A 144,179-nucleotide genomic window follows, 5' to 3' on the forward strand; every position below is an offset into this window, starting at 1 on the left:
AATTAGTTCTAGGCAGAAATGGAAGTAGTTTATTTATTAAAAGAGGGATTTTAGGCCATCTGTCAGGAAACTCAAATTAAACAATCTGCTCAATTCTCAATAGATGTAAATCTGTGAAGCTCTTTGGATTGTGAAAAAATTACAGACAGTTTATTCAGAACTGTTAGGCTGAAATTTGATCCCAGAATAATTTTTTTAAAAAATACTCTAAACCAGTTAAAAACATTTCAGTTAGAAAGTGGGATGAAATCTGCTACATTTTATAACCATATATTTAATTTATCATTATTATATCTGTCTTGCTGCAATAAGCCAGGATATTTTCCCTGGAAGACTTTTTTTGTTTATATTTCTTGAAGATCTATGACACACAGCAAAGTAGCCCAATGACATGTACAGTCTTGCTAAATATAAACTACCCTATTACATGGTGGTGCTATTGAGTTCTTTTAAGAGGTCATACTAGCAGAAATCATATTCTCTTCATGAAGGGGTCTAGAGAAGACAGTAATTCTGGATTTACAGAGGACTTTCTGCTTTTGATAGTGCTTTTTAACATTCTTTATTCCTATTAAGGGCTACAGCAAAGGGGAGAAAATCCAGATTGAAATATCTGAGGATGTCTTGATATACATTAGGGATGATGTGCTTGTTGGGAGTTCAGTTTCAGCTTTCAGTACAGGGATGAACACAGAACTGACAGAATGTTGAAACTTATGAATGTTATGGAAGACAGTGAGTAGATTTTTTGGGTTGAAGTTTTGCACCAGTTCTTAAACAAGTCCAGTCTTAGCACCACTGTCCATAACACACCATGTCTCACCATGTTTGAAGCAGAGCTCTGAGTTTCATTGCAGAGCTCTATTAATATTTTGAAAAAAACAAGGCCAGCTTTGTAAACCAGAAATGGTGCACAATGAATTTTCCAGTGCTTTATCTGAATTGTGACAGTCCTATACATAACCAGTGTCAGCTCTGCAGTCTATAACAGAATCTCAACTCAGCAAAAATACAGAGCTTTTTCTAGCATGGATCCCTCTCTGTCCAAGCCCTGAAATTAGCACAGAATTTTTTCAATTCATGAATAAAAAATCTTAAAGGGGTCACACTCTATGAATTCTCAGTGCATTTGCTACATTTTTGTTAATTAGTGTTATGTTTGATGCCCCTTGAAATTTATACATTCAAGAATCTTAAGGTTTGCTTCAAATTGGACTATAAAAGAACTGCAGAAAGAGGCAAACAAGAAATGATTGGAGGTGGAAGAGAGAGAAAAAGAGCACGACCTAAATGTCTAATGCCTTGTAATTACCAAAGCTGGAGTAAAACTTTATTGCATTGTAATTTTGTCCAGGTGTCTCTTCAGTCTTTGGTTCTGTCCTTACAGTCTGTGGTGGTGCTGGTATCATAGGGAGATGGCTGATGGATGCCATCTCCAGTAACTCTCCTTCCAGCCACTATTTGTTTCTTCTGCCTGGATCCCCTGAGCAGGGTCAGGTCAGGTCGTGGGGAGGAGGGAGAGTCTGGCTGGATGGCTGAGCTGTCCATGTGCTGCTTTCTTTGGGCCTGAATTTGTCGCCACTCCTTCTTGAGAATTCCTCCTGATGGCAGTGGTAGTGTCAAACTTGTGCAGCTCCAAAACCAAGCCCTAAGTCAATTCTACTTCTCCTTGTCAGGGTTGTGCTACTGCTTATAACAGCATTGACAGAGAGGTTTATGTATCCATGGTACTTATGTTTAGGTCATGAAAAGAAGGAATGAAGTTATTCTAGCGCAGACTGAGTAGGTTCGGGGAGTGGGGGGCCAGAGGGAAGAAATCCACGCTGAGTGTTTTTGGCTTTTTCATGTTTCCAGAAACTCTCAGTACAAGATTTAATGATGACCTGGAATATATGAGTCTTCACAGATAATCAACAGCTACAAGTACTTTGGAAGGGATTTCTGATTTTTTTTTTCCCCCACCAAGTCTTTCATATAAAATAAAACAGTGCATTATGGAAATCAAGAAATGAATCCTTCTAAGAAGGAAGCTGAATGGATCAGAGAGAAGAATCTTGCAGAGACCTTTGACAAGGCAGCTGGTGCTAGAAACAAGTACCTCCTAGCACTAGAAAAGGTGGAAAAAAGTCAGCTTGAGTCATATATATCAATTACCAACCTGGATTTGCATTTTTGCCCTTCTAAAATGTTCCTACCATAGCTCTGTCAGCATCAATCTTCTCATTTTAAGGATGTTTAAGACAGTGGGGTGCAAGGGAAAACATTACTGAAATAATGCCTCTTTTTGCTGGCAATGAATTTATTTCATTTAACAAGCAAACAAAATGTACATAGATCAGTCTCCCAGTAGAACTACTAGCACAGCTTTCTGGCTCCTGAGGGGCTTAATTACAATATTATATTACAAACATACAGGGACTCAGATCCTGCATATATTAAATTCTTCCTCTACTCCAAGGCTTAAAAATATGACTCCGAGATGTTGGTGACAGGCCTGCTCCTTTTGAATCAAGAGGCTATGCTTGTCTTCTGTGGGTCGATAATGTCATATTTCTTTCAGAAAATCCAAGCAGGTGTTGCTCTTTTGTTTTAAGTGTGGCAGGAGAGGGGGGAATGCCAAGGCCTGGGTTAGCCAGGCAGCAGGATGAGGAGCAGAGGCACCAGCAGCACAGGTCTCAGCTTTGCACTCAGTGCTTGCCTGCACTTCCAAGTGTCTCCTCCTTCCCAGGAGTGGAGGTGGCTGAGGGTCTGCTGTTTCTCACAAGTCTGTGGGCAACCTGGGAGGGGACACTGGGCATACACTGAGCTACTGTGACTTCTCAACCAACACACCTGCAATTGAAGTGCTATCTCTGGCATCTCTTGTTCCCTTGGATCAAAGGATTCATGTCGATGTCTCCCAGGAGAGGGATTTCTATTCTCTGAAAACCTGGATCCAAACTAGATGTGAACTCTCTGTCTGTAATTACATTTAATAGATTTCACTGATATTCATTTTCTAATGAACTTTAGTTTATCCAAGGGTCTCTTCACTGAAAGCAGATCACATTCTATCACGACCAGGAGAGAAAAAAAGGAAAAGAGGAAAGAAAGGTCTAATGCAGTATTAATAAACCTAATATTCAGCAGCAGTTTCTGTTCCAACAGCTCTAAGCATTCAGACATGTACATTTTTAATCAGCTGCTGATTCTTATTGAAAAATGTACGAATACAACTTTCAAGAGAGGATTACACAACAAGTTTCAACTTGTTTCATTAATTACTTTTTTTTTCCAAAGGAACAGCAGAAAATTGCTGGCAGGAACCTCAGTGAACCATGTCCACGGGCCATTAAGAACGGATTAAATTTACTTTTATAACCTCATTGATTTAAGACTTTTTATTTCTTTTTTTTTGAAGGCAAGCTCACTTGAAAATGTTGTACAGAAATTGTTCTTTTCCTGCAGTGAAAGTGCTAAGAAGAAGGAACACATTATTGGATTTTATTGTTCTTTAATACTGAAAATGACAAAAGGAAACAAAACTGAGAAAAGCTAAGCCCATGTATTATATACCATCAGGCACAACACCTAGATAGGCTTTTGTCTGGTGATGAATAAATTCTACTCTCATTGCTTTGACCATTATTATGACCATTTAATTAAGAGACGGTGGTCAGAATGAACTATGTGACCAGATTATAGTGTCCACAGCAGGAGTCCTGCTGAGGCATTTAGAGAAGAAAATGTTGACTTTATTATTCTATTTTGTTTCAAAAATGTGGAAAATATTTTCCACTTGCAGCGTTAGTTACATTAAGATTTCTGTTCCCCTACTCAAGGCAAAGGCACAAGCCAGTTTGTATGTCTCCTTGCAGGGGTTAACAGAATAGCAGTTCCACTCACATGTTTAAGAAAGTAATGCACATCTACCACCCCATCATGGTTTTCCACATTTTTCGAGTCTTTATTGGAATGCATGATATAATTTGGAGGCAAAGCACAGCAGTTTATTTTTTTATCCAGCAATTAATTTAATTACTGACTTAAATCCAACCCTTTTACCTAAAAGTTAGTTCCACTAACTGTTATCTTGATGATGTTCCAAAGCACTGAAGCATGCAAGCATGAACCTTGTATTACATACATGCATTGTCTTTTGTATAGAGGGGATTATTGGCATTATAAAACTGAGCTCCTGCTTAAATATGTTGCAGGATGATAGCTAATTCCAGGGACATTTCTGAGTTGGTCTATTTGTTTATGGTTGTATCTGAAAGCATATTCCAGTGCAAATAGAGAAATTTTCCAAATTTCAATGCTGTTGGTGGGATTCTGCAGCCTAGCGTAGGGTGTATGGCTGCATCTACTGGAGCAACTGAATTAGTGTTGTTCTTATATATTCAAAATTCAGGATAAATCCTTTGGAACATCTTGGTCACATGGATTTAGAACAGTGTTTTCAGTTGGAGGCACAGTGATTTCCAAATATGTCTCTTTGGCATGGCATTGAAAATGGTGGCTTCTAACATTAGCTCTCCTTAAGATTATATAGTCCACTGGTGATCCTTTTTAGGGGTAGGAATAGTTTTCTGCCCACGTTAGAAAAGTTCTTTTGCAGAGAGTAGTGTGATATAACCTCAAAATGTGACAATAGTTTACAGTTTGAAGAATGCATGACATTAACTGAACTAATAGAATTTAAGATTGCAATAGTAGTACTGTGGGAATACAAAACATAGTAAATTTATTTTGTGGAAATGATTATGTAGTGCAATGGATATTTCATTTTTAGGACAGAAGACAAACAACAATCCAATTGTAGTTTTCCATTTTGGTATTTTAATGATCTTGACACAATTTTTAAAACAGATCATGAAACATTATTAATCAAATACACAATAATATTCATTAGAAAAATTACATTACAAATGCACTGAGGGTGAAAATTACATTCACATGTACAATATAGGAAAAAGGCAATGTAACAAACTGTACTGTTGAATAAATAATTCTGTGACGAGGAAAAGTTTTGTTGAAAAATGAAAGCTGCAACATAATTTAACCTGTTCATTTCCAGTCTTTTCTGAAAGCAGATTTACATATTCTTCTTTGTTGCTATATCCAGCTGCTTTCTGGAATTTCTGAGGCCCATGGAACATTAGGTTGTAAGTATTGCCTGCTCAGATCACACCAAATATCAATCTGGCCTGCAGCACTGGCTCCATCAGGGAAGGAGAATAAAATCTGGGACAAGACTAATAAATAGCCACCTCAGAATTCTTTCCATTTTTTTTTGTTCCCCCTTTCTCCTACTACACAACAATTTCAGCGAGCAATCAGTGGGCCAGATGTGACCACGAGAAATAATGAATCATGATTCCCTAATGGCCTGCCTTCCTTCCCTTTGTGACTGCATATAGTATTACACTCCTCCTCTGCCCCAAATTGTTGCTTTTCCAGTCTGAATACTAATCTGGGTTTCATCTCTTTGTATAGGAATTGATTTATTCCTCAGGTCATTTTTTCACCATTTTTAAAATCTTTCTGTTATGTTAGACCCCTTTTGAAACTGGACCATTAAAACTGCATGCATTGCTCAGACATTGGCCAGGAATGGATATGTAGAGTGAAATACTGGCATTCTCTGCTTTATTCTTCATTCCTCCCCAGTAATCCTGCTTTTCTTTTCACCTTTCTGATCACTACTGAGCTAGGATGCTCAGAGAGCTGTTGATGGTGTCTCAAAGATACTTTTGCTGACTAGAGGTGTTAAATAAGAGTCCATCAATGTGTGTGTATTCTGAGGTGACTTTTTCTTTATCCATGACTCCATGTACACCAGCAGTGAATTTCATCTTCCATCTATCATTCAGATCTGCAATATTGTACATTTTTCAGTGCTTTGCAAAATGCTGCAGGTTTAACTCCCCCAACTAACTGATTGACCAGCAGTATTTGCACCTCACTATACCCACAAGAGGTATCATCACAGATACCTCTACAGATCTGCCTGCACTATGAAATCATTGTTCCAAATCTATATTTTAATTTTGGACCCACCTTAGTTCTTATCCAATGGCAGCTGCATATTTTTAATAGTTTGATGAAAGTCCTTATTGATAATTTTATGTTATCCAAGGGGTTTTACCAACAGAGTTTTTTCCTTGGCTCCTTCAAAGATGTTCTATTAGGTATGATTATCTTCTAGAGGTTAAAGACTGAATAGATCTAATGATCAACTATTGCCATTATTTATTGGTCTGTAATTATTTTTTACCAGTTTACTTAACTTATCTCTCAGACTGACTCATAGTTTCCAGGCTCATTCCTGAATTTTTTTTAAAGAATTGTTGTTACTGTTGCTGTTTTGATTCTTATAGTGATTTAAGCTATAGGTCACACTGCTCTGTGAAGGTACACTTGTGATTTAAGCTGCGGTTACTAGCTCACCAGTTCCATATATGAGATCTATTCCTGAGTTTTTAGATAAATGCCATCTGATATCTCGGTTTGATACATTCACTCTATTACTCTGCTCTAAAGCTTCTTTTATTAGATCATTGGTTCTTTTCCTTTATCTTTCATAGTGCCACCTGGAGAGCCTTGGCCTAATACAATTTCTTACTTAATATAGTGTGCCCTATTCCATTTAGCCTTCAGAAAATTGTACCCTCACCATATAAAATTATTCCATTATTTGCAGTGTGAGTTTTTAATGCAGGCTCAGTATGACAGATAAAAGTTACCCTAGGCTAACTGATTATTTTTTGGAATATCTGCAGGATTCTTCTGTGAACAAGGAAGATTTTAGCCAAACTATATCTTTAACAGCTTAGATTACATTTTTGGGTCAAACACATTAAAAAGTAACAAGCAGAAAATATAGCTTGAGAAAAATTGACAACTTTTGCTTTCTATTTAGTAAATAATTTCCCTATTATTATTCAGTCATATTCTCCTGGGCTGATCCATATTTTGGTACTCAATCTCACACATGCATTTTAACCAGCTTTCTCGGTGAAACTTATATTTTACAACAGAATGTTTCTTTAACTTGAATATCAAAAAGGTTGGAACTCAGGAAACAGAATATATTAAACCCAAATGGACTAATTATACACAGCCGTAGGTATTTCAAAGCATTAAAAATTTTTATAGTTTTGAATTTGTATTGACAAAAAGAGACACAAAGGAAAAAATTCAGAAGTTTTAGCTCTACTTCCCTCAAATATTGCAGCTGTGGTTTTTTGTATCAAAACATGTTGTGTTCCAGCCTGGGACATATGGGAAGGCTTGTATTCTCAGCATGCCTAATTCTCCAAGAAAACCTTGTGTCATATCATTGGGAAGTTTTAAAAGAACCAGGAAAAAGAACCAACTTAATAAATATAACGCCAACTGCAATAATGAAGTGTTACTTTTGGCTAGTGTAGTTCTGTGGTTACACATATTTCAGTTTACTCTGATTCATTGTATTGTCTTGCCTTCTTTTTCTTTTAGGAATATGTAACAGATCATGCTCCATTTTAAATCATAGTTATATGGTCTGAAATACCACTGGATTGGAAAAGAAGCTTGTGTGAATCAACAGAGCTTCACTGACTTCATTGACTTTGTCTGATTTATGATTGGGATCTGACTCAGTGTGTCAAATGTGGTGATGAGTTAGGGTAAGCAGAAATAATACTGTGATTTTCCTCTATGAGACTTAATTTCACAGGACCTAAGTTGATATTTTCTTGCAGAATGTATTTTTGGAAGGAAAAAAGCTTCTTTGTTCCCCTAATTACATCTACATTCAGCAACCCTTCTTGCACAAGCAAGGTGGCCCATAATGGGAGAAGACTTTGCAGGCATCTTTTGCCTTCCTAACACTGATTTGTGATGTAATATAATACAGTTCCCATCAATTCCCCATGCAGGCCAGATACTTAGGTTGGCTCATTCCTTTTTCAGCATTTGAAATGATTGGTTTGCTTTCTTTGTAAAAATATTCTTTTGGCTTTGACCTAGATGTCAGTTCATGTAATGTGTTGCCCTTTCAAAGATGTGGCCTTGAAAGTATTTTAATGTGGTCCTTATAGTAGGCACCTCAAGAGAGGATAATCATAGGAATTATATTAATCTATTTCCATAAATCAATGTTCCAATATTTATAATCATTTGTGTAGGAAAATCAAAGATCATTAAGCATAAGAAGCTGAAATACTTAACTAATAGATTATGTGCTCCTTAGAAGGTATATCATCCTAAATACATTTGACTTACTTTACAACTGGCTCTGAAGGCTCTGATCTAAGTTATCTCCCAATTAGTCTTCCTTCCAAAAAAATTGAGGAAATATTACTAATAAGATAGTAAACACCATATGTGACATTCAGATCAAAGATAGGTTTTGGTTCTTCTTTTTTAATTTTTACATGTCATTTCTAATTTTATCACGGTAATTCCTTTAGCAAGTTTTTATGGTGAAGATCAGAAGTGGAATATGGGCCTTGAATTTTGTATCTCTTCAAAATTCTTTGGATATATCCTGCACTAGTTTCTGCTAGACTCTGCTGTCATTAAAAAGAAGCTGTGCACAAATGAACAATTGTGCTTTATCACTTCAACTCGACAGTGGAGGTCAGCAGACCAGCAGATGATATTGATAAAAGAACAATTAATTTTACTTTCGGGCTGTGTTTAAGAGACTGTACCTTTCAGAATGTTATTTCTTTCTGAAATATGTATTTACAGGTATGTATTACAGTACAATCAACTAAAACTGAATGATCTGTTGGTGTAATGGAATTTATCCTTGACCCTAATGGAATAAACCCATGGTTGCAGAGATGGTATCGCATGCCTTGTGTTTTTTATACAGGGCTAGCAACAGCCAAATGTTTGCAATGTAAGTTAAAGCCATCTTGTACCTGCTCATAGTATGCTCATCAGCCACAATGCAACAAGAAAGGCCATTTGTGGACAAAAGGACTTATGACTCTATCCAGTACCTCAGATGAGACTTTTTGTGATGGTTCTGGTTACATGCTTGTGGTCTCTGTCTCCTGAGCTGTTAGTCAGTTGGGATAAGACAGACCAAAATGCATCTTCAATCTGAGGATCAGACTTGAATTTTTCTGGTACGTTTTTCTCTTTCTTTAGTCAATGAGGTAAACCATTCATAGTTACAAGTATGTTTCAAGCCTCTTAGAAGTAGAAAGAAAATATGATATAAACCTAAAGATCTGTCCCATAAAGTTAGAACTATTTTCACTCTGTGCACAACTCCAGTGAACATACAACAAAAGTTTAAAAGCAAAATAATCCCACTTGGGAAGACTCAGCTTCAGACAGAGTGCTGGAGACATTTAAGGCATCATCATCTTGAGCAGAGAGCTTTCTGAAATCATCCAGTGGGGAACCCAGGTACTGGTGATGTGGTCAAATATGGATCAAGTATCTCACTGAGGGCTGTGGAGAGGTGCTGGAATCTCCTGGGGACTGCAGGCTGCAAGAGAGGACAGCCACAACCTGCCAGCCCCAAAACAGCAGGGATCCTTTCTCCATTTAGGAACTTGATTCCTGAGGCAGGAGTGGATGGAAATAGAAGTAAAGACACGGGGAAAGCTTTGGGAGACTCATCTAGTAGAGTGAAACTGATCTTTTTCAGATCTGTGTATCTGTGACATTCTCCCACAGCTGCTTTGAATTTAGCACCCTTGGAAAATGGAGATATTTCAGACACATCAAAATTAGACAACAACATCCCTGATAATGGAATATATGAAGTATATGAATATATGAAGTAGAAGAATTCACTCTTTTTATCTCCAGAAATTATGCCTTTTCCTCAAGGTGAATTATTAAGAAGGTAGTTCAAGGTTGATTGGCCTAAAAAGACACAACACAGCATGGGGCATCAAAGCTGGAAAGGTAAGTTAGATCCTGGTTTTAGAATTTAAGGCTTTTAATGTATTTTATATTAGGCAGTTTTGAAATATAGGGCCAAAAGAGCAATGGGAACAAAGATCAGAAGAGAACCTTCTCAAGAGAAATAGCTGCAGCCAATGATTTAAACAGCTCTTCTCTCTATTCATCAGACATCTGGTCTTCAGAGTGCTTTTACAGGAACAACTGATAGTGCTCTGCCTACAAAATAATGACTGGAGGAGGCATGGGGATCTCAATCCCACCAGGCAAAGAAAGGGTTTTTCCTGTATGGGTACTCTAATTGCTAAGCCAAAATATGAAGTTATTTCACATCCACCAATCTCCTCCTCCAGAAGACCTATTGCAAAACAAAGAAAAATTCCTCATAGAATTTTAGGCTCTGCTCCTATCAGATGAGACCCCCCTCATGCAAAAGGAGGCCTTGTCTTTGAATAGTGGCTGGGTAAGGAGGTAAGTTCTAGGCTTCTCACACTTTGGTAGAGCAGAGCATGGGTATGAGCCCACTTTCAAAGGGAATGAGAGCTATCAGGTGTATGCACCTAAAGAGCTGGCATAGTAGAATCACTACCTGAGTAGAAGATTTTATGACAATGGTTTGAGATTCAGATCACTAAATACTGCCCAAGACTGCTTTTGGGCCTTTCCTTTATAATCTAACACTTTGTGGTAAATATCAAATCCAATAAATTCCAAATATATCTATTGAGAAAGGCATTAGCTAGTGGATAGTATAGAAGCAAGAAGCCGGTAGTAATGATAAAAGATGAGGGACTATAACAGTTTCTAATACATGTAGAAACAATCACTTGAATCTACATGTACATCTGAAAATAAGCACATCATTTATAATTGGAAAGGTGGGATCATTGTTGTATAAAGTGGGATCATGATTGCATTCATTTGAAGAAATGAACACCTGAACAATGGGGAAATGTCTGTTCTTTCCAATAACTTTCTGTTACCCAGTCTAGGCTACTGAAACTATAAGAGAAACCTGGGGTGTATGGCACAAACATGGATGGCATGGTGGCAGATGTATATGTAGGAGCAATCTATGTGTTTGAAAAACAAAAAAAAAAGAGGGCATGATTTGATAGGAAGGAATCTGACCACTTGACAAGTTTAGCTCTGATTTACCCAGGGGAAATGTTCTTTTTTTTGCTATGGATCTAAAGATCCTTTAGTGTTTACATAATTGGTCTGAGGCTACTTATAATCATGTCAGCTTGACATCCCTTGACAGGTTAATCAGGTCTATACTCTCAGTGAGAACTTTTATAGTCAGAAATCAAAACAAAGCAACTTTATTTTAATGTGCTTTAGCACCAGCAATGGAAACACCAGACAGAGAGATGTCAGTAGCTTTTAAAGTTAATGTCAGTGTGAAAAGCAGCAGCCTGAGAGAGGTTGAAAAGACCATTCCTTATCTGGACACCCTATAGGTCTTCATATATGATCGAGCCATGCGATCCAACACAGAAGATTGATGAAAAGTTAGATAAGGATATTTGGACATGACTTGTCTCATATCTGACCTTTAGAAAGCACCAAGTATTAGTTTTATGCATCTGTATTTGGTGATACTCATTGAAGGTACTTGTTCAGGTGTTATGAATACAGGAGATTCTTTGGAGGTCAGTTTCTCAGTTTCAAATAGCAAGCAGTTTATCTATGATTTTCACTAAGTGACAGGCGTTAAAATTTCCATAGGATTTCTTGTTTCTATGGATCAATGGAAATAAGACTTTGTCCTAGTTACAGGGAAAGGGGGTGGATTTTGTAGTGCTGTGTTGGTGTGACCAAATTGTTTGTTCCATGTACATCATTGCTGGGGATGGGGATTGGTCAGGAAACAAGGAGTGCCTTGGAGCTGAAAGTTCCCAATTTTCTGAATACCATTAGGTGTGGGTACAGGAAGGGCCACCATATTGTCTTTGTCTGGAGACCACGTGGGCATGACCTCCAGGAAGTGTTTGTTTTTGCTCCCACTGGTGAATACCTTGTTTTTGATAAAACATCTTCTGTTTTGTATACTTTTACTATTAATATTCCTGTTGTTATTTTGTGTGTTTCATTCCATTGCTCTGTGCTTTTAGGAAATTGTTATTTCCACTCATAATGTCTCAGTTATTGTCCGTCCCTTACTGGAAGGGATGAGGGAAGGGGAGTAGATTGTTGGGGCTTAATTTCCCTGCTGGTCTTAAAACCAGCAAAGTCCCTTAAGAATCTGACTTCAGAATCTTTTCAAAACACAGGATTATTCTGCTTAACCTTGTAAAATTTGTGCACTGGTTAGATTTAAAGAAGCACTTAATGTAAACTAATTTATTAATTCATACATTCATTTAAAAAAATACAAATTTTACATTTCTGGACCCTAGTTCTGCAGATCATGAAGTTCTAAATATAATTTCACATCCAAATGAATACCTTGAAATTTAGAATTTTTTTTCAAATCTGTAAAAATTAAGTTTAAAAAATGTTGTGGAGAAAATAAATAAAGCCATTCATTATTAATAAACATACCATTACTCAGAGAAAATAAGCAGGCTCATACTGAGTCAGTAACTGTACAGGTAGTCCAGTACATATCTCCAGCAGCAGACTCCAGCTGTGCAAGTGGAGGGTAAAGAGAAGTACCGAATAATTCTCTCCTAAGCTTCAGTTATTTTTGGTTCTGTGAATTTCCTGAGCTATATGCGGTTTTTGGGGCTTCAGTGACCATAAGTGAATGTTTTTTCCATATGTTTCTTCAGACTGTCCTTAGCTGGCCATAAACCTTGCACCCAGAGCAACCTCTGGCAAAGAATTCCTATGGCCAGGTGTCTAGTGTCAGACATTTTATTCCCCTTGAATCTCACTTCTTCTTTTCTTTCCTATCCTGTATTTTTTTTTCTATTGCAAAATAGAAGGAATAGTCAAGCCCTATCCACACTGCCTATGTCATCATAATTTTGGAGAATTCTATTCATCCCCCACTTCCCCAGCTCTCTCTTTTCCAAACTAAATCCAGTTTAATCAGCCATTCATACTCCTAGAAGGTATTTTATTCATTTAGAAGAACTAAGAGCTATGATTATCATAATTAGTTGCAAAAAGAGTGCTAACACACTTTGGATTAAAAAAAGTGATTGGGATATAGGAAGATAGTTCAATGAAAATAGTTTAGGAGACAATGACAAACATGTCCCTGTTTTCAAATTCAATTGTCTCAGAATTTGCCTCTGACACTGGTTTAATGAGGTATTCTTCCCAATCTGACCCTCTTTGAAAGAGTAATTTTTTTTGTCTTGAAAAGAGAGAAAAGGGATGCTGCTTTATTTGGCTTTTTATCAATGGTTCTGATATTGTTAAAATATATTGAGTATTTAGGACAATATTATATCTAAGTAGTAAAAACATATATTTATTTTTTTTTCTTTTAAATACTCTAACCATTGAACAGTGAAAATGAGGAGAACAAAAATAAAAATAGTATTCTTTTTGTGACTAAAAGATGGAAGAATATTATACCCTTTTTGCTGTTTATCCAATTTTTTCCTAGGAGAGATCCAGTTGCCTGTGGTTTTGTCTGTGATTTCAAAAATAGTAGAAACAAGAGCTGGTTTGATGCCAAATAGAAATGACTATGGCACTGAACTAACATTCGGATTTGCAGAAATCCCCAGCCTAAATCTGAGATGTCAGTCCAGATTTAAGGTTTTTTCTTATTAAAAATAAACTGTTTTAAACAAGAGTTTATATCAAGCTTCTATTTGATCTAAATGCAAAAGGGATTCCTTCTAGCTGACATTTAACTCAACGTTTACAGATACCTATTTTGCACAGGGAAATATAGCTGGATTTTGATCATATTCCATTCTCAGAAGAAGCAAATAAATAATTTTTAGGATTAACTGTTTCTAAAGAATCTAGCTTTGTTTTATGTGAACAGATTTCTCTCTAAATTATCTGTAATTCAAGTCTATTCTATAATGCCATGCTACTATACTGATGGACCATAACTTTACAAACCAAAATAATGCTGATTAAATTACTTGGTAGTGCTGATAAGATATAAGGTATTTTTACTTTTCCTGATTACACAAATATGCATAGACCTCCAGTCTCAATGCCTTCTAACTTTACATTTAAATGTGGGTTTTGAAATTACTTTGAAATCCATTTTCCATGAACATGAAATGCAATCACTTGCTTACTGTCAAAAATAAATCCAAAAGGAACATGAACATAAATAAAGCTAAATTAAATTGCTCTTAAAAATGGCACCAGAAAATCCCAGGTATTATTTTCTCAGCTTTTTGTTAAAGATGTTAAGGGGTTTAATGTAAATATTATTGGAAGGTGATATCCTCTCTTTTTACAATGTAGACACACTGCTCATTTTGTCCTAATTCAGCTGCTGAAGTGTTCGGTATTTCTGTGGCAATTTCTTTATGGGAAGACACATATATTTCACTTTTATATCTGTAAAGATTAACAACAGCTCAAAATTAAGTTGCATGTAGAACTGTGCTATACTTTCATTTAAAAATTGTATTTGTGCATTGCTCACTTCACGCAGAAGTGAGCACAATTAGATCATGCTTCTAGAGATTTGTGAAGTTTTTGGCATCTGAGGAGAGTGGCTTTTTGTTCTTCCTGACATATTGTCTTGGAAATAAAGTTCACACAGAAGCAGTTTCCCTCACCTAATATATTTCACCTCTAAATTATAATTTCACCTCTTCCTTCTCAGCTCAGTGTGTTTCTTCTAATTCTTTATCTGTGAAAAGCACAAATAGTCCTGCAAATTTTGGTGAGTCCATGGGTGATGGAATGCTTCCTGGAATCCTCCTGTTTTCTCACTGTGGGCTGGAGACCACAACTCAATTTTGGAAAGATATGTTTCCTCCATTGTGTTCTTGAACAGAGACTAGTCTGTTTTATTCTTTCACACTGATTAATTCCCTTGGGAACCTACAATATTCCAAATATTAGGTTTAGCAGAAGCCATGCACAGGAGCCAGTGATGTGGAAGAAGTAAGACACTCATATATTTCAAAATACAAGCAGACCTGGCTGCAGCAGTCTGTTAAAGAGATGGTGAGGGGCCAGAGATAGCTGTCAGGAGACAGAGATTGCAATTTGTTTGGGAAGGAGTAAAGGGATAGAAAGAAACCCTGCTTAGAAACTAGAAATTAATGTGCTTTCTGTGTCCAGGAGGAGGTCTTCCTGTCAGGCTTCCTTGGCCTGGCATTATGTACAGGATCTGCAGTTGCACTAAAATCTCTGTGGCTACAAAACATTTTTTGGGCAGGGGGGCATGACATTGATAGTGCAGGATGTGTGCTGAAACAGTCATGGAGAAGGGGCACTGTGTGCCGAGCAATAAGTAGGCACCCCCTGCAGGAACTCTTAGGACCTCTGACCTGCAAACTAATATGATTGTGCAGAAGTTGTTTATTGTTTACATTTTACACTGATTTATACATTCTAAAGCTACTGTTCACGTGATGATGCATCTTTTCATTGGTGCCCCTATCGTGTCCACGCACTCTGCACGCACTCCTCAGGGCACAGGATTGCTTACAGTCCAGGTGTTTAACTACCCTCAGTTATCTGGCTCTTGTGGTCTTGTTTTCTTGCTTTTCAGCCTCTTCTTTCTTATTTTTAGAACAGTTTATATCTCAGCAATCTTGAAAAATTCCAGAGGGTCTGATAAGAAACTCTGCAGGCAGTTTGGCTGGTGCGCACTATGGCCCAGCTGTCCATATGCATTGCTACAACCTGCCAGGTGCAGCTGTGGAAAGCCCAACCTGCCTTGCTGTTTAGGTGTGTCCATGTTACATGTTACATGTCCATGTCTACCCTTTGTGGTAAGTCCTATGACTCTACATTGCTGTTCATTGACCTTAGGAAAGAATTAACTGGCAGATCCAGGGCAACTGAATAATGCAGTTTGGGAAAGCCAGTAATTACACCTTGGGTGCTTAATTTAGAGGGGAGGAAGCCCAGTCTAAGAGACAGCAAACCCCTCTTTTCCTTTAGCAGTTTGAATGACTTTATTATGGGTCCCACTTAAAATTGATGAAAAGCCATTCATTCCCCAAATCTCCCATAGAGCCAGCTTCCTAAATACTTTACATAAACTCTATTGACTGTTTCATAGCACTGGCATTCCAGGGTTGCTCCACGCTAGTAAGTGTTTCTTAGTTTCATATTGCTTCTCTTGTACCATGATTTATTCAAAGGCTCCCTAATAAATACGGCAGAAATCTATGAAACAGTATCACAGGAGATGATAATGTATGCCATGCCATAAATCCTGGAACGTGAAAACATGAGATACTTGACTTAGAAGGCATGTGCATCTGCTAACTTTTAGAGAGGAGAACACAGCTTTTGAGAGATACAAAAATGCAAATATCATTCAAAATTACAAACCGGAAAATGAAAGAATGTGTTCTTACAAGGACCATTGTAACCAACCAAGATACTTTGCCTCTTTCATTGGTTAATGATTTCTTTTTTTCTGGAACAGTGTTCACTAGATTTTCTAAAGAAGCTGCTGAAAATGTCTTTTAGTGCTTGCTGTTGAACAGTGTAATTTTTCCAACCACACAAACTCAAGAAAAGTGTAGAGAAGAATGAAAAAAAAAATCCCACCAGCGTCTATTCTGTTTAGGATTTCTTTGGCAAAATAATTCCCTCTCAAATGGAAGACTCAGTTCAGGTTAAGCATAGTTGTTTTCAACCAGGGTACCTAAGCTTCCACAGAAGTCAATAACCCTGTTGTATCTGTGGGCTCTCAAGACACTTGCAGCTGACCAGCTGCCTGAGGCAGGAATTCAGGTACCTTAGCTCTCACATCTGGTGCTGTTTTAGGTGTCTGACAGTATTTAAGGCATCTGCAAAAAGCTTAGAAATGCAACTAAAAGGAAATCCTTTTCTGGAGCTGCCTCCGGAAGTTCAGTGTGATTTCTTACGATATTATTTTCATAAGGCACTCAACATGTTTATGCAAGAGCTGACAAACACAGCAAGGAGATTTTTTTCCCTGTTGTATTTACAAAACATATCCAATTAATTTGTCCCATTAAGAGCTAAAGAGCTCATAATCTGGTTGTAGATTCTTTTTGTTGAGTATAATATTTGTAATGTTAAGGTCTGCAGAGATGCTGTACAGAGGTACTAAAAAAAATTCTTATATTGACAACAAGCTTCTTATTGACAAGGATGCTTCTTTTATTTTTTCCAGAATAAAGGATTTGGATTATCATGGGGTTTTTGTGGGTTTTTTAGCTCTTGTGGCAGGAATGCACTCCGTGTGTTCCATATATAGTTTTAGAAATGGTGTATTGAAAAATCCATTTACAGTCATTATGACCGCTATTAGATTTAATAGTAATACAAAGAGAATTAGCCTTCACACATCTCAGTGCAGCATTAGGGTAACATAAATGTCCAGACACTTTCAGTGACAATAGTCAAGTGTGAAAATGAATCAATACCATTCAATGCACCTTTACTTTTTTAGTTTTTTGTGTGTTGACAATGTTTCCATAAAAATAATTTCTAGTCTTCAAGCATTTGATCATGCATAGATATCACAAACTGTGTGCAGTATGCATTGATATTTAATATCCACAGGTTTCCACAGTTAATTACCACACTTTTAATTTTAGCAATAAGTGAAATATCTTCTTTTCAATATTTAAAAACCTGAAATGAGGACTATCAATGTGATGCGGACTTGAGAACAAGGGGATTAGTCCAAAAAAAAGATCCATTAGTCAGCTATTTACAAAAGCTCATTTCTTCCCTTCTCTTTTGTAGCAAGTACATCTTCAGCCTTTTCCAAGCTCTCCCACTTCCCAAACAGATGTTTTTTTTAGCAGTCCTGGAAGGTCCCCAAATTCAGGCTATTTTGTAATGAGAGAAGGAGTAAGCGCTAAGTCTTGGAGTGCTCACAGAGGAAGGCTCTGCCAGACACAACTTCCTTTGCGCAGAAGAGGATCAATCTCCAGCACCCTGCTGACCACTTGCTGGGAAATCTGACACAGGAAGAGGATTCCCTTCTGGAGAAAGCCAGCACTGGCAATTTAAGCCTCTGTGTGTTTTAATCAACTTCTTTAAACAAACCGGAAGAAGCAAAACTGTGTTTCTGAGTACCCATGTGGGGTAACTAATAGCAGATTTATTTGCAATATGGTATATCAGTAACAACTCTATGCTTGACACAGGCCTAAAATGTGTTGTATACACTTACAGGCCAAATAATTTCCCAAATCCTCATTTGTTGTGGAAGAGTTTGGTTAAATATATTCCACAGTTTTCTTTCTTCTTTTTTTTTTGTTATTTTGGGGTTTTTTTTAACAGTAGAAAGAAAAATTTCCTTTGAGGAAGATGACTGTTTAAACCCCCCTCCCTCATTTTTGATTATTTATTGGGAAAGGTTGAGAATATTTTTCATCTCTGATTTTATGAGATGAACATAGCAGAGTTTTTGCTTATGAGCCCTGGCCCTGAATTATCTTGTCATGGTTACAAATATCTTTACAAAACATAGTTTTTCTTTCTGCTGCATTGCAGAGAATAGATAAAAGCTTGGTAAAGTTTATGCATGCTCAAGTAAATTGTTACATTTCCTAATCTGCAAAACAAAAGCATAAGACAAAGGTGGCCTGAAACACTCTGAAGTGTTGCCAGCTTTCTTTCCCTTTTATAGATCACCCAGTATTTGCAAACAATTTAAGGTAGGAGAATAAATCATATAATTTCTACATAGCTCTAGGTCACATATTGTTTTACAACAGACTTCAGGAAATTCTTTTGATTGAATGCCATTAAGGTAATTTGGGCAGGAAACTATAGTCCCTGCCAGTGGAACAAATAAGGTATTTTATTAGAAAAACTGAGATCCGTTTAGTGTATTTCTAATTGATATTTCCAGATCTTTCCATATACACTGTGCCTATTTTGTTAGAGGTTGCCTGTGGAAAAGAATATTTCACATCCAGAAAGGCTAATGAACTGGGCCATTTCAGGATACCTTATAATCTTTTTTGTCAAACTTTCTTGGCAATATCACCAGAACATTAAAAATCTGCTAATGCAAAAGGGAAAAGTTGACATTTGGGATAAGAGACTTCCAATAAAAACACAAAATTAATTAAAAACACGCAAGATAGTCAAGAAATAGATAGTAAACACTTGCCTTCAGAAGGTAAAAATTATCTATCTTGCTTTTTAATTACCAGTGATACAAAGAAAATAATTATGACACAACTTTTATTTTTTGTCTTTTTCTTGCCTCCCTTCCCACTCTCCTCAATTTATGATATATTTTCAGGATAACTGGACCATGAGCTCTACTGGCTGAAAATCCTAAAAGGAGTTTAAATGTAAGGAATATTTTTTGTTTCTTTAGACTTTGCTCATTTTTGTTTCAAGGCTCTAAACCCTGCAAAAATACTCCACCACTGTAAAAATTGGCCAGAGTCAATACTTTCTATATGAAAATCCATTAGGATTTTGAATTAGCACAGAGTGCATTGTGTGTGGAACTGCCATGTTCCTAAATACCTATAGCAACATTAATTTCTGTCTGAATGTACTTTTGGCTATTTTTAGGAAACCTTGGTGCTCGGTATTTTAAGGCAACAGTTATACCAGTGATTTCATACAGGAATGTGTGTCAGATTATAGCCACTTAAAACAGGTCTCCATAGCTCACATTGAGAAATTGTCTGGAGAGTACTTTCCTATAATTTATATTAAAATCATATCTTAGTGAAACAGAAATGAAGCACAAATACTTGTGTTGGTTTAATTAGCTTTTAGAATGCTTAAAGTAAACCTGAAATTACATCAGAGTAAGGTAAACATATTTCTTTTATCATCCTGATAAAATCATACCATAGTATTTTCCACCTGAACAAATCCATAAAGTACCTTCTTGTAAAGCCAGAGGGCTCTCTGCTGCAGCATAGTAAATAATATTCTAAAAATCAAAATCACCTGAGATGAAGGTTGCTGTGTTCTGTCCATACAAGCCTGGCTTCTTTTTTTTTATTGTTTTCCAAAATGGGATTAGCTTTTGGCTATTCCTTATAACACAAGTTTTAAGTTCTGTAAGTCAACAGGAGTAAAAATCAAAATAAGGCATATCCAACTCTTTCAGTAGCTGTACTTCTTGAACCTCAGCCTGAAACATCCCTCATTTGTACAAGATTCAGTTAATTTGTGTGTAGGAAATTTTATACTCTTATCAGAAATGTGGCAGGAAGTACAAACTGCTAAAAAAGTGCTTTTTTTGCACTTGAAAAGAACAGACATTGTTGATGGATGATTTACTGAGGCAAACAAAAATACTACTTTGTAAGGGATCTCAGGATGCAATATAAACTATCACAGCAAAGAGGGCCCAGCTCTTCTCAAAACTGCAGGCTGGATGCTAAATCTGGCAGTCACTCACTGGTCCTGTGAGAGTGAGTCATGCATCGCCTGCAGATACAGCAGTAGCACGTGGGGCTAAGAGCCCCTCGGCCCCCACTGCAGCTCCCTGCACTTGGTGCACCCCAAGAGCAAGGCAGGACCTCACCTTTCCTCATTTCTCTTTAAAAGGTGCATCCCCTTGCTTCTCAAAACTGCTAGAACCAGCTTAGTAATGAAAAGAAGTTGTGCGAATTGAGGCAAATAGGCATTTCTGTATAAAGAAAATAGCATCAATATTTTACACAGGAATCACACACCCACTTAAATCTAGTGAATAAAGTTACACTATGTACTGTAGAATTATGCTTTAAAGTTATGACTCATTCCAGGATAGTAGCAAATGTTCATGAAGCTCAGCACAAAAAAAAAAAAAAAAAAAAAAAAAAAAAAAAAAAGGAAAAAATGTCCCCATACACTCCTAATTTTCTCCCCACATCATTACAGAGATGCAAGACACCTCTCTCTAACACTTTGAATGAGTCACTGCATACAATATGAATAAGTGCAGAAAAATAGAAGATTACATGAGAATCAAGTATACAGGCAGAGTCCAGAGTATAGTGATTTTTCTCCTGGGAACCAAAGATTTATACTCTAGATAAAATACTCCATCTGATGCTGGGACAGATACAACTACTCAACTGCTACAATTTTCTGGACATATGAAAAGGAATATAGAAAAACATGTTGATGTACCATGTTCTTGTCTGTAAACATAAACACAGCATTAGTAAGATGCTGCTAGACTCATCCTGGTAACCAGAACAGTTGATGGACATGGAGAACTTAAGAGTTCGGGAAAAAGCTAAAAAGTAATCAAGATTCTGGAAGAAAAACCCTTCTGCTGTGAAGCTTCAGTGGTTATAAGTGGTTCTTCTTGATTTAATCAAAAGAATATTGAAATGAAAAGCAGTCACTGCACCTACTCACAGATAAAAAACAAGCCTTACATCTGTTCAGTCTAGTTTTCAAAACCTTCCAGGATCTTGTGGCTGAAACCTGACCTTTGACCAGTTTACCCTAAGAATTTCCTATTCATAAGGGTAGGAAAACCTCAAAACAGCTTTCAAGGATGATGGTGGAAGGACATTGTTTAGATTATTTAAAACTAAATTTGATCTCTCTAAACATTGGTTTAATACACTGTATTAAATAGTATCTCAATGATAACTATGAATAACTTTGGTGGATTTTGTGGTTTTGTTTAGTTTTTTTGAGAGACAACCTGAAGCCATCTTCCTTTCCTTTTCTCAGGCTCAGCTTCACTTACCATTCCTGATTCCCCTCCCTCAGCTGAGTGCTGGGGAATAAGATTTGTTGTCAGTCCATAAGAGCTCCCCTCTGCTGCTCCTTGCTCCACACACTTTTCCCTTGCTCAAGTGTGGGACTATCACAGGTTCACCCTTCTTAGCAGAAAACTTCTCCCTGTGTGGGCTCCTCCCACAGGCCATGGTTCCCACCAGGAGCCTGATCCTGTGGTGGGTCTCCACAGGCTGAAACTTCCTTCAAGTGTGCAACTGCCTGCTCCTGCATGGAGTCTGCCTTGTGGTGCTCTTTGGATATCTGCTCTGCTGTGGACTTTCATGGGCTTCAGAGGAACAATCTGCATCACTTGTCATCTTCAAGAGTTGGAGAGCCCTTGTGATCCAGCACCTTGAGGACCCACTCTCTCTCCTTTTCCATGGATCTTGCTGTCTTCAGAGCTGTTTCTCTCACATCTTTCCTCACCCTTCTTTGTCAAGCAGTATTTTGCCCTTTCCTAAGTACGCTTTCCCCAGGTCACCACCACTGGGGTTGCAGGGCTCAGCTGTGTCCTGTGGTGGATCTGCTGAGCTGACTGGAACAGTCTGTGCTGAGCAAGGGGCAGACACAGCCTCTCCTGGATCACTGAACTCAATACAAGGATAACTAACTGCAATGCAATCACCTGTGACACAGAGGAGGCCAGTGTAGGTCCATTATTTTTCTCTTCTGGCATCAAACTCCATAAAAAAGTATTTAGGAATGGCTTCATGGTCAACAGGGCACAAGTGCTGAAAGCATAGGATCAGATAGCATGAAGTTTTCACACCACATTACTAAAAATATGTGACAGAATGCAATTAATTTTATACAAGCTAGTGAGAGACAGCAGTTAGATGCCTACTTTATTTGCTACCAGTTTATGTTGCGTTCAGAATGGGGCCTTGGAGACAAAAGGCTCTTTTTCACATTGCCAGCATGTGAGATCAGGCTGCTAAGGGTGAAATCATATTGTGGTGGCTCAGGTGTGCAAATTTGATAGCACTATTACTTTCAAGTCACCTGTAATATACAGGTACAGCTCCACAGTCCTACCGTCTCCATAACATGCACATAATGCACCATTCATTCAATTATAGATGAGTTTTTATATCCAATAAATAAAGCTTGTTTACATTCTATCATATATTGTTGTAACTAATAAAGGCATCTCCTCAAACACCCTAAAAAGTCCCTTGTCATCCTAAACAAGTCCAAAGGAAAAATGTTTAGAATATCTTCAAAATACAGTAAACTAAAATAGAGGAATACTTTGAAAAAAATCTCTGACAATAAAAATGCATATGTGTGTATATCAAGGCCTTCTCTAACATGAAAAGAGCAATAAAAAAAGATTTACTGCTGCAGATAAGCTCTTTCCTGAACTTTAAGTCACTAGCCAAATAATTTCATTGAGCTGAAGCAGTCACCAACCTGTGCAGGTTTTAGTTTATTATATGTAACTCAAGGGGGCACACGTGCTCCCTGAGGCAGTGAGGAAGTAAATTGAAATCCAACTTAAAACAGCTACACACCTACAGAAAATTCCAGCTTTTACTGTCCCTAGAACTCCAGCTTACTGTTTAGGATAACAAACCTTTGAGCTTCAAATAATGAAATGAATAATGAGTATATAGAAGTCATGGGTAAATGGGTAAATACACATGATTGTGTTTGCTGTCAAAAGTATATAAAATATGTGCAGAAAAGCTAAAAAAAATTTGACAAAATATTGGTGATTGACTCTTTGGTCAACACCTGCCAAGGAAACCCCTACTCTATGAAGTGTCAAAGGCAGGGGAGAGAGAGGAGATAAGGAGGATGTCAGGGAGCAGACTCCCCTCTGGACACCAGACTTCCTGGTCTCTCTTAGCACTGGTTATCAGCACTGCTTCCTGCCACATGGTCCTCTGGGTTGGAAGACCCATGCCCACATCTTCATGACAATGTAGCTGCAAAGTAGTTTCTTTCAGTATTGTTATATTTTTATTTTATTTTCCAATAGATTTTATTTTTATTTGTGTGCCTCAGTTTGCGTGTTACTATTTTGCCTGAAATAATTATTCCAGACATCCAGATCACTTCAGGAAATACATGTATTTAAGATGATCCTCTTCAAAGGGAAGTGTCCCAAGAAGCCATTTCAGCCAAGGGATGACAGTTTCTCTCCCTTGATTTTAAAGGGAGTCTAAAGAAAGAGCTCTGTCATGAACACTTGAATCCTGCAGATGTCTAATGGCAAGTCAGTATCTGCATGCTAGACAACCTATTGGAGAACCTGGAGTAGAGGGAGAATAACTCTACCTGGAGTAGAGTTGAGAGTAGAGTGAGCTGAACATCTTGGAGTAGATGATCCTTGAATATCAACCAACTTTCTTGGGCCTGTCCTCCCTCTAAGGCTTTATCCCATGGTACTCGACCCTTGAAGAGGCCAAAGTCTGCTCTACTGAAGCTCAGGGTAGTGAGCTTGCAGTGTGCCCTCCTCACTGCCCTTAATCTTGAGTTCCAACCTGTCATGGTTGGTGTCCTATATCCTCATATTTGCCACCAGCCTCTCCTCGTGGGCAAGAACAAGGTCCAGCATAGCACCTCTCCTCATTGTCTCCTCTATCACTTGGAGAAGAAATTATCCTCAGCATATTCCAGGAACCCCCTGGATTGCTTATGCCTTCATCCTCTTTGTCTTCCTGGTCAGGTGACTTGTGCCAGACCCCTGCTACAATGTCACCTATTCCTGCCCTCCCTTTAATCCTCATCCATAAGCTCTCAGTCTTCCATCCCACATCAAACACCATGTGCTCCAGCTGGTCACTGACAGAGAAAGTGCCAATGTCCTCGTCTCCCCTGCTTGTCCTTCCTAAAGAGCTGGTGTCCTTGCACCCCAGCTCTCCAGTCACAGGATTCATCCCACTATGTCTCCATTATGCTACTAAGATCATGGCTGGCACAGTCATACCTTTGACTACTCCTGCTTATTTCCCATTCTCTCTCTGCTTGCATAGAGGCATTTAAGCTGGGCCCCCACTGAGGCTGACTTCCTGGCTGGAATGGCTGGAATTCCTTTTGGATGCTCTGCAGGTGCTTCTGCTGACCTGTGAGCCCTCTCCAGGCTCTGGGCATCTATTGCCGATACAGGCATCAAACTGGTAGGAGTGGGATGGACTGAAGTTCCCCTTCCCTGGTGTGTTTAATTTAAATCCCTCTCCACCATCTTGGCAATTGGCCTATGTGTGTGCCACAGATACTTCACTCTTGATTCCAAGGCTGTGCAGAGTCCCTTTCCACTGGGACAGATCCACACAAGGGTGTATGTGCACCAAGTCAACAGAGCAAGTGTCTTGCAGAAATTGTGAGTTTTGAGGATCTTAGAAAGTTAGGGGACAAGTCCTACCCTTGAAAAAGGCACTGCAAAATAAGAATTAGGTTCTTGTTATCCCAGTGTTATTTTTTACTTTCTGAGAAGCTTTGTTAAACTGAGAAGCTCTTTTAAAAAGCACATTATAAATCAGTGAACAGTTCATTGTCAGTCTGAGTCTGAACAATTAGCAGAATGTTATTTATAAAAGCATTTAAAATTAAAGAGAACAAGTTGATTAAAGGCATGAAAAGGCAAAGTCAAATATTGATCCTTTTTATTTTTCTTTGTTTATTAATTGTTCCTTCTCCTAAGTAAGTGGGGAAAAAAGACTATTTATTTTTCTTTTTTTGTCTCTTTTTTTTCCTCCTTTTTCTCTTTTTTTAAGTACAGTCCTGGATTTCAGACTATTTCATAGGGGTATATGAGCTGGGCAGCAACTGGAACAGACAGATTTTTGCTTGAGAAATGGGACAGAAGCTTAAAAAACTTAACATTTAGCGAATGTCAAATTGTATTCTAGGCCAGGTTCTTACTTGGTGCTGCTGGAGGTTAGCACCTTTGACGTCAATGGAATGGTTCTCCTTTCCAACAGGTGCACTCCCAGCCCACTAGCCCAGTGTTTGCACCATATACACCATAAGGGAAACAAAGGAATACTGAGGGAGCTTTATCTATTTGCCTAAAGTAAAAAAAGCTGTTTTCTTATGGGTGAGTGCTATAAACTTGCTGGTTGAGTGCATGTGCTCAAATAAAAGACTACATTGTTTTCTGTACTCAGTATAGTCTGTTGGATTTTCAGAGCTGGTTTGCTGTTTGTCACAAACACAGAGGGCTTTGTACTCACTCTGACCTTTGGATAAGAATTCATCCTTTGAAGTATTCATGATTTCTCTAGATTTGACTAAAACACATTTTTTCTTTGTGTTCTGGCCAAAACTCTTCCTTCAAGAATTGCTTTATGGTTGCAATATGGGCCTTTCACCTCAAGAAGAGCATTGAGATACTGAGTCATGTCCAGAAAAAGGCAAAAAACCTAGTGAAGCATCTAGAGATTAAATCCCATGTGAGTCTGAGGGACCTGGGGCTTAGGCTAGAGAAAAGACAGCTCAGGGGAGAATTTATTACTCTCCAGAACCATCGATCGACCTCTTCTCCCAGGCAACCTGTGGCAGAACAAGAAGAAATGGCTTCAAGCTGCACCAGAGGAGGTTCAGGCTGGGCATCAGGAAGCATTTCTTTGCTGGAAGGATGGTTAAACATTGGAATGGGCTGCCCAGGGAGATGGTATAGTCATCATCCCTAGAGGTGTTCAAGAAGTGACTGGATGTGGCACTGAGTGCTGTGGTTTAGTTGACCTGGTGGTGTTCAGTCAAAAGTTGGACTTGATGATCTTGGAGGTCTCTTTCAACCTTAATGATTCTTTCATTCCAGGTGTCTTTGGGAAATTTTATGTTTTTAAATGAATGAAGAAAACTTACATATCTACACGTTTACTTCTTAAGAAATCCCCAAGGCCATCCTGCTGTATCCTACTGTAATTGTGGCAGTATGAGGCTCAAAGTGGTTGAGGTGATTTCCTTTTTCTCTCAGGTAGACCTATATTGAGGAGATTAAATTCAATGAAATGGCTCAAGTGTTCCAGGAGACTTTCAGATGACAAATCTATGGAAGCAAAACTACCCCTCTGTGTCTTTCTGTAATGTGTAATCTTGACTTTTGTGTCTCTCTTCAGTGTCCTCTGCCTCATAAAATAGTTATTGAAATACTCCTCTTCTGCTGCTGTCAAAGCCCACTGTGCTTTAATTTTTGAAACTCTTTGACACCCTTTTATCCTTCAGCTCTTGCTATATGACATTAAATTGGGAGGAGCTTTCCACTGCCTTGTGGAAAGAGAGGTCCTGTTGAGAGAGCTCAACAAATTGGAGAAATGGGCAATCACCAACCATATGGAGCGACATCATGTATGATGCAGTTTTCTTGAGCACTGATCTTCATCAGGATTAGTTTTGTAAATAACCCTTGGAATTTGCTGTTTCATTTTTGAAAAAAACACCTAGTTACTGCGTAGCTACTGTGGTCATGTGTGCCAGGGCAATGAAGAGTTAAATACTAGATGTTGTCAGAGCTTTGCTTCCAACATTATGGCAATGGTTTACATCCTCTGAAATTCCCATAGTTATATGTGAGACAACTCACTATTGCTTCCCAATGCTTGCCTACAGATTTGTGTCTCTCATACCTTGGTGCAGTATGGTACTTTAGTCTGCCTTATTCCAACTGCTTATTTGGTATATTTTACAGAGATAGAAAACCATCTTTCACCAAAATCTTTCTAGTAGTAATACATTCCTTGCTCTACTGATTTCTACTGTTTGAGCCTTCCTAATGTTTAGATAAACAAAACCTTTGTTTTAAAATGTCTCAAATGATTGGTTGCTGTTTCTACAGTCAAATGAATGACCAGGAAACAGAAAGAAACCATTCTTGTTGATCTAAGGAAAAATTTAAGGAGAATTAGAACTGCCTAAATCTCTTAGGGTAAAAGTAAAAGTAGAAACAATAAGAGAAGTGTGTCTGCGCATATCTCAAGTAGCTGTGTTTGTTCTTTAGACTTGTAGACTTTTAAAAATATCTTGGTCTGATAAGATTTCTGTATTCATTAAATTTTCAGTTTGCAACTGCTTGCTGCTGAATTTAAAATGCTCAAGAAATTGTAGCAGACTTTCACTACACTATCTTTGTACATCCTACACTTTATCCTGTCTTTGGCTGGGATATAGGTAATTTTCTGTGTTTTGGATTTAGGAGGAGAATAGTGTTGTTAAAACGCTGATGTTTTAGTTGTGGCTGAGCAGTATTTACACTAAACCAGGGCTTTTATATCTACTCATGCTGCCCTGCCAGCAAGGGCACTTGTGGGCCACAAGAGCCTGGGAGGGGACACAGGCAAGACAACTGACCCAAACTGGCCAAAGGGACATTCCATTCCATAAAATGTCATACTGAACAAAAATACTGGGAGGAGTTGACTGGAGGACCGTGGCTTGCTGCTCAACAACTCATGGTCAGTGGGTGATGAGCAAATGCATTGTGTGCAACTTACTTTGAATATTCTTTTATTATTACTATTTTTCCTCCCTTTCCTGTCCTACTAAATTGTCTTTATCTCAACTCATGAGTTTCACCATTTTTTTTCCAATTTTCTCCCCTATCCCACTGTGGGGCAGTGAGGTGTTTATCTCACTAGGTTAAATCACAAAAATCTTTTACAAGGCCCAGTTTGGGGCTTGAAGGGTTGAGATAAGGACAGATGCGACCAGAACATGTTAAAACAAATTTGTAACAAGCATTGATTGTGTTAATTTAATAGTCATTGGTCACAATGTTGATTTATTTACTCTCAGAGTTGGTGCACTTGTTCTCAGGGTTGTGTCTGCAGTACCTTACTTGCTGCATGTACTTCCTGTTGTGCTGGGCATTGGGTTAAGGTTATAATTTTGCTGCTCATTTTGTGTAGTACTGGCTTATTATAAGATAAAATGGCTAGTTGTGAGACTAACCTGGAATTTTTACTCAGTATTGTTATCATCTCCATATTTCAAGACCCGATGCTGGAATTGGAGCAGCTGGGATCACTTCCTAGGGAAGGGGGCATTGACAAGACAATTGGAAAAGGGACACAAGTCCTTTGCCTGTGGAGAAGATTCTTTGCAGGCATGAAGGAAAGGAATCCCTTCAAGGAAGATGCTATATGTCACCCAGACAACCAGACCAACACGGAGGGAGGTTTTCAGTACCTGAAGGAATTAGCAGTGCTAATGTGATTTATAATGACCTGGACCACAAGAAGTTACCCAAAGATCCAGATGAAGTCAAGTGTACATAACTCATGTAGTAAAAGTTGGTACAGAGAGCATCATCAGCATATGCCAACTCCTTCATTTGTGGTAATGACCTGGAAAGATAATGAGGGTGAAATGGTGGATGAATTGGCTAGCCAATTTTGCCAATAGAGTCTCTTCATCCCTATGGGCCTGCATGTTGGCTGCAGAAAAACTGTCACGGGAAATTCAGCAATTCATTATCTACTTCAGTCGTAGAGGTATGGATGTTTGAACTGAAAGGAAAAAAAATTACAAAAAGAAAAATACTTTTGTGCAAAATTTCCAGGAAAATTGCTGCATCTGTTCCAGTGGGCAGTTCCAAACAAGGTAGAAAGGTTGATCTTAGTTCTGATAATAAAAAAGATACTTTTTATTTGTATTTACAAGAAGGGAATAAAAAATACTGTGTCCAGGACTAGAGGGGCCCTGCCCTCATGCAGATGGGACAATATCATTTATCAGACTGTGTGGACACAGTTGGCCTGGCACATTAGATCCACAGGCCCTAGCAGACACTGGTGTGGTGTCATCAAGGCATAAAGGGGCAGAATCCAATAAAGGATTTTGTGACAGGGAGGATTTGGCTTTGTCATCATATAGATTATTCATGAAAATATGAAACAGTATTGACTCCTGAGGAGTGCTGCTTGTGACCAATCTCACAGTGACAAAACTGATGTGTGGTGTCAGACCCAATGTGTAGTTGCATGCTTTTTGGCATAGATGTATTTATCTCCTGAGATATGCTGTTACAATCATTGGAGAGACTCAGTCTGTGGTTCCATAAGTAAGATCTGAATAATCTTTTAATTTGCAATTACTAAGTAGAATATGCCTAAACTTCATTGATCTTGGGGATCTGGTTAAAAAATTTATTAGAATTTATTTTCATCAGTGATAACACAAAAAAATTAATGTAACCAATTTCAGTATAACGGATTAATTTAAAAATATAATTTTTCCCATCTAGAGCACATATTTCTTCTGAACACTTGGGCACTTTCAGAAGTTTTTCCAGGGTCTAGGGCTGCTTATTCCAATAAGCTATGTTTTCACATAACAATAGAAGAAAAAAATATTTTCTTTTATACAAGTCTTAACACATTAGCAAAGTGCTTTTTTTTTTTTAATATATAAAATCTTTCTGGAATCTCTCGGAAATTATATACACTACATGTGGTGCTATATATAATTTTCAATCTACAATGGCTACATTGCACTCATATTACACGTTTCTTCCTCTCAACACTAAAGTGGTTTCCACATCCTTCAGAAGCACTGAATTATTTTTTTGGGGCAAATCTATTGTTCCCTGCTGACAAGATCTGTTGACACACAAGTGCTCACATTTGAGACTGTTACTTTTTCTTTTTCTCTTAAATAAGAAACAGATATTCTGGGAGATTTTCATGGCACATTTTCTGTTGTTTCAACAAATGGAAAATGATTATAAATTATATTGTTTCTTAATGAGCTTCAGTGGGTATAATCAAATAACAGGACTAAACAAATCCATTCCTATACTATTTGGCTGCCAGCAGCCTAACACATTCATCAGTTGATCTATTTTTAACCCATAAGAAAACATTTTCTGCCTTGCTTCAGTCTCTTGCCAGTCCAAGACCACCACAGTAACTTTTTTCATGCACATCTTTTAGTTTTAGGACCTTTTCTCAACTTCCTGAGGATAGGAATGGAGGAAAGTATTTTTGCTTGTGCCTTTTCACAAAACTAATAAAATCAAAGCTTCTTATCCCACCATTTCTCATATGTGGACAGCTGATCCTTTCCTTAGCACAATGTTGTCCAGGCTTATCCACGATGACAACAAAATTCCCTTTTTGTAAACAGGAGTGAATGTTGCCTACAGCAAAAACTTCTTGTGCTGTGGTATGTGAGCCTTTTTTCCAGTATCTTAATTTCGAGACAAAAACTCTGTCATGTTCTTTTCCTAATGTTGTGTTATTATGTTTCTAGACTGGCAAAAAGGTCTTGAATATTTCTAGGTTGCTTAATTCCTAATTTTCATTCTTATGAACTTTTTTTTTAAATTTTTGGATATACTGTAGTCTGTCACCTTACCATAACTGTGTGGCAATTTGCCATAAGAATTAATGACCCATTTCATTGCTTTCTTTTTCTGACTTAATCTTTCCAGTTTTCATATTTTTATATCTGTGTGGGAGGTTGATGCAATGGCTGATATACCTCTAGATGAGAAATCACCTCTCATAACTACAAAACTACATTTTGGTGAATTAAGCTAGGAGCTTTCTGGTGTTAAAGATGAGAATGAAGCATCTCTTGAGAAAAGGAGAAAAAGCACAAGATTTTATCTCTGAAAATCTTTGGAAAAGTTCTCAGCTTGTTTCTAAGTATTTTTTCGAAATGTTGAATCTGTTTTACCTGCTCCACTCGTCCCCAGTAAACGTAACGCACAATCAGCAAACTGTTCTAGTGTTTGAACTAAACTTACTGTACATCAAGGGACAGACACACTCAGCTGGTCTGAATTCCACTGAAGATGGAGCTAGAGTAAAGGCAATTCCAATTGCATTGCGTCTTATGCAAATGATCTCGGAAGCTTAGCATTCCTGGACTTGTCCTGTGCTTGGATAAGAGACCATCTGGAAGTCCCAGATAAAGTAGGCACAAGCCAAGACGTCGTGGCTGAACACTAGACCACAGAAAGTGAATGAGTTAGAAGGCAATGTTCTCCCCCTCATCACTGGTGGATGAGTCAGAGAGCTAAAGTTACCAGTACTATTTTCATTCCATCAGTGAGACATGTCTCAGGCTTATACCGTAACTTGAAAACATTAAAATTAGTGAGGTTATATGAAACTTTAGCTTCACAGGGACCTTTAACCAGGGTTAAACAATCCTACCCTCTATGATGCCTACGCTTCTGGAAAATTATACAAACCTACCAAAACTTGTATTTCTATATTGGGAATGAACATAGGGTGCGGAAATAGCTGTTCTCTTGTTGCTGCTCTTACCTATCAGGCAAATTCTATGTGCTATGACTGGCATGACAGCTTTTTTAATGCACCTCTCATTTATTCAGAAGTGAAGAGATTATTTTGGCCCCCGTTTCAGTAGAGAAAGTGAAAAGCTTTCTGTGCTTCCGAAAGAAAACTCCTGCAGCCATTCAATGAACAATATGATATGGGACATAGCCCTTTGCAGTACAGTAACCAGCACTTTTCAAAGCAGAAGCTTTATATGAAGTATTCAGGATTGTAGGGAGGGCTCCTGCTTCTTTGCATGAGGTAAACTGGTTTGTGCAGGTCACTGAGAGAATGCAGCAAGGATACGGGAAAGGGGAAAGGGAGCATGCAGGAAAAACTCACCTAGGAAAAAAGAGGGGCTAAACTACGAACTTTTCTTTTCAGTCACTCTTTTTGTAATGGAATAACACTGTAACCCAATAATATCTATACCATTGTTGTGGTTTAAGCCTAGATGGAAAAGATCACCAGTAACAACGTAGGAGGATTTAAATGTATTGAAAATTTGTGAAGCTTAAATTTAATATTTGATCTGATAAAAACAAAGGTTAAAGATATGGTACACTAGAAGATGTGCAACTTTTAAGACAACTGGTTAAATCACATAAAACCAGAAGAATTAAGTCAAGATGAAAAGCTACAGTAAATATTTTCCTCATTACTTCTCACCATCCAAATTCTGAATATGGAAGCTGTTCCAGCTTTGTGCTGCAGAATTTCTCTTCACTGAGTAGTTCTTTTCACTCTTTCATTCTCTCCTCCTCTTCTGGCAGTGAAAGACATTCTTTTCCCCTGTAATGTAATTATACACAAACTCACAAACTTAACCATATTGCCATGATCTAGCATCACCCACAATCTGGCAGATGACACTGACTGAAAACACAGCTCTACTTTAAAGTAAGTCATACAGATGCACTGTTTCTATATTTAAAAACACAGTTTCCATGGCATGACAGCACTGTCTGTACATACATGGGACTGACACTAAAGCTTCTTTGTGTGGTGATTCTTTCTTCAGCTCTCAGAAGCAACATTAATTCATAATTAAATGTGTGCAAGGATTCTTATTTAAAGATTCTGAATTGTGAATAATTTTGAAATTACAGTAATTTGTACTTTAATATCATTGCCACTTAGATTGCCTGATTCAGAATTTGTGTTTTTAATTTGAAACAGCTATTGACTGTTTACTTGGGAAGCAGGGTCAGTATTATACTTGGAGATCTTCCTACTCACTGAATTAATCTTTTTATTCCCATATTTTCTGTACATATAACCACAGTACACAGACAGAATCTTCTATCTGATACAGTGGGTTTACTGTAGTCCAGTGATAGCTATTGCAACTCCAGTGAAGTTGTTTGGATTATAATGTCAAAGAGCACTAGCTTGAGACTTTGCAAATATCAAAGTACAACTAGTTTTGCCTAATACAAGTTACAAACAATTAAATTTGACTTACTTGAATTTCCTGTCTTTTTTTTTCCTTTCTTGGTCATAAAAATAATTTTAAACTTTGCCTTACAAATGAGTTTAAAGATGTATGCTGCAACCTCACTATTTTAATGTAATTTATCAAAGCTGTACAAACAGGGAATACAGACCCATTGGTGCCTAATACTTTGCAAAGGCAGAAAGCTGGATGTCAGTGTTTAAATCTAAAATTTCATGTAAGTTATAGTTCAGCTAGCTCTTGCAAAGAAGACATTTCCACTGTCCCCGTCATTGTCTGAGATACATAATTTCTATCTTTGCCCCATTTGTAGAAAAGCAGGAGTTATGGAGAATGGAAGGCTACATCAGGGTTGCAAGTAAGGTATCCAGTTGTTCAGTTACTTAATTCAAAGGGTTAAGCATAAATTAATCTTAAATGAAAAAGGTAAGTATTCATTCACAGTATTTAAATATTAAAGAAACAAAATATGAGGAAAAGGAGAGAGCTCTTAATGCTCATTTTTTTAAATTTCTCTAGGCAGAGTTTCTTGGAAAGAAATTATTGAAAATTCTTCTTTGCATGGGATTGTAAAAACACTGTCAATGATGATGATTGTTTATAGGTGAAGGAATATTTTCCTTTAAGGACTGATGAATCTTGTTTGTTTTGAATCACAGCTCATCACACTAACTTACAAACAAGCAAATGTCAAATTAATAACTTATCTTCCTGAAACCAAACACTTCAATGAGGGTTTAAAATAAAGTTTTTATTCAAGTGTTTTTTTTGTTTTTTTTAAAAACAGCCAGACTGATCAAGTTCAGGAATCTTAAATCTGAGCCAGATCACCCTTTTTTCCTTTCTGCTTATAAAAGTTAGTCTCTCCTACAGCCATAAAGGGGATAGATGGTTTTAGAAAAAAGTTCTTAAATTAAGCTCATTCCAGTAGATCATCCAAGAATTAAATTCTAACCTTTAAACACTGTATTTGTTTTGTTTTGACATCCCAGCAATGGCTTTCCAGAAGCTCTGGGACATTATAATCCCTACTGAAAAGTCACTTCCTCACAGAAATATTCTTTAGTTTCCTTTGTTCTCCTCCTTCCTTGATGGGCTGGTTGCTGCTTGTCTTCAGAAATGAAAAGGCTGGGCTGTAGTGAGTGTTGTAAAGTCAGGGATGTGAGTCAAGAGACAGACAGAGGTGCTTGTTCAAATTCATTCCTCCAGTTACTTCACTGAAAGTGGGAAATTAATTTCTTATTGAAGAAAAATGTTTGCATTTTAACTTAATTGCTCTTACACTATAAAGTACATGAATGCTACTGGGAACACAGAGAACTGGGATGAAACACCACAGTTACTGTGAAAGTCATTCTAGAAATTCCTGCTGTAAGTTGTCAAAAAACCCCACATTTTGTGTTCTTGGCTCTGTCAAAATATTGGGACGTCATAAGAACTAAATTTTGATTCTGCTTGATAACTAGACAGGAGCAGGAGGGAATACTTTCCACCATCTTGCCATCAATGACAAACAACATATGTCCTTTAAAAAAGACTCTGCAGTATTGGATCATCTAAAAGTAAATGAAAAAAGTATATCATATATCATCTTGAATACACAATGATATATAGTACACTCATAAACTCCAGCTTTGTCAACATATTGATATATTTTTTTTTAACCAACAAAAGCAGGTTTGAATTATCCCTATTTACTTTTATTTTTCTTATCCTGGATGAGGAGATTGAGTATACCCTCAGTAAATTCATGGGTGACACAAATTTGTGTGAGACAAACAATTTCCTAGAGGGTAGGAAGCCACTGCTGATGGATCTGGACAGGCTGGAGACATGGACTGAGACCAGTGGTATGAGTTTCAACAGGGCCAAGTACTGAGTCCCATACTTTGACTACAGCAGGCCCATGCAACACTACTGTGGCGAGGAGTAGTGGGGAAGAGTTCCTGGAACTCTGCCCAGTGGAAAAGGACCTTGGAGGTGCTGGTCAGCAGCTGAACATGAGCCAGAGTGTGTCCAGGTGACTGAAAAAACCAATGTCATCCAGGCTTGTACCAATATTGTGGCTAACAGGACTAGGGGAGTGATTCTTTCACTGTACTCAGCACTGGTGAGGTCACACCTCAAGTGCTGTGTCCAGTTCTGGCCCCCTCAGTTCAGGAAGGACATTGAGGGGCTGGAGCGAGTCCAGAGAAGGGCAGCAGAGCTGGAGAAGGGTCTGGAGCACAAGTCTTACGAGGAGAAGCTGAGGAAGCTGAGGATGTTTAGCCTGGAGAAAAGAAGGCTCAGAGGTGACCTTACTGCTCTCTAAAATTTACCTCAGCTGGGGGTTGGTCTCTCAGATAAGCTGTGACAGGATGAAATAACACAGCCTCAAGCTGCATCTGGGGTGGTTCAGGCTTGACATCAGGAGAATTGCTTCACAGAAAGGGTTGTTAAACATTGGAATGGGCTGCCTAGAAAGCTGGTACAGTCACCATCCCTGGAGGTATTAAAGAAACCATTGGACATGTCACTCAGTGTCATGGTCTAGTTGACATGGTGGTGTTTGTTCGAGGGTTGGAATGCAACGATCTCAGAGGTCTTTTCCAACTGTGATTCTCTATTTTTCCATTTGTCTCTGGATAAAATTCAAGATATTAACACTATCTGAAGTCCCAGACCTTCACTGTTTGGTTTTGGGGGATTTTGTTGTGGTGGGGCTTTTTTAGGATTGTGTGCTATTTCCTGAGGGCATCAAACTACATTCACACACTTCACACATTGGTGACATCACAAACCGTGATTTGTGATCAATTCCCAAACTCTCTACATATTTATAATATATTTTTGTAGTATCTTCCTTCTTACACACCATTTAGGTCCAAGGTAAAAATTCAGAGACTCATTACCTCTCTGATATGCTGTGAATGTTTTAGCATAATTAGTAACTGAAAAATCAGGAAATGCTATCTGCTCTGAGGAGTGGTACACCAGCAGTGTCAATACACGGCTGAATACATTTGTAAAAGTGCTGCACATTTTTTTCTGTTTCTGTTAAATATTTAAAATGCTTATGCTGTCAAAATTATATTTAGAAGACAATCTACTAAGGTAGTAAATAGAGAGCAAATCCTTCAAGGACAAAGGATCATTGTTGCTGGTAGAGTGATGCAAGGTGCGATTTTGGCTGTGGACACCACTAGATGTGACTGAGTGTTTTTTAAACTAATGCTGTAGAGAAAGGGTGTCATTACTGCTATGATATCTGTTGTATCATAACAGTCCTGGGACTGGAAGATGTTCTGTCTTTTATTTTATACATATGAATTATTCTTTGACAGAATTTTGGAATGTGTATTTGTAAATATATTTGCAAATGTGTGATGGCCCATTGACACCTAATTACCTATCCATCCATCTGTGGATAAAACTCTTAAAACACAATCATACAAGTCAAGAAAAAGGAGGAAGGGGATAAAAAGGGAAGCTGGATTGATTAATCTAGTGTCAGAGTTTAAGAACAAATAACAAAGTCCTGCTACATTAAAAATGCTTTGGGAAAGATTTATGGCATTTACTTTTAAAGACTGGAATATTAATAACTCTAAAGGCAAAGGAAAGGTTATCACTGACAGTAATGGTGCTTTTACAGAGTCAGAAGATTAAAGTTATATTTCTCCTACAAAGAAATCCATTTTTCTTTGGGGAAAAAAGGGTTCACACAGGGCTATGTTGTTGAACGCAACCACTCATGCTTTATTCAGCCCTGGATGAAGAAAAGTTTGGAAGAGATGAAGCTGGTGTCCAAGAATGCAAAGGTGGGACACAAATTTACTGTGCATCTCTGTGTGTTCTCTCTGACACAGGAATCTGATATACTCTGCAGGTCCATTGCTTGGAAGTGCTGGGAAGAGCTGGGACCCTAATTCTGGGATTAGAGTCTGGAAGTGGGCAAAGCAAGACCTGATTTCACAAACTGGATGAGAATGGCTGTTAAGGTTACTGATGCTGAGTGGAAGTTATACAGGAATGTGGGTGGAGACTGTTGGTTTGAGATGTGGCATGAGAACAGAAGTTATTTCAAAGACTTACTAGAAAATGGCTTGGCAGAGAACATAAAAGCAAGATTAGGAGAAAGGTTTGATAACATAAAAGGACCCGGTCCGATAGCATTATGGAAAACAAAGAGAAGGAAGAGATGTGATGAAATGTAAGTCTCTGTAGGGGTTGAAGCCTTTGTATTTGGAGTATAGGAAGTAGAAAATAAATTGTATCAAATTATAGGAATTTAAAAGTAGGCACTTACCTTCAGCAAATAATCTTTATCGTTTTGGCCTTACCCCTTCTATTAGGCAAGACTATCTTTGTGGCACTTACTTGATTAGATAGTTGTCGTGGTTTTAAACCAGTAACAAAGAATACTTATTTTTTGCTGTGAGATATGGATTAAAATAAGAGTAAAACAGGCTTAAAACTTAAAAGGAATAAAGACAGTTTATTAACAAACTACTAGAATAAGAACACCAGAATAAACTTTCAGAAAACCCTTTTACTTTTCACTACTTGACTATTTCTTTGTACACATAACAACATAGAGACAAAAAATTTTAGAATCTTGGTGGTCAAAAACAGTCTCAATTTCTAGAGTCTTTTCATCAGTCCCCGTAGAGAAACAGAGGTCTCTTTCTGCTAATCTATGGAGTTTCTAGAGTCCACTCCTCCCATTGTACACTACTCTGAGGTGTGCATGGGTCAAATGAGTCCAGGGATGCTATTTTTAAGGATAAGTTACTCAAAGGTAGAAATCTTCTTCATTTGTTTCTGTGAGACTTCCTGGAAAACAGCTATCCCCTTGGCTCCTTTAAGGCTTTAAAATCTTCACTTCACTCGTAAGTTCCAGCAACTCACAGTATCACAACCACTCTCTCTTTTCTCTAAAGTCTACACTTTGAATACTCTATTCCTCCCATACTCTAGTTATGAATTAAAAGAGTCTTTTAAACTATTATTGTCTATCTCCATAGCTGTAACAGAAAGATATTTCAGCTGTAAAGCATCTTCTTATTCCCTCTTTCTTATTTAAACTTAACTCTTTTCTTCACTGTTTTTAGTAGTTCTATGTCTTTTGCATGTTGTCTCTCTTTCTTTGTCTTTTCTAAGAAAAGGAGTAATCTGTTTGTTTATCCAGGTAGTAAAAGAATTAAAAGCTTAGAAAACTGTAAAAGTTCATGGTGTCAGGTTTCAGTCCAGCAGCCAAAACTGAAAACCAAGCTCGGCTGACCAGCTCTGCTTCCCCCCCCCCCCCCCCGCGGCCTGGTTCCGGCCTGGGGGGGGGGGGGGGGGGGGTGGGGGGGGTGGGAGAGGAAAGCCAAGACAGAACTTGTTACCTGATTAGCAGTCGGAAATCAAAGAGAGAGACACACCTCGGAATGTACTTCTTAAGGAGGTGTTTACAAGTTGAATTCACTTTTTAATGGTCAGAACGACTGTCAATTCTTGGAAATGACTGATAATTGGTCTGGAGGAAAAACTCCCATCAGCCACCAACAGCTTCAACTGCCCCTCTTTTTTACTCTGTCTTAAAGGTGAAGCTACCCCATGACAATAGTCTTAGGAACAGCTGTAAAAACTAAGCGACGTTGTTTCTGAGAAATCTTTCTTCCCTGATTTACAGGTCAATGTTCCCATATTTTATGTGTCCTGAGTGGCCAATTTCACCCATGGCAGGTGCACCTGCTCTACAAGAGATCAAGGCCCTCCAGTGAGTGGCTTGTGTCTGACCTCAGCCAGGTGATATTTGGCTTCAGCCTTGTAACACTGACCAACCCTGGCTGAAGTGACCATATCTGACCACAGATCAGTGAGGGTATGAAGGGAGACTCTCCAGAGGGGAGTCCATTCTGCCCAGAGCAGAGGATCTGAAGGGGGTCTGCAGCTAGCGTCTCTCCCCTTGGATGGGATTGGGCCCAAGGTAACTCCTCAAGCCTGAGAGCTCTTGCCTGATTTGGCTTATGATTGCACATTCTGGGTTATCCTTCCAAAACCTCATGAATTCTTAAATCATTCATATACTGCCAATTACGTCTGACATCAGAAGCTGGTATTCAAATGCAGACAGAGTTTTATTTACTTTAATTGATTTATCTGGTTTAACTGGTTTAGAAAGTAAACCTCATTTGAATACATTATTTCTCTCAATATTATAAGCTTCCCTGACATAACTTGCAAGTCTATGCAGAAAGAACTATGTATCTGGAAAGTGTGAAAACTTGCCATAAGCAGTGCAGGATGTTCTGCATTCAGCATCTGAAAATCAATGAATATCATTGTCATCATCCAAGCTTGGATCCAGAGAAAATAAGAGAAAGACATGAATCTGAAGAAAATAAGGGAAAAGAGACTTCATATTACATATTTGCTTACCAAATCTTTCAGCCTTAACGCTTGTTTATCTGTAAGACAAGATAATCAATAAGAGATAATCAATAAGAGAGAAGATAGAAAAATATTCATATCCAAACTACCCTCTTTCCTCCACCCTTACAGGTACTGAGGAAAACACAATAATCATATTTCTTTGTCTGATGAGACAGACAGATGGCCTGTTTTTGTTTTGCTGCAAATATTCCTGATGTTTTGTTCCTAGCTCTTAGGAACTACAATTAAAATGTTCCAAAATTAATTGGCCTTTGCCTCAAGTTCAGATGAGCAGTTTCTTTGCCCACATGATTTCACTCAGCAAAACCATTACACAGTTGTGAAAACAATAATAGCGTTAAAACTGTAACCTCAAATTTGGTCTACTGGGAACTGATCATGTTTAACAGTCATGTGAAAAATGAAATGCTGATTAAATGCAGCAAACTATTTAGAAAATCACTCAGAAATATTAATCAAAACCTTTCATGTAAGGCAAAAGACAATATCACAAAGTATGCTTGAATATGCAGGAAAATTAGTATGAATTGTTTCCTTATCATTCTAGAGTAGTCAAATTTTATCACATTAGTGATCTGAAAAGAGAAAGAATTAGACATCTGTTATGAAAGAACTCAATAAAATTTGTAATGGAAACCTGCAGGACAAACTAATCACAGTCAGTGAGTAACCAAGATCAAAATATAAGTCAGTCTTGATAAGGACAAGATACTGCAAAAGAAAAAAAGTTTAATCCTTTTTTTCCTCTCAAGGAGGCTCGCAAATTGAGCTGTGGCTGATAATGTTTTCTGGGAAGAAAATAGCAATAAAACTATATAGACATGAGGAAGGATGTCTGTCATGCACTGTTATGTATCTGGCTACATTGATTTGTCTTGTTTTGAAAGAATATAGCAGCCCAAAGAAGTTTTGGAGTAGTCACTGATGATTTGCACTCTTAGTACCAAATTCAGGTGAACTTTCGTTTGACATCAATTGATCGTCAAGAATTCATTTTATACTTATCTCTTTATGGAGTAATCTCATCATGAATCTCTGACATGTCTTTAGCTTTATTCTGTTTATTCAACATTTACATCTCTGTGTATCAATTCCAAATGACTTTTTCCATCTAAGACAAAATCTAGTTTTGTCATGTACATCCAACTTAGTTCTACCAAGTTCTTAATTTGCTATGATGTCAAGCAAGGGTTTAAAACCACAATTAAAAACTCCCCTAGAAAAAAATACCTTGTTGGCACTGTTCTTCTCTTTATGTTCATAGATGGTGTGGTTATATTAAAATCAGTTGATTAACTGGTATTTATTCACTAGATGTTTAATGCATAAAGATAGGTATTTTCAGTACTTGTATATTGACTACCTGTGTTATCTAAAATACTCAGCTTTGGGATTAATAATCTTTTGGGACATCTTCAAAAGGAGGCCTGAAAATGATCCTATGATATAAAAATGTGAGATAAAATGCAAACATGAGCATAAACACATAATTCAATTATTTAAATATCTTCCTATTTTAAGAGATTTAGAGAACTGAGCAAGTATGTAATAAACAAATCAAGGCATGAAATGTGCAGAGTCTTTGCCATGTACCAATTTTATCTATTGCAAACTTTTTTTTGCTTCTTTCATTTGGGACTGAATTGCTTCAGTGGAAAGGTCATCATATACAGCCAGTAGACAGGGGGATGCAGCATATACATTACAATTAATAAGGTTCTTAGAGAATGCAGACTTTCTAAACTCAGCTAATATAACTTTACTGTGTCAAATCAACTTCACTATGGAATGGAATCTTATAAAATGACTTGTTTTAAAGTGATTCCTCAATATATAAATTTTATTGATGTAGCAATTAGAGAAGCCACACCCACACATTTTACTCTTTCATCTACTGGCGTCTTCTTTTTACTCCACCTCCTTCCATCCCCTTTGGTAAAATGGCATTCCCATGTGTTGACAGGCAGTTCTCCGGCTGCCAGGACCAGTGGCCCCTTCCAGCTTACCCTGAAATACAGCAGAATAAATAATCCCTGACTACCACATACACCAAAGTCATTACCATGGAAAATGTCATAACCTCACAGGCTTTCATGTGGCAGGTTTACCATTTTTTGAACCTGTCATTGCCATGTGATCACAAAGCACCCTCTGACTGGCTGCTTGTTTCCTTTGGGCATGAAAATGCTGTTATATAAAGACATTTACCTCTACATTTTTTTCCTCTATTTATAGGAAGGAGAGTACAAACATGAATAAATATTGGCTTTAATCTATTTATATATTAATATATCTAAATATAAAGATCAAAAAAAATCAAATATATATCCACAAGTGTATAGGCATATAATGTATCACACAATTTATTTGGAGCTAATGAAAGTGTTAATTAACTTTAAATGAAAATATCTAATTAAATAAAAATATAAAGCAAGTATCAAGGCTACTTTACAAGGCTACTGAATCACCCCTAGCTTCTTTAGAGAAGACAGAGTTCACAGAGATGTGGGACCATGAGCCAGTTACAACAGGCATACAGTTAGTGCCTTTCTGATGGGATCAGCTGCTGTCCTCAGAGCCAGGAACTGAAGGACAAGTTGACCTGTCTGGCATGATGGGGCTGGCCAACTCTGACTGCAAGTTTAAGTCTGGAAGGAGAGATGAGATCAACAGTATGTCCTCAGAACCCAGGGAAAACCCATCCCATTTGGCTGTGGTGTCCCTCAAGGCAGAACAGCATCAATGGGTGTCTTTGGCAGCACAAGAGGAGAGCTGTCATGGTCTAGGAGAGCAAATAGATTGTGGCCAGTATCGGCAGTGATGCCATGCAGGCGTTCAGGGCAAAGTGACCTCAGCAAGGGAGCCTTTCCCTGACCAGGCTGAACAGTTATTATCCTCTTCTCATATCTAAGATGCTTCAGTCCATCATCTCTTTGGCCCTGTGCTGGACTTTCTTCAGTAAGTCCATATTTTCCTTGCGCTGGGGTGCACAAGACTGGATGCAGCAGTCCACATGTGGTCTGACTAGGGCTTAGATAGGAGGGATAAACCAGATGACAATGTTCTTCCTAATCCAGCCCAGGATATCCTTGACTGAAGAGGATATTAATTATGTTTATAAGTAATATGACCTAGTGATGAAGTGAAATTGGAACGAGCTGCAAGACTGATGCAGGACTTATTTAGAATTCACAATGGTTTTCACCAGTTGGAGAAATGATCTGAAAAATATTAGGAATAAAGGCTACAAGGATGAATGAAAGGATTCATGTTTAGGGGGAAAGAAGTGTAGAAAGAGCTACAGGAGACCTGTGAAAGAGAAAAGAGTGCTTATAGGAGATGACAAGCTGAACAAAAGTCAACAATATCACTCACAAAAAGAGATCCTGGGATATATGAAGAAAACCAAGAGAAGTATAAAGAGAAGTTTCAGTTACACAAAAGATAAAATTATCTTACCATTCTTCTCAATTTTTAGAGGTCAGAGGACAGAATGACTTTTTTATTCACCACATTTGGAAAGCACAAGAACTTAGAGGGACCAAAGGAGAACTTCTAGAAATCAGTAAGAAGAACTTACTCTGGTCAAGACTGGCTTGAACTCCTGGATTGTATCCTGAGTTCACTGACAAGAGAAAAACCAACCTATCACTTTTTCCTGCCTTCCTCTTGCAAGACCTTCATCCCATCCCAATGAAAAAGTCTATCAGTCTTGAGAAGTATTGGAAAAAAACAGAAATAATGACCAATGAACATGGCTTGAAAGCAACTGTATAGTCTAAGAAATACGATGGAAGAGAGAAATAATGGCAGTCTTCCTGTTTATAAATCTCTCATAGAGAGAGTGGGATCTGTTATTTGGATTGCTGTTGGACAGGATAGGGAGATTAAATTGCATTAGGAAAATTCAACTTGAATATTATGGAAACTTTCCAGATATGTAATGGTCTGATTAGTGCTTCTTTTATGGTCTGGGGAGTTGGGGAGGTGCTTAAGAGATTTTTAAGAGATTTTTAAGAGATGTTTTGATATATGTTTGTGAGGGCTTACATGGGATAGTGGATCTTGCTTGTGTCAGAGAAACATCTTTTCTCTCCAAACTTTTATTCACAATGTCATTTTCTGTAACTTTCTTACAGCATAACAAAAAAGAAATGCATCAAGGATTTTCTTTTGGAAAGGGTAGAGTTTGGGATAGGCAGATTGATTTGTGAGATCAAAACAATGCCTCAATATTCAAATGAAATTCAAAGTAAGAAATAATTCAGAATTCAAGGTCTTTCTTTTTTTTGTTTCTTTTGTTTCTTTTGTTTGTTTATTTTTGGTTTTTGTTGTTCTTTTTTTCACTTGAGCAACTAATGACATATCTTTGACTTTTGGCTAGTACAAAAGAAGAGAAATATGCTCCTACAGACAAAATTTCCTATGCCAGCTCCTCTGGATTTTGAGTTTACAAAGATTATATTATGTCAGCAAACTCAGACACATGTTAAGAAGTGACATCAATCATATATAAAAAGAAATTTTCTGTAAGACCTGCTAGCTCAATAAAAAACATCACTGAAATATGTATAAGGACATTCATTTTAGCATAGGAAGCACAGAAAGTACAGTCAACATAGAAAAATTTGTTCAAGAACATTTCCTTAGCCAGAGCTTCTGTTAAAAAAGGTGGAGTGATATTTCCTAAACCAGTCTGGAATGGCAGCATGAGAATGCCAGTTCTGCTGGAGAAGATGATCAGTCTTTGGTCTCTTGCATGTTGCCTAAGGTTTAATTTGGACTTCCTGTTATCACAGAAAAAGGGCAAAACAGCACATCTTTTCCTTTCATAAGTAATTCCTGCAGATAAGGGTAAAGGATTTTGTATATTTTTGAAGACTGGAGATTTTACAACCTATTCTACAGCTTCCTGATGACAATATGAACTATTTATCCTTAATGAGTTTCAGGGCTTAGGGGGAGATCCCAAGAGGCAACATAGGTGCCTCCAGCTAAGGTTTTGCAAAGAGAAAAAATTGGATTTCTTTTCTGCATAAAGTGAAACAAATCATACAACTTGCTCACTCTTCTTATATAGTCAGTGGGAGATATAATTTCCTCCAAAGATGAGCCACAGGTTTTAACATGCAGCATAGAATGCCACTAACAAAAGCAGAGCTTGGGAGTTCTAAGCTTCTTTCTCCCTCTTCAGAGGAAAGTTTGAGTAATGTGTTCCCTGGGGAGCCAGAATCACTTCCTGCAACTTCCCTTGCTTCTGGGCCTCTGAGCCCCTGTGTGTGGCCTGGCTGTGCTGTCACACCACACCAGGCTGAGCATCCCTCTTAACGGGCTGGGTCCAGCTTGTAGGGAGCAACTGTGGACTCTGGACTGGAACTAGAGGGCACTTCTAAATGACCCTGACATTCAAGTAACTTTTCAAAGCCTTACTAAAAAAATGAGGGAGTAAAAATGCACCTCACATTTCTTTCCCACAGATAAATGCAACAAGTGTACTTGAAAATGAGTAACAACATTTTGCCCTGAGAATCAGGCCTTTTGATATTGTTTTCATAATTTCTAGCGACTTTCTTAGGAAAGTAACTATAGACATAGGTGTTTATACATTCCATTAAAGATATGCCTTTTTATGAGCATCTCTCACAGCCAGTGTGGTTAGGAATGTGGTAAACTGACTATCCAATCTCTGGTCATCGTTGAAAACCTATAAATACTGAAAGAACAAAATAAACTTCCTTCTTCTTTCATCACACTTCGAGCTGTGTCTGTGTAAATCATTTCGTGTTGGACAGTGACAACAACATCCACAACAAAATACGAGAGTTTGTTATTCCTGTAGCAGGATGTGAATTTGTTTAATGAACACATAAGTAGAGAGAAAGGAAAGAAAGATGTTGATGTGTCTGCTATTAGGGGGTGTTGTTCCAGGTATTCAGTAGCAAAAGAGATGACTCTCTAACCCCATGTAAGATATTATTTATGCTTATACTTGGAAAGTGACCCTCCCATTAAAACTGGAATTAGATAAATTATATGACTGAAACTCACACTGATTATATTTTATTGACTGGAAGGGTATCTAGCAAGTTTGTTACTTAAGTTTACTGCAATTCAAGCCATTAAAGACAAGTGCTAAAAATGTAAACTAGTTTCCATGTTTTAAAGAAATATTTTTATAAATATTGTGAAATAAAATTCAGAATTAATGGTATTTTTTTCAATAGCTAATATTTAATTGTTTATCAACCACAGAAAGTGCCATCCTTTTTTGCATATCTCAAAACTTAAAATTTCGAGTTTATAACTGACCTTACATTAATCTACTTGTGTTGCTCTGTCTTACAGAAGCAAGCTGTTTTGTCTACATTTTTCTTATTCCAGCAGATGATAATGTAAGATAAGACAGTTGGTTATACAAGAATCCTGTTTTTAAAAATTCTGCTAAGTAGAGCCAACTGTTTTTGAGGTCAAGATGGAAGAAGAATCTGTTTGTACTTTTTCATTTATCAGTCTCTTACAGCTCTTTCCACAAGCAATAATGTATGCTAATAGGACATTAAAAATAAATGCAAGATACTTAGGATTGCATAATAATGTTTTTCCATGCTAAACTCTAAACTAAACAATTCCTTAATTTGTTCTGTTCTCTGCAGATGTTCCCAGTGATTTAAATATGATGGCTGGAAGCACAGAAGACAGCATGAAGCAAGCAAGTAAACTAGTCTAGTGCTAAGATAACTAGTTCTTGGTCCAGTTCTGGAGGTGAGGAGTTCCACAGGAAGACCACATGCCTCAGATGTTCTCCAGAGTGGTGGGTCTAGAGTTACATAGAGTAGATTTTCTGCTATATTTTACAGTTTTCTTAAAGACTTTTATTTATCAGAATGGTCTTGAAAACTTTACAGTGTCAGTTGTTTCATTCCATGGTCAGAATGAAACAAGGCAGCTCCATCTGGCTGTTTCAGCTATTATTGAAGTAATTTGGGAGGGCTAAGAAAAGCCTTAGGGATCAAAATTACCAACTTGTGAGCAGAAAAAAAAGGGCAAAATACAGGGGAGAAAGAATTGAATCCACAAATACCTGAGGACAAAAGAGATCACAGCAACTGAGATGACCTGAAGAACACATACCTGTAGATATGCAAAGAGTTAACTGGAAATTCATGTAGTGACAATGAAATTATATCTGTAACACTTCTCTAGTGCTGGGAAAAACTTAAGCTACAGCCACATCATTTCTCAATTAAAGAGTGAAGAAATTAATCACTTTGCAGTTCTGTTTTTAAAGGAGAAATATATGCTTACTTTTAGTTTTATAAATTACTTCTAATTTTTCTTTCAATTTTTATATTTTTTTTAAAATTATAAGTAGCTTCCATTTTGGAACAAATCATCATTTCAAACTGGAAGAGAATCCAGATTATTTTCATTGAACTAAGACCTTTTTATGTAACAGAAATTTCTCAGAAGTGAGAAGTATGTTTTTATATAATACTGGTTTGACCAAATACACAGTTAATTTCTTCAAGCATAAATAATACTGTGGGGTTTTTTTTGTTTGTTTCTGTCCTTTTGTTTTTTCCTAAGAAACATGGAGGACACCAGTTACTGACTAAGTATCTTGGATTTGTTTTAAGGAAATATGCATGAATAGTTTAGTTGGATTCTCCCTCAAAACGCAGTGGAGAAGGCTGTAGTTGTTTAACCTGGATTTATTCCAATTGCTTTTTAAACTAGAGGATGCTTTGCTGGTGAAATTTGCTGAAAATGTAACCATTTTGGTGAATATTTAACAACTACAAACGGTTATGAATAGTCAATATGAATAGTACCAAGATCCCTTTTTGTTTAGACCTGAGAAGTGCTGGCTCTGAAGAAACCTCTTTGATGTGGCACTATTTTTAGGTGCAGTTGACTCTTCAGGACTGTTGCTTAACACTCAGTGTTGTAGGGTAACCTTGAGAAGATACCATTTGAACAGCTGAAACTGGGCTAGTACAGCATTTCTCTTCTCCTCAAATGTGTACTAGGTACAAGGAAATTTACCCACTTTCCCATTACTTGTTTGTCAGATTCCTTCGTGCAACAAGTTTTCTTTCTGTTTTATTGTCCTGAATGGGCACACAAAGTTTTAAGCACTCCACAGTGGTCATTACATTAAAATCCTTCATCAATATCGACCTTATCAGATAAAAATAATGCAGAGGTTAAAATTGAAGTGTGTGGGATTTCCTGCCATTTTCTCACTTTGCTAAGGTGAGTTTCCTTCCAGCTGCTCTTGGCAGCCATAATAAGCATATGTTCATAGCTGGTACCTTGGACTTTCTTGGCTGGGCTATGTAATTTTCCAATTAAATCTCTATTCTGCTTTGTATTTCCAAACAGACTCAATGTTCAGGATGAAATTCCAAATTTCAGTGCTATTACTATTCTTTCTAGCCATTGTAGATGCTCCTGTACCTGACATATGTAGATTGGTTTCCTTAGGAAGAATTCACTGAGACAAAGAAACAGTTTCAAGGATCCCAGGAGGTTGGCAACATGCATATAAATCTTCCTACTTAATTGCTGCATTGTGCTATGATGATAGAATTAAGCCTTCTTTACAGAAGATTTTTTCCCCTGGTTTCAATTAGCACCTAGATTGTCTAAAGGAAAAACATTAAACAAGAAGAGGCCTTAATGGTATACTGTATAATTTTACTGAGAACTGAATTAAAGTATAATTAGTGACAGCTGAAAACCATGCAAAACATTGTGTACTTGAATCTCATTGTGACAAAAATTTTTTTGCAGGAGATTTCCTTTTCCTAGAACCTATGAGGACTGGAATATTGCTATTTTTTTTCAATAATATTACAGTACTTTGGAATTTGCTTTCAAAAAACTGTAGATAAATGGAAAATTTGTACAGTTGTCCATCCTTCCAAAACCTTGCTGTTTTTGATAACAATTTGGAAGACTAAACTAGTTTAATTGCATGAGATAATAGCTAACTAGTATGAAAATTCTACATATCTATACTTACAGCTCCTCAGTCTTTCCTTAAATCATCTTGATTTATCTTTGAAACTTAGCAGTGCAAATGAGAGTGATACGAACAGAGGTTAGTTTATTCTGTGGAAGTTAAATGCACAGAAGTTGATATGAATCTTACAGATGCAATTTGTTTAAAGTTATGCCACTTTTCTAATAAACTCAGTGTTTAAAATTCATGTTTTCTGAATCTAGACTGATTCACTCAGTCATGTTGTGTGGGAAGAGAATTCTATGCACCAACATATTGTGGAGGAATAACCTGTTATTGTATTACTGTATTCTATTCAAGAATGGTTTGTGGAAATTACCTGGTATAATAAAATGGAAGAAAATGAGAATAGAGGAGAAAGTTCAGCAAAGACATTTCCACTCAAAAGCTTCCAGCTTTTGGTGTTCAGTCAGAGCAATGCAGAACTGGAGTTGGGTCTTAAGCTCCCCTTGAATTTTATCTGACAGAGTGATCCTCAGAAACCTCCTCTCCGATAATATCTAGGCTATGTTGAGGTGAAATGCAGAGAGCAAGGGTGAGTTTTGGCCACCTCACATGGAGCCACACAGGAGAGCTGGATGGGGACTCAACACAGGTCTTCCATCTGAATCCTCAGCTCTGAACCTTCCCTTGGAGTGCAATGCCAAAGGAAAGGGAAGGTTATCCCGAGTGTCATACAGGTCTGTGGTATGAAAAAATCCCCTGCTTGAAAGACAGTCTTGAAGTTGTGTCCATCACATTAGAAGGCAGCAGGCACACTGAACTTTGGGTCTTGCTTGCTAACTTCATTGTTTTCAGAGACTGGTAATTTTGCTTTGTACTGTCTTGGGATGTGGTCCAAATATGAACTCCCACCAGTTCAAAAACCCTTCTCTGTTCCCAATATCTGTGTAACTTCCATGCATTTATTTACAGAAATTTAGACATTTAAAGGGTTTAGCAAATAGGCAGCTGGTCTGAAACTGTCAATGGCACTGAGCTGAGAGACTTGGACAGAGAATAAAATGCCTAAGTCCAGGGCGGTTTGTTTGAACTCTTTTATTACTTAATTTTCAAAATTTCTGTCATAGTTCATTTCAAAAGAAGAAGCTTTGTGTAGAAAAACCAACCCAAAGCAAACAAATATCAAACAAAAAGTCAGGCTTGATTAGCTTTCCACTTCAAGATCATTCTATAAACCTGACACATTATTGTGTGGTTTTTTTTCCCCCCTCTGACTCAAAAAAAGAGACAGAAACTTAGGAAATAACAAGCTCACAGAGATTTTGTTATTGTCAAGGAACACATAAGACTCAGAGTGAGATAAGAATTGAACAAACAATTGTCATTTCCTAGAGCAACTTTTGTCACAATTAGTCAAACAGAGAAAGTAGAAGACTGAAATACAAGATTAAAGAAAATATTTGAACAGTTCTAATACATGTCAAAGTTACTGTTACAATTAAATAGAAAAAGAAAACAACATCACAGTTTAATCAAAACAAACACATCAGCAAATCTATAGGTTGTAGTGTTAGAGGGCTCTTTCTGTTAGAATCAGAGAATGTGCTGAGATGGAAGGGACACACAAGCTCCTGGCCTTGCACAGGACAGTCCCCAAGAGTCACACCATCCGCCTGATGAGAGCATTGTGCAAAAGCTTCTTGAATTCTGTCAAGCTTGGTGCTGTGACCCTTTCCTTGGGAAGCCTATTCCAGTGCCCAGCCACCCTCTGGGTGAAGAACCTTTTTCTAATATCCAGTCTAAACCTCCCCTGACACAACTTCATGCCATTCCCTCGGTCCTGTCACTGTCACCAGAGAGAAGAGCTCAGTGCCTGCCCCTCCTCTTCCCCTCACGAGGAAGCTGTAACTGCAGTGAGGTCTCCCCTCAGCCTCCTCCAGGCTGAACAGACCAAGTGCCCTCAGCTGCTCCTCATGCAGCTTCCCCTCAAGGCCTTTCACCATCTTTATCCCCATCTTTGGACACTCTCTAATAGTTTAATGTCTTTCTTACACTGTGGCACCCAAAACTGCCCCAAGCACTCGAGGTGAGGCTGCCCCAGAGCAGAAGGGACAATCCCCTCCCTTTACATTGCCTATTGACATTAATATATTTGAAAAAAATTTTATTGTCCCCCACGTTTCTGGCCAGCTTCAACTCCAGCTTTGGGCCTCATAAATTTTCCCCCTTCAGAGATAAGCAACATCTCTGTATTCTTCCCATGTCCCCTGATGTTGCTTGCACTGGCTATACACCTTCCTTTTTTTCATTTATTTCCAAGAAAAGATTCCTGTTTAGCCAAGCCGGCCTTCTGCCTCACCTGATTGACTTCCAACAGCTGGGAATTTCCTGTTCCTCTGCTCATAAGAAGTGATGTTTGAAAAGTGACCGGCACTGCAAAAACATTTTCCCAGGGGACTTTACTTACTAACTCCCTGAGAAACCTGACATCTGCTTTCCTCTTGTCTAGAGTTGAGCTTTTGCTCACAGTTTTCCTCCTGTCAACAGAGATTTTGAACTTGATTGCATTGTGCTAACTGTGCCCAGGATGGCCACCATTCTCCACGTTGCTCACAAGATCCTGTCTGTTGAGAAGCAGCAAATCAAATCAAGATTAAGCAGGTCAAGTCAAGGTATTCTTATTTCTGTGGAAATTCACAAAGTCAAACTGTGTCTAACACTATACCAGCATACTCAGTACAGGACTGATTTAATTTGCCCCAAATCTAGAGAGCAATACTCCCATTAGACATTTCCTGATATCCAGATTGAGGTACTTTTGTATGGGTTACAGTGTCAAGGGAACTATTTCTGTCAAACAAGTTTTAGATTTGTTTCCTCCTGGCAGAATACTTATAATTCAAGATAATGTTGTTATTTCTGTTGCATTTAATGCAGCAGACTTTTTCTTGAAAATACTCAGAAATTAAAAAATTTACTTGTATAATTTCAGTTGAAATTGGTACAAAAATGTTGTGCCGTGACTGGCAAATGCACGATAAAAAGAGTCCATCACACAAAACCAAACATAGGTAAGATCTCAACTGGTGGCACTCTGGTGACAGCAGTGTCTTGGTGTTCTATTGTAGCCAGAATTATCCTTGGTGTTTGGAAATGGCTTTGTGAAATTATGGGACTTATATTTAAAGCAGTTCTCTGGACTGGTATTTGAATATTGAGTAACACAAGTACACACCAACATTATTTAATAAGAGATACTGTGTGTGAACTTCAAGATAAATCAAAAATGCACCTACCTAAGTTAATTCAACTTAGATGTAAATGTGTGTGGATACACTTATTTGGCTAGAGTAAAACCTGGGGGGTATTTTAGCATTTTAAAAACCTAGCTTTTACAGAACTGTCATTACTGTATGGATTTTTAAATACATAAGCTGCAGAAAGGATTGGGCAAAAACATTAACACTGAGAGTTTTATTTCAAGGGTGGTTTTTTTGTTTTTTTGGGTTTTTTCTCCTTCTTTTCTTCCCAGTGGGATTTCCCTAGGAAAAAAAGAAGAATCAGAAAACTTGAAATGAGCTCTTTGCACTCATTTAGGCAGAGTTAATCAATATTTACATTCACAGGTATACATCTGATATTGTGATATTGTGATTACAGAACTTTGATATTTTTACTTAGTTTTCATAAGCTGTACCCTAAACCAGACACAAATATTAAACCATTCACAGCTATTATACTTTAGCTTACGTTATTGTCTCATAAAATCTGTGGATAACAAATATTTTGCTCATTCTATTTTATTTGGTTTCAAAAGATTTTTGTTTTTCTACTCCCCCTAGGTTTGGATTGTAATCCATGTAATCCACAAAGACTGCATTTTGTGTCTATGCTGATGTCAAAAGCCAGAAATTCAAATAAAACTTTCTGTCAAAATCACCAAGTTTCACCTAATCTTGCAAAAAATCCAGAGATTTTGCATGGTGTCCATTCAAAACCACAAATCAGGACAGCTTTCCTCAGTACTATGTTTCATAATACAAGAATGCTTGTGAAGTTCAGAAAAACTTTCGAAGAACTTGGGCTAAGTTTTGAATTTTAACAGAATTAAAAACCAGATGTTTCATATGATTTAGAGTTTTACACTGAAAGCTTTGCCCAGCTCTTATTCACAGCTAAATGGGACAACATTCACTAAGACAACAGTATTTTATAAAGACTTTTTTCCCATTTCTCTTAACAAGATGGACTTTGAAGAATCTTTATGAGAAAATTGATTTTTCTGAGCCCCTAAAATGAAGAAAAAATGACAGAGGTTGACTGGTCTCATGTAATCCCAGTTTTATGACACCGTGAATGCACAGTATGTTGAAAGACAAATAGAAGATTGCAGTAGAGATATATCCTGGTATCCAGTAATTTGCAAAAGACTGACCTCCTACCTAACTCCAAGCTGACCATATTCCGTTTCACCTTCTACTATTTTATCATCTGAGCTGCTCATTTTCTCTCCTTTCAAAAGTGTGATTTACAAATACTATTGCCACATTCAGCTTATGTAACTTTACATGTGGCTTCCTAAATAGAACAAAAGGCAATTTTAATGTAGCTGGCACATATTCTTTGAACATTGCTAAGGTCTTACTACACCAAACATTCACAGACAACTGTTGGCACTACTAACTCATAACACCTCCCACAATATAAGCTGCAATATGGTGAGTTCCTTAATATATCCTGTGGATTGTGTTGTGTTAAGGGAAGACACTCCTTAAAATATTTTTCCAAAGACATGTCTCACAATGTTGAAGCACAACTCACTCTTTCTCGAGTGTTTGTGGGGTGGAATGAGTTGAGAATTTCTCTATTTTATATGTAGGCTTAGGTACTCTAGATAGAAAAATGCAAACCCCACTTATTTTATAGTTACTTTGAAGTTCAGTTTTCACGTGTTGCCATTTATTTTTGTCCAGTCTCCCCCAGAATTTGCCATCTAGGCTCTGAAAATCTACTTCCTACAGAATCAGTCCAAAGAACAAAATTAGGGGAAAAAGAAAGATTTGTAGAGGCAGCAATGTTTCAGTGATAGGACAAGGAAGGGACTTTAAGGTCACATTCTTGATGCTGGGCGTGGTAGCTGTAGATATGCACCAGAGCTTTTAAAATGGTGAATTCTGAGGCAGGCTACAAGGGAAAAGGGTGTGGGGAGAAAATGGAAAGTTCTCTGATATTTTTAGGAGAGTCAGTGTAACTTAACTCCTTGAAACTGAGAGTTAGATAAGACTATCTCCAAAATTATTCTGACACCTTGAGATTCTAGATAACTAAAAGAAATTTTAAAAATAATTAAAGAACAACATGAATCTCAAAGAAACTACAGCAGCCTGCTAATCCGTGCCTTTTAAGATACCAGAAACAAGCATATACCTAAGAGGAAAAATACAGGTTCAGTTGGAAACAGAGGAACTTAGAAGCGCTTATCAGGTGGCATATAGCTACTTGTTTTCAAACCACCATATGAAAATTAAATGACAAAATAAGTAATGAGAGTTAAAGGAACGTTAATACTGAAACAGTACAATCGGTTCTTTTAGCATTTAACATCTGTGCACTTGTACTTGAATCACAGGCAACTGTTTGGTAAGTCCCGTTTTGAATACACTGATCCTTCCACTGCAAAGACAGATAAAAATAAGAAGCTGTCCCATGGAAAAAATAAAGGCAAAAAAATATTTTACAGCATTGCCCAAGTTACTTTAATAGTTATGAAAGGTACACAGAACGCCCATGATCTCATAGTAAAAATATATGTTTTTCACACTGGGCAATGGAGTTACATAAAAAACATCTGCCAGCCAAGCTCTGTCTACTAGACACTTATGCCAGCCCTTTACAGGAGAGAAAGTGTAAAAAAAACCCAACCCCAACCCCAAAAAATAAAAAATAAAACAAAATTCTGCAGTTAATACAAGGAGTTGAAGATAGAAGCCTTTCACAGAAAATCTCTATTGAACAAATACATAAGCTCACCTAACTGGATTTGCTAAAAAAGAGATTTTTTTTTTTCACCTGATCTGAAAGGAAAATAACTACTTGGCAACCTTTTTAAATATGGCTTATGGCTAAATGTCCTCACAGTTAAAGGCAAACAGAAAGAAGCTTTTGGTAACAGCTGCAGCTCTACTTTCCATTGATGTGACTGACTCTTCTAAAGTACTTTGTTTTTTTCTAAAGCTGACATTTTAAAAACATAATTCTGGAAATTCAGCAGTTTAATTCTAAAGTAGTTTAATTCTAAAATATAGACAATATGTATATATTCTGTCTTTAGGGCAGTACCCATAGGATGAAGGTATTTTTCCAAAATAGAAGTTGTGGAGGGAGTTCTTTGATTTTTTTTGTTTGTTTGTTTCCAGAAAGCTGGTTTTTCTCTGTGAAGGAAGAAATGGGAAAAACAAATATTGCTTTAGAAAAGCATAATTTTCTAAGACAACTTAAATAAAGTCTTTTCAACTGTACTTGATATGATATTGTATTGTCTGCTTTTCTGTTCACATGTATTTTCCTCTCCTTTTTTTCATAATAAATTAGCTTATTTTATATATATTTTTGAGTTTTTTTCCTTTAAGTGCTTAGGGATGCCTAAGTTTTAAACTCAAGATACCAAAATCTAGGCTTTACAAACAAGACACCAACATGAAAAAAAATGAAGAATGCAGTCATTATGAAAATGTTGCTGCTGTTGAAAATTTAAGCTATTTAATAAAAATTTAATCTATTTAATACAAATTTATGTTTAAAAAGTAGATTTTTTTTTTAAGATTTATTATTTACTGATCATAAGGTCAATGATGTAAGTTGCTCATTTATCTATGGGTCCTGTTGAGTTTTAATGAACTTTGGCATTGGAGATGCAGTTTTTGTAAATTAAATTTATTAGCAAATTTGTGTAGGAATTTGCCAAACAATTTTTGAAGGGAGCTGGAGTGCAGGCTCACAGAGATTCTGAAAAAGAATTTACTGTTTCTTACTCTAACAGTTCAGTTTTTGCAACAGCTATTGAAAATACAAACCAAACCAAGCTTAATGATGGCAATTATAGGATTGATTTTTTTATGGGTAAGAGCTGGGGGAAGGCCAACAAGGCAGATGTCATGGGGAAAATCTGTTCTAGACCTAACCAGGATTAAGGAGTAGATTCTACAAGCACCTGGGAGAAGTCTCACAATTGTGATGACACTCAAGATCATCTACTCCTTAACCTTCCCCAGCACCTACTCACACTGACTGGTCTTGCTTTTGAAGACTAGTGTTGCTACTAAGACTTCTTCCAGAACAGTCACGGGGATTAGGCCCTGACAGCATGAGTTTATGAAGGCAGATCCTGCTTGTCCAACTTGATCTTCTACTTTGGCAAAGTGAAATGTTTAGTGGATGAAGAAAAGGCTGTGAATGTTGTCCACCTGGACTTTAATAAAACCTTTGACACCATTTCTCATAGCATTCTGCCAGAGAAACAGTCTTCTTATGGTTTGGATAGGTGGTGGCTTAGTGGTGGACTTGGCAGTGCTGGGTTAATGGCTGGACTTCACGATCCTAAAGGTATTTTCCAGTAAAAATGATTCTATGATTCCATTCTTGCCTGAGTAGATCTGACCTCTCAGTTTGAGTATGGCTCAGAATCAAGCCAGACTAAAAGTGTGTACTTGCTGTCTTCACTTTGTGTAATTAAGGAAGTGCTTTCTGGATCAGGGATTGGAAGCCAGGTGTCACACCTCCCTGGTGATGTCTCAGCCTTTAAGCTAACAGCCAGATGGGGTTTATGGACTGATGTAGTGCCCCAGTAGAAAGTGGATCAATTCCAGGTAGAGAATCTCATGTAAGGATATATACCCATGAAAATGAGAATCTTGGGTTCATTCTCCTCAAAACAATGCATTCAACTTAAATGTCCCCTCTACTCCTTCACATAAATCATTGTATTTTGTGTAAAATTCTAAGTATTAATTGAATAAATAATCTGAATAGAGGTTTGACAAGCTCAGTACTGACGAGATGGCAGGTTGATACCAATAGCAAATAACTATAATAGCAAATACTACTGACGGCAGGTTGATACCAATAGCAAATAACAAGAGAACCACAGTCCAGAATCTTAAGGAGGATGTAAGGATTTTACATCAGTAGGTATTCATTTCAGGGGTGTGGAGGGGAGGGATAAATCAAAGCATTTAAAACAGAAGACTAGAAACAAAGAACTTCAGAGAAGTGAGGTTCTTTTCAGCTGTTCAAACTACAAGCCTGCAATACTTCCTCTTTTACAACTACCAATATCAAAGCTTTCTCACTTAGGAGAGTGGAAAGTGTGTTGTATAACTAATCATTTCACAATCCATTCCTGGTATCAACTGATTCTCATGGCCACGGAAACATCTTGGCACCTTTCACAGATGTGGTGTTTGTGTGAGGCCGAGAACTTATTGCTACACCTGGTCTAAGCTCAGTGACTGAAAGCACTTGGAGCAAGTTCTTCTCTGCTGCGGCTCTGGCCAGGTTATGTGTTGCAGCTAATGTTGCTGACATGTCTGTATTTTCTGGTGTTTTGTTAGAGGAAGAAAATGCTGTTTCTATTATATACATACATTTGCGTAACTAGACAAGGTTTCACTATATGTCTAATAATTTTTAATTGGTTTTCTTTTCCCCTCCTCTAGCCTCTCTCAGTGATTACTTTTGTGAGTAAAAATAAGTCCTACCAGTATGTATTGGCCACAGATAATATACCTAAGAACTGAATAAGATTCTAGATATATTGGCTAAGAAATTGTTAAAAATATGATGATTGTACTACAGGACTTCTTCCAGCCTTCTACAACAAACCTGCATTGCAACAACTAGTTTTATATTGGGTCAGGAAAATTTCAGGGAAATACAAGGTGAGAGTTTGTTAAAGTTAACATTCTTACTGTTAATCAAATCTTCAGTAATAGAGGAAAGGCCGCTGGGGAGCTCTTCTTGTTTGCTCTCCTTGCTCCCCCAGCACCCAGGCTGCCAAAGAAACATTGACCCAGGACCCCCGCACTACCTGAGAGGCTGGCTTCATGCAGGCTGCTCTGAGTTCAAGTTTTCCCATGTCCTCTTTATTCTTATGTGGGCCCACAGCCTTTCCCATAAAACTGGGAAACCAAACTCCTTTGCTTGTTTCACCAAAAATTTCAGAAATTTGGGATTGTGCTCCAAAACAGAATATTTGGATGTGTAAGAAACCTCTGTTGATGAGAGCCATTATAAATGCACAAGTTACTGGTGTTTCTGACCTCCTGCCAGTCATTTAGGGATCTACTTCCAAGAGTACTCCAACTTCATATCTTCAAATGAAGTTATTGGAAACTCAATGTGCTTGAATATCAGGTTCAAAGTAGAATAGCCTATGTAGAAAATTACTTTGATTTGCTCAGAATCCCATTAATTTTTAGCAGTACTGAAACAAGTGTAAGATGTGGAATAAGTATTTATCATGTATTTGGAAAAATGTTCCACACAACTTTTGCATTTAAGAAATATTCCATCAAGTCTTTTGGGATATACTGGAGAATCAGTCAGTAGAAGGTTTAAGTGATGTGATCACCTTCTCATGCAGGTATTAGAAAGAAATCCATGACTAAATGACTGACAATATTCCCCAGAAAGACACTTCTTACATGGCATGTAGAAATTGGCTCACCCTACAATGTGGTAGGTGTTAAAATTAGGTAATTATCTAAGAAGTTGAAACAATTGCTCTTACATAATGAGTCACTTAACTGTGTCTTGTGAGCCCTCAAGGACGCAGAAGTGACCACAGGGATTTAATAGTAGTCAGCAGCTCAGCTCCTCTGGCAGGGAAGGCCTTAAAAACAGCTGAAGGGATCACATTAGGAAGAGAAAATCTGCCTTTAAGTGCTTGTAATGGCTTGCAGCAGCTCGGTCCCTCTGGGGCTGGAAGTGACTGCTTGCACCTGCGGCCAGAATGTACAGCTGCTCCTACCTCACCCAGCCTGCGGGAGTTGAACTGCTGCTGCATGAGGTCTGGAGAAGACAGATGTGCCTAAACAGAGCTGATTTTGAGACAGTTCAAAAATGTTAAAGGTCCTAATTTGGACCTTCAGTAGCTCTGGCTGTGGGTTCATAAATTCTCTGTCCAGTCTGGAAATCAGTACTTCCCAAAGTAAATAGTTGTGAGTGGGCTTTTCAACTAGCTGGAAATGCATTCAGTAGGGCAATCTTGTAATGGGACTGATCTGAAACTGAGATTGCCAGAAGCTTGGACCTTCACTGCTTAATTAGGAGCAGCAATACTTGAAGGAACTGAGAGTTCACACACTTTGATTTTTTTTTTCTGCTATCTTTTCATCTTTCATGATTTGGGTTTAATACTTTCTGTCCTTTTCTTCTCAGATAGTCTGGGAAGACTTCTGCCTGGATGACCTGCACAAAAAATGACACTGCCCTGCAGATGCTTGAGGTGAAATTTTTTCAGTGATATGTTTATCTGTACACAAAGACTCCCTCCCTGCCCCCAGCCCCTGCCTTCAGTAAGTATTAACTTTAATTTTAGCCTGAGAGAAAAAGGCAGGCTAGTGCTTCCCCAGAGAGCACGTGTCTGTTTTTCTGCTTTCCAACAGTTTGCAGTGAAGACTATATGGATATCTTCATTTGTGTTCTAGTTCTTTTCCCCAGCTGCTTGTGTTTGATGACAACAGTACTTTCAGAAGTAGATGTGCAATTCACAGAAAACTAAACCATAGCAGTTTTATAGATACACATAGAAACACAGTGGGTTTTTTTATTGACTAAAATACGAAACGGGACTGTTTTCATCATTTGAGCTAAAAACCAAAGTAAATGGTCCAGTGAGGATGAAAAAGAATAGAAAAACTCTATTTGTTTCTTAAGTTCTATTTTTGCTAGAAAGATAAGTTGCTTCCATTTAGGCATCTGAAGTAAACGTCAAGGGATTGTTTTGGTTGAATTATTTCTCATTCATTTACTGTCTCAAATTAGCTAATTTAAATAGGATTGGCAAGAGTCAAGATTTCATTCTGCTTCAATTCTCAAGGTCCTCATGCAATGCTTGCATTAATTTGTTTGTGGTGGACCCTGTAGAAAAGAAATACTGCCAAGAGTTGAAACAAAAGAAACTGAACTCACTTGTCACAAAAAGTATTTGTCCTTCAGACAGTGGTTTCTTCTGGCTGAGCAGAAGGGTCCATACAAAAGAACAATGAAAATGGTGGCCAGTGCAGAAATAGTAGTAAGCCAGCTATTTATGGTACTGGGAGATGGAACTTGGGATTTGAACTGTGAGATTTTGTCTTCTGAACTCTAGGGAAATGAGGCTGAATATATTCATGGTAAAGTATTGTCAGTAAGTCACTGCTTCCATTAGAACTTGCAGGGCCCTCTGAAGTCAGCTGGACATTCATAATAACATGAAATGTTGAGATGGAGCATTGCATGGAGTCAGCAACCACCAAGGCGCCAAAGAGATAGAGACAAGGTGTGCCAGAGACGGACAGCAGGCAGAATGAAGCTGGAGCTGTGACAAAGAGGATTTGAGCTGAGCTCCTGGCACACTCCAGGGAGCTGACCCAGCCCTGCCAGTGGAGGTCATGCTTGCTTCAGGCCCTGGGACCATCAGTGACCAATGAACAGGAGCCAGAAAGGTCTCTGCTTCAGCACTCAACGAGACTGGGTTCTGGATAAAGTCCAGTTCTCTTTAAAGATAAGGGCAGCTTTGTAATCTACTTTACATAGGCTTTCAATTGTATGTGATAAGTAAAAGATTTTAAACAATAAGCATGAGTTGAGTTTGTTATCTTACCTTGATTTTGTGCAGGAAAGGAACAGATATTTAGGAGTCATGTCATGTGGTCTTCATGTCTTCTGGAAGAATCAAACTTTTACTGCCATGCCTCTTTGTCTTTGCTTCTGCTTCAGTGATCTCCAATATGCTTCATTTTACAAATTAAAGCCTCTGTTGTGGGCACTATAGTAAAAAACACATTTATTTCAAGGTGTCATTTCTGAACTTTTAAGTTACCAAATAATAACAATCCCAACACAGTCTCTGGTGACAAATTGAGAAATCATTTTCCTTGACACATCTTGGCTTCACAGTAAGGCTGTTCAGCTTTTCAAAGGGAGCTGTTTCTGGCAGTGACTGTTGTTTAAGGAAGTGAAAAGTTACTCTTTGTGGATACTGTTGATGTGATTTGGCTGGTTTTCTGTGAATTCAAAGCTGACTTGTTTAACAGATATTTTACTTATGAATACTGGATTTTGAATGTCAATATAGTACCAAATGAACTAATTTTTAAAAGACCCATAGTAAGTTCTAGCCCATTTGAAATTATTTTATTATTTTCAGTGAAAGTCAAACATCTGGTGCTTTTTAAGATAGCTCAGGTATCTTTAATTTAGGTGTCATTTGCATTTTAAACCATAAATTTAAGCTGCTCTGATCCAAGGAAAGGTTACAGATGTCCCCTCTGGATATGACCACCAGCAAGCATGAGACAGAAAAGGAGCACAGGATGTGAATCCCTGGATTCTGTTGTTTGGAGCACCTGCTTCTCCCTTTCTCCAGCCTGACATATAGCACAGCACATCTGCTCATGATAAAATTAGGTATGCAGACCCTGATGGTCAGGATCTTCTAAGTCAGGTATTTACCTTGAAGCAAGGCTGGTACTCCGATGGCATGCTTTAGGACCTTGATGATACCATTCTGGGGAAGGAGAAGAGCAAAAAAACACAGGGCATTTTTTAGGTCTCTCTTTATTTGAAGCTTTTCAAATCTTAAAAAGGAATTAACCTGGGAAATGCCAGATATGGAGTATAATAGTATTTCTTTAAACTCTTATGATTAAAAAAAAAAAGCTTCAATCTTTATTAAAAAATTCATGAAAATAGACAGCTAGACAAGGATAGAAGTTTCACTGATAACCCTTTGATTACTCCACTCAGCAAATATGCAAATACTTCTTCTGTTCACTTCTATCTGGTAAGTCTTGTGTCTAAAAGGAAAAAGAAATTAATCTCAGGCAGTTTAAGAAAACATCTCAGTGATTTTTAGTTATCATATGAAGGATTCATAACTTCTTCCTGAGTAATTTTAATGTAATTGCCTAGACGTGATGATTCTTCACCTTGTCAATTGCACTCTGCACAGGCTGGCTGTAACCACTTTTAATCTTTCCGGCACTTTTTCTTCCCTCAGGAAATGTGTACCCTTACAGTTCCAAAATAAAAGATACTGCAGCAGTTATAGACTGTTACCTTTTATCACCTGTTACTTTTATGGGAAATGTTAACACTGGCACCTTTACAGCAAGGAAGTAATTTCATGCTAACAAGCCTTGCTTGCTTCAACAGCTATCTTTAATATGTCAATTAGTCTAAGAAATGATGTAAGCATATGTGGTTACAAAGGTATTTATTTTATATTTAATTATTTTGTGACAAATTCATCATCATTAGATTATGTCCTATTTTAGAACTCAATTTATTTTTCTGAATACATACTGATAAAAGATATATGATTTTAGATACCCTTTAATACAGGTGCTAGAAGTGCTGATCTTGTGGGTAATGTAGGGCACTTGCAGAAACTTTAAATACTTCCCTCAGAGAGTTCCTGATGCAATAATAAAATCAGTGAGCCGTGCTAATTATACACATGATGATCTTGACAGTGTGTGCACTATTATCTAATCCTGAGTAATAATATAAAAATCTTCAATTCCGGGTTTCTTTTTTCAAAACATGTAGGACACTTCTACAGTAACTAGAATTGCTGTGTGATTGACCAGAGAAAAGTAACACTGACCACTCTGAGTAGCCAGAACCTGACTAGCCATCCCTTGAATGGTACCAGGGATCTGGGAGAATTCTGTGTCTGGGCTGCTTGCTCTCCACTCAGCAATCCAGGATCTAATTCTGCCAAACCTCACATCTCTTCATCCATCTGGCAGAAGAACCTGAATGAGCAAGCAAGAACAAGGGGTTATGTAGGAGACAGCCCTACCACTTTCAAGTCTGAGAACCAGCTAGGTCTCATGTTAATTTTATTTTGAAAAAAAAATAAAATAAAAAAATGAATTATGAAAACCCCCAGATTTAGAAAGAAACTAATAATTTAAAATTATAGGTTTGGTAAAATAAAGGAGATTTTTCTGTCACCATTAAACAGGAAACATTCTTTTTCTTTCATAAATGGTGTCATTGTGTGCTAATGTATTTTTCAACATTTCTGATTCATCCTTTCCCAGAGCATATCCTGACAATATATCACACTCAGAGATTAATCTAACTGGCAAACAGTTACTGCATTCAGTCTTCCTATGGGCCATCACTTTTCCTGGGGAGAAAAATTTATACCAAACCATTCTGCCTTGGTAAGAGGGGTTTTTAGTTCTCATTCCCGACTTACATTTTTCAAGAAAAAATAATATGCTTTCTACAAAGTCATAGGTCATATATTTTATTGTTGGAAATACTTCAGTTGAACAGAGCTAATCAGTAGAAAAGATCTCATCTCAAAGGAGATTATTTCCCCAAAAGATGCATTTCTCAAAAGGATGTTATGATTGCTGTTGTATACAGAGTTATAATAGTTCCAAATATTTTTTAATCTATTCTACTTTTTAATCTTTTGGAGTTTCCAAAATAGTTGTATTTGACAGATCCCTCTACCTGATTCTACTTATTGGTCTACTCTGCAATGTATCTGCAGTGTCTAAGAGATTTATTTTTGTTTCAATACATCGAGAACAAATTCTTTGTTGTAAGTGGATGAAGTTATGACAGATAAGGACAATGCAGGCAGGAACCCCGTGGAGATTTTTCCACTCTTCACCTACAGGTTGTATAAGGTAAGATACTTTTACCACTTTAACAAAGGAAAATCGCACAGTTGCAGCTAACTCATCCTTTTAATACTTACTGATGTCGGTGGAATGGACCACACTGCACTTGGAAAATAAATTAATTCCAGCAGTTAACGGGGTTGAAGCACACATGCTACCTCAAACAAGTTTTTTTTACTATTTTCTGGTGGCCAGTATCCCATATTCAAAGGAACATTAAAGAGGAGAGTATAATGAATAATTAGCTTCAAATGCTGAAGCTTCTAGTTGAGAGAGATCTCTGTGAGGATTCAAATATCAATGTCAATGTAGTCAGTATATTTCCAAGATGTAAGCTTTTAAAAGCCCCAACAAAATGCCACCTAGGTATTGATTCAGGTGAGACTCCAATGTCTCAGAGTGGCCAGTGTTCAAATTCTTGAGGCATTTGAAGACTTTTGGAAAAGCTTTTTAAAATGCCTTAACTGCAGATAAAGTTCAGCTCATCTCAGCCCTAACTCATTTTGAATTTCAAAGAAGGATTTCTCCACCTCTTTTTGTCTGTTTTCTGTAGTATGTAGAAACATACAAGTTTTTACCATTTCAAATGGTGGCTGGATTTCTGGTGTTTTATTTCTTCCTGTAGTAAAGTATTCTTTTTCATGTAAGTGTGCAGTCTTTATAGATGACAACTTTGAAGCCTCTGGCCTTGTGAAGGAAATCTAAAACTAACCTGAAAATAACTGCAGGGAATACATGCTAGAAATCATTTTGATCCTGGCAAAAAGAGCAGATCAGATAATTTAACATCTTTTCAGCTCTGAGTTCTATTATACAGTACTGATTCAGTTGGTCTGCTGTCAGATTCCTCTGCCATGTGTGTGTTGGAGAGAAAAGAGAATAAATAAAATGGATGTTTGCTTTGTATCAAGTTTTCACAAGATGACTGTCAGTGTTGAATAAGGTTTGACATTTCCATCTGATAGACAAACAGCTTCTAAGAAATTGGAGTGAGGTTTGTTATTTTTAATTTTTGTGACTTTCAGAAAGTAACAGCAAGAAAATTAAATGAAAAGAGAGGAAGATTTTGGTTTTCCAAAAAGAAGTTATTTGGGTTGTGTTTTTCTTTGTCTGTTTCTATTTTGTTTTAAATGATAATGCTGCTTTTAACTCAATGTACAAGCCCCACAGCATCCTTCATCACCCCAGGAATATACTGTCCTTGAAATGTCCATTCAGAAATTTTCTCCACATTTGGACTTTGTAAAGGCACATATCAAAATACATTTTTTCATTATTTCATCTTTGCATCACCATTTCTCTGTTTTTTTTTTTTTTCTTTCTCCATTATTTTCCCAAGAACATGGAAAGACAAGTAACATAAAGACAGAGCTTCAAAAAATCTATTTTCAAGAAATCATCGTATATGAGTTCCTGTCCTCCAAGCATTAGGCAGAAAATCTGAGGGAGGTCACACTGGATTGTTATTAGCCCTGTCATCCTCTCTCAATGCTTTCACACACTGCCAGAAAAGACATGGCAATATTTGGTATTCTAGGATTAAATTTGAAACCCTTTATAGAATATAGAAATTAGAAACCAATCCTTAAAAACATATTTTTCAATCTGTTCTGTACTATTCAGCTTTCATTCTCGTTTTTTGATCATAGATTTCTTAATTTCTTTTTAGAAAAGTCCTAGTAATTAAGTGAGCAAATTACAACAACCCACTATTTCAATATCAATGTGTTAACACACACAGTACGCCAGGAGAATTCGAAACACTGATGGAAACTGACACAGGAGTGAGTTAGTACTCACCTCTATGTGAGCAGAATGTTACTACTTTTGGGGGTAGGATTCAGAATGGTTTGGAAGTTCTCGAAAACTGAAAATCTTACCCAAATGCCATGGCAGCACGTACAGGAGGGAGGCACCTGTGAGGGGAGATACTGCTGGGTTCAGTTTTGTGTTAGGTCCTTAATGCCTTTCATAGATCTACTCCAGTGCCCCTGTTGGCTCCAGCCTACAGCTACTACCAAAGCAAAGACTGGAAGAGGTTCTGCTAAATTAATTTTAAGTTAATACTTATTTGTGAGACAATACTGGTCACGAATTATTACAAATAACAATCCATTTAATAGTTTCCTTAGGCTATTTTATGGGATCTTTTCCTGTTGCAATTGCATTGCATGTGCAGGGATGTAACTTCATCTTTGTTATAGAAAGCATGAACCAGAGCTGTCTAACTAAACTTTATAGAAATTTAATAGGAGCAATATGCCAAAAACATCTTTCTGCAGCATGGTAAACTCTGTAACCCTCATATTTTCATACAACTTTTCATTTTATTTCTGGTTTCAAGATTTTTTTAAAGTACCAGCATATGTTCATTATTCTCCGTAAGTGTATAAAACTCACAAAGCCATGTTTTTCTTTTGAAAGTTGGCAGAACCCCATGCTATCTATACACAGGCCAAAAAAAGAGAGGCTACTGTTACTGACTGTCCAATACATTTTTATCTCTAATGATGCCATTTCTGACAGAGAAAATGTGAAAAAATTATCATCTAGAGTAGACTGTGTCCACCCCTGTTTTCTACACAAAGTTGATATACCTAGGAGAAACACAAAATACTTACATCATGGACTTGTGAAAAAGATTAATATACTGCCAAAAGAAGACATTGTAATGAAGTATGAACAGGTAAAAAAAAAAAAAATCTTGTGAATTCATACAGATCTTTTTGTGGTGTTTAACAAGATGTTGAGATAGGGATATAGATGAAGATGAAAAGATGGCCTTGCAAAAAATGAAGCATTCAAACATGCCAAGTAGTGCTGCTCACAAATCATTCCTGGAGAATATCAGGGATTGTGAAATGTGACTGCATCTCAGCAAACATAGTTTAATCCAGTACTTCATAACTCCTTGTTAATTTCTAACTTTTTCTTGTTCTTTGAAAATCCTCCAAACTATTGATGTAAATGAGGTATTTTTCAAAGTCCCTCTCCCTCATACATAAGGCTTCACTGCAGTAAAGTATCTGGTAAAGCTCAGTCTTTTTCTCTGTGACTGATCAGCAGGAACCCAGCAGCCTGAATGTATTAGCAGTCTTTGATGACATTGCTCCTTATTTTAGTAATTAGGTATGATAAAGGGAGATGCTTTGACTGAATTTTCAAATATATAAAAAATTGCTTGTTACACCAAAATTTTGTTGAACTGTGACTATAGGAGGTACGGTTGCTACCCCAGAATCACAGGGGTTGTGCTAGTTCTGCAGAAGCAGTGATGCGTGTAGGTTTGGGTCTCCCTTGAAACAAAATGGCAAAGGGGATTCACATTTTCATGTGTGGAGAACCTATGTTAGATGTACAGAGTCATGCAGCTTGTATTCTGTACTCCCAGGTTGTCTGGGTGTTTGGTTTTTTATTTCTGTGGGTTTCCTCATTGTTCTCAATATCACTGCTGCTGTTTCAGACATGTGTCATCAAGGTGCATGCAGTACCAGGTAGAAAATCTATGTGACCCTCTCATCAGCCCCATGCTCAGCTCTGAGGATAGTGTTTTTATGGAGCAGTAAAGGAACTGCCAGGCAACAACCACCCATGGATACAAACTGGTACTGTCACCAGCTCCCTTTCTGGGCAGCAGGGACCATGCACTTTCCTTAGAGCATCTGGTCCCCAAGTACATGGAGCCTATTTGAGAAGTTTGAAGACAAAACGATGGTATGGACTTACTGAGTCTTCACTGACAGGACGGCAGGGTATGTGATCCATGCACACATGTATCTGGCTATTAGGAATCAACTCCTATTTTTAAAAGCCTTTCTTACCTACAAAAGGCAGTGCAGTGACTATTTCCTGAAAACAAGAATTCCTTAAGGTCCTGGTCAGACTTTAGTCACCATGTTTACTGTCCATGTGCTGTACAGTACCGCTGGATTTTCCTGTGTCAGGACCTATTCTTTCCCTATCAAAACATGGAGATAGAGATGAACTTTCCTTTATGTGAGAGAGATATTGAATGATACAGGTTAAATAGCATTAATAGTCTCTCAGTATTGAGTTTAGCTATTCACTGGGTTTGGTTTGTGATGATGGCTGTAGCTCTTTGTGAATCCCAGATCATGCCCTCATGTTTCCCCTCTTTTGGTGGCTCAGGTGCAATCTGCCCAAGAGTGTCAGCAAGTGGGGACACAAGATATTTTTGTCTTCAGCATTATATCAAGAAAATGGTGCCCATGGCCTACACTCTTACTGGAAAATAAAGACTGAAAAAGAAATAAATGCTTCAAATAGACACAAAGAACTTCAGAAAGCTGCTTGGTTCCAAAAATTGACCAAAAATAGTGCATTGTGATACCATGGACAACACCACAGAACTGAGTTCTAAAAGTGAAGAATTTACAAAACTCCTAGAGAATTTCAATTAACTTTGCTAAGATTTAGTCTACATTCAAGAGAATTTGTCATCTGTGAGTGACAGGGGTAATAACTTTTTTAGCATATTTTCTTAGTTTACTTGTGTATTTTTTATAAACATTTCATATCATGGACTTTCTTCTATGCCTTGTACAGTTCCATGGAAATTATTGACTCACAAATAACTTGGCTCAGGAACAGCTATGCTAAAATAACCCATCATTTGAATCTCAGCACAGTAATATATTTAAGCTCATGCTTTACTTGAAGTGAGGCAGCACAGTATTTAGATGCTATAATGTTGGAAGGGAGCTTGCTGTTCACAGTGCTGACAGGAAAGAAAAGGTCACTGGTCTCTCACTGTGCTCAGGCAGGCAAACTAAAATATGTATTTTAAAAAGTCCTTACAGAATGAAATGCTCCTGTCACTTCACCATGTAGAAGTTGAGTTTGGGAAAAATTAAAAAAAAAAAAAAAAAGGGCAACTAAATCTTTGGACATGCATTTATTTTCCGAAAGAATATGAGTGTGTGGCAGACATTGAATTTCACTGATTTGAATCTGGACATGACCAGCAGTGATGGGTTACAAGATCTGTTTATTACAGTATATCATAGCAGAACAAGTAGAAAATACACTCCAAAATAAAACCATGAATAAACAATGGAAAACGGACTAGGTTTAGATTCCTAAGATATTTCAGTGGCCAGTATTTTAGTGCACCCATTCATCAAGAGCTGAACTCTAGAAAATGCCAGAATCTGCTTTAGTAACTCAGTCTTAGAGTTGTCTTAGCATCTAAGCTTCTCCTGCTGAGCACAGAAGGAAATAGATGAAATTCAGTGCCTAAACCTCTGTTGATGTGATAGATAGGATGACACAGGCTGCCTCACCCATGTATCCTGGCTTGCACCTTTGAATTCTATTTAGCAGGTCAAATCTTGCATGAAGCTGGACTATGAAAAGCTAGGAGAATTTCTTGGGCTATAAGACTGCTGCTTTTCAAGACCTCTAAACTACATTGGTGCTGACAGCTTTATTTCAAAAGTACACCAGTAGTCTCTAGACATAATGTAACCCATCTCTTGATTTTCCCATGACAGCCATCACAACCAGAGAATATACTCATAATCATGGACTTCTATTTCCTCATTACACTAAAAGCATCATTTTTCCAGTAAGAAAAAATATCTAAATGTAAATGGATTTAATGAAAGATCTTTTACCCCCTAGTAGAAACTTACCCTCTGACCATTCTCAGTCAATATTTTTTCTTGGATTTCTTCTGCTGGTCCAAAGCCGAAAAGAGACAAAAGATATTTTAGATGGAGAGAAAATCCAGTAAGTCTAAATTTATATGTAAATCAGTTACTGAAGTTTACTTGATATAGTGAAAAAAAATGTATTTGTTGAAAATAGGAAAGAAAATGAAAATCACAAAATATCAAGTCCTCAATGTTCTCTCATTGTTGAAGGAGTTAAAATAGAACTATCATTTCTAACTGAGCGATGGGAAAGAAAAATATGAGCAAGCATTGCCAAGTACTTTGATTTATTTCCCGTTTTCAGGACCAGCTAGGGTTTTTTCCTTGAAATTCCAAAGGTAAATTTCTCATTGCACTCCAGATGGCAGATTTTTTGGTCCGATATTCTTCTTCTTCACTCGCACAGAAGTCTTCACAGTTTTTAATGTTTTAAGGTCAGCATACTGAGACCAAAATTTATCAAGTATTTGTAAAAGGTGACATCCCCCCTAAGCTGAAAACATGGTGTCTGTCCTTTTCCAGTGGCATCAGTTCAATGGTAACAAACTTCAAATTAATCAGAAAAAAGAAGAAAAAAATGTATACCATTTTACATACCAAGGTATAAGCACAATTAACAAAGACAATTTGAGGATTGTCCAGCAGCTGATTTGTGCTTTACCTGAATGACTGAAGTCTCAGGGGCTGAACTTTGAAGGCCAGTCTTTTATTTTTCCTTGTTACCTCATCCTCTCCCTTTTCAATTCAGCTAAAAAAGTTTATGAATAGCTCAAAATTTTCTTAATGAAAAAATTGTTTGTTTTTTTTTGTTTTATGGCATCTCTAAAATATGAACTCTGAATTTCCAGAGTTATAACAGCAATCTTATATCTTGGTATCTGAGTAATATGAACATAGGTATATGCAGACTTCATAAAATTTGGAGTATTTCTGTAAGCACACAGATATCTGTATATAAAAGATAGAGATATTTTCTGTTTCATCAAAATTCATCCACCTACCTAGCAAGGATAAAATACCAGTTCTCCACTAATCAGGGACCCAGGCGTTTCATCGTTATGAATATTTACAATATTCCTGTAAATGACTAACTGCTCATTAGACATTGAAAAACCACAATTCCCAAAGATCTAAAATCAGGAAGAATTTCTTTTTGTTTGTTTGTTTCCACAGTTCCCAATTCTATTTTCAAGAATAAGTTAATTTCAGTAATAAGGCAGAGAGCACTGAAAAGCTTGGACAGTTTTATCTCATCACCCACAAATAAAGCCCAAGCTCCTTTCAAAGTACTTCACATGGATACACAGTGGCTTTTTCTGTCATACTTTCCCTAGTCCTCAGCAACATCCATAAGCAAAAACAGAATGAGGAAATTGTAGCTGTGTACTGATTAAACTTTCCTGTTCCATGGAGGAGATGACACCATATAAAGTTTTTGCACCTGGTTATTTTGCACCTAAAAGTCTGGTCAGTGTAAAAGTAAAGAAAAAACCTGTAAGGGTGCAGAAGAAAATTCTGAAACTGAGGTGGCATAACATGCACTGTATGATGAATAAAAATAAAAAAGTAAAAAAAAAAAAAATAGAAAAAAAGAGAAAAATAATTTAAAAACACCATTGGGTCTGACAGGAGCTATTAACTTTTGAACAAATATTGTAATAATTTTCCAAGACAATTTCCTCTTGGTAGTTTCTGTTGTACATTATTGACTGGAGCCTACATACTTTCTTTCATTTTCCTTGTTCTATCTGCTCTGTGGATGCTCAGTCTCTTAGGAGGATAAGATTTCATAATGCATTAACTGGCATTTGAAACAAGCTGAATAACACAGAAGCAGCCAAGAATTGTAGTGAACCAGAAAGAGAACAGCAGGTGAAATGATTTATATATTGCTTCCATTTATGATTAATATTTTTCTTTCTTACTTAATTCTGATCAGATAGACTTATTTTCTGTCATAACAGAAAACTAGGAACAAGTGTGGGTTTAATATATTTGCTAATCATTCAAGAAATCATGTGTATTTGCTGTTCAGTTTTTTCCTATGATCTTGCTAATATAATAAAAAGAACTTTAGAATTAACAATAACTGCAGTTATTCACTGTTTATATGAAATCAGAATTAATTTCACAGAGATGTCTGAAAATATGCATATATTTAAAGCAGATTTTAAAAATAAAACAAAATTAATTTTTTGTGCCATCTATTTGCTTTGATTTACTACATATTGGCCTGTTTCACCATGACCTGCTAAGATGATCCTTATGAGAAATAAATTATTAACTTCAAGCATTTTCCATACTTTTAGAACAGATTTTACCACTTCAGATTTTCAAGAAGGCTCTGTATGAAACCGTGTGCTGCACAGTGCACACATCTATACACATACACACAGAGTCTTGGCAAGACCTAAGCTATGTATTTATCCCAGCAGAGTGATCAGACCTCTTTTGAGGGCCTGAGTTTCACAGACTGTTATTGAGCAGATTTAAAATTAATCTGGTCCAGAACTATGAGCTCCCTCTCTCTTCCCTTGGGTATGAGTTCCTTTCACAAACTAAAAATTAAACCTGCCCATCCATTTGAGGTCCAGAAGGTTTACCTGATTTCTGAGGACTCATGCCTGAGGAAACATCTTTTTGTCAATTAACTTTGACTATCTGGATGCTCACTACGCAGGATCCTTGACTATGTGCAATTTCAGATGTCCTAGTGCTGCAGACACCAGGATGATGCAGTGGGAGAGTCTCTGAGACTCTGCTTCCTTTCTACTGAATAGCAATGGTGCTCCAAGGGATACTTGGATCCTGGTGCTAAGAGGGTCATCAATCCTATCCTCATGGCTTGGGCATGAAGACGGGAGAATTTAAGCTTGAAAAATTTATGTTTTTTGGAGATTAGTCGTAAGGACTCTCAATGACTTTGAGACTTTCTTTTGTTTGTCTTTTGCTTCCGCCCCTTCTAGCCTGGCGATTTAAACAATCATGATAAAACAAAGACCTTGCTTCAACAGAAAGCTGGAGAGTTGTGCCCATCAGAGTATCTGTCTACATGAGGTTTAAAGAACATTTGGGCCCTGGTTGTCTCATGCTGGGATGGGCAGAGCATTGAAAGCCCAGGGTTACAATGTCCTATGAAATTAATATCACACTCTGACTGCAAATAGAAGCCCTCATTCTAAAAGATGGAGACAATCATCTTTCTGGACGATCACCTGGCTTTTAAATAGTTTCATACTGAAGTTTGAACATTCACAGAATTTTAACAGCAACCTGAAAAAAAATTTAAATTACCAAATATTTGGCCAGTGTTAAAGAGTAAACAGGCTGGCTGATAGGAGAGGACTTTGGCATCAAAGCAGTGGCTGAACATCAGATAATATGGTTGCCTTCCCTAATTACTGCAAGATTATGTTTTAGTTTGTTTTCTCATTTTCATCACAACATTGTATGCTTTTTTAATCACCATAGGCTTGAGGCAGCATCGTTTCATGTTTATCAAAGGTCAGAGTAATATGTCTTCTAAAGACCTCTACAGATATTTTTCTTTTGTTAAGTTATAGTTTTAATGCAATGCAGCATCCACAATTTTTCGCTGATATTTTTGTCAGCATCTTGAAAATGTGAAGAGATCTCTTGTGGCATTCACAGATTTGGTTTTCTCAGTGCTGACTGATTCTCGGAACAATGTTTTCCTGATATTATCAAGTGTTAAAGAAATGTAACCTCAGAGGATGCTTTAGAAGTTTGCTCATAATAGTCATAGAAGGTGATCTGAACTGATTTGCAAAGCAGTAGGAAAAACAGAGGATACAGTGTCACTCACAAAAAGCTGGCCACTTCAGCATCTTCTTCAGTGTCTAGATAAGGCAGCAGTAAAATATTCATTGTAGTAGATTTTTAAATGTATACTTTAGCTCCAAGTAGAATCTATAAAAGAAAGGCTGGTGGGAGATTGCTAGGTGACATTCAAACATGATTTTTTTAAAGTATCATTTATGACTGGCACCATATTTAGGACTAAAACAAAAAATCTTATCCCTATCCAGAACATATTGCACAGACTCTTAGTCACAATGAGCTTGCATTTCTTTCCCACAGGTGGTTGGAGCCATCTATGTCTGCAACAAGAGGCTGATCTCTAAACTTGTCTTCAAATTTACAAATTTACAAAAATTGTCTTCAGATTTACAAGTCTGAATTTGTGATTCATATGGGTTTAGTGAGGTGGAATGAGCCCTTGTGGTGCTTGAACGCCATCCTTGCTTATTTTCAGCACCTTGAAGTTCCCTGCTTCTCAGAGAAGAAAAGTCTGGCAAGGTAATCTTTGACAGGTGAATAAAAAAAACTCACGGAGAAACTTGATTTGTTTTCCAGTAACTAAAATTATAGTTAAAATTTATCCTCCTGTCATTAGTCGACTGCTGAATGTTTGGCTCATGTTTGGTTGTTTTGCCTGAAGATAAAAGCATCACATAATAAGCATGATGCAGTCCAAAGTACTTTCTGAGGAGTGATGTTAGAAAAGAATCATGGTTACCAAACCAGAGGAAATAAGTACAAATGGTAAGCTATTGCCTTAGCTGTTATACAAATCTGTAAAATCTGATTAGTAGAGAACTGATAGAAATGTTATCAAAATGCAAGGGGGAAAAAGGAAGAAGTTTACATTGTTATTGTATTATATTTCTATATAAAAATTATAAGGAATTAATCATACAAAAGACAGTTTTATTAAAAGGAGATAAGGTGTTTTCTTAGTCCCTTATCAACCATTCCCATCAAATGATTCTTTTAGTTTCTCAAAACCTTGGTCCAGTTGCAGCTCATTTTCCCTATACCAATCTGTGTGCAAACAGCTTCTTGCACCACAATCTGCCAAATTCAATCAGATTTTAATATATATCTAAAGTATACATGAAAATAAATGGAAACATTATTAAATTGTTTTTGTTTCAACATTCCCTATTATTTCCAATGGTGATAACTTGGATGCTATTTATTCCCAGATCTTTGGAAGTCTTTGATATTAATGTCTTGCAACCCTTCATCCTCCGTGGCATGGTGCCCAGCAGTGTTTTTAACCCTTGAATCAAACATTTAGTTTTTCATTAGTGGGGAGAACACTTTAGCAATAGACCACCTGGGCAGGAATCATCTAAACCATCTTGCAATGAAATCACCAGGACAGATATGAAAGCAAGCAGTGCAGCTGTGCTAGAGCCTTGATGCCTGTGGAGCATGCAGAACCTTTCCTCCTTGCTTCCAAATTCTCCTGTTTACTCATTAACTGCAGATCAGAAGGGAGGGACAGATACCACTCTTATCATGTCATTAATTCAGACAAACTAAAAGTGGATCTGAACTTTTTTCTTTTTCATCTGCAAGAGAGATTGTGATTGAAAGTGAGTCATCTCATGTTTAACAATCAAAGTAAAGCATAAATGGATTTCTATGGCAACTTTCAATGCAATACCAGGGTGATTCTTCTGCCATGTCTAGTTGCTGAGTCCTTGGAGGATTAACACCCTCCATCTGAAGAATACATTTTATTAGCATATGATAAGCAGCTCATGTGCTAAGCTTGCAGACTGACACTTTGTCTTTCTTTCCTTCCCCTTTTTCACCTCTGCTGAGATATCCATCCTGAGAAACGTTCTTTTGCCATTGATGTGCTAATACAACTCTAGATATAAATTTTAAGTACCACTGTATAGGACTAGAATGATTGTAACTGAGAAACCAGAGGAATTTATTTTTATTGCTTTGGCCTTGCCAGCTGTCCTGGTTAATTTTTGCAGTGGCTGTGCGGAGATGGGGCCAGGAGCCATGTGGGCATGGCCAAGACCCAAATTATATTGATACCATCTTGCATCATTGTCAGGACTGGGGGGAAAGGGTTAGGGGTCTCCCTTCTGGGAAAGAACAGTGTTCTTTTCTGGTCCTGGGAAAGCATGGTGGGCAGAGGGTGGATTCATCATTGATTTTCATTGTCCCAGGCATGGTGAGCATTTTGCACATAAATCACCCTTTCTGGGTGACAGTTTGTCATTGGTATAGCTGCTATTTGTTTTCTTATCTCATTGCTGTTTCCAGTAAATTGTTCTTATCTCAGTTCATGGTCTCTGCCTTTTATCTCCTTCTGGAGAGGGGCACGGGAGCAGCTCTGGTTTTCTTTTTAGTGGGAGTACTAAATTGGGGAATACTCATGACCACGCCACACCACCAAGAGATCATCTGTGCCAAATTTTCCACCTGCATTTTTTGAGATATAGGCAACTTAAAAGTCGGCAGTTTGCTTTTATCAGGTGTCTATCACTGATTCTTTAGAAGAAATTAGATTTCAATAAACCAGATTGTGCAGACACTTTGATTATCTGTGAAAGTGCTAGATGCTGTCCCATCTGCCTTCTTCTAGTCTAGTGAAGAAATAATGTCTAATAGGAACTCAAAGGGAATGCACAACCCCAATTTTTTTGACTTTGTAAATACTTTATAAATTTTCCTTAAGTTTATTACCTTAAAATATGAAACTTCTTTCCAAATAACTGGTTCCTGCAAAACAGGCAAAAGTAGTTCACTGAAGAATATAAATAACCTAAATCTCATCATATTAACCATTTGCAAGGGTTGTGAATCTGTCTCTTAAAGAGGAACAATCCTCAGAATCTACGGATCATGTCTGTGTGTCCGGCATTTTCATCCTCTTTGTGTGATATAATATTTTCTGGAGCTTCTTGCTTCAATGAAGTTTCTCACCTGTAAAATTATTTGCTATAGTACTTTCAGGACTTCAAAAGGGGTTTTCCAGAAAAAGTGAATACAAGTTATATTTCTCTTAGTAAAAAAGCAGGACAAAGGCTTTTCCCTGGCATATGTTCACTCACCTGAGATGCCTTAGCCCCCAGCACTGCACGTTGAATCTGAGCTGGCTACTCATTAAAAGTCTTTAACACATGCCTGTTCCCAAACAAGCACTGTCTCTGATCCTGCTAAATCTCTTGGACCAAAACTATGCCAGGGAGCACGGGAACAGTTAAACAAAGTGCAGGTGCCAGACCTCAGCCTGGTTCCTTCATGCTTAGTTTGCTAGCATAGGCACAGTCTGTACCTTTATTTGACTTGGTTTTATTGCACGTTTTACCAAATGGCAACGGGGAATGCTGTTCTTTTTTCTCTTAAATCTAATTTGCATTAGATTTTAATTTTAAGTTTCCTCAGAAGCTTTGCATTTTATATACAAAGAAAAGTTTTTCCAATAATATTAAAAACACATTTCTTTTTCTGTGTTCCTCAGCTACGTTATACTGAGGTTAGTAATGATAATATCAGGAGCAGTTGTAATGAAGCAATTACTATGGTGCTTCAAAAATAATTTGTTTTTGATAAAATGGATTAGTTTTCACATAGACGTGAGAAGTGTAATTAATTCAGATAAATCCAACCTATCATTGATATTTTTTCTTTAACTCTGACAGATTTATATAGGCTATAAGTACAGTTGTGCATATAAGTGCATATAATATAATTGCACTTGCAATAATGTGAAAACAGGAGTTGTGCAGCAGAGAATTAAAGAATAAAAGTTGCTCAAGAGGAACATAGTGAAATGAAAAGAGAAGGTCATTTCAAATGCTAAAATAATTGAATTTCAGATAGCTCTGTTGAAGTTTGGATGAGGGTAGAGGACAATAAAGGAATCATCGCTGCATTTCCCTTTTTAGAAAAAAAAAATAAATGAGCATTGCATTTAGTTTTCCTAGCAAAATTGAAGGGGTAGAATCTATGATATTCTGACCCTCTAAAAAGAGAAATTTCTAAAGGCTTTAAGTTTTTTTTTTTTCTGTATTTTTCCTTTTTTTCCTTTGGACAATGAACATTGCAAAAAGCTATTTTATAGATTAGAGTCTCCAGTCACCATGACAACATCTATACTGTTGGGCTCAGGAATTCTCCCAGTTTCTGATACCTTGTGTCTCAGCTGTATTTTATTCTTTTGCCAAGGTGTAAAATGGGCACATATCTACCCAAGGCCAGAGATTACTTGGCTTCAGAATAGAGAAAACCCAGACGTGAGCCAAAAAGCAGGTAAGTCTGAAAGGCACATCACTGCAGGCCAGCTCTCCTGATGTGCACACAAACCTCCTGGTAGAAGGACAGAAAGATTCCAAAGAAAGATAATTATGCTGGTGTCATTCTGGTAAAAATAAATCAAAGTAATGCTATTATTCATATTTTATTTTATTGTAAACAAAAATGTAAGTAGGATTCCCAGTATCTCATAGTTAACAAGTGTCTTTTGTCCATTAAATATTGCAGTTTACACAAATACAATAAGTCATCTAATTTTCATCTCAAAAGACTACCAAATAGTTGTGTTTTTAGACACAAACAGAACATTCAGATTTTTTTTTTTTCTGAAGACAAAAGAACACCTACATTCTTACCATGTTTACAGGAAGATTTTGCTTTTCAAAAAAATAAATTCAGCAGAAGGTTTTACATACTACAATCAGCTTTAGCTTTTATTCTGCCACTCGCACAATACAATTTCCAAATAGGTACTTCAGAATATGTTAAAGTGGCATTTGTATAGCACTTTAACACTCTTGTTAGGAGAAGAAAATAAAGAATGTGAAAGAAGCAAGTTTTCCACTCATTCAGAACTCCTATTTTGCACAGCTGACTGCTCACTTCATTTTTCCTGCACAAGGACAAGACCTAGATGCCTACACAAACTCTACTGGTGCCAGTGGAGCACCAAGAAACATTGTCTGAACAAATAACTGAAGGTGCAAGGTCAGAGGCCCTGTGTATAATTTTCAGAAAGTTTCTGTCTTGGAATATGTATATCATCCATTCACACAGCACTACTTCTCATAAAAGGTTAATCCTTTCATAAATGTCTCTGAGTGGTTGTTTAGGTAAACTTGTCCCTTTCTAATTTACTTTGCTTTTACTTTTTCTGTTCCATCTCCACAGATAACAGTTGTTTTTTTTTTCCTGCTGTTTCCTTTCTAAGATATTTTAATGTTTATTTCTGGCTTTATTTTTCTTGGTCATTTGGGTTTTTAGAAGGTTATTTCAATAATTCTAGAATAATTGGAAAGTATTTGCAATTCATGAAATGGTCGAGCAACACATCATCACAGATTGCAAGTTTTATCCAAAATGATAAAATGCTCTCCTAAACTGTATTCAATCAAGAAGAACTGAAACTTTTTCTCTAAGTCCTGGACATCTTTTCAAGCTTCTTGCTATATATGTTGATCCCTGATGCATTCTAAGTGGTCAGGTAAACAGACAGACAGACAGACAGATGCATTGCAGTGTTTTCCATTCTGTGTTCTTTTGTGAATCTATTAATGTCATATAAGAACATCATAAATTTGGTGGAAAAAATTAATTTATTACTTAAATGAGTGACTGAAGTAACACTGTGGAGAGTGACGGATGCACTCACTTGCAAGTAATTCTAACTGTCTCTCCTCTGTGTACAACTCTGGCTGCAGGTAGGCTCTCCTGTCACTATGAAACATTTTGGTTTAAGAAGCTAAATCTGCAATCAAAGAGGGATTAACCCAGATGTACAGGCAGGTGTTCTGGAGAGCTTGAGTCATGATTTACAGGTCTCATTGAAAGGCTTATGGGTACAGACATTTTCCATTACCTCAATGAAAACTGATCATGGAACTAACAGAACTCAAGAGATATCGCAGTCCTCAGACCTGTGGAGCTACCAGCAACAGATGAAGGGAACACACTCGAAATAAATGAAACAACTAATTGTAGGGCAGAAAGCAGTGCAGCTCTTGGGTAAGATATGGAGGACAATATGGTATGGGTACAAGGAGAGGTGCGTGAAGTACAGTAAAAACCAACTCCAGCAGTTAGTTTAATAAGTATCTATTGTCCATCTTATCAAAGGGAGATATTTCCAGAGCTTATTAAAGATTTAAATGTCACTTCTTCTCACAAGGCTTGGGCCCCTAAGGACACAGACACACATTTATGTGTGCTTAGTTCTAAGGGCCATATGAAAATCACAAAGGTCTCTTTAGCGCTTTAATGAAGCCCTCGACAGATTAATGATCTTGCAAAGGATTCAAGGCTAGATTAATCATCCAAATGGTAAATATTTATTTTTTATTTAATATTTTATATAATTTATATAATATTATATATTTATTTATTAATTATTTTTATTTAATTTTATATAATATATAATTTTATATAATATTATTTTATTTTTATATAATATATAAATATTATTCCATTATTATTATGGAAGCTTTTTCTAGAAACTCGTAATTTGTTGAGTGATTTCACTTTTCTCTAATTCATGTAGGTTTGAAGTTGTAGTTTTTAGGCAAGGGAGTCTCTCAAAGGTAAAGTTCATAGGAGTTTTGTCTGTCTAGCTTCTGTCTTTCTATAAAAAATAATATTGACTGGGGCATCAAATTTGCTTGTTGTGGACTTAACACATCTCCCTTGACAAGGCATCTTTGTCTTCAGCTCAGATGAAGATCAGAGGGCAGATCAGAGGGCGTGGGCTTAGAAAGGACTGGACTGTCCACTCTAGCTTTTATTGTAACCAGAATTTAAGGTCTTCAGCTTTTTGTCCTGGATATATTTTATCACTACCATTAATTCCTTGAACTTTAAATGTCTTACTATTTTTGTGTATGCCTGAACAGCACCCTAAGCATGCACTTTTCTACATCTTTTTCTTTATTGCTATTTATAGCATAACTGTGCTGAGTGATCTCAGTCACAGAAAAGACTGAAATTTCTTCTTTTGCACATGAAATATGTCTCTGACATACAGCCATTACAGCCTACAGGCAACTCTCCTTCCTATTTCTAAATGGTGCCCTGCCTGTGAGTTTTGACACTATTTAGTTAAATTCTTTATATACCTGTAGTGGAAGCACAATCCTTTATGTAACTTACACTGTTTGTACAGAACATAAAATAACAAGTGAAGGAGAATTGATATTTAAAAGGTGTGCTCTTGACCTAATAATTGGGAAGGTTTGGGCTGTTGCTCTGTGCACTATCTGGTCAGCAAAGAAGGCAGTGTTGGCCCCACCTGGGTTTTTCCAGGCATGGTAGCTCAGGGAAATTACAAAGCAAACCCAGGATGCATATAATATTTTACTATTATTTGGTTGCCATATGACTTGGGGTAGAAAAACAGTGCACCAGCTACTTTTTTTTTTTTTTAAATCTATTGGCCTTATACTTAAGCAGAAGTGGGCTAACTGGGAGCATAGTGAGAAGGACAGTGACAAGGGTGACAGGCTCAGAAGCAGAAAAAGGGGAGAAGGGCAAAAACACAGGGATTGCTATGAAGTGTCTATGGAGGGAGAAGTAGTAGGAGGAATGAAGAGCTTGCTAGCCTGAGGGAACTTAGACTGCAACCAGCAATATGACACATCAGTATTCTCTGTCCTTGTTGCTGAACCTGCTGGTATCACTTTCAGCTTCTGCTGTTTGAACTTGTATCATCAAAACCCAGAGGAAAAAACCCAGGATTTTGACCAAAATGATTGGTTTTTATTCAGATCCCTTACTGTTTTTTGAAGAAAACATTGGACGGTCACTGGGAGTCTCCCTGCTGTTAGCTCCCATCTCTTTGGGCCACCCTCATGGCTTCCTACACCCTTGCTCTTCCATGGGCCACACAGTTCATTAATGGGAAGGAGAGGCTAAAAAACTCTGCCTGTGGAATCTAGTCCTTCTACAGTGCACTCATCCCTCATTGGGACAGTAAAAATAACAACTCTGAGAGTTCTTGAAATCTGGTGGTTGAGAAAAATAAAAGACCTGACTGTCTAGATTTTTAACATGAATTATGATGTTAAAAATGTTGTCCACAGGTCACAACATCATCCTTTCTTTTGGTCAGAAACAGAAAAGTTAACAGCTCCTTCAAAGTGGGAGACTGGTGTTAGGACTGCTGCACTACTGTCCACAAATTGCTCTGTTTTAATTCATCATCAATGATGAACAAAAGCCAACAGCAACCAACCTTTTCAGCATATATCGAGAATAGTGTTTTTAACCTTTAGTTGCATATCTAGTGAATATCAAATAGTGAATATTAAAGCTGAGCTGTGTATTGAAACTGCTCTGTTTCAGGCACTTGTGTGCAGAAGGCATTTTTCTGCCTGTAAAAAAAAAATAAAAGGACCAGGCCATGCATCTTTTGAGAGATTATGCACAGCACCACTGGCAAATGTAGCCATTGACCCAGGCAGAGCAGGTAGAGCACCCATTTTTTAGCACATTTCTAATGCAAAAATACAGAGCCAGATCATGCAATTGTGTCAGAACACAAACCTCCAGCAGCCACCTTGCCCATGGTTGTCCCCAGGTTCTAAACACTTCAAAGAGTGAACACTTCTAATTCTCTTGTCTGGGTGTATATCCAAAATACGTATATCCAAATTTTTTTAGTATCTAACTGTTTTAAGTAAGACTATAAAAGATGTCTTTCAGCTCATTTACTTTAGCGAAATTACTCTAATATTGTTGTGTGATTAGTCAAAATCAGGTCCTACATAAGCAGTTATACAGTCCATAAGACTTGGAAATATATTGTCAGAAGTAGAACTTGCCATAATGCTGCAGCAGTCCCTAATGAAATGCATCTCCTTCACAGATGTGTCAGCTGCAGCCAATGGGCCTGCTGTTGTGTTTAAAACCCTATAAATACTTCCAGGAGACTGAAAAGCAAAGAAAAGAAAAAAAAAAACCCAGCTTGGAAAACTAAAGATCATGTAAATTTTTATTCACAGAGACAGATGATCTTATGAAAAATTAAAATTGTATATTGGGTTTGCATTTCCAGGCTTTGATAGCAGGGGGGATACAGGGGTGGCTTCTGTCAAAGAAGCTGCCAAAATATTTCCCCATGTCCAACAGAGCTAGTGACACATTGCTCCAGGATGGACCCACATCTGGCCAAGGATGAGCCCATCAGCAACTGTAGTAGCACCTCTGGGATAGCAGATTTAGGAAGGAAGAGAAAAAACTCTGCACAACTTCAATCAAAGAGAGCAGCGAGAATACGTGAACAACAGCCCTGAAGACACCAAAGTCAGTGGAGAAGGAGGATGAGAAGGTGTTCCAGGCACTCGAGCAGCCCATGGAGGGCCATGATGGGGCAGAGACCCACCTGCCCCACACCAGAGCAGGGGGATGCAGCCAGAGGAGGATGTGATCCCATGGGAAGACCATGCTAGAGGAGACTCCTGGCAGACTTGTGGCACTATGGAGAGAAAAACCCACCCTGAAGCAGATTTGCTGGCAGGACTTGTGACCCAGTGGGGACCTGTGGGATGGACCCAAGTTGTAAGTTCAGAAGGACTGTCTCCCAAGGAAATGACCCCACTCTGGAGCAGGTGAAGAGTGGGAGCAGCCCTCCCTGATAGGAGTCAGCAGCAGTTATGAAGTAGGGAAATTTGAAGTACTGTTGAGCCTAGGAAGAAGGGATGGGTGAGGTGGAAGGTGCTTTAAAGGTTTGGTTTTACCCCACTCTGATTAGATTGGTTGTAAATTCAAACTCATTTCCCCAAGCTGAGTTTGTTTTGCCCATGACAGAAATTGATGAGTGATCTCTTCCTGCCTTTATCTCATCAACCCATGACCTTTTTGTTGTATTTAATCTCCTCTGCCCACCTGAAGAGGGAGGGATAGAGAAGCTTTGGTGGGAACCTGGAATCCAGCCAGGATAGACCCACCACAGATGTGCACAGTTTTCTACCTTAATATTTAACATGTACACATTAACGTTTTTGTAAATTCATCATATATATATATATGTCTACAAATTCTACACTCAGATTTAGATTTAACTGCTATTAGAAGATAAATTGTCAACTATCAGGTAAACAGCCTACTTCCGCCCTGTATGGGTGGAGCTCAGAGGTCTCCTACATACTTATTTTTTCCTAATCATAGTATGAAAGCAATCAGAAGAAATACAATCTTTCAGGAGCTGAGACTTGGGTGAAAATTGGCCAGTAATAATAATCATGCTTTTTACCTTTAATGATAATACATTTCCTCAGGACTGGAACATAGTAACATTATGGTATTAGAGAAAATTGTTCTAGAAAATCATGTTTTAAACTATATATGGATTAACTGCAGGTTTAAGTTACTGTTGCTGACACTGGAGAATTTAGGATGAAAATACTTCTGGTTTAAAACCTGAGAGAAACAAAGGATATTTTATACCTAAACGGACTAATTTTCACCTAATAAAAGAAATGTGTAACTACTCACTTCACTGAATTTAAATTTTATTTGCACTTCAGAGGCTTTGAACTCCCTGTGGAGCAACACATCTGGGAAGCATCTTGCATAGAAGGTTAGACAAATGAAGAGGCTTTAATGTTTTATGGCAGTCATGTTAAGGAAAACACTTTCATTAGCTCTACAGACAGATTATACATTTCAGGGCTGTTTTGTTTTATATTTTGCAGTATCATAGTTCAGGACTTCCTCTGAGAAAAGTTCTGAAAATGCAGATTAAATGCCTCAGATGAAACAGTACAAATGAGAACAATTTGTTTTAGTGGAGAAGATTACAAGTATGTCCTCAGGTAAAATGCCCTGTGAATTTATATTTCCCATGGAATTCCTTTCACTGTTCCAGGATAATATTGCTCCATTTGCATTACGGTATGTGCTGTATGTGGAAAGTATGAAATAGGAGTTCTTTCCACCTGCACCACAAACTAGACATTTTGCTGCTTCTGATCCTTACAGCATGAGCCCCCTTACCCCTTTTTTTTTTAATAAATTCAATTTGAGGTGATGCAAAAATTCTATTAATTACATTACTTTATTATTAAATACATACATTATTATTAAATTACATTAACCTTTAATAAAGTTGATCTCTCAAGTAATCCCTCTAGCAAAAGTGTATTTTCCACCATTTTAATCTTCAGTTTATTTAGAAAACCAGCCGTTTTGAACAGCCGCTGCATATTCTTGAGTCTTGCTGTTCTAGATATGTGGATAAGAGAGTTAATTTGCATGGCTGTTTAAAACTGTTTAGGAATTTCTTCAAAAGATGGCAGTGTGTCATGCCCAAGCATAGAGGTTTGGAGGTTTGGAGGTTTACAGCAACAGACAGCACTTAAGGCAAAGACTAACAAAGGTCAGAGGAAAATGACCATAAGGCTGTCATCAAGTTGCAGAAGACATGAGGACAGGATTCAGATCCTGATCATGATATTGAAATATAGGTGTCTGTATGTAGATCTTTATGCTCCCATTAGTCCGTGAAGCTCTACTCAGTACAGGCAGGTGTTAGCCAGGCATGCAGTCACCAGGTGACAGCTTCAGAGTGAGTTGAATCACTATCAAGCACTTTAAAAAGTTACTTGATTCATCCAGAATTTTCTTTTTTTTTTGTAAGGCTTTAAGAGTCTGTTATGTACAGGTCACAAGCTGACATGGGAAAACTCCATCTGTACTAGAAAACTGAAATTCTTTGATTCCTCTCTGAAAAGGAGGTATGAAATGACCTTATTTGTCCTGTACTGAACAATCCTACCCTGCCAAATACAATGGATACATCTAGACTAATATTGTCTGCTAGCTGACAAACTATGCCCAGGAATTACTTGTGAAGCTGTTAATTAGATTAAGCCAAAATTGCACCAGGACAACTGAATAAGTACAGACTTCAGATCCAGTGATGGGAAACACTCCCTGCTGCTTTTTAATTTCCTAGCATGAACAGGCCTACTAAGAGTGAGCATTCAGAAAGGCACTAATTTCCAATCTGAACCATCCTCCTGTCTGTTTCAGGAACCAATGACCACTCTGCAATACGGTTATCAGCTTTTGTCCTTTCCATGTATTCAGTGGTCTTCTCTGGCCCATGTTTCTTAGTGAGCAGACAATAAATCAGCCTTTGAATGTCATCAAATATGTAGTGCAAACAAAGTTTTTGGTTGCATCTCCAGCCGACTGGGAACATTTGAACACACTGAGGCTGAAGGTTAATGTCTATATGGCTGCTCATTAGTCATGGTCTGCAAAGTAAGTAAGGCATCTGGCCATGAATCTGTTACTGGATTCTGACCAAAGGCCTCCTAGGGTAACACAGATGTTTTTTGTCCTCTGTAATCAAACCAGGCGATAGACAAGACTCGCCACATCACCTCTTTCTTGTCAGAGGCAAAGGAAAGGTTGTGGGAGCCAAGTTTGAGACCTTTGATTTCCCTTCCCCACTGTCCACCCCTCAAAGATTTTAAAACTATAGAGACGGAAAGCCAACAAGGCATTGAGAATCAATTTGGCCATAAACATATTCCAAAACCTACAAATAGTTTTCGAAGATGGGAATTCTTGTTTAAATAAAAATCATCTAAGGCACAAGTTAAAATATTGCTGTCTTAGCTTAAAATCATCCTCATCATGCCAAAGCTGCAGTAACAGTTGAGCTATGTACTGAGATTATTTGTCAATCTGATTTTCCTCAAGCTCATCACAATCCCACAAGTAGAGAACTGCAGGAGCTTTGTTCACATTGTGAGAACCTAACCTTCATAGCACAAATGCAAATTGCATTTGCTTTACCTGCATTCAGTTGCTCCCAAGCTTTGTTGCATCTCAAGCAACAAACCCATTTATGCACCCTATAAATGCCTTAAATCCTTGGGACATGCATGCTAAAAGAATGAAATGTTTTTTAAATCGTGGAGCTTATTTCCAAAAGGTTCTGTAACTGTCAAAACTCAATGTATCCAAAAAAGATAAAATATAATCTCGACACATAGCCATTGATGGATAGTAAACATGATGCTCTAGATAAAGTTCTGGCTCATAAGGTTCTGAATCAGATTTAGTATCTGGATTTTAGTACATGTGCCAACGAAAAGGTCATTCTGGTGTTTTGGTGCTCCCAGCAAAAACTACTGGCCTCTGTTGAAGTCAGCCTTTAGACTGGTAATATATGATCACACTTACCTTATTCCTTAAGCAAAACAGCATTGCCTTTATCCACAGATCTCCTTCTCCTCACATTTGTAACTGTTCAGTAGTCCCACTAGCTTATAACAAAATTTTATTAAATCAGTATATATTTGTATATTGCAATATATCAGAACATATTTATTCATAGTATAGAGAAAAGAGGAAAAAATTATTTGGAATATTTCTGAGTCACATCTGAGCAAGTTGCTTAACTTGAAACACACTAAGTAGCAGCTTTTTAAAAACAGTTTTGGTGACTTGAAAGCTCAGGAAGTTAAACTGTTCAGCTCACTCCACATGGGAACAAAGCTTCCATGGTGTACCTCAAAGCTGTGCACACACCATTTGCTCTCGTTGCCATCATCCAAATGAATGTTTCTAAAGCACAGCATGTTCTACGAATAACAGCAACTGCTTTCGGGGGAGCTCCTCCAAGGTGTCTGTGTGAGCTATACATGATCTCTCTGCTAGAGCCCTGAGGAAGAGCTGGTAATTTCTGTATTTTTGTAGCCTTCTAGAAAGGCTAAATGTCCATTGTTCAAAAAAATATATCCATACTTCTTGAAAACATCACTCACTGTCTTTGTTGTAATTTCATATAATGTGATCATCTGGAGACTTCAAGAGCTCTTCTGTCACCAGTTTAACCCCAGGGTTATGTTATTCCACTGCTGATTATGAAAAGCCAAAACAAATATGTAAACTGAACAGCTTTTGCCATTGATTTCATTATTGTAATCCTTATTCCAGTTGCTCTGGTAAAATAATGAATCATCACCAACTTACTGTAAAATAATATGTTCTTTCAGCACCAGCATGATTTTCATGGCAAGAGCCCTATTCATTCTGAATTGTGAGTATAATCTTCTGCACACTTTTATGATTGCACACTTTTTCAGAAGGTTTTATGTTGAATCTTGGCAGCAGTAGTAATGAAGAAAGGCTAGAGATGTTTTCAAACCCCAGATGTTTATAGTATGTTTGTGACTGATTCCACTCTGTTTTTGTGGGATAGATGTATGGATTTACCCTCTGCTGCTTCTGTCATCAGTGGGGAACTGGGAGATTGTAATCGCTGGTGAGACATCTCATAGATGGGAGTGTCATATGTAAAAGCCACACATGCATGTTTTGTACAGCTTGAATAATTTAACTCAATATAAACCAATGTATAAGAAAATCTCACTGGTTTATGTGTAAAGTCCAAATCTTTTTAGATTACTTCCTCCTTTTCTGCTGTGTGTTCAACTCTAAAATATATTTGAGATATTTAGGTATTTAAGGCATAATAACTCTAAGGAGCCATAACAACATAGTAGGCAGAAGTCACTGCTGAGAGAGAAACTGGGTTGATAAAGCCCTTGGAATTGTTTGAAAATGCAATTTTTGCCTCTGTTGTTCACTGTTTACAGTAACAACAAAAGTGCTTACATCACTTTTCACCTGTTTTGAAACTTGAGGTGAAATAGATCTGCATATCACTGCAGTCACCTACATCTAAACGGTCAGAAAAATTGATGCTATTCAGGTACTTTTTATTTATTTTTTGATCTCTACTATAAAATCCCATTAATTAAGTCTTACAAATCATACAAACCTTTTCTAAATTATAAGGAGAAATAAGAGTGATGTAGTTGTCTAAAACTTTCACCCTTACATTCCACCATACTTCTGAACTATGCAATCATATTCAACAGCCCTTTGAAAATTTCATCAGACAAATATTATGAAAAACCCCCATAGTGTGGAGATAAAGGACCAGAATAAGTTTAGAAGGAAAGTTACTAACATGAATGAAAAGGAAAGGTTAAACCAAGTGTCCTGAGCAATGAATCTGCTGACAATCCCACCACTCTTAAATGGGGTTGTGAGATACTCTGTTCAAGTCAAGATATCCAGAACAATTGAGGGCAAGGCACCACAGTAAGTGCAAATTAAAGAATGTGAGAAGCTGTTCCACCTAACATCCAATTTCAAAAACATGAGGTTAACATTGGGTTGATCGAGCACTTGAATTTTCATTTCATAGGGACATGGTGATTTTTCAGTGGTGTGGAGTGGAGGTATATACAATAATTAAGAACATACTCCATATATAGAGCTTGTAGAGAAGAAATTTGTACAAAGCTTTTCAGTAGTATTTTATCACCTGACATAGGATATTATGTAGTAATCATGATTTTTGGTCCTCAACCTTCAAAACAATTATAACACAAAACTTGGGCAAGTGAGTTAAAATTGTAAAATGTCTATAGCTACAAAATCTGCTGAGCAGAATAGAAAAGAATCTGCAGTTTAGGTACAGCTAGCTCAGTTCTCTTACTGACATTGGGTCATGTCTGACCATGGAAATATTGACACTACACAGAAAATACTATGAATGCACAGATCATAACAGATTACAACACATACACACAAATGTGCCATCCTATGAATGCATGGATTACAGGAGAAGTCTTTGTCTACAGGAATGTACTGTAACTTTTTCATGAGCTCCATTTCCTCCCATGGAGGAAACCAACATTATTTTAGTATCTACTTGCAGTGTGCCCCAGTTGCATACAGTCTCTAGTATGTATCTAGTAGTAAATGTATTAGCAAAAAATACAGTTTAGATTGCTTACAATAATTTTCTCTCATTTCATTCAACTTTGTTCCAACACAGGAAAAGAACAGTCTACAAGTTCTAATTTGTGAAGTTTGTGCATGGTTATGTGGGAAAATCCTGTTTTTGTGGAAAACTATATCTGTAGAATCCTATGGCTATTTAGGGACAAATGGGCCCTGGATTGTCACCCAAAGGTTGAGATTAAATGCAAGACAGAAATTAGCTGACTCAGATTTTGTAGATGTATCAAGGCCCCTGCCTAAATAGATTTACCAGAACATGAAATCAATCCTTGGAGGCATACCTGCATTGATGCTGAAATCTAAGACCCCTGATATTTGCTATTCTGAAATACACTGCCTCCCTCCCCTCCTATGCCCACACACCCCAATGGCATTTAAACCAGGTGAAAGTCCCTAGTCAGCAAGCTACAAAGATTAGACACTGTAACATAGGGCAGAGTGATCCCCAAGGACTTTTACTATCCTTAACTACATCCGAGTTACCATTGCTGGGACTACCAGGGAATGCCAAAATCTTGAGAAAAACCAAAAAACCATCAAATTTATTTCCTGTTTGTTTGATTTTTTCCCCCTCCAACTGCTATTGTCCTTTTGAGATCAAATCCATATCCACTCTTCATCAAATATTCAAAGTCATATTAAAATATGATTATATTTAACAGGCTCTGAAATTATTTGTATGCAGAATAACATAGTGAAAATCTGAAGTAGCTGCACTGATTTCCCACTGTTCCTATGCTGCTGACCTTTTTGTTGCCTGGAGAAGAAGCCCGGAAAAATCTCCTTGTATTTAGCTCTTACTTGAATCCAGAAGAAAAAAAAAAAAAAATCATGTTTTATATTACTTGTTCTGTATCATTAAGATAATTAGATAAAAAAATCTCACCAGAGGATTACAAAACAGCACTTCTGTACTGAAGAATAAGGAACTATAAAAATTAGTTGCATACTTCTTTACAAATATAGATGCTGTTTTTCAAATTTTCTCTCCCACACAAGCTCTAGCCACAGAACCAATGAATTAAAACTTGTGAAAGGCTGGGACATGTCCAGAGAGGACATCTGAACCTAGGAGCTTAGAAGTCTTCATTATACTCATAATTCATACATGTCAAAGGCTGCACCCCGTGTGCACATGAGCCCAAGTGGTTGAACTCCACAATATAAACAAAATTGAGGTTTTCCATTTGGAGGCTTCCTGAAGTTCCTATAAGGAAGTGCAGATGGTCAGGGAGAGAAAAGCCACTTCTAGGTTGTGGAAGAGGTGGGGAGTTATGTGAAGTCAGGCATGGAAGGAGTGAGGAGTAGCAGAGGGTCCCTAACACCTGTGAAAAAGTCAGGTAAGCTGAGGCTGCTGCTCTGTTTCTCTCTTGTTTTCTCCTAGAATCTGACTCTGGGATACATATGCCAACTAGATGGCAGTGCCTATGAAAGTCACAGTAACATAATAATTTATGTTAGAAGAGATCTCTAGAAATCATCTGATCCAAACCCCATTCAAAGCAAGGCCAACTTCCATGTTAGGCACAGATGCAGTGGTGGGGACCAGGCTGCTCAGAGACAAATCCAGATCAGTTTTTTGGAGATTCCCCAGTCCATCCTCACAACCAATTCTGCAGACAACACTAGAAGCTCAGCTGCCTCCTTGACTCTGGCCCTTGAAGCTGAGTGGCTTTCTCATACACACACCTCCTTCTACTTCATTCTTCAGAGCTGCCTAAGCTTCTGCTAATTGGTGACGTTGTTTCAGAGCTGAATATTCTCTGTGATCACTGCCCAACCCTTCACATAATAGAATCATAGAATGGTCTGTGTTGGAAGGGGCATTGAAGATCACCTTGTTCCAACCCCTTTGTCATGGGCAGGGAAATCTTCCACTAAACCAGGTTGTTCAAAACCCCATCCAATCCAGCCTTGACCACTCCCAGGAATGGGGCATCCACAGCTTTTGGACATCCTGTTTCAGTACCTCACCACCCTCACAGTATAGAATTTCTTTGTTATAGCTAACATAAAACCAACCTCTTTCAATCTGGACCTATTTCCCTTTGTCCTACCCCTCATGTCCTTGGTGAAAAATACTGTCATTACCTAAAAATCCTCTAGGTAAAAAATAAAGTAGAATAAAACCTGTGCATTGCTTATATCAGTACTGAAAATTTCAGAGAAACAGAAGGTGCAAGTTTTAAAACAGACATGTTTGAGGGAACACTGCCTGATTCCTACAAATACTTGACTAGTATATTACTGCCTAATTATGCTAATTAACATCTGCACTTGTAATGAAAATTATATTCTGAGGAATAGCAGTTTTTCAATTGACATTATAAAACTGAGCTGACAGCTAAAGGTAAGTAGTTGTTGTGCCATGGGGAAAACACATTTTTTTAATGCACTGGGACTAGGATGAGACCAGGCTGAAAATTTTGATGATGTATATATAATTATTTATTTATTTGAGTGAAAATATTGAAAAATTAGGTTACCATAGTACACGATAAACAGGGAAGATAGAGTCATTGCTTGTGTCTGAATACATACATAATGCTAAAGGAGACCTTTGTTTTAGATGTTTTTCTAGTTTCCAAAATAAGAGAAGTCTTCAAACCCAATAAAAATCATTCCGTAATAAACAGGTTAAATATTGCTTTTTTACTGCTGTATTACAGTAAAAATATTGCTTTTTTTAAATTTATTTTTAAAAATAAGTATTTGAAACTAGAGACCTAATAATCTCCCTAGACTGAATATATTTACTGAATCAGTAGCCTGAACACTTCCAGGCCGAAGTCCACTCATTACTTACTCAATACAGAATTCAACTCCTCTGACCCAGATGTCAAAAAGAGAAATCAATAAAACTTGCACTACTCAGACAAATCATGAACAGGAGAACCATTCTCTGCCTGTTTAAGAATAAGTCTCTTAAATATCTGAGAAGAAGGAAACACTGCATGAGTAATAGAAGTTTAAAAGAATTTCCTGGCTACTGTTTATACAACAAATACAAAAATAATAGGTTATATTTTAACAAGCAAAATGTGAGACAGCCTGGCATATGGTGATGATGTTAAAACCTGGACCTCCAATCCCAGAGTTGTGGTAGGGAAACCCTGAAATTGGAGTGTCTTTTTTATTCTTCCAACTCCAATAATTTACTTCTAAAGTTTGTGTAGTCCAGTGATTTTTTGCATGAGTAGAAGTCTCCAAAGGCCTTACTTTCCATGCTCCAGTCTCACAATGTCTTTTGCAGACTTGGTGTGGAAATTTGCAACACCCTGTTCTTCCATGGTTTCATTGCTAACAATGTGGTTCACTGATGAGCAGCTGTAAGTGTCTGACAATTTGGAGAAGGGTTGTGCGTGCCACTTGCTCTGAATAAAGGCTATCTCTGTGCTACCTGTTTCTTTGCTGACTGTATATCTTTGTAAAATATACTGCTGACAACTTTAGAGAGTGGTGCTGGAAAGTCTATAGCAGTTGACAGGCTGGATGGGCAGTGCTGCACTTCTTTTTCAGAAAGTGTAATTTGCAGGAAATGGCCTAAAATTTCCAAAGTGACTAGAGAGATTTTGAGTGGTGCTTTTTTTATTCTTTCTTTCATTACCCTCTTTTTCTCCTGCTTTCTTTTTTTTTTTTTTTTCCTTTTCTCTCTTTTTTTGTTTTAATCTGTCCAGCTCATGAAATTTAAAATTGTCATTGTTCTTAGAAATGAACAACTTTGCCAGTGATGGGACAAAAATCTGTTCATCTTTCAAATTAGGTGCTCACATATTCATGCTGCCTAAACAATTTATTTTTTTTATACAAGGTCAAAAAAAGTCTTGTAGCCTCAAATCAGACACTGAAGTGCTCATGACATCAGTTCATTGAAGCAACATGATTCCATCCCATTAGCAACAGTCATCCCTAAACTGCTCCAATGTGGGTCATTCTTCCACAGGCTGTGGTCCTTCAAGGACAGGCTGCTCCAGTGGTGGCTCCTGTCTCCATGGGCATCCCATGGGGTCACAGCCCCCTCCCAGCCATCCACCTGCTCCACTGTGGGTCTCCTCCCCAGGCTGCAGGTGGATCTCTGCATCCCCATGGCCCTCCAAGGGCAGCAGGGGCACAGCTGCCTCACCATGGGCTGCACCAGGGGCTGCAGGGGAATCCCAGCTCCAGCACCTGGGGCACCTCCTGCACTCCTTTCCACTGACCTGGGGGTCTGCAGAGTTACCCCTCCCACATGTCCTCTCTCCTCTCTTCTCTGGCCACAATTACAACTGTGCAATAACTTTTTATCCTTTCTTCTTTAATCTGTTACCACAGAGGTGTTACCACCTTTTCTAATTGTCAGGGCCTTGACTGGTGGCACTTCCATCTTTGGAACTGCCAGGGATTGGCTCTGCTGGACATGGAGGAAGCTCCCAGCAGCTTCTCAATAAAGCCACCCTTACCAAAACTTGGCTATGCAAACTCAATACACCACTTTATTCTGATGCGATTATAACCTAACAAATAAGACTCAGTATTTTATAATATTGCATTTTATAATGTACTATAGCAAGAAAAACAAGTTAATCTGAGAGATATAATTATATATACTGTAATTGTATAATACAATAAATAGAATAATATTAGAACATAATGTTTTATAATGTAATATAACACATATATATATGTATACATATATGTACAAAAATATGGATATGTAATACCTTTGAAGTCCTTAGCATTATTGGACACACAGGCTGTAATGGTAAGCTCAACATTTCAAGCATCCTGAAGCCAGCAGGGCAGCTTGATGTAATTTATACTATTAAATTGTCCTGCCTTCCAGAACAGGGTGGTCATGCTCGGGCTGCCTTTTATATATGGTCCTTGGCACATGCTTGCTTCTGAGTCATGCCTAGGAGTAATTTGGGAGCCCAACACACCCACACTAGGGACCATTGTTATTAGCTACAGATGTGCCCATAAAGTCGTAAAAGCAGAAAACTTCTCTCCCCCACTTCACGATTTAGACAATTCTCCTGGCAAATCTACAGAGTAATGCCACCCTGCTTCAAGTATTGTACCTCATATAATTTCCATTTTACAGAGTAGACCAGTACTCCTGCTCACGATTAAATAATGTGCTGAATGAATATGTCATAAAAGAGCACAGAGTGTATCTGATTTAAACTTTTTTCTTTAATGTACTTTTGAAAGACTGCTCTTCATCAAATGTTGATGCTAGGAGAAAGAAGCTTCTACTGGAATGCCATGTTTTATATTCCTGTTACCATCCTCATCACATGATTATGATTATTGTCACATACATCATGACCTATAATTACTTACATTTCGTGCTGCCATGTTGTTTAAAGAATCACGTAATTGAGCACATTATAGTTGTGTTTAGGTAACATACCTGAAATTTCAGGTCTCAAACAGTTCTCTTATAAAGCTGTGGGAAGAAATAGTCAGAGATAAAGAAAATGGCAGTAGAAAGAAGAAAATGGTGATGAACAGTTTTAAAAATGTCAGTCACAGCACACCAGCTGCAAGAATATTGAGTGTTTAGCCAAAGGGCTGATACTTGAACTACTTATTTTCCTGTATAAACCTAATGAACTGAGCATCCACAGGGTCAGGACCCCTGCTTGCATTTTGTTACAGCTGTCTGGGGAGTTATGAATTCCATGGTGTTCATGTTCTTAGCAAATTTCCGTGACTTTCAACATGTTGAGATACTTGTGGATGGCTGGACGTGAAAGTAATCAGCTGTGCTAAATTCACCGAGAACCCTTGAGTGCTGCCAATTTAAACTTTAGGCTGAACAGACAATTGATAGAAGTAATTCAGCCAAAAAATTTCTGTGGTAATATTGTTCAGGTTGGAGTTTTGTTCATTTGTTAAGTATTGACCTCCTTTGTTTCTGGTGCCAGAGAGAACCACTAAACCAAACTTTTCTTCAAAGTGCAGGAAGAATGAAGGTAGTTAAGAACTCTAAAATTAATTTGGATTTTTTAAGCTTTTCTTCAATAAGAAGATCATGCTTGAAGGGTACTACTCTTCTTGCTGGCATGCTTGTTGTAAAATAAGATTTATCTTTCCTTTAAGAGAAGGTTAATGGTATTTGTCTTTTTCAGTATGTTCTCATTACTTTTATGAATCATCCTGAAGATTAGCAAAAAAAACTTCTGCTTTTTTCTGTTTGTTAGTCTTTATGCCTGGAAGAATGATTTGCATGTGATCCTACATTGCAGCCCTGCAATATTTCTTAGGCTCAGGCTACATTCAATTTGGCAACTGTCAGCAAAAAGTCCTGTATTCTGGCACTGAAAAAAGACCCCTGATAATTTTTAAGTACTCTGCTAACTCTAAAGATACAATGACAAAGTGAAGCACGTAGGGTGAGATTTATGTCAGCTAATTTTAGGTGTTTTAAAGTTTAACCCTAAAATCTAAAGCAGTCACCCCCTTTATAGGCACTTTCAAGGGACATTTATTCTGGCATGTTATAGGTATTTATTTTTAGAATAAATTGATCTGATTTGATATACAGAGGTACCTATTGTGTTATAGGACTAACAAGAGACCCAAAGCACATTTAGCATTTACCTGGGACTTGGAGCTAACTTTTTATTTATGCTTGGGCAGATGTATCCTTCTGTTAACACCAGTCAGAATGCTTTTATATCTCATGGATCAATATCTGAATGGGAACCATAGGAAAGGTTTCTTATTCTTGTGAAAAAAATAAGAAAAATGGTTCTATAAAATATCCTTGCTATTCTACAGATGTTTTTACTCTTCTGAATTTCACTCGTTGTATATAGTCAGATGAAGTCATAAACATTAAAAGACTCTTTTTTAATGACCAAACATTATTCAATATGTTCTTTTTTTAATCTTTTCCTTCTCAAAATATCTCATTCTCAACATTAAGAGAGCTGCAATTTTCTTATAGCTCTTCACAGATAGCTGAAGCTTAAGTGAACTTCTGGCCTAAGGATCATCAAGACCGAAAACACCAAAGCACAAAGTGACATTATGGCTCTCTCCCCGGAGCTCACTTGGTTCCCACCAATTTTGTCTATTTAACCTGCAAATCAGTCTGTAGACTAGCAATCTAGAGCACTGCTTTTTAATGTTGTGGTCCAGTTTACCCTGTGCCTGGAGAAATGGCATGGATATGGAGTTACTCTTAGCCTACTGCAAAGCTGGGTCCCTTGCTCCTTGGCACATCTCAGTTCTTTCAGTCTGACAGCCAGGGGAAGTCTGCATTTAGTGATGTCTGTACTCAGTATGATATTTTGTGATACAAAAATTGTGCTGTGTGTCACCCGGCCAACAAACCAGAAAATCTATAGCCAGATTATTTTTGGTTTCCCTCATTATTTTCACATACATAATAGGATCTAAAAATGTGCTGCTGTACTCAAAACAAATTATTCTAAAACACAGATAATGTCAGAGACACCTAACAATAATCTAATTAAGCATGCTGGTCCATCAAAACTGACCTGATGTAAATTTTGGTTTCTACACATTTCTGAACGTTAGGAAAAAAAACCAGAATTATGTTTCTAAGTAGGAATTCTCCCATTATATTTTTAATTATTTTTGTTCTTTCCTGGTCTACTTTCTCTCCTATGTATCCTTAAAACAATTTACCAAATAAATATTTTGGAGGTTGGTTTTACAGTTTCCTGCAGCCCTTATTGGCAAGGATTGCAAACAGCAAGTAGATAACCTGGAAGGTGTTCAGAGGTGCTGCAAAGAACCCTGTGCCTGGTGTTTATGTCCTAATAACTCTGTTCGGATGAAATGGTGAGAATCATATGGACCTTTTAAGCTGGTATTAGGAGGGAAGGTCAGGTTGTCAGGGAAGCTGTGGTCCTTTTACCCTCCTCAAGCACAAAGTATGTTTCATGTCCTGGGGTTATTGAAGCCTCCTCCCTGCAAAGATATGAGCCTAGACTGATTTCTAGTGTCTTCTGGTTTGGGCTTGTGATTCACATTTTAGGCCCACAATATTTCAAGTTTCTTGTTTACAGTCAGAGAGTTTGGTACTTTTGACTTTCCCTATGTGGAACTGAAAGCAGCTTTAAAGCTAAAACAAACTTACAGGATGGGACAAAAAAACCAGTCAACAGCGTAGTGAATTTACGTGCAAGAGAAAGTGAACCACATTCCACAGGGGCTCTGCAAAATTTTTAACTGGTTGTATCCTTACCTTGTAAGTGGACAGTAGGCAGTTGCAGTGTAAATAAGACTTGGGATAGGTTTTCTTACAGCCTATGCATTGCCAGAAGTGATATTTGTGCTTTCATATCCTCACAAGTGGATAACTGGTTTTAGAGACTAGACTTCCATAAAGGAGCAGACATCACTGAGAGCTGTGAAACACTTGGACCACATTAATGCAATCACAGCTTAATGGGGAGAAGTCCTAACAGTGATGTGCAAGAACAAAAGTAGGCTGAGTACTGCAAGTAAAATCTTACTAAGGAGATAGGTAAGGAAGCTGAGTGAATGTAAAACATCCAAATTTTTTAAAACAAATCAATAACATATATAAGAAAGTGAAAACACGTATGAAATTTTTTAATAACAATGCTTTTAAGAACTGTAGTCATCCTGCTTTTAATGTTCCTTAATGAATTACATTAATAATAGGTAAATACATCTGCTTCTTACATGCAACAGTTACATATAAATCAGATTTAGTCCAGGTTTGCAACATATACTCAGGGTTTTTTGAGAATTACCATTCTCAAAATGGTAATTCTTGCATTTACCATTACAGATTATACACTGGAATAAGATACTGATATCAGAAAACACACCAAAGGCACTTGTGGAGCAGAAGGCTGAGAGCATGCATTCCATGCCCTTCTTGTGGCTCACTGCTGCTGAGCAGCCCCCTCATAGCTGGGTGATGGTGGTTGTAAGGTTGGTTGCTGTGAGGTATGGTTTCCACCTCTCTGATCTGTTATGGCTAAATCAGGATCAGCAACAGGAAGGTTTGCCCAAGGACACCTTGCTGCTAGGGCAGCCAACCTTGTGGGAAAAAGCCATGGTTGGGAGTTTATCACGCTTCAGGATTTGGCTGGATAGCAATGCATATGAGTTGGGCTTGCATTATAACTGTATAATTGTACAATCAGCCTTAAACAATGAATTTCTCTTGTCAACTTCATGTTTTTAGTTCCCCCACACAGTATCACCAGAGGGATGATGCACTGACCTTGTTAATATCTGTGTGAGTAAACTTACTGGCTGCTCAGGCGCTGACTGTTCTTCTGAGGTGCAAACAAGGAATTGAAGAAAGAGTAAAAAAACAGTGAGGAAAGGGCTAAAAATACATAATGGGAGAAGCAAGAAAGAAATTACAGTACAAAATAACCATAAACAAGAAGATGTTTATGTAAAACCTGTTTTTTTTAACTCATATTTTAATGACGTGATGTTCATTACATGGAATTCTTTGATATAGGACACATGCTTAGGTCAAAAGTATTCTTACTTTGTAAAAGAACTTGCAGCTATCTGTTCACTGTAGATACATGAAGAATGAATCTTCTGTTGCTGAGCTGGAGCCAAACTTTAATATCCAGGGTGGAATTTATATCTAATCTCCCTGGGTGTGTCTGGCTCACATACTGAGCTTCTGGCCCAGGTAATTTAACATTCTGAAAGGGAAGCACACATGACACGAGCGCAGAAGACTTTGTTCTGATTTAACCTCAGATTATAATGCTATTCTCACACAGCTCTGTAAAGATATCATGCTTGGAAAACTCTGTATATATTCAGGAGGGTTCTGGGTTTTTTTAAAAACACTTCTCAACAACATTCCTCTTTTCCTAAGAACTCTCTGGTTTCCTAAATTGTATAATTTTCCTCTGCAGGTTTTAATTCATGTACCATATTTTATTTTTGGCCTAAGATGGGAAATATTAGAAAATTATGATAACATCATTTTTGCTGATCATGATTATTTCACAGCAGCTGCTTTTCTTAGGCTTTTTTCATTAGTTAGATCTTTATCTGCTTTGGCCTTCCTTGTTGAAGGCAATTCCTGTCTTCTGAGAGTGAAATTGTGAGGAAAATTAAAATGAATAAAGATTTTATATATTGTATTGGCTTATTAATTTTTATTTGATGAAAAGTTTGTATTGCTTTGATAAAAATGTTTTTGAATATCATTTTCAGTTGCACCAGTACAGCTGCATTATTATTTCTATTTTTTACCACCATATTTTGAACACAGGATATTTGTCTCTTGGCTCTATTTTCATGTGTTATGTAAATGAGAAATTTCTTTTCTTTTGAAAAACATATGGACTGAGCAAATCTAAGTGCTCCTACTGAAATATTAATACACATTAAAAGTCTGGTCTTTCACTGAGAATTTATGTGGAAATGAGAGCATGAAATGTCTTCTCAAGTTTGTTAAAATGCATTGGATGGATTATCTCGGAAATATAGTAAGCAGCTTTTTTGCATTTTAGTTTATTTTAGAGTTTAGATGGCCTTTGGAGCCCCTTGTTTAGAAAAGGGAAAGGTTACAGGACAATATTGACCCTAAAACCACTGGACAGTCAGTTTTTCTCCCATGTGTGTTTTAGGGAGTTTCAGAATGTCTAACCCTATGTAAAAAAATCTCATAGACTCATATGGAGTCTATCAATAGGTTATACCAAATTTACTATGGATTATATGTCAGCAGCAGGAATTCAAGTTGATGAGAAGTAGTATATATTTATGGGATTTATGTGAGTTTTGTGCAAGCTGGTCACAAAAGGTTACAGCAGGAACTCTTAACTAACTTTATGCGGATTGGAAACTATTAGATTAAGTAAAGTCATACTTATAAAAGTTATTTTCTGACTGACAGTGACAATGCTGGTACAAGATTTATGTACACAGTAAGCAAAACTGGTAGCATTAACATGTGGCTATAAAATCTTCTTGGCATCCATAATTGTAAAAAAACTTAGGCAACTCAGCTGAAGTGACTAAAAGTATGCACTGAAGTATTGTAACAGCTAAAAGCCAGACACTGCATTTTAAAAAGAAGAGCTTTGGGTAAAAAGTTGCTATTGCAAAATACTTAGAGCTGTTTATAATTCCCTGACCTATAAAGTGACAATAATAAATGGCACACAAAGGATTTTTCTTTTATTCCTATAGTTTCTGGCAAACAAATAGCTATAATGACTTTTCCAGGACTATGTCTTTAAAAAAATATCTTGTTAAATAGTATTTACACTACAGCTGGAGTTCCTCTGTGTAAATGTCTTACTGTTTAAACAGCCTAATGCTCAATTCAGTTGTGAATCATACTGAGAATTAGAAGAGGGAAAGAAAACTTTAATGAAATCCTGATATTTAAGGGATTAGAAACCAGCTCTTGCTGGGATTGTAAGAGAGCATAGAGTTTCAGCATATAAATTTCCAAACCTTTTCTCATATGTTTCCTGCTGACAGAAGACAATTGCATACGGTAATTAGACCAACAAAAGAAGGAAAAAACCAAAAATAAGCCAACAAAACCAAACTGGAAAGAAAGAGGAATTATGCTTGGCTCTGGCATTTCTGATGCTGAAGGGCAGGGGACCAGAGCAAGCCAGTAAAAAGATCCTTTTGTATATCTGCAGGGTTATTTAATAAAAGCCCCATCTGACAGCAAGGTTCCTAGCCTCCATCTACGTAGTGGAAAACATCTCCTGGTATCTGAGAATCTACAAAATTAATTCAGTTATCCAGAGGCTATCTGTGGTGGACACACTTGACTCCAGGCTGTCCTTTGGTTCAGGCTGACTAAGAAACAATAGTGACTTCATACCCTGTGATGAACCTGCAAGCTGGAATACTCTTTACCTGAGCCTGTGATCCTTCCTTGCTCAAGGTGGAGACACCCCTTACTTGTGACAGATCCTCAGTGACTTATAACATGCTGAATTAATACTGGAAAAACATTATTAATCCATGTAACTATTCAATATTATTATACACATTGTATAGCTAATCTATTAGGCATAAACCATCATCTAAATCAGAGACTAAGATTGGATCTAGCCACACCTAGGCTCCACCCAGAGTTTTGAGATGAAGCATGTCCTCACTGAACCTCATGAATCAATGAGAGGCTCTTCCTTACCCCTTGTGCCTCCAGGCTCTGCGTGGATCATTCCAAAATGGGTTACATTCCATCAAATTTATTGAACTCTCTTAAATTATTTTTTCACTTGAATAAAGCAGGTTACTGCTTCTCTCTTTTGGGTGAGGTGCATTCCACTCACCCATGACACCAGCTGAACAGAGTAGCTACACCACAAGCCAGAGGAAGCTATGGAATCCTTTCCCAATACAGTGAGAGATTCAGTTTGGCTGGTTGGAGATTCTGAAGGTAGAAGTCTCTCAAGACTCTCAAGAAAAAGAGCTGGATCTAAAGCAAACTAGCTGTAAGCATTTGATAATTGCAAAAAGCCCCCAAATACTTTCTTTTATTTTCAGTCATGTCCAGGTGTTCATCCTCAGCTTCACTTTCCCAAAGGATTTCAAGAAAAATTCTCTGCTCTGCTCTACTCTCTAAAAGGAAGCAATTATGTCTTACATATCATCTCTGGGGATTTTCTGTGGAGGCATGGTGTGTGACCAGGATTAGTATAACTGACTCCTATTCCTGTTTGTGCAGTCTCTCATGTACTAGAATAGATCCAAAGGAGACAGAAAAATGGATGGAAAATGATGCTCTCTGCTCATCCCAGGATGCCATCTGGTTCCAACGGACTCATTGTCAGCTGTCACAAAGTTAATTTTAAGCATATTTCATTCTAATTTGGATAAATAAATCTGTAATTATTTTGGAAAAGCATAATTAATTTAGGAGAATTCAGTGAATTTACACATAAAATTAAGTATTATGATTGTTAGTAATTTCTGTATTAAAGATACTATTACAAAGTTATGTCAACCTGTATATCTTCTGGATTCAAGTGGGGGAAGAGAAGATGAAGAACACGTTATTTAGGACATGGGTGTATAACCTGTTCTTTCAAAACTACAACATTTTATCCTTCACTATTGTGTCCTATACCATCCTTCCTGCTAAAGTTCTAGCATGAACAAATTTTACCGATATAAAACACAAGAGTTTCCAAAACTCCCTGAAGAAATTTGGATATCTAAACTGAAATTTTCCCCTTTATCTGTTGGGAAGAGGGCTGCCTTGTTTTTATTGATTATTGTTTCTCCCAAGCCTGTTTTGTATGGGTGTGTAACTGGAACATATTTCTAGATAGGCATTCTGGGATTTTCTAACAAATGTTGAGATATTTCAGCTCCTCATAAGACTTTTAATTCCCCTTTGGCTCCAAGAAATCCCTGTAGCTTGTCTGGAGTGACCAATTTGCTCATTTCTTACTGCGAAGGCAATTCCTTTAGAGATAGCTGCAAAGTTCTGGCAGTTCTTTCTAGCAAGACCTAAATGTAATGTAAGTGTGGCACTTCCAGTCATAGAGGGTTCAGTCTTGTCATATCTGGGTGAGAATTAGAGGATGAGTTTTGTAGTCTCTGTGTTATTTAGGAGCTCAGGACATAGATAAACTTGTTTTGGGAGAAGTCATACAGGTGGTTCATGAATTCAGTGGGTTAATTTAAATCACCATTTCAAATATTTGCTATATCTATATATTATTTATCAAACAATTTGGGATAGCTAAATATGTCAGCCCATGAATTCCTATTCCAATCTCTTCAAATATTTCTGATTAAAATTCAAGGTTAGCTATAGAGCATTTCCTGGCATCAGCTATGACTGGGAAATGTGTCAGTACCATGCTGTGAAATACCTAGAAACAAATTTTTTTGCTGGTCATCTCAAAGTGAATTCTTAGTCTTGTTAACACTTCCTCTAGACCTTTTGCATTAGATTACATTAGTGACAATGCAGGTTGTTCCAAAACACATAATTCACAAAATCCTTGTCATGCTGTGAATATTTTAGAGACAACTAAATGGTAAAAAGAGGCCAGTGGAAATGCTTTGTTTCTATTGTCCTGTGTTCTTTCAGTTCTACTTGAAAAAACAGAAAACAAGGTTTAAAAAAAAATAAATCTAGTTATTTAGATTTCTAACCGGTTCATTTAATGCCATTGAATGGTTTAAGAGAAGAACTGGAGATCTCTGAAAAAAGTCTTCTTAAGAGAAAAAGACGGCAAACCCAAATCTTCCTGTAGGTTTAATAAGAAAATTTCCACCAAAGGTGGGAAGAAAGAGAGAAAGCACCTCTGTTCCTGAAGATGAATTTCAGGTCACTAGCATGAGAAAGTATGGCACAGCAAGGATTTAGAAACAGACCTGGCACAGTGCAAGAAAGTTTATAGTCTTATGCACTCGCTGCTTTTTGACGGCTCTTATGTGGAGGGTGTGATGTTTTTTGTTTTAGAAAAATCTTGGCTTTGTCTTGAACTAAAATGCATACGTATTCATATGTATTTCATAAACCAGACTTTTGTCCAGTTCTACTGAGAAGATCAAAATATGACACTGGAGAAAAATGGATAACTTCTATCCAGAATTGCTCAATTTTGATCATAACAGACATATTTTTATTTAATCCATTCAAAGCAAAGCAGAGGTCCAGGGCTGAACAGCAGAAAAAAGATTCCAGTCACTGAACCATTGTTTTTCTTAATTTTATTTTTTTTTTTTAAGAGTGTGTTAGAACTGGTCTCATCAAAACCTTTCAAATTAAATTTATACAGTATTTTTTGAAACTAATAGTTTTTTATTAAAAAAATAAGTAAGTGGAAACTTTTCATATTCTTGGATGAGTACGACAGATTTTGGGGCAGCTAAGATTTCTAATTTCCTTCATAGTTTTTTTATGGAAATTATATTTTAAAAGTAAAATATGATAGTTTTTAAAGACCCAGGTTGTTTTGCCTGAGAAATTTTCATGCACTATAGTCCCTAGGTATTTATGATATGAATTATTACATAATTGAAGGTTAAATTTGCAAATCATTTGCTTGGCCTGATGAAGGCTTATTAATATTCCCCAGTGCCAGAAGAAAAGTGGAGCATGCACCTTGCATGCAGTCCCAGAGAGTCCTCCACGCATCTCCTTCTGCTGATAGGAATCTGGCATATGCTCCTCCTGCACCTGCTGCTTTGCTGTTGCTCAGGGACATATTGTTGCTCTCACATCATCTGCTTCTGATCAGCTTTCAACATCTGCCAAAATCCCAAGGACACATGCAAGATTTTCTCTAGTGGAATGGAAGCAAATGCATTTTCCTCCCCATGAAAAATATGCCCATACACAGGAATTATCAAGTACCATACTCCATGTTACCATGAGCAGAACCTTCTTGGGAGGCCTTTGGTATCAGATTTGGACTGGCATCAAGGCCTTGTTAACTGCAACTTTTCCATTGATCATGATGGCTTCTGAATGAGGCCCCATCAAAGATTCTGGCATAAGTTCAAACAGTCTCTGATGAATAACAAAGGCATTCCCAAGCAGCTGCCACCATTCACTTTCACATGCAGTCTTGTCTGAGTCAGGAGACCAGCCTATGGAAAAGAAGAAAGGTAAGAGGTGGAAAAGCATGGGGTGATAAAAGCAGAATTAATGTAACTAAAATTTAAAACCTACCAAAAATGCCATTAAGTGATTTATTATTTTATTTTATTTTATTTTATTTTATTTTATTTTATTTTATTTTATTTTATTTTATTTTATTTTATTTTATTTTATTTTATTTTATTTTATTTTATTTTATTTTATTTTATTTTATTAGGTTTTATTGTTTTCTATAAGTGTATAGGTAGAAACTCAAACTTAGTACTGCTCCTCAACCCTGCCACTTCCAAAAACAGATGCACCTTCCTGGTGCTAATGGTAGAAAATTAAATAACTCTTAAGGTAGTAATATGTGTTTTCTCTGTGCTCTAGAGTCATGAGTATCTTTCTTTGAAGCAGTTTATTAGAGAAGTAGTGGAAAAGCAGCTTTGAAGGAATGTATTAGCAGGCTGAATGAGATAAATCATTCTGAAAGTCAGACTTTAAGTGCTTTGCACAGTGGTACAGGCATCTGTCATTGGGTTATTTTGAGAGAAAATGCTAAGTAGATCCCTGTTAGATCCACCTTTACTCTGCTTGGTGACAAACCAAAGAAAAGTGTGCTAAAACCTTAATATCTTCACCTATCAACCTAAATCACCCTTCATGGAATATTTTTCTCTGAGCTTTTTTCCATTATGATTAAAACCCCTCCCAAAAAGTGGTACAGAATATTTTCCACAAGATTTGTCAGAGAAAATAAATCATTCTTTGCAATGCACACCACAGAAATTGTCACACTATGACACGCTACGCACGTTCAGTTGCATTCCATGAAAGTAGCGTGGGATTAGGAAACATTCATGGTAAATCCAGTCTTGTTGAAACCAAGATTACCACTGCTTATACCTGGACACCTGAAAGAAAGAGAGAATATTTATCTGTTTGGCATATCCATAATAATGTGTTCTGTGTTTAAATAGGGAACCTGTGCTCTACTCACTGCTTGCTTAATGTGAGATCCGTGTGGACTTTTCAGGCACAGAAGACTCCTGGGAACAGTATGGTTTGAATTTCTTTTAGCTATAGCATGATTGTTTATAGCACACAGTTTTAAAATGAGTAGAAAATAAATGGATTCTAATGCATATTTTTACTCCCAGTATAATACAACAGCTCTCAATAAAAAAAATAACCATGGGATTTTTTTACATTTGTGTACGTCTGTATACACATTTTATGTATTTTATCTGCATCAAAAATTGCTATGGGCAACTGCAAGCGACTAAAATTCCAAGCGTTCCAGTCCCTTCCATGAAAAGTCTAATGTGTTTTATAGAAATCAGAGGTGTGATGGACATTTAACCAGTATGACCAGTACATGACAACAGAGAAAAGAGAAATAATAATAAATTTTTACTTGAGAAAGTTACTTTATGCTTTATTTCAGAAGGTCCCAGACCTTTGTCCCTCTGTATGTTCCCACCAGCAGCGGGGACATGCAGCAGTTGTAGCAGCATCCAGGATAGGAGCTAGGAAACATGCATGACAGAACATTAACTGCAAAAAAGCTTTGGAAGAGGGCTGATGTGTCCTCTTGGTGTACATGGCAGGAATCCAGCTTACACATGCAACAATGCTCTGAAAAACTACCTTACACAATAGCTTGTAAGTTTTATGCACACAAAGATGTGCATAAAAGATAAGAACTATTTCCTAGTTCTTATCTAGTCTTCAATACATTACTTGGTTTCAGACAGACCAATAGATTGCCTGGATGATACTTGACAGAAAAAAATGAACAAACAAAGTAGCTGACATTAAAATATGACAGAACTGAGCATGGATATCTGGAGTTGTAGAACTTTAGCAGTTCTACACAAAAGCCTTTCTCTCTTCTATTTGCAGGATTTTGGAATTTTCAAGAGATCAACTCCAGAAAACCAGCATCTCATAGATGGGAACAGCTCTATGTACTGCTGCAAGCATATTCTCAGCTTTTACTCATATGCTCCCCTTTTACTCGTATGCATGCATGCAGAGACTGGCACAAGGGGCAGTTTTATAAGAACTAAGATGTTACAGGACCCCTTCACACAGAGCCAAGTCTTGGTACATTTCAACAAATAATCCCATCTAGCTTTTATTTCTTCTCACTTCCCACCTCACAGGGAAGTGTTGTCATGCATAATGTCACCAGACGCTGTCTTTAAATGCCCTTTGGCATTTTTAAATTATGCTGGAATCCCTTTGCAGATATGTTACAGTCTTGAAAGTCGTTATTGGGAAGGATACACAAGGCCTTTTTGTGCTCAGCAATATCCTTATTTCTGGCTGGCCTAAAGACCAGTGCTGTGGAAAGGAACGTCATGCAAGAAGGTTTGAAAACAGCTAGGAGGAACACAGCGTTCCAAGCCTGAATATCTCCAAAAATACCTCTAAAGCAGCTTAGCATGAGTGAGAGTTAAAAGAATGAGCAAAGAGGAGAGGGACTGGCTAAAGGACTGAGTTTTTCCAGACAGGGAAGTATAACTAGTATTTGTTTGTTTTTCAAAGAAAAATCCCACACTGTATCTGAACGCCAGACTCCCTTATAAAGGGACCCACATAAATCACTCTCCTCCCCTCTCCCTGTCTCTGCACAGTGAACCCTGGCCAGAGCGACAGACTGCTCCTCTTCTGCTCCTGTAAGGGCCTCTGAGCTGCCTCTCTGCTGTTTGTCTGCAGTGATTCATCCCAGGATGTGAACCAGGAAAAGCAGGCTAAACTGTCTCCCGCTAGGAGGGAGGGGAAAAAGGGACCCACGTGTTCCTAAAGTATCTGAGTGTCTGGTTCTCTCTGAAAGGGCGAAATAACTGCAGGGCTGGATTTCAGAAGACCACAGAATTTTAAACATCAGGGATGTTTTCAATAAACACTGAAGATGTTTGGCTCATAACCTTGCTCAGATTATGCATCTCAGTTTGCATACTGCGGAAATCTGTCTCCACAACATATGTCAGCAACCTGAGCATTCAGCTGCGCCGAGTTTCTCAGTGCTGGAACAACATGAAATCTACTGCTCTCACTTCTTGCTGCTGGCACCCATGACTGTCATTTGCCTGAAGTCACCAGATAGGAGGGAGGCTGAGGGGAGGGGGAAGAGGCAGCCAAGGAGTTCTCCTTGATGCATGTGCTCCTGGACCTTCATTAACTGCTTCGAGCAGACTCTTCCATCTATTTCCTTGTCTCTGTTCCACTATCTTCCTTTACCTAGGCTGGAGCATGACTGTTTTTTAAGAACTCAGGTAAACCAAAGACTTGTATTTTTTGGCTTACTCCTTCAGTTCTTGCTCTGCCCTCAGAAAAGTTTTACTTCCTTTAAGATAAGACTGAGGTCTTATCTTGATAACTACAGCAGGATTCAGATAAAACAAAAGTAAAACAAAATAAACCCTTTTTTTCTTTATCTTCTTTCATCTGTCTGCATCATACCTGATTCTAAGTTTAGGATTCAGCCTGCTTGGTAAGACACAGCTTCTTGTGAAGGATGTGCTGAGAAATCATTGTACAAGAACCACCTCTGCTATGTCAAAGCCTGGAGTTTTAAACCTGTCAAAAAACTGTCTAAAAAGGTTTTAATAAACAATGTTCCCTGATGACAGAAATTGCCATGAAAGCCATTCAGAGGGTTTGGAAGAAAATTTCAAATATGTATATTAGTGGCTTATCTACCAAAGCTAACAGTAAATACAAAAATAACAGCAAAAGTCTTCAACAGGGATGAAATGCACTTGGCTGTTAGAAGAGAGTTCAGTTTGAAAAGGAAATTTTTTAATTCTATGAGATAATGCCAGATAATAGCACCCACTGGGTAGCCCTGTAATCTCAGATAGAAAAAGATTTAAATTTTCTACTACTCGAGATTGGCCTAATTGTATTTTTGCTTTTGAAAACATCTTAAGCAAAAGATGTAATAAAAAGGAGTAATTTTAACTTCAATCTACTGAACAGGTTTTTTTGGCATTTGACAGAGGTGAAAATATATTCTAGTTTTTAATATAAGTGCAGTGAAACAATAGTAAGCTGTTACATAAATAAATTTGTTTTGAAATGAGAATGAATATAAGGTTAAGATGATTTTCAGGATGATGAGGACCACCCCCCCTACACACACATTATGTTTGTTTTCCTTCTTCTGTGCATTACCTGGCACTGAAGGTGCAGAGACTGAATGCATCATCTCTTTTCATGTGCAGAGAACGACAGCACACAGCCAGGCAGCCACAACTCGGAGACAGCCCCCCTGCTACCCACACCATGGACTGAACACAGATACGCCACTGTCTGACATGCTGGAGGAGAAAGGGAGTACACAGAGTGGCTTTCAGAAGTGCAAGGTTAACCTGATATGCTCAGCTGTGGAATTTACAAAATCATTCAGAAGGAGATGCCAGTTGCACTACAGAGAATCTGGAGTTCCTTCACTTTCACAGTGAGGGAACTGTGTGCAAACTTGGCAGGGCCCTATGCTTTCCAGTGAAGAAACAGGGGAGCTCTAAGCCTGTGTTTGAAGATAATCACTCTATAGAGACTGCAAATTGTTAATTACTGCAATATATAAGTTAATGGGCTTTTTTTTAGCTGCAGCTTCAAGATACCAATGAATGTGCAGAAGACTATTTCCCATTCCTTTCTGTATTACTGTTAATTACATAGTAACAAATTTCAGAGCATTTTCCTTCTTTCCTAATTTGTTATCACTCCCTCGGTACCCATCTCACCCAGTACCCACCTACAACCCCTGTAACTTCCACAGGACTAATTAAAAGGCAGGAGTGTGGTTTGCTAAACATAATGAGCAGCTCAACACACAAGTCAGGATCATTATTATTTAGAGCTAGCTAGCACAGTCTGCCAGATTTTGGTTTTTAAAATCATAACGTACAGCTTATACACACCACTATAAGTGCTCTGTATCTAGTAAATCATGTTACTGTCTGTGGGTCTGTACCATTTAAATTCATTATCTCCTTAAACTGGAATTCACATGAATTCCAAGCTCTATTCTTCCTGTCTGCTGCCAGGGGAGATATCTGGCACACATTTTGCACTGTGATGCTTTATGAAATGACAAGTGGTCTTTCAAACCTTGTAAATATATTCCATAATTAACAACTGTCTCAGGAAAAAAAAAAAAAAAAATCTGACAGAGTTTGACTATAACTGCGGGGAAGCATGTAGCTGACAAGCAGTACAAAGTAATGCCATAAATCAATAATATATGATTGTGTAGTAGATCCTCAGGCATAATCTATATTTCATCTGAAATCTTTACTTCCCAAAGAGGAAGAAAGCTGGTTTTGATTGCAGTATGGACAGCAAGGAAGCTCCTAGTGCAGAAGAGCAGGGGAAAAGTGATGGAAGCTAGCTTTGGGGATCTTCTCCTGAGGAGGAGGTATGTGAGGGAGGAAAGGATAAATTCACTCAATTCCCTGCATGTGAAAATGTCCCAACACACAGCAAGGGATTGCCACCACCAGGGAGTGAGTCTGAAACCACCTGTAGTGGTGGCAAAACTCACCCTGATCAGCAATAGCTCAGAAGATTTACCATTAGGATTTTCAGGCCAGAAAAGGGAGCTGGAGGTTAATCCTCATAGGAGAGCAGATCCTCACAGTCTTACACAAAGACAAAGCTAGGGCTGCTTATTATGGCAGTGTAAGTATTATATCTCAGGTTCCACAGATCCAGGCTTATCAGTTGTCATGGAAACTGTCCTGGGACTGACCCATTAGGGCTAGCAGCATGGAGTCAAGACTTCTCACCATCTGCTATGGTTTATCCTTGTATGCTTTTGGTTGAGTCATGAGAAGAGCCCTGGGAAAACCTAGGTTCCATCTATATCTCTGTACCCCCCAAGCTGTGAGAAGAAACCTGCTGTTGTTTCAACAGCCCTGGAAGAGGGCTGCTGAGGACTGTGAGTGTGTGTGCAGGGGAAGGCAGGGCATAACCCATGTGAAAGGTCAAGAGCTGACTCCCTGAGCTGGTGAACAAAGTCAGAAATATTGTTTGGAGCTCTCAAGATTCACTTCTTTGTCTTTGGGCTATGTTTCAATTCACACAGAATTCTCAGACTCCTGAGAGGGTGCTCTCTCTTCAAAGATAATGCTGCAACAGAGAGAGCACCTTGCATGGGACCTTGGTGTGGAAGAGAGAGCAGAGGGAACAGACTTGATATGGAATGTAAAGGGTTTTTGAGCCAAGTCCATAATCACTTGTGTGTGTAAAGTTGGGGTCATCATGCCAAAATAGGAAAATAAAATACCCCATAATGACATAATGAATGTCCATCCAGTGCTGGCTGTGGCTATAGAGGAAGCCAGACAGGAGATCATGCGAGCCTCACCAGCCTCTGCTGTCTGTCCCACTGGGACCTCCTCAGCAGTCACAGCATTTATAGAAAGAATGCCAGAATTTAGGAGGTCAGAAGATCTTCAGGATCAGACTTGGCAGACTACCAGTGCTAGAGTAGGGTGTTTGCTCACTTATTGAGACTCACTTTGCAAACACCTCTGCAGAGTGCTTACCTTGAGGTGTCCCCTCATGAAAAAAACATTTAGGAAGACAAATCTCAGACCATGTCTACCTGGTTTTGAGAGAGGTGGTGGGTGGATTGCTTTTCCTGTTCATTGTCATGAGTTAAGGGACTGCAGGAATGAAGGAAAATGAAATGCAATTAATTATATATCATCACCACTGCTGCTTCAGGTTTGTGATACTTGTTTGTGATATTGAAATAGTAGCTAGTCAGAAATTCTTAGAGAGACTGTTTTGTTGGGTTTTTTTTTTGTCAGTGAAGTTTCCTTGTGACAAAGATTTGAACTCAAGGCAAAAATGTCTTTTTGAATATATCTCTGAGACTCTTTCCACATCTTCTCCTTACCTCAAACTTTCTTTCATAGGAAAGTAAATTTTTTACTGAATTTTGCTATGAGGTATACCTATATTAAAGGAAGTCTGCCTTTTGCCTTTTGGACTGGGACTAAGATGAACTAGGAAAGTAACTGAGAGCCAAAATAAAGACATATATTTTATGTTATGTCAATTCTGAATGTCAGTTGACTCATGAAAAAATGAACAAGTGCCCATGTGCCAGACTACTCTCTGAGAAAAAGATATGCAACATTTAATGCAGAATTAGAAAAAATAATTATAAATTATCTAATTGGTAATTAATAAATGTCTGAAGTAAATTTTTGAAAACACCAAAGCAACATAATTTTTGGTTTTTGAAAAAAGATTAAAATATTTATGATTTAAGGAAAAAAGTATATAAAAAAGCAAATATTATAAAATTAAATACAGTTTTCTATTCATGAATTTACTGTTCCTATCCCCTGTTTAAGTTTGGAACATTTCATCTTCAATAAATATTTCTATTTGTACATGGTCTTCTGGAACAGTCCCAGTTCAAATGAAAAGACCAAGTTCTTCTAGATTGCCACCTCATTTATATAAGGCTGGCTGGAAAAAGTAAACTGAATCAGTTTGGCCTCATTTTTTAATCCTTAATTTATGCAGCAATACACATTTACATATTAGTTCAAGAGGGCTTTTTCAGGACTAGCCTCTGAAGAAAGGAAGTACAGGTCTGAACCTTTTTGGTTTGCCAAAATCCTTAAAAAGAGAAAAAAAAGGTGCAGAAGTGCTCAGAAAATTTCTGCAAATTCCATCCAGGTGTCATGAACTCAGATAACCCTTTGAAAGATCCATTTTAAAGGACTAACTTTAAAATAAAAAGGATCTGTCCTCTCTTTGGTTTTCCCTAGATGTTAGAATGTGAAATTATTATTTCTAATATTTTCTGGAAAACAGAAAGTTAAGAGTAAGAAAGTTGAATATGGGGAGCTGGAATTTTCAAGCCTAGGAAGTGAATGGCATGGTTGTGTTTCTTCTTCTTATTTTTTTTTTTTTTTTTTTTTAATAAAAAAATAACAGTAAGGGACAGGAAAAGTTACAGAGATGATACTCCAGAATAGATGAACCACTGAGCTTGAAGGGCAGATGTCAGTGGCACAAAGTCCAAGTGCTAGGTGAGTGCTGATGGTGTTCCTCAGGGAATGATCTGGGGCCAAGGAATTATTAAATTCCCCTGGTAATTTACTTCACAAATAAAATCTGTATAAATGAAACTGTCAGCAAAGTGCAGGGCAGAGCTGGAAGTCAGAGGACCCTCATCAAGCTGGAGAAATGGTCTGACAGGAAATGAAAAGCCATGAAAGAAAATTCAGTGTCCTGCCACTGGGGAGGAATAACCATAGGCACCAGTACAGTCTTAGGGCCAACCAGCTGAAAAGCAGCTTGGCAGAAAAAGACCTGGGAGTCCTGATGGGAAACCAGCTGACCATGAGGAGCAGTGTGCTGAAAGCCCACTACACATCACGCTGCAGGGGGAAAACCAATGCCTACCAGTTGAATGAGGGATCCTTCCCTTCTGGTCAGCACTGGTGAGATACCTCCGGAGTTCTGGGTCCAGGTCTGGGTTCCTGCAGTGCAAGAGAGACAAAGACACACTGGAGGTACTTCAGTGAATATCTATCCAGGAGGTGGAATGCTGGAGCACATGATGCATGAGGAATCACTGAGAAAAGTTGGCTTGTTCAGCCTGGAAAAAAAAGGGGTTCAGAGATTTCATTACAAACTTCCTGAATGGGAGGTATGGAGAAGCCAGAGCCAGGCTGCCCTTGGAATTACAAAGCAAAAGGACGAGGGACACTGGACCTGAGTAGAAGCAAACAAAATTTAGACTTTGTATAAGGAAAAAATTATTTGCTGTGAAGGTTATCAAACACTGTAAGAAGATGCTTGAAGGTATATGGGTTATCTTCACCCCTGCTGGCATTCAGAACCCCACAGAACTCAAGTGGATGCAGCTCTGAGCAATTTCCTGAAATTTCACACTTGTCCTAGCTTTCAATAAGGGTTTGGGCAAGAAAACCTTCAGACATCCCTTTCAATGTACATTATTCTTTGATTGTATCTTATCTGGCTGTTTATAATGACTATGTATTTATGAAAAAACAGATTACAATACATATAAAAAATTACTAGCTGGGAATTCTCTCAGGGCGTGAAAGAAAGATGGGTTTAAGAAGAAATGTACATAATATGTCTTCAGTGAATACACAGAATTTTGTACCATATATGAGACACAAGGAGGGATACTAGGCTTTGATGAAAAAAATATTGGGGACTGGACCTGTGCACCTGTGATGATGCTTTGTCCAAGGGTTAAGGCAGGGTGTGGGCCAGGTGATTGTTCCTATGGGCTGAATTCAGTCCATCATTTGGTGCATGCCATTTAGGCTGTTTACAGATGGTGTACCAACATAATATGAAAATACAGTTCTGGTTTATCTTTAATCTAGGCGTAATCACAGAATGTGCCACAAACCTTGTAAATCTCATTTGTGAATTGAACCTCTTGTGAATTTTTCCATACTTGTTCCAATGCTTCTTATGTTTTACATTTGTCCTTTACATAATGGGGAACCTTTATCAAATGCTGATGTAATTACCATTAGAAGCATAAACAATTTCTGAAACAAAGCCAAAGGTCTCATTTTTTCTAAGCAGTTGCTAGGGAAAGAAATTATTTGAAGCTTTGAAACATATTTTCCAATTTCCTAGGTCTGCAGTTTTCATGAAGTATGTAAATGTTAAACACGTACAAATTAATTTTCTGATGGCCTGTCTTAGCAGAGAGCAAATCTGTCAAAGCTTTTGTGAAAATAAAGTCTTCATATAAAATATCAACAGTAATTAAAGGTCTCTCCTTCTTTTATACAGTGTTTGTCTCCAGCAGTCTGAATGATATAAGCAAAGTCATTCATCCTTCCCTTCCCTTCCCTTCCCTTCCCTTCCCTTCCCTTCCCTTCCCTTCCCTTCCCTTCCCTTCCCTTCCCTTCCCTTCCCTTCCCTTCCCTTCCCTTCCCTTCCCTTCCCTTCCCTTCCCTTCCCTTCCCTTCCCTTCCCTTCCCTTCCCTTCCCTTCCCTTCCCTTCCCTTCCCTTCCCTTCCCTTCCCTTCCCTTCCCTTCCCTTCCCTTCCCTTCCCTTCCCTTCCCTTCCCTTCCCTTCCCTTCCCTTCCCTTCCCTTCCCTTCCCTTCCCTTCCCTTCCCTTCCCTTCCCTTCCCTTCCCTTCCCTTCCCTTCCCTTCCCTTCCCTTCCCTTCCCTTCCCTTCCCTTCCCTTCCCTTCCCTTCCCTTCCCTTCCCTTCCCTTCCCACGCCAGCCTCCCTGCCCCTTTTCCTTGTCTGGCTTATGGCCAGTTGTCTTTTAACAAATGAAACATTTAGTTTTCCCTGGTTCTTCACAATTTTTGGCAAAAGAATGCTATTCTGATCTCTACACCAGTGTGCAGGCCTAGTCTTTTGGCTTGGGTTTATAATTGGGAATGTGAACATTTGGAATGAATAAAAATTAATGAATTGACTTTTAAGAGTAAAATGATCTATTCTTAAAATCTTTTTTCTCCCTCCACTTCTCTTTCATTACAAGAAAAGAAGAAAAGGAAAAGGAAAAGGAAAAGGAAAAGGAAAAGGAAAAGGAAAAGGAAAAGGAAAAGGAAAAGGAAAAGGAAAAGGAAAAGGAAAAGGAAAAGGAAAAGGAAAAGGAAAAGGAAAAGGAAAAGGAGAGAAACAGTTTTCTGATAGTTGTTCTCACCTAAACTCATCATCCTCTCTCTTTTTTAATCAGCTCGTGCAGCATGCTGAAGGGATGGTGCTGATTAGACAGTGTATTGTGTCCTCAGATTGTAGTTCACTCTGGGCAGATCCTTGAAAAAAGAGGCATTTCTGAAAATGTGAATCTTTACAGCAAGCAGAGACAGGGCAGGGCCACAGAATTCAGATCCAGACATGCATCACAATGTGAGTGCCGCCCCAGTTAAAGCTGACAAAAAGATCTGTCAGCTGGAAAAGCTGCTCTCAGGGTCAGATAAAATGCTCACAAAAAACCAAGGGTGCTTTGAACACTGCCAGTGCAACCCTTGCTGCTTTTTTAAACTGAGGAAAATTCAGAATCAGGCTCACAGATAAACTCTATGAGCACAGAATCAGCACTGGCAGGAATAAGTGGGAAGCGCTGCTGTTATACATTATAGTGATGAAATCTTCCTGAAAATTTTATTAGTTGTATGTTTACTATTGCAGATCATGTGAATACTCAGAAAACTGAATGCTCATTAGATGGTTTGGCTTTTTAAATTTTATTTTGGAATATCATCAGAAAAGTGAAAAGATAGTATTCAAAATGTAATTTTCTAATGAGTTGAATAATGGAAAAAGAAGGCTGAATTTTTTATTTCATAATCTGTTCAGAAATTTTTGGTTTTTAAGAATTGCTTATAAACTATTATTTTATTAATGGAGAAAATTGCTTTCTTATTACTCTTTAAAAGCAATTTTTTTAATCAAAGAAAGAAACAGAAAGTTAGGAAGTATGACACTGTGAAGGCAACAAGAATGATTTCTCTGTTTTCCCTCTAGAAAATTAGAGGAAATAAGAAAAACTAGTTTGAAATTTTGCATATTACTCTCATTGCTAGGTTTTGGCTTTGTCCTTCCTTACATACACTACACTTTCTGAGATGAAAGAAGTGAAGAAGAACAAACCTTTAAGGTAAAATACTCAACTCTATTATAAAAAAATAATAAATTGAAAATAGTGCAAATATTTTTATAAAAGTTTTGGAAAACTGATAATTTTTATTCAAAATTAAATGCATTAAAGATAATTAGTTGTGTTAGAAAAGTATAAATAGCACATAGCCAAGTTATTAGAACTATTGTTTCTTGCTATCTAAATATATTTATATAAAAAATATATATGTATTTTTATGAATATGTGTACGTGTATGTGTGTATATGTATATATAATAATAGTTTCTATGCTGTTCAGTTGTGTATTTGCACATAGAGTCAGAAGAATGGTAATGAAAAATCATTCCAACCTAAATGAGAGATGATTGCAGTTGTAACTCAATCTGGGAACAAAATTAATTACTTAGCATTAATTAATGGTTGACTTTTAAGAACCAGTAAGGTCATCTTTGGTGTAATCTGAAGGATTGAGAAATAATGGTTTTATCCTTTAACCTTTTATTTTGGGACTAGCAAGATGGTTGCTTCCCATTACTGAGCCATTCCTTTGTACTTTTAAAATATTTAGATTATATTAGCAGGTGTCCACTCCTTTGCAATGTGCCTAGTTCTGTCCAGTAAATGAAAAATTGTGAGTGCCTCCAAGAAAGATCCTCTTCTCTCAGCAATAACAAAAGAGCATCATGCCTGCTAGCATGAATATTTTGCAGCAGAAATTTTCTTACAATTGTTCTTATACAAGAATGTGATAAAAGAGATTTCTGATTTAGCAGCCTTAGATAACTCCTTAAATAACATATATACCTTAATAGGTAAGCATGAGGGAGGTCTGGATTGAATTATGATTAAAATTTTCATTTAGAGTTGTTTAGTTAATATATATATGTTGCAACTTTTTTTTTCCTTCATCCGTTAAGGCGATGAAACTACCCATCGCAGACGTAATAGGAAAAGCCCCCAGATTTCTTGCCTGGGAAAAAGTTTTGAAAAGAACAGAAACTAATAATAAAAATATTAATTGCACCTGTTTCCTGTCCCAGTGAGAATATTTTCTAATGTTTTTCAAGTTTAATTGAACGTCCCAGACACTGAAGTTTCCCCTTCTGCCTCCAGGGGTTTCTTCTATTGTCTAACAGATTTCATTATCAGGATGTTTTACTTGTTCTAAACTCCCTGGCTTTGTTTCACCCCATTTCTCTTATTAAACACTATTTCCAGACACATCTGCAAGAAAGTGTTTAGTGTGCAAGTGATTAAACACGAGAAAAGCCATAAATACCAATAATTGACAGTAAAATCTATCCTACTACTTTCTCATTTTCTAAGGTGCTTTTAGTCCTAACACTTAATTGCAGCTGACATTTAAACAGACCCACATTTTAAACCTCAGGCAGGTAGTGAGCAGTCAGATTAACAGTTCATTACCAAATCCTTCATGTTGGCATAAATCCAATAAGATATGCTAAGGAGTTGTTATGAATTCTTAAAACCCTTTCTCCCCGGATAATTGCGTACCAAACATTGGAAAATCACTGCTGGCATACTCAATAACTCACAGTTATGTCAAAGTAAAACTGTTTAATATTTGTCAACATTTTTCTCTTTCATCTTTTAATTTCTCTTCATTTTTATTTTTCTCATAAATATTTGTTGTGATGGAAGCCACATAATTAGTGCTGAAAGCAACAGTTTAAAATGAAGAGTATAGATCTATTATTAGTATAGGCATATGTTTCAAATGGGTAATGACTTACTGTGTACCATTTTGTCATGTTTCTTTGTGGAACTCTAATCCTAAAAAAAGGTGTCTTGTATATTTCCTAATGAAGACTATTTTAAATTTCTTTTTGCCTCAATATAGTGATTTTCAGAACACGGATCATTTTGTCTCACACTGCAATTAGATTCTGATGGTTAATTTTTATTTTTGAGTCTATAAAGAAAGGAGTGTGTATATTAATTTTGACACTTTTCTTTTGCTATAAACAAATGCAAATTAGTGATTTTTGGATGCCAGATCTAAGTAACTGTCCTTGATAAAAAAGAAAAAAACTTGTGTGAACCTTCAAAAATTTTTTTTCAGTACTTTAAGCATATGTCTTGAAGACTTGTGAAATAAAGGAAATTAATTAATCCATTCTGATTTATTTCAGTTTAGTTAATCCATCACGCTGTTAGTAATTTTAGAAAGTACTTAATACCATTTTACTTTCAGGGAACCAAACAGAAGTAGATGTTGAATGATGCGCTAAAGAACATGCTAATTACTCCACCATATATGCAGTTTTCTCTGTCATGTGGAACTGGGCTCAGGCAATCAGTTTCAAGATTTTTACCCCCCATATATTTAAAACAGAAATATAACCTGAATAATAACAACAAAAAAAAATAAAATCCTAGAGAAATCTATATTTTTAATTCAAATTTGTACTACAAAACATTTTTTTTTTAAATTTTACTGAACATTCAAAGTATCAATTACCTCCTAATATCACATCTTCTTGCCTCAGCTATCCAGGCCAATTATTCACACAAATTTATTTCAGAAATTTTGTGAGGGATCATCCAGACATCCAACTATGACGTGATAAAACTACAAATCAGGATAAGAAAATTTGACCTTGATTTTTCTCAAGGAACATGTGGTAAGAACTTGAAGGAAAATCGTAGGAAATAAGAGACTTAAGAGAAATTGTACTAGGCTAGTTTTTCCCTTTTTAATGTCTGAGCCATAGGTCCTGCTTTAGGCATAATTCCTAGGAAGACCAGACTGCTCTAATATTCATAACTGCCTGCAACAGATGTTGAATGCACTTTTCTCCTCTCCCATTCGTACAGATGGAATGTGTATGCTCCAGCATACTTGCAAAGGGAACAGACAGATCTGTCAGGAGTCTCTCACTAAGAGGCATCACATAAAGCATCTCTTTTCCTGTACAGACAAAGGCCCCAAGAAGTGGAAGGACTTAATCATGTGCGCATGAATCATGAACCATTCTCTAACACAGACACTCCTGAATAGGAGTCTGTGCATATCTTAGGTAATAGTATTTAAAATAGAGAAGTAGAATTTGAAGGTAAAAGTTTCTGTCTGCTTCAGAATAACTTCAGAATTTCTACTCTAATGGTCCTTTATTGCCAAAGAAATTTAGAGGTTATAGGGACATTTCATCTCAGTATTTTAATTCTCTAAATCCTCTAGGCTAGACTTCTTCAAGTAATATGAGGAGACACAGACCTGTGCAGAGAGTGATTCCTGACTCTTATCTCTGTCATCTCTCTAGGGCATCACCTTGGGATGAGATTAAATAGAAGATTTCCATTTTTTCCCACTGTCTGCAAAAAAGAATCTGCTGACCACTCGAGATTTCAATCATCAGCCTTTAGACAAGACATTGATTCTATCCATTGGTGTCTCCATCCCTGAAAATCTGTCTTTGAAGCACCTGGGTGCCTGTAACTTCTCACTGCAAATCCCATGTCTCCAGATGTTTCATTAAGCCACAAGAGAGTTGATGCACTCTTCAAATTCTCTTCAACACAGGCTGCTTTATTTATCCTTGCTACATTTATCACCAAGTTCCAGGTCATACTGTCATCACACAGCAGAGACACCTCCTAAAGCATCAGGTGAAGAACAGGAGGATGGATTGGGTGGTAAAACTTTCTGGCAAAAAAATCTTCCTGTAAAAGATGAGGCGCTTTCCTAGGTGCCAGGCAAGAACAGATAAAGAATTTTAGAGAAGCTGTGTACTGTCCCGAACCTCCCTGTCTTCAGCTTCAGTTGCTGTAATTAGCCCATTTGCATGGCAACATGTGCATGGGACTTGCACCCCCTCCAGAGAAGCCCAGAGCAAGAACAGTTCTCAAAAACATGACTATAGCTCAACAGATATGAGTCTGAACCACATGGATACACACTGCCTACTTGTGTGAGAGCACACCCACTGAACAGCTCTGGTGGGAGGAACATGATTTGGGCAGCAATTCAACTATCTGAAAAAATCCTTCTCTGAAGCACTTGGCTTTCTCCAGAGATATGAAAGGTAGGGCAAAAGTGCCTTGAAATCAGCTGCTATCTTTGGACTTCGGCAAAAAAGATTACATCTAGTGGGCTGCTTATATCTATTGTCAGAAATAAAATTCTTGTATCTCTCATCTCTTGCTCATCCAGAGATGATCTGCATGATTGGCACAGCCACCAGCTCTCTCAAAAATATTTTGGCGAAATATTCACCAACCTCTGCTGTTTAGTCAAACCTTTGGATGAAGTGAAGTAGTACCCTGAAAGGCAGAAATAGACATACTGACCAGAAGAATTTCCATCTCTGTAGCAGTCATGCTGGTCTTTCTAGCTCTACACATTGAGAGAAGGCTTGATACCACCAGCAGTATCATCTCACATTCCAAAGATGGAATTCCATCAATTACCAAGTGTTACAAACAACACGTGAGCCCTTAAGTCATTTGAAGTGGGCAACCACATTCCTTTGGACTTTTCATGTGAGCGCATGCATCAGTGCAATATCTTTCCAAAAGATTTTGGAAACTCCTTTTTTTCTGTGATATGACACTACTAAATGCTGCAGGTTGCTATCTACACCACCACTCAGACTTCTGCTTTGCAGTATTAATCTGTGTTTTTTCTCACCCCTCAGCATTTATCTTCATTTACTGTAGTTACTCCACAGATTATTTCCTCCTGTGCATGTGTGAGTATAGGTGTGAGCTTTCATATCTCAGTGGTCAAAGAGCCCAGTAGCGTTTTGAAAATTAAAGCACTGTTAATGAGATATATATTAATGCAGTCTCTTTTATACTCCTGTGTCTTTCACTGTAAAATTTGTTTTTTGGTTTACCTATCTCTTGTTCCAGCTACAGCTAACTTCTAAAAATCGGAAATCAGCTGTCAGTATGGAATCACTAGATTGCCACCCCAAACATTAGTGGAGCAGCAAAATTAATCTGAAATTAGCATTATGGATGGGATTCAACTGCCTGTATTTTCCACCAAAGCTGTCTAAAAGGTTATTCAAGACTGAGAAAACCAAAAGTGTGCCAGTGTCAGCATTATCTTTAGTAACAACAAATTTAAGCATGCACTGTTTCTCCACTTTCACTGGTGTTATGAGTAACTCATTTTGCTGTTAGGGAAAGATATGCAAGACTGTGGTGTTCTCCTAAAAGCACATTAGCCTGGAATGTCATCAAACATTAGGTGATCTGGACTCCACAGTCTCTTTTAACAGGTTTGAAATGTCTGAGATATCCTTCAGTATCCTGAAGAGTCAGGACAGTCCTAAGTCCCCTCTAATTCAATGAAAGCCGGTGAGTGCTGTTTTTTGTCCACACAGGGACAAAAGTATGGCAAACTTCAGAAGACCAATTCAAATCTTTAAATAGCCCTCTTTTTTTTCCTATCATATCATTAGAATTCTGTGCAGTTGACATACCTGAAGGATGGGATGGCATCCAGAGGAACTTGGACAAGCTCAAGAGAAGTGGACTCATGGGAATCTCATGAGATTTAACAAGATCCAGTGCAAGGTGCAGCACCTGGGTCAGGACAACTGACAATATTGGGGGGTTTGTGAGGAATCTATTCATCCCTCAGAGTCAGGCTGGATGGAGCTCTGGGGAACCTGATCTAGTGAAAGGTGTCTTTGCCCATGGCAGAGGTGTTGGAAACAGATGATCTTTAAAGTCCTTTCCAATCCAAACCATTCTATGATTCTGTTCTATGATTCTATGAGTCATTCGTTTTGTGTTAATTTTCTACTTACTGGTGAAGTCATGTTCTTCCTGCTGTGTTCTTTTTTCCTAAAGTCATTCAGTGGTCAAATCCCCCAATCTGTGCCATTTGCACATCATTTTCCTCTTTCTGAATTTGCTTTGTGGGCACTGCTCCCATATTTGTTGCAGCTCTTATGCCACTGAAATGATTCATCATCACCAGCTGGCCCTATTTGAAGGAGCAGAGCACCAGAGAGTGAGAGCTAGCTGATTAAATAATATGGAATCAAAATTTTTAGATGTTCCCAGATTGCTGGATGTCCTAGAGAATTAAAGAGGCAGTACATCCACTCAGGACTTCATTTCTGGGAATCTCACTCACACAAGACCTGGGTGGCACAGTCAAGCAGAGGGAGCTTGCTTCAGTAATGAGTAAAGAAAAGGGTACTGGAAGAAGGATGCTGTGTAATATTTTGTAGAGAGTAATGAATACTATTTGCTCTATTCAGTTTTTGGGGAGCTTGTTGGGGTTTCTTTGAAGAGAGAGAGAAAAAGAAGTTCTATATGGAAGGATTTTAGTGAGTCAAAACAGAAACTAGGACTTAAATCTAGAAATTCTCAGAAAAGTTGCAGAAAATAAGAGAAATTTAAAACAAATTAGTAAAACTCTGTTAATTCATTGTGTAAAGTAGTTTTCACACTTAAAATCTCTCACTATAATTCAGCTTCCCTCAATTACTTTCCACCTGGAGTAAACTAAATTCAAATAATTGGGGAAGCACACACACACACACAAAATATACCCATTTTATCTATCCCTTTAAATAGTATATTTAGTTAAGCAGGCTTGTTGATGCTCTAGAGAGTTCCTCTAAGAAAGTCTTGGACAAGAAAGTAGATACATTAAAATATCACAGCTCTAATTCCCCTTCAGATAATTCAGAATAAAGATCACACAGAGGCTGAGAAAACTAATAAAAGGTATTTAGATACTGCTTTATCTCATGGATTAATAAAATGTCTGAATATGGTTATAACTCTGGTAAGCAATGCCTGAAGTACAAAAAAGATTAGAAATAATCAAAGGAAATATACAACCTCAGCTTCCAACAAAAAAAAGCTAAAGAAAATTTCTGTGGCTGTGGTGCTTTGATGCCTTTCATATTGATTTTTTATCTGGTTTACTCATTTGGTGTTGATTGGGCATGACTTTCAAAGCATGCACAGGCAGTGCATTTTAATTTTGCCCACCTGAGTAGATAAAACTGCATCAGAATTACTCTTGCTTTAATTATTCAAGGAATGAGTGCAAGCCAATACCATGTGATGCATGTTATCCTAATAAAGAGAAGACCCTGAATTTCTGATTCTTGGGTTTTGTATCTCAAATAGAGTGCTGGATGCTTTCAGTGAATTGTTCATAATGAGCCCATAACAACTGTGCAATTAATGAGTATGACAACAAAAAATCCAGAGGAGAATGGTTTGATATATAAGTATTCTGTGAACACATCTACTTGCTGAATTCAGTTATTTAATGAAAATTACTTAATACTCGTATGCACCAAATGTGGAAAAGGAAGAACACATGATGTCATAAAAACTGGTATAAAAGTTCATTATTAGATATAATGAGAAGACATTAAAAAAAATAAACTTCCAATAAATATTTGGATTTTTTTTATAGCAAGAGTATTAAAAAGCCTTCTAGGCAAGTGACAAAAACCTAGATATTAGAAGCATCTAAAACTGGACAAGAGACAAGAAGTTGAATTGATTGGCTTAGGTCTGTACTAGAAATATGGAGAACTAGACTATTTCATCAATTGCAAGGTTATGCAGTTTATGCAGACATGTGCCACAAACATCTTCACTTGTGATGCAGGTGTACATTTTCTGGACATACATGATTCCTTTGGGATAAAATTATCTCAAATTACACTGGGAATGAAATAAAGCATTCTGTGGGAAAGTGAGCTACTGAAATCCATGCTGAAAATGGACACAGGAGTGATAGAGTGGCTTTGGGCACCCAGTGTCCAGTATGGGTCCACCCATTGCAATATATCCAAAACCCCATATAGACCACTTCTATAGGACACATTTGGTGAATATTTCCATTCTTTATTACTATTTTATTGCCTATTATAACTCTAAGACTGTACTCTTCACAGAATATGGTAACCTAGAGCAAAAGTTACCAAATACATATCCTTTGCTTTCTTCCCAAATAATATTATAGAATCACAGAATATTAATTCCCTTCTTCTGGTCTCCTTCCTTTTATTGTTCCTCCACTCTAGGCAAGCTAGAGAATGACAATCTCAGTTTCTGAGAGCTTTTAGCAAAAACCAGAGATTTTTCTAGCTTAATTCTAAAAAACTTAGCACAAAGAGAACTCTTATTGGCCAGATGTTTGGACAGCTATCCAGTTCACCAGCATATGAAAATTTAATGGCAAAAAACACAGTATTTTTTTTTTTTTTTTAATAACGAAGCATTTCTGCTTTTGGTATTTATCTGGATATAGAATAGCTGCATAGAAGCTCCCTCTTCCCTTGAATTCTTGTCCACAGTTTTATCAGGGTGAAGAAACAAGCCTCAATGGTATATTTGATGGCAAGGGCATATGCAGCATTTTATATTGAATACTGCAAAAAATTCAGTGAGGAACTATGGCTCCATAAGTCTGTAAACCTGCAAAAAATAGATTTTTACATTACTGTTACACCTGAGAATGTCCAAAGTCCCTTAATCTTCCACTTACATTATTGCCTCTACATTTCTTATCCTTCAAAACATTTCAATTAATTCTAGACTCTGAAAAGGAATAATGAAAATTACATATAAAAATAATTCAGAACTAGAAAATTTGGAATTATTTTGGATAAAAAAATCCAGAAAGGGATCATAAGATCATATTCTTATTAGATGTTTAAATACATGATATTTTAAAATCAACAATCCATAAATACAGTATGAGTCACATATGGATAACAAGGGTTGTTTTCATGGAACATTACATTCATTATTAAAACAGTATTTAGAAATTAGAACCTAAGAGAAAGGTAAACCCTAACAATCTTAACAGAAGAAATATGTAAATGTTAAATAGTGTCATGGAGTGAAGAATATCAGTGTTGGTGAAATTATAAATTAGTAAGAAACAGAATTGTAAATTTAAAAAACATTGAAAATTGGGCCAGATTTATTAGTGCCTCCCAGATCCTGACTGGTGTATCCTAGCAGTATCCTGCTGCTAAAAGAAGCTGATAAGAAGCTAGGAAAGCCAATTTCTATTTGCTTCTAACTAATATCTGCATTAAGGATACTGACTAATATTGATACACCAAAGCCTGATCATTAGCTTGAATCTTTAAAGAACTGTTAAAAATATCAAGAAAAAATGATAAACAATATTCTAAATATAAAATGCCAAAAATGAGAAAAAAAAAAGTTTTCTCTTGTGAAAGACCTTACTTTTTTTCTGAGATATATGTACCCACAAAAACCAAACCCAAACAAACCCACAAACCAACCAAGAACTGCAAACAAACACTTGTATTTGTAAAAATGATGCAATTTGCTTCCTAGGTAAAACCATGCTAACAGCCCAGTTCTCCATAGGATCTATCTGTATTAACCAATTTGAAATAATTATACCATCTGAATATGTTTCATTGTAAAAACAATGGCTTTTTCTTATACTGGATGGCTAAAAACTCATTCTAGTGTCAGAATTGAGATCAAGCTGAGTATTTTGTCAGTGCTTTTGATTTTTTCCAAAGTGGTCATTTGGTACAAAGCACAGAGATATGGGTGAGCTTTGAGAATGAAATACAGAAGGTGGCAGAGAAGATTAGGAGATGGCTGAAGAGTTGGTAAGGAACAGCTGATGATCTGAAGGACATATTCAGAGAGAAATGCTAATAGTAGCACAGGATAGCAAAAGAGGTGAAAGTATCATCCTTTAAAGGAGACATGAGGAGCAGACTTTCAGTAAACGTAATCAATCATTTGTATTTGCTTGTCAGGCACACTGTCTGCTTCAATTCATGCCTGTAGGCTTGAGGTGAAGTCACGATCCACAAGCATTCCTTAAGGAGAGGTTTCAGTTCACTGTTCTCTCAGAAGTTATGTCTCATTGTTTCCCCTCCCCTGGTGCAGCTAACCAGTTCAAGTATCCCAGTACCACGGTGTTCTTTGGACAAAGCTGTGGTGGGAGAAAAACAAGCTTGCCTTATCCATGGCAACAGAAACAAAAGCAACAATGCTTAGGAGAAGGACAAGATATTTTTATTAAGGGGACTGACAATTTTCTGGTTAAAGAATAAAGTATTGTGCAGCCAGAAATATTGCCTTGTCGATGGAAACAGGTGATGCTGTGAGAGAAAGGGAGGTGTCTTGCATTTTCCCTTGAGAAGGGCTACAGGAACAGAACAAACACTTGATACTGGAAGTCTGCAGCATAGCAATACCACTGAATAAGCCCCCTTCCATTAATTTACTGACCTGACAACGTCTTAAAGGCTGGCATTTCTTCCCTTGCTGCTTAGCACAGCTCCAGTTCATGCAGCCTGTTCCATGAGCTCATTATAGCACCTCATAACGTATGGCTGTGCTATCTATCCCTTTTGGAGTTTATTGTTCTATTTTCTGCATGAAAAACAGCATGTCCCTTGTGGGTTTTTTTGAAAGGTAATGTTTTCCAAATTTTCATTGTGCTCCCATCCACCCAAGAAGTCTCCTTTATTAACATAAAAGCTTTCTGCTAAACTATTTCCTTAACATTCCTTATTTTGCTCCAATAAGACCAACAGTATCTGTTCTCTTTCTTAGTGTGGTTCTTATACAAATGGTTGATGAAATCCCCGGTTAACATTATTTAACAGAGCAAGAAAAATGAGTGTATGTGAAAGAATATGATCTAATGTATCCTGCCATTTGAAACAGCTGGCAGTCCTTGCTGGCAAATTCCTAATTCTCTGCTCTAATTCTGTTCTTGGCTCTATATCCTCATTCTCCAGATAAGACTTTCACATGGTGGAGTTCTATATAATCACTCATACCAGGAATGATACCCTTACTCTTCACAAAGCAAAATATGGTTTTAAAGCAAAAGTGATGTGCTGAATATAGGCTGCAAGTACAGGAGATATAAAAAGCAGCACCTTCAGAGGAAGCTGCTACAGGTCTGGCTTGAGTCTTCCTCAGTGGTAATGAAAAATTGTGCTTCAATTCAAGCAGGAAAAAAAAAATCACTTCCAAATACCATTCCAAAGACCATATGTTACAAGCAGTATCCTTTCCATGATACCCAAAATTCTACATTTTTCCCAGACCCATAAACCTCAGGCATGACATGGTAGAATTTATTATTACTAAAACAAACCAAACCATTCTGCTTCCTGTTGTATTTTATAAACATGCAATTTTCTTTTCAGAGAAGGTATTTCTGAGATCAAAACCACGCTATATATTCTCCACTAGATACATCCAAAAGCCTTTTACTAGATCTTCTACAGAAGAAAGCCCTCAGATCATTAATTCATCATTTATTGTAATTAATATGTTGGCATTCAATCTGTTGATAAGAGTACAAAGCAAAGCTTAGGATTTATGTTTAAGTCTTCTGATGATCTTCATTACCAACATGAAAATAACTATAAATATGTTACAAAGAACAGGATTGCAAACTTTTTCACTCAGAACAGCAGACAAAAGCCTTTTTTCATACCAGAAAGTAATTAGAACAGTGTCTTCACATTCTAACCACAAATTAGGAAAAGCTACCAAACAGTCTGACATTCCTAAACAAGTAGTTGCACAGAGTGCCAGCTAAACATAGGGAATGCCTGGGATGGGGAAAGAGACGGCAAATAATTTTCCTAGGAGCAGGTTTATGGATTTTGTATCTAAAAGGAGAGTTCTTTGCAGTCCATTTTATTCTAATTTGTTGACGTGTTTTCATTTAGAAGTAGCAAATGTTGATTTGGACCATGCAGGCAAGTGCCAGCAACACAAAGCTAGAATTTGTACAAAAAGCTGTTGGTTGATGAGAGTACTGAAGGAAATAGTTGCTCATTGTCATCCACAGCACTGCTTCCTTCTGTTTGCTTGCTACACAGAAGTTCAACCATTCAAGTATTTTTTTTTTCTTTATGAGGCATAATTTGCTGCCCCCTCTTGTTTCCATACACTGTTGTTTTAAATAATAAACGACATTAATAACACGTGAAATTTTTTTCAAGATTTTCACTGCAGAGAGTGGTAGAGCAGGAGAAGATTCAAAGTTCAGCAGATAAAGTTCTTCTGCCTCATTCTTGATGGGTTCATATCTGGGGAAGACTTTTACATCTTTTAAAAGTATATTTGGTTTTAAGAAATCATAAAAGTGGGGTTTTTTTGCATTCATTTCACAAGTGTAAAAAATTGTCCTAGCTGAAAACAAGAGAAGACCAGAATGGTATAAATTTTATTTTCCTTTACCAACTGAAATATTTATCCATATCCATTAATTACCCATATTTTTAGGAAAAAAAATCATCCCATTGCTCACTGTCTAATCTAAGGAAGTGAAAACAGTAGCTTGCAGTCCTTCCAAGTGATATCTCAGAGATGCATGGAAGTGATTCATAAGGAAGACATTTAACTATAGGGATAACATATTGAGAGTCTAACTCAATGTGATTAGAGGAGTGGAAGCTGAGCACAATGTATCTTCTGCTTTCCAAATAAGGGATTTATCAAAAAATAGTCCTGATTTCAGAATTGAAAAGTCCATTAACAGACGCTTTTGATGACATCAGTTCTGAGGTACTCCTTTAGAAAGGTACTCCTAAACTTTTGAAATCTTGACAAGATTGTGTAACATCTACTCTGAGTACATTTCCCCTTGAAAACATTATTGTCAAATTGGCTTGTTCAAAACAGGGAAATAACCTCTTTTCCAGGAATAATGGCCAACCACTGACTCTAGTCTCAGCAGTCAGTGCCAAGCATTTTTACATTTCTTTGTAAATCAAAATATCCAGAAAGCAAAAGACACCTTTAACAGATAACATTGCCATTTTAAGCCAGAAAACAGATGTGACTTTAAGACTTGGAAGTCTATGAATTCCCAGTGTCAGCTTTATCTCCTGATACTTCCATTTGTACAGTGAAAACTGATGGATGAAACCAGATCTCCTTAACATGCCTACCAGAAAACAAAAAAAACCTAAAACATCATAAGTTATACAATGCATGAAAGAAGTGAAGCAAATACAGAACCCTCTCTCCTGCACAGAATAAGCAACTGTTTTTCTTGAAAAAATGATTTTTCTGATCTGCTGTTTAGTTTTTCTCATCTGTACCACTCATTGATTCCATGTCATCAATCATTGGAAAGTACCTTCATCTTGCCAAATTTTAAAAGATTTAGTTCTTATCTAGACAGTAGAAAAGTCAGCTTTCAGCACTCAGTGTCATGTGTCAAACAAGCAAATGATGGTGAATTCTTTAAACCTCTGAGAATTTTCACTTTTATGTACGGATTTCAAAGAATAAGCTCATTATTTACTTTTCTTTTAATTTGTCAAACTTTATCACTCCAGCTCCTGATTTTTTAAGCTTCCAGTCAGTGTTTTTCTCTGATACTGGTTAAATTTTCTCTCTCAAATTCATAAAAAATTTGAACATATCTACAGTCGATGTAGCAAAGTATATCCCTCATGCACTCAGACTTCACTTTGTCAAGCATTTGGCTAGCATATCAGGATGAATTTTCCTTTGGGTGTCACTGCCACATGAAAAAGCAGAGTAGTCTAGACACAAAACTTATTGAAGAGAGACAAACTGAGGCTACAGGATCTCTTCCACATTTTATATGTGTGAATCTGTCCAACTTTTCTATGTCCCAGTAGAGGCTGGTGTTTCTTATTTACACAGCATAGCCCAAACCTGAACTAACTCTACTTTAGTAAATATGTGTGTCCCATTCTCTAGCCCTGAGAGCAACACAGTCTGCTTCCTTCCCAAATACGTAAAAATATTTCTCCTTCCAGTGGCCTCCAAACTTCCAACAGGAGACCACTCTGGCCTGTTTTATCCCCCATATCAAGCCAAGGTATTATTTGAAAGTGCAGTCATTGTTACGGGCTGAAACTCTGCCCAGAAGTTCCACCATATGGAAAACAGCAAGCCAGCAACTAAGCCTGGTCAGCCTTACGCTACAGACACAGTCAATACACAGGCTGGCAATGGTGTGAACTTATTATGTATTTGGTAGATAAAAATTCCATTTAGGTTACAGTTTTTATTTTTCATATTTTTATTTTATTTATTTTTATTAGTTTTATTTTTTTTTATATTTTCAATTTTTGAGGAAAAAAACACATTATGTAGGAAATAATATTGCCCGCACTCCTAAAATCTGCAACGGTTTTCATTCTTCTGCAGTGCAGTTGACAAGTGATTTTTTTATCGTTCTGGATATTATTTTTTAGCCACAGTTATAGACAGGAAGGATGCTGTCTTCTCCAGTATCTTTTTGGTTTTTTTCTCAAATGGGAACAGCCCCTTGAAATATCTTTCTTTTTAGTTATGGTTATGCTCAGCTTAGTCTGGTCCAACAGGCAAACAAATGCTGCTTTCTTTTGAAGAGATGATGGAATTGGTAGCAGCCCAGCAACTGGGTGTGCCTGCACTGAATATATTCAGGAAAAAGCACAGAAATAGCCTGCAATTAAAAAGTACACTTAGAAATAAAACACTCTGACCATGATTCTCTTTGGATTCCTCTCATGACTGCATGAAAATTGAAAAAAATTATTGTAGAAGAACTACTACATCAAAACAGAATTATGAATAGAGTTAAAAGCTATAAACAGCCAGTAAATGAAAAGGGAAACATCAGCAGTTTGGAACATGTAACATTCCTCAGAGGGTTTGTAATGTGGGAAGAGAAAAAAGCATTACAGAACATAAAAATATCCCCAGTTTGTGTGGAAGTGTCTGGGTTTTACATTCAGTGATTTAACTGTAGGTGTAATGTTCAGTATTGGTGTTAATATTTATCAAACTGTTGATTCTGCAAGTTTAAGAAAGAATTAAGTTTGGAAATCCACCCCAAAAATATTATACATTACAATGATTAAGAGAAAGACTTTCATATAAATCAGAAGGACAAATACTGCTCTGCTTGTGCAAGCTGTTGCATTCAGTATTATTTCTGTGTGAAATTCTGAGATGAAAGCTTCCTGTATGTCTATCATGTTTACTCTGTGTGCATCTAGTGCTTTCATATTGTCATTGTGCTTAAATCTTGTGTGTGTCAAACCCAATTTATCTATACAGACATGGTTTGCCAAATGCTTTTGCTCCTTTAATTACTAAAGCTGCTGCAGTTTAATTTAGGATATTTTCAGATGTTTTCCTTGGCCATCTTAAAATGAAACCATAGGGTTATAAATGCTGATTGTCTCACTAGTTGAGGGAGCAGCTGGGGTCCTGATGAAACCATCCACCATCCAAGGGACAGAGATGTGCTGGAAGCGTGTCCATAGCACTGGTAGCCCACATTCCATTACTGCTCAGGCAGTTACATTCACATGGCACTGAGCATGAGGACATCACCAAAAATCAGCAGAGGGAACTCATACATGGTAAGAATCACAGCTGTGCTGATAATACCAACTCAGCTTTGTAAAGTTGAGTATTATAAATAAAGCTATTTGTAAAATAGCTCTCTCAGGCCTCATGCAACATAAACTGATCTTTCTCCTTCAGTGGCAAGATCTAAACCTCTTCCCCAGCAGTATACTTCTTACACTGTTAATAGTTACTGTCAAGGAAGCTCCATCTCATCAGTGGGAAATATGGAAAGGAGAAATATTTTAATAATGTTTTGCTGCTCACAGTGCTCACATATTTCACTTTTAAAGGTCCAGAATCATTACTGCTACTGAGCATGACTTGAGAAGGTAGTGCCAGCAACACACACATTAAGAGTAAGATCAGAGGATAATCAATGAGAAATTGTCACGCATTGACTCCATCCTAGTCAGTCCCAAATGGAATGAAATCTTTTAAGACATCCTCTTTCCACAGAGGGCCTCTCATTAGACTGCTGAAATTAAAAACTAATTAGAAGCAGCAAGTTCGATTCTACCCAAATTCAACCTGTATTTGCAAGTTGAATGAACTGTCAATTTAGAAAACAAAATGCTACAGGACAAGGAGAATAGAGTATTGAAAAAGTCAGACAATTGAGTGATGTAAAAGAACAGGCATTGTGCTTATGTGAATTCTGCTGGATTCTTATTCATTAAAGCAAATTACAATGCCATCGTCATCTTTGCCCAAGTTGTTACACCTGTCACTGAAGTGTAAAAATCAATTCCAAACTAATTGACACTCTGGGGAGAAAAGGCTGGCAGCCAGTTTTCCACTATGAGGGAGCAGAAGGGCAGAAGAGTAACTGTAGGTCAGAGATGGAAAAACTATTTCTTACGAAGTGCCTGAGCAGTGCAAAAACTTTAAATTCAGTGACCAAGCCTATCCTTTAAGATGAATCTTAACTTCATGGCCATAAAATATTTCTCCACTGTGAGCAGTGAATGTGGTTTTGCTCAGTTTAAAAGTCAGCAATCACACCCTTTGCTATTCTTTTTCCTGGCTGTCTTTACTCATTAAGTTGTTTAAGGAGGCTTGTACTGAATGCACGTCTAAAAGGCCTTGCCATAAACAAATCTGCAATTCGTACATTTGAATACCTTCCTCTGTGGCAAGAAGCACTGAATCAAGGATCTGGCTGCAGTGGCATAAAAGAAAAATAATATTATGTCTTCAGCAGTATTCTCTTCATCATTGTCTTACTGGCCTTTATGTTGCATCCAAATTATTTCATCAAATAACCACACATACAATTGAATATTGAAGAAGCTTAATGAGAAAAACAATCATCAAGGAATGAAAACTTTATTGGAAGATAACCTGAAAATATAAACATTTAGGTAAAAACCTTCAAGATGAAATCATAAAGTAATGTAGTTCTATACTGAGGTTTCAGTATAAAGCAGTTTCATCTCAATCTAATCCTATTGCATAGATTCTAAAGTTAAATCTAAACTCCTACAAAAATAATCTATGAAGATGGCAAGTAAGGAAGGGGTTTTACATGGTTCCTGGGTAGGAATAGTAGGTAGAAAAAAAATTCTGTAGAAAAGCTGTTAAAAAACTGAAGCTAATGGAAAAAACACTCAACCTATCTCTGCTCTCTGCAGTGTTTGCCTTCCATTTCAATGGGGATAAAGGTGCCCAGATATTAAGTGCTATGGATAAATCAAATCCTGAAGCTTCAGATTGTCAATTCAATGTTTCAAATTAAAGAAACAAGAACCTTAATGCACATCTCCATTTTTCTTACATGCTTCAGCTAGTTTTTAATTTCAGGTTAATTTACCTTGCTTTTCTTAAACCTCTGACAAGGTTTCAATTATACACTCAATTATGCTGGCTTTTTTCTGTGAAGAGTTGAGTTACCCAGAAGCTTTTCTGCATAATAAAAATCGTAGTTGACTTTATTTCAAAGCCTTGCCCAGTGCAACTTTAAATATTGCTGATTCAAAATAATTCCGTTCCATTCCATTAGCTGACTGTAACTTCATTCGCAATTAAAGGCACGTGTAAAAGAAGGGCAGTGTTGAATATTGCCACATATGACTGTGAGAGGACAGTTCAGATGAATTATCTCCCTCACCTAGAAGACAGCTACCAGGAGACAGTGTCGAGTAAGGAAACCTGAGGGACACCTAGACTAGCCAAGGAGGTCTCCATAAGAGAAAGGCATGATCCTAAAACTTCGTTTTATCTCCTCCTGAACTTACTGTTCTGTATTCCTTTTCATTTGTGGAAAAAAAAGAAAATAATTTTTTTTTACTTTTAGTGGATATTTATGTGGGTTTTCCCTTCTACAATTCTTTGTCAGGTTTTTGTAAATCTGAGTGGAAAATTAAAAGCAAGATGACAGTATAGGATTTCCTTTTCTTATCTTCTACTAGCACCCACCAAACATTAACAACTGAATATTTATTTGACCTACTTCATATAAAATATATGTTTTTCATCAGAACAATGAAGCAACACTGGCACACAGCTACTGAACTGCAAAGTGTTCACTGGAAGTGGAATTATTGCTTAGACACTGGCAATAAAGTAAAACAATAAGGAGCATTTATGCAGTCTATGAAATGGTTTTATAATGACATTAAAGGAGAATAAAATTTTTAAAAAGCACTACCAGATCTCCATTAGTGTCTTACTGAAAATCCTGAACAGTTTGTCTCTCTGCCAGGAATTTAGGACCTTTATTGAATGCACTTGGCTTCATTACAGTGCACCATGGTTTTTCAGCTGTCAGCTGAAACAACATGTGTGTTTACCTGATAAATCAGATATAAGAGATAGATTTTTCTATTAAAGGAGCCTTTTCAGTGAAACAAACTATCCCTTATTTCTAGAACTGGAGATAACATAAGAGTCAGTAGCACATCTCCATAAAAAGTACTGCTGTTCCACACCAGGATTATCTAATAACATAATTATAGACAGTGCAGTGGTAATTGCAATTGTCCAACACTTTCCATTTTATACCAAGTAAATAACAAAACAAGACTAAAAGATTTTTTTCTTTTTTTCTGTAATTATAACTGCTTTTATTCACGTGTTTCAAAGTTTCCCCAGAAACAGAAAGGACTGCTAGCAAGATTGGGATTTTACACAAATGCACATCAATTTACTCAAATTTACTTTGCTATGATATTGCAGCAGTATGCAGTATCCTGTAAGTACAAATATATTTTACGTTTTGAAATGTCCAATATGACACCTATCTGAATTACCAGGGAAGTCGTAGCTGCAACTCCATTGCCTATTCACACGCCCAAATATTCCAGGCTGCAGGATATACCAAGATCTTTCAAAAGAAAGAGGCAGAAGAATCACGTCTTCTGTGGACATAGCACCACAATAATGTTGACAATTATGACATTTTGCATTGTGGTTCTGGGCTGGAGTCCTCATATCATGTTTATTGGAAGCACAACAGAGGTAGAAGGATGCTGTTTAATTTCTCATGGAGGAGGCAAATGAACTTTGAATTGAGATGTCTTGTTTCCTTTTCTGGAAGCACTGGTGCTGCTTCTTCTCATGTTCAAAATGACTTCCAATATAAGAAATGGAAGTCAGTTGCCAAAATACCAAGAGAATGGTGTTATAAGTTTTCTCAGGAACTCTGCTCATGCTCTGAAGCTTGCATTTGGAGAAACTAATTATTATTATCTTTATCTGAAGCATAGACTTTGATACAGAAGGATCAGTCAAACACCATCACTCACCAGAAGACTTTATACTTTTATAACTTGAAAATTTGCTACTAAGCTACCAGACCAGTTTTTCAAGGACTCCTTTGACTCAAGGAATGTTTTCAGCAGAGGTACAAAAGTGTATTAGATTCTTTGCAAATATCTACTGGATAAATGTCCATGCAAAAAGACACCTTTCTCCACTATTGCTATTATAATTGCAGACAATGAATTTAAAAGGCTTTTTTGTGTGTGACCAGTTGCACTGACCTTTCCCAACACAACAAACATGCTGTTTGCAAAAGGCAGTTTCTAAAACTCACAGAAATAGCAGCAAAGTGAGCAGAGCCACGCACATTTGAAAGGTTCTGTTGTGGGGGGTAGATACTTTTAACAAATCTTAATTATTTTATTCTAAACACTTACTAAAACATTGAAATAAATGGAGTAAACATTACAAATAAAATAAATAAATAAAAAAGCATGCCATTCATATCTGGAAAATGTTGGAGCCATTTTTGGAGAACTTCTAAGGGAGAAAAGTAAAGAAAAATCATCTCCCAGATCACTTCAGACTTGGATGAGCTAGGCTTAGTGATCCAATATCCACTGAGCTCATTACTATCCTTATTTCAATTCTGTGATGGTTTGGAGAAGGTTTATAAACAATTCCAAGATAATTTAATTTTTAAAAAATAACTCTAGCACTCTGTTTACAGTTCTTTTTAAAAAAAACATTTTATTTTTGAAAACAAACCGAAAGGTAACTTCAAAATATTGGCAAATGTATTTCATCTAACCAACAGGAATCAAAAGACTATTTTCAAGGAAAAAAAAGATTATTTTTCATAGGCCTCATGGCAAGTTGATGTGTTTTTTAAGCTCACAAGTATCAACTGTCCTCTCCAACACTTGGAAGAAACATCATTTTTCAAACACAGGGTTTGGTTTCTGTTATTGAAATAGCACACTTTGGCTGAGCCATAGCCTGGGTCAGCCCTCTGAGCAGCAGAGATACTGCCTGGGGGTCCCCAGGCCAGGTGTCACCACTGCACTAACTTCAGTGGCAGAAGTATCTCTTAGAGAAAAAGCAGAGAGGCAAAAATGTATTTGTTTCCTCTGTACAGACAGGCTCAACATATTTTTAAGACCTGCTGATGATATATTATGGTTAGTAATTTTCTTTTTCCTCCGTGTAGGTTCACATTGTGAGGTGTGGAGAGCTGACCAGCATGTCTCTATACCTGCCCATGCAAGCCCTCAGGAGCTTGTGTGCAGGCTGATGGTCTGTTTGGAGCTTCTACACAGTGTACAGAAGCACCTGATCCAGGAGTACCTCCATCTGAACAGTGAGACAGCTGATCCGAAGCTGACCTGCAGGGTCAAATGCTAACCTGCAAGGTCACCATGATTGACCTTTCTCTTTCAGCCTAGGAAACCAAGCAGAGCCAAGAGATTTTCTCTGCTGCCCATGCCAGCTAGTACAGTTCAGCAATATACTCGTAAAACCACGTGAACCACACAGGTCTTCTTATCAGCATCCAAACTGCAATTTGGGAGCAGTCTAGGAAAGCTGGAAATTGTGAGAATGTTACCCAGAGTAAAGCTATGCTGAAGACAATCCAAAAAGTAGATTCAAAGACATTTGCCTTACCGTACAGAGGCCAGAACCTTGGTGCTGTTAAACTCGCTAAAAGAGATCTACACTCTCTGTCCACAGCGGGATATATGCTTGAGTTAATATTTTTGTGTCTGCTGTGTCTACTAGATATCACTATGGACTTGAAAAAGATCACACCTGTCCATGGCTGACACTGTAGACATACCATATGAACCCAAAACTTACTGCAGACGAGATCTGTCTATTCATTTTAGTAAGTTTTGCATCAGCACCTCAGAGTAAAATCTGCATGGAATACTACAGTTTTGGGTAACTGGCTTAAAACAGAAAATCCTTTTGTATATTGAGAGGTTTGGGTAAAAAAAAAAGCCCACATTTTCCCTTCTTTGTTGCTCCAGAAGAGCCACAGTGAAAGGAAAGAGGGAAAAGAAGGAAAAGAAGGAAAAGAAGGAAAAGAAGGAAAAGAAAGACAGAGAGACAGAGAGAGAGAGAGACAGAGAGACAGGGAGAGAGGAAAGGAAGGAGGAAGGAAGGAAGGAAGGAAGGAAGGAAGGAAGGAAGGAAGGAAGGAAGGAAGGAAGGAAGGAAGGAAGGAAGGAAGGAAGGAAGGAAGGAAGGAAGGAAGGAAGGAAGGAAGGAAGGAAGGAAGGAAGGAAGGAAGGAAGGAAGGAAGGAAGGAAGGAAGGAAGGAAGGAAGGAAGGAAGGAAGGAAGGAAGGAAGGAAGGAAGGAAGGAAGGAAGGAAGGAAGGAAGGAAGGAAGGAAGGAAGGAAGGAAGGAAGGAAGGAAGGAAGGAAGGAAGGAAGGAAGGAAGGAAGGAAGGAAGGAAGGAAGGAAGGAAGGAAGGAAGGAAGGAAGGAAGGAAGGAAGGAAGGAAGGAAGGAAGGAAGGAGCAAGCAAATGTCCACCTGCTAGCTTTTAACCTATCAGAAAGTCACCTGCTCCAGTGGAGGCACAAAGACTGTCTCCAGTAATAATACATGTGCCCTCCTGCAGTATAGTTCTACATCCTGTGCATATTGTCTTTTTCCTTTTTACATTTTGCTTCTCATCAGAAAAAAGTACATATGATGCCTACACATCTACATCTACTACAGAAAGTACATATGATGCAACACAAGTTCCAACCTTCTTGCACCCTTAATGTTCTCCTTTTTTTTTTTTTCTCTAAGCAGTGGTTCTGCAACAGAAGAGTGAGACTCCCTCTGGCCCCATTCCTAGATTTCTTGTAGTACTTGTTGCCTTCTCTGCTCAAGTGTCTGCCATGAATTTAATCCTTTCCCCAGATTTTGTCCCCTCTTTTCAAAAGCATTTCTGGAGAGTGTATCTGTTTTTCTCAAGAATAATTCCTGCATGCTGAAGTCACAAGTACAACAAATGATCCTGTCTTTCAGCTAAGGAATTTAAAAATCTTTCCAAAGCTACATGAAAATATCAGATATCCCTTCTCTGAAATGTGCTTTGGTTGCCCCTATAGTTCTTGGCCACAGGTAAAGTAAACCAGTCTCATTTTTAAGGTTTAGTTTGTCTTGGGTCACAGTTTACATGAAATTACCTTATCAGTTGTTCCAATGACTTTGTTATTACTGGCAATCATGCTTTATTCACTTCTCACCTCTAATCTACCTCATGAAATAGTGAAAGCAATATTTGTCTGCTTTTTCTTCTTTAATCTCTAGCTATGCTAAAGCCTGTAAGACCTGAATACAGATACAGTTCTGGCTCCCATTGTTTTCCTGATTTTACAAGGTCTAGCAATTCATCCTTCCTACTCTCTGTTCTCTGTGTGTTGTCTTTTCTCTCTTCCACTTCTTCATGCTCCTCTCTCTGCTATGGATCTTGATCTCCAACAACCTTTTCAGCTTGGAATGTGAGAGGCAAGTTCAAAGGGTGAAGAGCCACTCCCATACACTTCCTTATGGATTGAGATCCATTGATTGGATTCTCTCCTGGATGTCCATGACTCTTGATAGAGCAGTTCAGTTAGTGAAGGCATTAACAGTGTTCCCTCTCTATGCCCAGAGACCTTCTTAATGAAACACAGTTACTATCAAGGCTGCTCTATTTTGCTAGATTTGGCTGAACTCAAACCAGAGCATTAAAATTCAGAGGGAGGAAAAACACACATGAACAATTAAGTCAAGCTAGAACCTGAAATCCCTGGCAGAGGGGCTTCACTTGCAGCCAGCATGCAATCCAAAATCTTCTTTTCTGCAGCCTCCAATCCTCCTTTCTGTCCAAAAACAGAAGTGGGGTGTGGTTGAGGGATGGGCCCTACTGACCAGAGGCAGCAGCTGGATTATGCCTCAGACTGCCCCTCACACCACAAAGCTAGATTGCATTGTTTTGCACCATCCACTGGAAATTATGCACTCTCAGCTCCATGGAAAACAAAGGCCTGTGGGAGGTCATGGAAAGCCTCATGGATTTTTCTCTTTTGCTAATCCAGTTGGTGAATGACTCTGGCTGCTTGCTTAATCTTACCTTTATTGTGTTATTTATCCTCAGCTTCAGGAGGCGGATGGGTGTCATCATTTGTGTGCCAGGCTGCCATGCTAACACTGGGCATGTTGATATACTCTCTAAACAATATGGTTTTTAGGAATAATGCCCTACTCTGCACCAAAATGTGTACATGTGTTGATAAAAGGATTTGGCCATCTTTTCACTGGTGTGTAATACAATAGAGTTCACACAAGTACTGTACATATCACAAAGAGGGAACCTTCAGGGCAATCAAAACACGATTAGCAATTAAAATATGACCAGCCTGATCCTGTTTTTTCTCCTTTCTCAGACAAATAGGTGTCATTTAAGGTAAGGTCCTATAATGGCTTTATCAACCACAAAAACTGTCCCATAACCTGTTCTCTCTAGCATGCTGATTACAGATGTGATAATTGGGCAGGACTAAAGAACTGGAGTGCAGCTGCTATTTGCTTATTAAATGTCTCAGGGGAGAAGCTACAAACACACAGACACACACCCAGACACACACAGACACACATACACAATTTAAGTGGCTCATTAATCTGAGGAGATGTTCTCTCTTTGATGGGCTGCATTGCAGTCTGAGCCAGGCAATGCAAAAAATCTTTTCTTGCCTTAGTAATTTGAGAGAAGAAATTTCAAGTGCTCAGTTAAAAATTACTGCAACTCCACATTGGGCATAAGTACAGTGGATTTTGATGTAAAAAACATTGAGAACCCTTTCCTTTTTCTTTCAACTAGTAGGGTGTTTCAAATTACAGTACTGGGCCAAGTCTATACTTTTCCCTGTATTGGGGGCAGTCCTTGGTATTGAGACTCCTCCCAGATAGATTTCAGAAGTCTTTGGAAAATATCTATATTTTCTGGGCCCACGGACTACAAAAATAATTTCCATGATGGACAACTGACTTTAAAACCTATTTTCTTTATTACTCCCTACTGCATAAGCTACTGAAAGTCTTGCAGTCAAGATATGTTCATGAAACCAAACCATACTTTGGAGAATACTTTGTTGTATCTATTCCCTTGAAGCTAAAAACCAGGCAAGTGAAAACTCTCCAGATACCCTGGAAATAAACAGTCTGATTAAAATATGCTTTTCCCATTAGATATCCACTATTCTTAATTATGCCAGTTCAGTTTGCAGAGCATGGTGACACATCAAACATCCACAGGCAGATTACTTGACTATTTTGATATACTGAATGACATATCAAACTGATAACTCCAGCCTTTCTCACCTTCAAATGTCATCAAGAAAATTGCAATACCTTAAGGTTTGTCAAAGATATTGACAAGGATTACAGAGCTGTCAACCAACACTGAAATTTGCAGATTTCATGTGAGTCCTGCTCTTTTACTCCTGTTACATCCTGCCACCAGGAAGATGCAAGAAATGCAAGTTATGACTTTCTCCTGGTCTTTTCTCACACAAACAAAATTTGCAACATATAAAATCACAGGTTTCCTGATGCAACCTACAAAGAGTTTTCCAAATCAAAGTGTTGCTAGAGTTTGAACTCCAAGGTCAACATGGAGTTTTCTAACTCTGACAGTACACACCATCTGTTCTAGCCATGTGCAGGACAAATCACCTAAGGTATTTTTCTTCATGGATGTCATTGCCATTTTCAGAGATTTCCAAGTCCTGACTAAACATAGCCTAGGTATGATAAATTCTATAAGCAGCTGGAAGAAGTATCACAATCACTAACTCTTGCTCCTGTGGGAGACTTCAGCTTAGCAGATGTCTGTTCAAATCACTACACAGAAGAGATGAAACAGTCCAGAAAGTTCTCAGATTGGGTGAAAGGTAACTTCCTGACATAGCTGGCGAGGGACACAACAAGGGAAGGCTCCTGCTGGGTCTCCTATCTGTGAACTGGTGAGTAAAGTGATGTCTGGAGGCCACCTTGGGCACAGCTATCATACAATTCTCAGAGAAATAAGGAGGAGTGCCAGCAGAATGGCTACCTTGGCCTTCCCGAGGGCAGATTTGGGCCTGTGTAGAAGCCTGGTGGACCGAGTCCCTGGGTAAACATCCTGAAGGGCAAAAGAGTCCAAGAATTCTAGGTGCCCTCCAAGCAGAAAATCTTAAAGGCACAGGAGAAGGCAGTCCCCATGAGCTGAAAGATGAACTACTAGGGAAGACTGTCCTGGATAGAGAGCTTTTTCTGGAACTCAGGAGAAAAGGAAAGAGTATGATCTTTTGAAGAAGGGGTGGGAAACTCAGGAGGTCTACAAGGATGTCATGAGGTTATGCAAGAAGAAAATTAGAAGAACCAAACCCCAGCAAGTACTTAATCTGGCTACTGCCATAAAAGACAATAAAAAATGTTTTTATAGCTACATCATCAACAAAAGGAGGGCTAAGGAGAATTGTATGAAATTAAACAAGGCAAAGTGCCGGGTCCTGCACTTGGGTCACAGCAACCCCATGCAGAATTACAGACTTAGAGAAGGGAGGCTGGAAAGATGCCTGTTAAAAAAATACCTGGGAGTGTTAGTCACAGCCAGCTGAACATGAGCCAGGTGACCAAGAAGGCCTGGCCTGTATCAGCAATGGTGTGGCCAGCAGGACCAGGACAGTGATTGTGCCCCTGTACTCAGCACTGGTGAGGTCACACCTCGAGTGCTGTGTCCAGCTCTGGGCCCCTCACTGCAGGAAGGACACTGAGGGGCTGGAGTGAGTCCAGAGAAGGGCAATGGAGCTAGAGAGGGGTCTGGAGCACAAATCCTGTTACGAAAAGTTCAGGGAGCTCAGGAGGCTCAGGGGGTCCTTATCACTCTCTACAATTACCTGAAAAGGGGGTGGATCAAGGTGGGGGTTGGTTGGTCTCTTCTCCTATGTAACAAGAAACAGGGTAAGAGGAGATGGCACCCACTTGTACCTGAGGAGATTTAGATTGAATATTAGAAAAAAAATCCTCAATGTCAAGCATTCATTGAAACAGGCTGCCCAAGGAAATGCTGGTGTCAATATCCCTGGAGGAATTTAAAAGATGTATAGATGTGGCACTTAGGGGCATGTTTTGCTGGTGGACTTGACAGTTGGACTCAATGGAGTCTTAAGAGACTTAAGGGTCTTTTTCAAACTAAATGATTGAGCAGTTCTATGAGTCTAAGAAATTAAGAAGGTATATAACTAGGAAAGCATACCAAACAAATGAAGTCACAGTAATTATTGTTTCCCCCTCAGATTCAAATGTGTTAGGGAAGGGCAGAAATGACAAGCATAGCATCAAAATAGTCACAAAACCCAGATGAACATCATCCTGAAGCTTGCTCTTTCCTGTGATCAATACAGCAATGTGGTTCTTGAATAGGAAAAAGCATGCATCAAACAATGGACTGTCTCAATTCAGTTATGCTGCTTTTCATAGGCATTTTCATAAGTATTTTAGGTCTGATGTCCTCTCTTTCTAGCAGTGATTTCTGCATTCAGTTGTTGCCAAGAGAAGGTTGTAACCAAACAGATCTTCAGGGATAACATGCTCTACTTCAGTGATGATAATGTAACATTTAGGGGGGTAGCTAATATTTTCTTTATTAAAGCTGCTCTACCCAAGATCATGAGCACACTAACACATACCCAAATAGCTAAGTAAATCTCAGGTATTTTTTTTTTTTTAATGCTGTGCATTAGCCAATAAGCAATTGCTTTATACTGTTAATCTATGTTTTCTAGTCAGAGTCTTTTTGTCAGGACTGCTTAAAGATGACTGTGCAAGTCAGTGCAAAAGAGGGCTTGTAAAAGGGCCTCCATGAGTTTGAAATGAGAAGATAAAGCATGTGGTCAAATACAAGGTCATGAAGGAAGTCCCCTTTTTCTTGGAACCTCAGTGAAGCTACTCCAGACTCTGGCCATAGACCTGAAATCACGTATCAGCCTTCTTCCTTACCAACACAGGTGGGTTGCCTCACTATTGCTAAATTTAGATCATCTAGGCAAAGAGCCTTACCTCTGTGTTGGTAGATGATCCAGACAGGCTTATCACTGACTTCACTGAAAATTGTGATTGTCCCCAGCTAAGAATTTTATAAATGCTTTTCAAGCTTTTGTGGGAGACAGAGCTTCTTATTCTCACACCTCCATGAGGCATGGGGGTTTCTTCCCCTTTGGAGACAAAATGTATTTCAGTATCTATATATTCTACTGGTTTTCTCTCCCTTGCCTTGATAAGTATATTCTCAGTATTTGTATTTTCTGTGAACCCCTGTGACTCTTGGCAACAGCAGTAAATTTCCATATATTGCGTCAACAGCTATGTCAGATGAAGGTAGAGTTTAAGTAATTGTTTTGCTAGCTGAAAGGCTTTAGATGGCAAACAGAAATAATTGTCTTTTATCCGTTGGTAAAAGAAGTGTAGAAAACCAGATCAAGTGTAAGTTTAAAAACAAACAACAGAGTAAGTAACTCAGCAAATAAGGAAGAGATTTGCACATTATTTGCAGTATGCTTATAGCTGAATTAATTTGACAAGACATGCATCTTAACCATACAGAACCCAAAAACATATCTAAGTCTTTTCCCTATGCAAATGCAATGAATTGTTGGCTCTTAGTTACATTTTAAGCTAAAGGAAAAATCCCTATCTGGCTGAAGGCTCTAATTGATTGTTCTGGCACACAAACTGGCAAAAATATAACCGTATGGGCTTCATTGATTTCCATAAGTAATTTATTCTGGCACAGTACTGCCACTGTTGCTAAATGTATATAACACTTCTGAGGGATGGAGGCAATTCTTATTCATCCTTCAGTAAATGTGATCATAACCTGATGTTGCATTGATAGCCT

This window comes from Poecile atricapillus, chromosome 3 (genome assembly GCF_030490865.1).
Source record: "Poecile atricapillus isolate bPoeAtr1 chromosome 3, bPoeAtr1.hap1, whole genome shotgun sequence".
Lineage (NCBI taxonomy): Eukaryota > Metazoa > Chordata > Aves > Passeriformes > Paridae > Poecile > Poecile atricapillus.